This window comes from Puma concolor, chromosome D4, assembly GCF_028749965.1.
Source record: "Puma concolor isolate L17-30 chromosome D4, mPumCon1.1.hap2, whole genome shotgun sequence".
NCBI lineage: Eukaryota > Metazoa > Chordata > Mammalia > Carnivora > Felidae > Puma > Puma concolor.
Genome location: NC_141679.1, coordinates 1785462 through 1928181, shown reverse-complemented (window position 1 = coordinate 1928181; position 142720 = coordinate 1785462). Strand labels below are relative to the sequence as shown.

Below are 142720 nucleotides of genomic sequence, written 5' to 3'. Positions count from 1 at the left end.
ACCTCCCCGGAGCCAGGGGCTCCCTCCCGGGTGTGGCTGGCACGGATGGTCACCGGCCCAGCACCCACCTTTCACCTGTTTCCTACCTGAAGAACCCTGAGCCCTGCCTGCAATGTGCAGACAACTAAAAATACTATCTTGGCTTCCTGCTTCCCTTGCAGTTAGGGGTGACCAGGCGTGCAGCAGAAGCAGAAGTAGGAGTCGTTGGGTGGGGCCTCTGGGAAAGGGCTTAAAGAGGGGCGGGTGCCTGCAGGGCCAGTCTTCACCCTTGTTTCCCATTCCTCATCCGTCCCGCCGGGCCGTGTCGGTGCCCACGTGGGCGCCCACGTGGGGCAGCACCTTGTGACCGTGTGTGACAGGGCACACCCGGCATTGAACAAGAGGGCAGAGCACCCAGGACCCTCTGGATGTCTCCGTAAGAAAACAGAACCCTCACTTTTCAAAAGCCACGGCTCATGGGTTTTTATTATAATCAAATGCAGATCCTTGTTGAAAGAGTGGCAAAAAATAGAAGAATGTGCCCAAATAATTTTGAGGGGAATGAACCTCAGCCCCACCCGTTGTGATAGTTCTGGAAACAGTCACAATCTCCTGCTCTGGGATGTCCGCGGCCACAGCGCCTCCCTGTCTGGTCCCCCTGTCAGTCACCCGCTGGTCCTGTGAACCTCAGCCCCGGGTCAGCTCGGGGACTAGTCTTCCCTTGCGGGAGGCGTGGTGACATCCTACAGACCCTGGCGTCATCTGGGATCTAATGTCTGCATAGTCCTGTGTCTGAGACTCCTGCTCGTGGAAAAGGGATCATGGGTTCTGGAGGCAACGGCGTCAGAGGACGGTTCCCTGGGCTGCCGACCACACCGCACACGATGGGCGCCACACACGCTGAGCTCGCCCTACCCGCACCTCCCCCTGACTCCGGCAGTGGCAGGTTCTTGCACCTGACACGTTCCTACAGGTCTTGTGTGTCACCGTAGGTCACCCTGGTCACACATCCTAACATCATATGCCAACCTGGAAATGACATGACTCTCCCCTGCTGAGAGCACAGCAGGAGTCGCCGGTCCGAAGCCGTTTGCAGGCTGCCCGTCGAGCGGACAAACAGATATGCCTGCCATCCTTCATCGCCATTCGTCACCTGCCCCGCGGTGCCAAGGGGTCTTATTTGCCCCACTGGGCTGATCCTCCTGAGGGCAACCAACGTGGACAGACAGGACACGTACACACGTATACACGGGTCCCGGGTGCTGACGGACCTGGAGAAAGATGGAAGGATGCGCAGCCAGTGGGGGCAACAGCAGAAGGTCCGGGAGGAGGCGGCCCTGAGCTTGCAGTGCTCTGGGAGGGCGTCTCAGAGATGCTGTCCATCAAGGACAGGACAGAACGATGGTCGAGCAGTGGTCTCGTCTGAGGGAAGGCTGTCCAGGCAGAAAGGCCACGGGGACAAAGGGAGCCGTCAGGCCATGAGGCTGAGACGCGGCCCGGCTCAGAGGGCGGGTGTGGAGGGTGGAGGGCCAGGGGGGCCAGACTGTGGATTCATTCGCAGTATGTGGACCCCCCCACCCCACCAGAAGGTGGGGATTTTGAACGTGGGAACGGCAGAAGCCGGCTGTTAGTGGGAGCCACTGCAGTGTCCGGGCCAGAGAGGGCGGGCTGCCGGGGAGGGGACATGTCTGCTGAGGGAACAGGGGGCGCAGCGAGGCCGGGGCACTGCTGGGGCAGCGGCAGAGGCGAGCCACAGAAGCGGGGACAGCCGGGAGAGGCCAAGCGGCCGTGCCCACTCTCACCAGTCTGGAAAGTGCTAGGGCCATGGACAGGAGGGCTTCCTGGGTGGGGAGGGGGCTCTCGCAGGCCAGAGAGAAAGCAGTGGCAAAGAGCAGGCCAATGATCTCATCTGTTTCCGTCACGCACTTGGGTCTTGTAAGATTTTAAATCCCTCTTTCTGTTTCTCTTGACTTTTTAGTATTAGTTTGGTAGTTCCTTCGCTTCCAGAAAACTTACAGTTCCATCCTACACAAGAAATATTAAATGCCACAAGTGGTGGGCTTTCTTACACTTGTCAAATGATCTATTTTGTGATAAATATAAAATGATGTATTTTCTAAGTAATTTAGGCTCCGCGGAGAGAACAGAGCCACAACTACAACAATAAAAAATGTAACACGGATTCCAACACTGAATGAGTCATCTGAATTTCTGTGTTTATGATAAGGAATAGGCGACACAGTAAGATTGTTTTGGAACCGGACCAAAACTCCCAAGGAGAAGCCCACGAAAGAACAGCCTTGCTTACTTATGTCCCCAACCCCTATCTCATTTAAAATACGACTGGATTTGGGGCACCTGGGCGGCTCAGTCGGTTTAGCGTCTGACTTCGGCTCAGGTCATGATCTCACAGTTCGTGAGTTCAAGCCCCGCGTCGGACTCTGTGCTGACAGTTCGGAGCCTGGCGCCTGCTTCGGATTCTGTCTCTCTCTCTCTCTCTCTCTCTCTTTCTCTCTCTCTCTCTCTGCCCCTCCCCAACTCATGCTCTGCTCTCTCTTTCAGAAATAAATAAACATTAAAAAAAAAATACAACTGGATTCTCCCGCCAGGAGTGAGCTGGGAGTGGGACCACTTGGCATGTGTACCGTGTGGCCAGCACCCAGACCTATTGGTGTTTGTCCCTCACCAACGAACTTCAGCTTAAAACATCGCTATTCCTCCAACAGAAGCGAGATGCTACTGGTTGACAAACACCCGGTGGTCAGCGCATGTGTCTGTGGCATGGCATCAGGGGCGTGAATTCACTGGGCGGGGCCTCCGTCTCACTCACTGTTGGATGCCCAGGGTCGAGCACCCAACGGGCACCCAACAGATGCTAACACCCAGATGAACGAATGAGGGAGGTGATGCTTTCTTTACTGATAATGCCACAGGCTCAGAGGAGTGCAGGAAACCCAGTTCTTTACTGAGTGTAACTGACATGCAGAAAGTATCCAGTTTGATAGGTTTCAAAACATATTTGATGAGTGGAAGCCATCGCCACAACCACCGTCATGAACACATCTATGCTTGTGCCTTTGTAATTTCCTCCCGTCTGCCCGTCCGCCCGTCCTCCACCCGCCCTCCCCCAGCAGTCCCAGCCCTTCGGTCTCTAACTGCATGCTACTTTTCAGTTTCTAGGATTTTATATAAATGGGATCGTATTCTTTTTTGTCTGGCTTCTTTCACAGAGCAATTTTCAGGTGCATTTACAGGTTGCTGTGTCTTTCCATTTGTTTGTGCATTTGTCTGGATGTTTGGGTGGTTTCCAGTTTTTGTCTCTTGTAAGAAAGCTGCTATGAACATTCGTGTGCAAGTCTTTGTATGCACGTAGGTTTCCTTGCCTCTTGGGTTTTGAAACCTGGGATCGGAATGACTGGATCACATGTTCAACTTTTTAAAAAAACTGCCAAACTCTTTTCCCAAAGTGTTCATACCGTTTCACGTTCCCAGCGACCAGCTATGAGAGCCCCCCTTCCTCCACATCCTCGCCAACACTTGGTGTCTTCCTAATGGTGCAAGTGGGATCTCACTGTGGCTTCTGTTTGCATTTCCCCCTATGACCAGTGACGCTGAGAAGCTTTTCATGTGCTATTTGCCGGTGAAGAGTCTGTGCAAACACTTAGATTGTTTTTATTGACTTGTTTGTTTTCTTATTGTTCAGTTTGAGAGTTCTATATATATTATTTATCTTTTGCCAGACATGTGCTTTACAATTTTTTTCTCCTGTTTTCTTCTACAAGTGGTATAGTTTCCGGTGTTTTCTATGTACAGGTCTACGACCTATGTAGGGTTGACTTTTGCATGTAGTATGCATGGGTCCTGGTTCATTTCTTTTTCTTTCTTTCTTTCTTTCTTTCTTTCTTTCTTTCTTTCTTCCTTCTTTCTTTCTTTCTTCTTTCTTTCTTTCTTGGGCTCTCTCCTTCTTTCTTTCCCTCCTCCCTCCCTCCCTCTTTCCCTTCCTTCCTTCCCTTCTTCCTTCCCTCTTTCTTTCCACCTCTGTGCATACGGATTGCCAATGGTGCCAGCACTATTTGTTAAAAAAGCCATCCTTTCTCCACTGCATAGCCTTTGCGGCTGTGTCAAAACTCAGTTGTCCATATATGTGTGGGTCTCTTTCTGGAGGCCCACTTGTCTATCTTTATGCAATATAATGCTGTTTTGATTACCCTCACTTCATAATAATTCTTGAACCAGGCAATGTTAGCCCTTCAACTTGCTTTTCCAAAACATTTTTGGTTTTATTCTAGAATCCTTGCTTTTCCATTTGATCACTAGAATAACTCTGTCTTAGAAACACCCTAGGGTGTTCAATGGGACTGCATTAACTTTATAGAGCAGTCTGGGGAGAACTGAACTCAACAATACAGAGTCTCCCTGTGCACAAACCACATATGCTTCCATTCATTTTGGTCCTCTGTATTCCTATCAGCAATATTTAATAGTGGCTAGGGTAAAGATGTCACCTATCTTTTATACGATTTTTCCACAAAGCATTTTATATTCATTTCTTTGATGCTATTATAAATATTTAAATTAAAAAAATTTTTAATGGTTTGTTGCTAATTTTTGTATATTGATCTCGTAACCTTCAACATAGCTAAACCTCCTGATTAGTTCTAGTAGCTTGTATTTCCATATTTTTTTACACAGATGATGACATTATCTATGAAGAAAGACAGTTTTGCTTCTTCCTTTCTTATCTGGTTTTAAAATTTCTTTTTCTTGCCTTATTGCACTGGCTAGAACCTCCAGTACCATGTTAAGTACCCGTGACAAGAACAGACATTTCTGTCTCATTCCTAGTCTTGAAGGAAAAACTTCAGTGTTTCAAGATTAAGTATGATGTTGGTGGAAAGTTTCGTAGATGCCTGTTATTGTTGCTTTATTCTGTGGTATAATGTGGTATTCTGTGGTATAATGATAAATATATATTTGGTCTTTATCCTTGCTTCCTGGCATGAAGCTCCTAAAACTCTTTTTTTTTTTTAAGTTTGTTTGTTTGTTTAGAGAGTGTGTGTGTTCGAGCGAGTGAAGGAGGAGCAGAGAGAGAGAAAGAGAGGGAGAATCCCAAGCAGACTCTAGGCTGTCGGCGCAGAGCCTGTCACAGGGCTTAAACTCATGAACCGTGAGACCATGACTGGAGCCAAAATCAAGAGTTGGACGCTCAATGTATGAGCCACCTGGGTGCTCCACGGAGCTCTTAAAACTCTTGAAATTCCCTGGGTGATAGGTGTGATAAGGTCATCTTCATTATTCACAAGCTCCCTTCTACCAGATCTGACTTTACGCTAATGAGGTGACTCTTGGTGGACCCCTAGATGGCTTTAGGATGGGACTGGCTGTCAGAAAGGCCAAGCCTTGCCTAGTGGGTTGGAACCTCCAGCCCCACCCCTCCACCTCTGGGGAAGGGAGAGGGACCAGAGACTGAGGTCCATCATCAGTGGCCAATGATTTGATCATTCATCCCCCATGTGATAGGAGATCCATAAAAACCTCTAAATGACAGGATTCAGGGAGTTTCCAGATTGGTGAACACATCAGTGGTGCACCCAGAGAAGGTGCGGAAGCTTTGCGCTGTCCCACCCCTCAGCCCCAGCCCTTACCTTGCCCCGTACCATTGTATGGAATGTTCCTGAATTGTATCCTTACAATAAACTCATGAATGCAAATCAAGTGTTTTCTTGAGGTCTGTGAGTTGTTCTAGTGAATTATTAAAACTGAGGGGGGTGCACCTGGGTGGCTCAGTCAGTCAAGCGTCCAATTTGGCTCAGGTCATGATCTCACAGTTCATGAGTTCCAGCCCCGCATCCAGCTCTGTGCTGCCAGCTTGGAGCCTGGTGCCTGCTTCAGATTCTGTGTCTCCCTCTCTCTCTGCCCCTCCCCTGCTCGTGCTCTGTCTCTCTCTTTCTCAAAAATAAATAAACATTAAAAAAATTTTTTTAAAAGACACCAGTTTCCTCATAAAAAAAAAAAAAAATGAGGAGGGGGGGTTATGGCAACTTCAGACTTTCAACTGGTGTCCAAAGTAGGGGTAGTCGTGGAGGACTGAGTGCTTAGCCTATGAGGCCTGAACTAACTCCGGATAATTAGTGTCAGCATTTAGTTAGCGTTGGACACCTAGTTGGTGTCAGAGAGTCAGAGAATATGAGATTATTCCTAAACTGCTGAGTTTTTATCAAAATGGATGTTAAATTTTTTCAATTTTTTTCTGTTATGACCCTATGATTTTTTCTTATTCTTATAGGGAACTATATATTTTTTTGTTATTGCTGTCGGTTTTACTGTCAGATATCTGATTCATTTGGGGTTTATTCTAGTGTAACGTATAAGGCATAGATCTGATTTTCTCTTTTTCTGAATGTCCACCCAGTTGTTCTGGCGCCATTTGTTGGAAGGTTTACCGTGGGCCCGGTGATGTGGGCGCCACCCTCACCACACACTGCACTGTCACACATTCTCAGGCCTGGTTTGGGACTTTCTGTTCTGTAAACTGGCCTGTCTGTTCCGGCACCAGGACCGCAATTATAGAGGCTTCATAGTCTGTTCCAATATCTGGTAGGTCTAATCCTCCCTCAGAGCCTTTCCATTTTAGTGTTTTCCTGGCTATTCTTGCATTTAAAAACTTTTTTCCATATGAACTTTCCGTATCAGTGTGTTCACTTTTGAAAAAAAATCCCACTCGGCCCTGGTATATTATTATATTAATGTGCTGTTACGGTTTCTCTGCTAGTATATTTACTGTAATTGCACTGGTTATTTATAAGTAATAATTGTAAATTTTCCTTTTTCGATATTGTCTTTTCAGGATTATGTCTCATCATCTGACTTGCTTCATAAAAGGCACTTGAAAGTCCTCCCTGTTCTGCGCTCTGAAGCAAGTGGAAGATTTGGTAGAATTCTTTGGAAACAACGGGGCCGGGTGGTTTTGGGTGGGATGGTTTCTTGATAACTTTATTTTGTTGTACGGAAACTATTCTGCTTGAGCTTTTTCTCTCCAGTGGCATCAGTTATGTTAAGCTATTGTGTCTCAGGAAATTTTCCATGTCATCTAGATGTTATATTTCATTAAAAGTAGTCTTATATTAAAAAATATTCATTTGAGGGGCGCCTGGGTGGCTCAGTCGGTTAAGCGTCCGACTTTGGCTCGGGTCATGATCTCGCAGTTCGCGGGTTCGAGTTCCGCATCGGGCTCTGCGCTGACAGCTCAGAGCCTGGAGCCTGCTTTGGATTCTGTGTCTCCCTCTCTGTCTGCCCCTCCCCCACTCATGCTCTGTCTTTCTCTGTCTCTCACAAATAAATGTAAAAAAAAAATTGTTTTTAAATATTCATTTGATTCAATGGTTCTTTTTCCCTTCTCATTTCTTATTTTGTATGTTTTTATCTTTTCTCTCTTTCTTGATTAATTTATTTAGTGGTTTATTTTGGTATCACTTTAATAAATCAAGATTTTATTTTGTTAATTATATCTATTATTTCTCTATTCTAGCCATTTCTGCTATTATATCTATTAATTCACTTGTTTTTCCTTTTAGTTTATTTAGTTTTTGAGGTGAGAATTTAATTCCTTTATTTTCTTTCCATGTTACTGGCATGTGTTTAAGATTGTGTAGCTTCCTTTGATTATTCTTTAAAATGTATTATATAGATTCTGATATGCAGTGTTTTTATTATCATTATGTTTTAGAGATTCCGTTAAGTTTGTTTTGTATGTGCCATTTCATTCAGTTGTTTAACTAAATTCTTAAAATTTCCAGGTAGAAGGCCTTCTTGCACTTTTGTTGTTAATTTCTTTTTTTTTTTTTTTTAATTTTTTTTAATGTTTATTTATTTTTGAGAGAGACAGAGACAGAATGCGAGTGGGTTGGGGCAGAGAGAGAGGGAGGCACAAGATCCGAAGCAGGCTCCAGGCTCTGATCTGTCAGCACAGAGCCTGATGCGGGGCTCGAACTCACGAGCTGTGAGATCATGACCTGAGCCAAAGTCGGAAGCTCAACCGACTGAGCCACCCAGGTGCCCCTTTTGTTGTTAATTTCTATGTTAATTGCATTTTGATCAGAAAGTTTTATAATATTTTTTTCTCTTTTTTATGAAACTCAGTGATATAATTTTTGTGTCCTAAAATAAGACCAATTTGTGTGACTATTCAATGTGTACTTGAAAGGAATGTTTTCCATTACTGAGGGGTCATATAAATATTTCAATAAGCTCTAGCACGTTTATTACATTGTGTCAGTCTTCTGGAGCCTTAGTTTTTTGTACTGCAAATGGTATGTTAAGGTGTCCTATTATTAGTGTGATTCAAAAATTTGTCTTCACACGTATATATATATAAAACCTATATATAGGGGCGCCTGGGTGGCTCAGTCAGTTGAGCGTCTGACTCTTGATTTCGGCTCAGGTCATGATCTCACAGTTTATGAGTTCGAGCCCCATGTCAGGCTCTGTGCTGACAGCACGGGTCCTGCTTGGGATTCTCTCCCTCCATCTCTCTCTCTCTCTCTGTCCCTCGGCTTGCTTTCTCTCTCTCTTCCAATCTCAAAATAAGTAAACATTAAAAAATAAAATAAAAAAATAAAAGCTATATATATAATATGATGTATTAGCTCCCTCATATAGTTTTTGATTTGACGTGTAAAATTTTGAGAATTCTTTCATCAGAGATCCTAAGGGATACTGGTTGTGGCTTTCTTTGCCTGGTTTTGGTTTCAGGGCAATGCTGGTCTTACAGAATGAATGGACGCATATCCCCATTTCTTCAATTTTTGGGAAGTTTGTGTATATTTGCTATTGCTTCTTCCTTGAGTGTTGGGTAGAATTCCCCAGTGGACCTGTGTGGGCCTGGGACGGTGTTTACAAATTTAACTTTAATAACCAAATAGCTATTCTTGCAGCTGATTTCTTCTCGGGATATCTTTTTATTTTTTTATTTTTTTATTTTGAGAGAGAGAGAGAGAGAGAGAGAGAGAGAGAGAGAGAGAAGGGGAGGGGCAGTGAGAGAGGGAGAGAAAGAATCCCAAGCAGGCTCCATGCTGTCAGTGCACAGCCCTACTTGGGGTTCCATCCTACAACCTTGGGATCATGGCCTGAGCCAAAATCAAGAGATGGATGCTTAACTGACTGAGACACCCAGGCGCCCCAGGAGATCTTTGATAGTTGGTGCCCTTCACAGAATTTAACCTGAGTTGTGGGCTTATCGACATTCAGTTGTCTGCAACAGGCCCTCATTACCCGTTGCCTCCTCATCCAGGGTGGCCTTCTGGAGGAAGCAGGGAAATGGACTGGTCTGAAGGCTCCCACGCACAGGCCGGGCTGACCTGGGCTTGTCTACCAGCTGCCCAGATGTGAGGTGGGAGGGAGGGGGACCTGTAGCTTAGAGGTTCTCAGAAGTCAGACATCAAGCATGGAGTCTGCCCTTTCGTTATATTGTCTTTTCAGTGCCTGCAGAATGTGTAGTGATGCTGAGTTTCATTCCCGATGTGGGTAAACTGTGTTCCTCCTGCCCTCTCTGCCCTTTCCCTGGGCAGCCTGCCCAAAGGTTTGATTCCATCCATCTTCTTGAAGACCTAGTTCTTGGTTCATTGATTTTCTCTGCTGTTTTGGTTTTCTGTCTCCTTGTTTTGTGCTTTGGTCTTTATTAAATTATTTTCTTCTGCTTACTTGGGTTTACTCTGCTCTTTTTTTTTTTTTACATTTTTTAAAATGTTTATTTATTTTTGAGAGAAAGAGAGACAGACAGACAGAACATGAGCAGGGGAGGGGCAGAACCTGGACAGGCTCCAGGATCTGAGATGTCAGCACAGAGCCTGATGCGGGCCTTGAACCCACAAACCGTGAGATCATGACCTGAGCCCAAGTCGGACACCTAACCGACCGAGCCACCCAGGAGCCCCTTACTCTGCTCTTCTTTTTGTACTTTTTGACCGTGGAAGCTGAAGTGGTAGTTTCAAATCTTTACTCTTTTCTAATGTAAGTTTCGCACTAACGCCGCTTTAGTGGCGTCCCTAACCCTGATCCGCTGTGTTTTCAGCCCATTCAGGATTCCTGGTAGTTTTTATTGTCTTCACGAATGCCATCATCTGTCTCCATTCTGGTTTGGTTTGGATCTCGTTTTCAACGTGGGCCATATTTTCCTGCTTATTGCCTGCCTGATAATCTTTGATCGGAGGCCAGACAGGGTGAATGTTACCTTGTAGGATGTTGGATATTTTTGTACTTCTACAAGTCTTAAATTGTGTTCTGAATACAGTTGAGTGTGATCCTGTCAGTTCTTGCTCTCATCATCTGTTGGATGGGTCTGGAGCAGAGCCGGGCCTGGGGTTGAGACCTCCAGAGTGCTTGTCCTAAGGTCTCATGATGTGGGACCTTCTCCAGTCTCCTTTGTCGGAACAGGTGTCATTGTTGGGCCTGTTTGAGCTCTGGCACTGTCCCTCAATCCTTCCCTGTGGCTCCTTCCCCCACCTGAGGTGAGTTTCCCACAAACAAGTGTTTCCCGGGGGTCTGTCGGACCCTCACGGAACCCTCTGCAGGCCACTAGGTCTCCATCCCTTAGGAATTATCATCCTTCATTGCCTGAGGTCCGGTGTCTTGAAAACCATCGTTTCACGTTTTTCTGTTTACTTTGTTGTTACCGTTTCAGGGAGAAGGATAAATTCGCCCGTAGCTCCATCTTGGCCAGATGAGGAAGTAATAAAACCAATTTTAACAAACATTCGTTGGTATTGAGAAGATCTATGAAAATGTGGCAGATACAGAGATGTTCTCCCCAGATCCCCCTTCCCAGGGAGGACGTGTTGCCTGCTCTGGTGACACCGGCTGGCAGCGGCCAGGTTCACACGCTTGCTCTCTGCTGTGCCCCTCATACAGCAGCCCCAACTCGGCCCTACATGGGGTACCGTGATGGGCAGCGCCGGCTCGAGTCCCCACCTGCATCAGGGGCATGTCAGGCCTGCTGCTCAGTCTGCCTTCCCCCTTCCATCTCCTTCTTCCCATTCCATGTCTCCTACCCCAAACCCCGTCTCAGCTTCTGCTTCCGCAGAACCCAGCCTGCCGCCAGCCCTCAGGCGGCCGGTGGGGCCCAGATATTGGTCCCCAGGGGCCTCCGTAGCGTCTCTCGTCCACATGAACTGAAAGCTCACCCCTGGAATTTGTCTCTGAAAGACCATCTGGTCTTCAGCGTGTGTCTGTGTATCTGTGTGACTTAGAGGATTTTGTTCTCTTGACAAAAATGTATACAGAGATTAGTTCCCAAGACCTATATTGCAGGGGGGAAAGTCGTGAAATAAGAGAAGTAGGCTGTAGAAGCTAGGATGCACTCTATTTGTGCATCTCGTAAGAGGGTAACCGATGTCACCATTAAGTGACTATTTTTGGAAGCCCTCCACGCAATAGGAATTCAGCCATGTCTCAAGGCACGCCTTTCAGATCTTGACTAGTTTTGGACCCAGTCAAGCTCTGGGGAATGCATCGTGTAATTTCTGCATCATTGCTGTCAGCCTCGTGCCCCGAAGAGAAAACCATTTGAATTAAACCCAAACATGGCCCTGCCATTCACGCGGGGAAAGCACCCGAGCCATGTGAGCCATACCTGTGCTGTGCACCACACTCTGGGATTTCGGCAGCACCAGGCGGGTGTCCTCAGCAAAGCTCCCCTTCCTCTCTGCACAGACATCAGGAGTCCTGGCCACCTGGTCCCGGCGAGACGTGTGGTCCCCAAAGGGCTGGCGCATCCCACGAATCAGTTCTTCATCACTGAGGCACCTCTGATTGACAAAAGAAAAGTCAATGATGCTTGCCTCCCTTCATGTCCCTGCTCTACGCACTCAGGACCCGCCAAGCCGCAGGCCAGTGGCATGTTCGGAATATGTTCTTGAGCAGGTATCAAGGACACCCTGGCGGGCGGAGGACAGAGGTCGTGGCAGTGGCGGGTGACCGGCCGCTTAGCAAAAGCACAGCACACACGCTGGGTCCTTGTGGGACCCTCACCACGACCACTTCAGATGTTACTGTGCAAGGTGGCCGGGCAGCTGCCCAGACGCTGGGTGGCGCCCGCAGGGACACGCTGCTGGAAAGGGGCGGCTCTGGGATTAGAAGAGGGCTTTCTGACACCAACAGCAAGGTCCCTTCCACTCAGCCACGCCACGGCCGCCAGGGGCTCGTGAGCAGGACCGACTGTGGTGAGCGTGGCCTGGTGTGGTGCCCGCCACTCGGCAGACGTTACACACGGGGAGGCGACCAAGGATCTCACGGGGCCCCCACAGTGTCCAGCCCACTGCAGGCCCGCGACAAGCTGGGCACCGTGTGAGTGGAAGTGATGGGGGCACCCTTCTCCCTCCCTCCACTACTGGGGGGGCCTTGGGATCAGCACTCACGCCTCGGGGCGAGATAACCACCAGCCACGACGCAGAACCACTGCGGATTTGTGGCAAACGAAACTGATTCTGGAAGGCAGAGTCCGACCACGGCGAACCGCACGCTCTCCTCTCGCGCCCTGTCGCCGGCCCGGCCGGCCTGCCCGCCCGGGAGCACCGTGAGTCCTCGCAGGAGGGGGGCAGCCGAAGGAGCAGAGCGGAGGCCGCCGTGGCCTGGCGGCCCGGGAGGCCGGCTGAAGGCAGGGAGGCCCGGAGACACGCTGGCCCGCGAGGACGGGCCCCTGGCGCTCACACCAAGGGGCCGGAAGGCTCTCGGCCACGGCTGCGCGCCCGGAGTGACCGCAGAGCCTGGAGCCGGAGCCGGGTCCCGCCGACCGGGGAGCAGTCACCGGCTTAGTTCGAGCCCTCGGTTTGCAAAGCAGCCTGCGGCTGGCGGGCAGGGCCGCATGACCTGTGAACCCGAGGGCCCGCCCCCCAGGCCAGGGGCGTCACCTCCGACTCGCACCTGAGTTACACCCGACACGGGATCATCCTAAAGTCAGGGCCAAGGGAGGCCTACCTGTCTCAATTGGCCTTCGCAGGCCCGTTAGCTGGAGCCCGGGACGCAGAGGACGTGGTTTTGCGTGAAGCCCGCTGCAGACGTGCGTGTACGCAACAACGTACGCAGCGGGGGCTCCTGCGACGCGCCGTGTGGACGACTCCCCGACCTCAGCCGCAGAAGCAGGCTCGGCTGTCCAGACAGAGGAGCGGGAACCAGGGGAGGGACGGCCGCTCGGCTGGTCCCACCTCACCCACCCTCTCTCTCTCCGGAGTCCGAATGCGCTGCCGTTTCACTGTGACCCGTCGGGCCCCTGTGTGCGGGGCCGCTGCACACCCACTGTGGCCGCGTGGCCGACACCACACACCTCCCGTGGCCGGGCTCCGGCGTGGGGAGTGAAGGACGCGGTGGGCGTCGGCGCGGGAACGTCTTCCGAAAGCGCTCCTCTGCTCGCCTCCCGAGCAAACACCTGATCTCAACCAGAAGGTTGCCGAGTGATCCGGCAGCTTGGCTAGCTCGGCGAGAATCCGCCGAAACTCGTAATTGGATGCCGGATTCGCGGCCTCTCCGCGCTCCTCGCGCATCCGGGCGAGCTGACTGTGCGCCGCGGGGTGAAGGGTCTTGGGGGCCTCCTCAAACTTGTCCAGCACCTTTTCAGCCGGGATGTCTCTCCGCAACCCATTCCTTACCCTCCCCCCCCCCCCCCCCCCCCCCCCCCCCGCCCTCCGAGAGACGAACTCGAACACAGAGAGGCGTGAGCCTGTGGCAGGTCCCCATCGCCAACCGTGACGTCGCTACGGGGAGGGGACAGGGCTCGCCAGCCTGCCTCCCGGGTGGCCTACGTGCCTGCCTGTCCCCAGGGATGCCCACAGGTGACAATGACGCACAGGGGAGCGCAGGCAAGGAGGAACCAGGTCTCCAGGGTGACGGCGCAGACCAGGGCCGCAGCACTGAGAAGGGGGTGCCCGAACCAGGCACTGAGGATTCAAGTGTATTAACCACATCTTTCGTTTACTGTGTTTGGTGCTCTGGCATCTGGGGCCCTGCAGCCCCGTAGGGATGGGATAAGGCATGGAGACAGGGAAGGACTCACCTGGGGGCTGCCTTCACCTGCGAACCTCCCGGTCACCCAGCACCAGGTGCCAGACTCCCCGTGGGGGCCCTGTTCCCAGAGCCCGCTGAGCTCGTGCACACTGCTGATCCCAAACCTTTCTTACGGTGGGAATCAGGACAGCAATCGTGCCCGCAGCCCTCCCACACCGGCTGACCCTGTGCTTCCCCGTGTGGCCCCCCATGGCAGGTCCCCGCTTGGGGACTGCGGGGAACAAGCTGTGTTCTGATCTGCTGGCCGCCACCACACCTGGATAATAATAAAACCTGCATTTTCAACACTAGTAAATAGACACGACCAGGGGCCACTGTACGGTCCATCCCCAAATCCACGTTTGACAAATTTTTATTTGTTTGTTTATTCATTAACTATTATTTTTTAACGTTCACTTTTGTGAGAGAGAGCAAGCAAGCATGAGTGGGGGGTGGAGGGTCAAAGAGACAGAGAGAGAGAGAGAGAGAGAGAGAGAGACAGAATCTGAAACAGGCTCCAGGCTCTGTCAGCACAGAGCCCAACGTGGGGCTTGAACTCACGAACCTTGAGATCATGACCTGAGCTGAAGTTGGATGCTTAACCAACTGAACCACCCAGGTGCCCCAATATTTATTTATTTTTGAGAGAGGGAGAGAGAGAATGAATGAGCAGCTTGGGGCAGAGAGAGAGAGGGAGAAAGAGAGAACCTCAAGCAGGCTCTGAGCTGTCAGCACAGAGCCCGATGAGGGGCCTAAACTCACGAACCATGAGATCATGACCTGAGCAGAAGTCAGATGCTTAACCGACTGAGCCACCCAGGAGCCCCCATGTGTTTGACAAAGTTTTATTCAGCTCCTGCTATGCTGGGGATGTGAGGGTGAACGGGACAGACACGCTTGGTCCCTCTCGGGGATCTGAACGCTAGAGGGGGACACAGATGTCCCGTGGCCACCACTCTGGCTCCATCCTTGGATGTCCGGCCAGACCGTTAACCTAAACCTGTGTTTTCTGTGCCGCTCTGGGGTCAGCGAGAAAAGATAGCTGCATGTTACTCTGTGGGGGAAACACGTGGTAATCGAGCCCAGGGTCTGAAGGGAAAGCTCCAAATTTAAGTCCCATCTTCATGACACTGGGAACTCCCCCAGGTAAGCGGAAGGACAACCGTAGATAGATGGGTATGTGAGCACATACAGTGGAACAGCAAAGAAAACGTGAACGACGGGTACATACAGCATGAGTGAACCTCGAGAAATTATGTAGAGTGGAAGAAACTAGGTGGGAATAATATATACCGTATTGTTCCATCTCTATAATTTAGGCACAACCCTCCCCCGCCCCACGAAAGAAGGGGAGGGTCGCGTGGGCGTTGGGGACCGCTGGCTGCATGGTCTTGGTCTGGGAGGGTCTTACGGAGACACACTGTGTGCGCTTCCTGTGCCTTGAGGGGAAGTCAGCTGTGTGAACTCAAACATCGTGACTTGAATTTTAAGCCTGTTTCCGTGTCTGGAACCCCTCTGTCTGCTGTTGGGGTTGCTCGTTAGCAGTAACATGCTTGCAGATTTAAAGGGGCTACTATTGCTGATATTCTGAAAGTGAATTTTCTGTCCCTTTCTTTGAAGAAAGTGCCTATTTAGGCTTTCGAGGAGGCCCTATGATGTGAGCAGGACTGGATTTAGAAATGTCTTGCCGGGAATCCCGATGTGGCAAACGTCCTCGCGTCTGCTTCTGGATCGTCCCTCTCTCTGGACGGAGGACGGGACTGCTCAGTCTGTCCCAGCTGCTGATCCCGACTTGCCGGGTGGTCTCGCTGGGGGGACCTGGCTTGTACCCTCCAGCATTCACTGTGGGAGTCTCCTCCAAAATTCAGGGGTGTGACTGCTCCATGGGGAATAAACCAGCCAGGCCCCTCAATGCCAGCACCTGGGATGTGGGCCCTATCTCTATTCAAACAGAAGTGAGGGAGTGTTGGTGTGTCCCAGGTGGCCGGTCCTGCCTCTCCTGCGGCCCCTGCCATCGCTGGCCTCTCCGCTGGGCACTGCTGGGAGGGCCTGACCCACTGCGTCCTGTCTCGGCTGCACCTGCTGCACGTGCCCTTTCCTCTGGGAACACCCGTGAAGCCCAAGGCCGCCAGCTCACTTCCCTGAGTGTGGGAGGAGGGATGTCACATGAGCCTCATTTTACAGTGTGGTCAGAGAGTCTCTCATCCCTACGTTTAAGTGTGTGACTTAGAACCACACTGGGGAGACCAGGGGTGGCGTGAAGTGAACACCAGCCATGTCCGTGGCTGGCAGTAAAGAAACAGGCAGGATGAGCCTCTTATTTAGCGCTGTGAGGCCACCACAGGAAGAACTCTCTAGAACAAGTTCTGAGGGCCTGTCCCTGGGAGCCTGGGGCAGGGGAGATGGAGCAGAGGCCGCGGCTTTTCCTCTCGATCTTTCCTTTATTTATTTATTTATTTATTTATTTATTTATTTTTTATTTTTAATTTAATTTAATTTTAATTTACATCCAAATTAGTTAGCATATGTGCAACAATGATTTCAGGGGTAGATTCCTTAGTGCCCTGACCCATTTAGCCCATCCCCCCTCCCACAACCCCTCCAGTAACCCTGTTTGTTCTCCATATTTAAAAATTCCTTCTGTTTTGTCCCCCTCCCTGTTTTTATATTATTTTTGTTTCCCTTCCCTTCTGCTCATCTGTTTTGTCTCTTAAAGTCCTCATATGAGTGAAGTCATTATGATTTTTGTCTTTCTCTGAATGACTTTCACTTAGCTTAATACCCTCCAGTTCCATCCACGTAGTTGCAAATGGCAAGATTTCATTCTTTTTGATTGCCGAGTAATACTCCATTGTATATACAGACCACATCTTCTTTATCCATTCATCCATCGATGGACATTTGGGCTCTTGCCATACTTTGGCTCTTGTTAATAGTGCTGCTATAAACATGGGGGCGCACGTGTCCCTTCGAAACAGCACACCTGTATCCCGTGGATAAATGCCTAGTAGCGCAATTGCTGGGTCGTAGGGTAGTTCTATTTTTAGTTTTAGTCCATCCTGTTTTCCAGAGTGGCTGCACCAGCTTGCATTCCCATCGACCTTTCCTAAGGTTGATCCTTTCAACCTGGTGTGTTCCTTTGACATGACTTTAAAACAAATAGACAAATACGTGAAAATTCCAAGTTGCAAAATGAAAAGCATAATAAATCCAAGCATCTGGTGCTTCTGAACTGCGGCCCCATCACTGGCCCTCCGTGTTGAACTGAGGACCATGGTGGGGGTGGGCCTGGCCCTTCTGCCGTCCGCCACCCTGCTTCCCACTGGGCCCGAGTAGCTTCCCTCATCCCGTGATCCGTCCAGTCTGCGTTCCTTCCTTCCTTCCCTCCACAAATAGCCAAGGGGCCTGGGTGAGCTCCAGTCGTGGCTCCTGCCCTCCAGCTCGGGGAGACACCACACAAGATTAGGTCCCACAGGATGTGTGGTGTGGAAATGGTTTCCAGGTCCACACTGCTGGCCCCCACTGCCCCTGGGACAAAAGGCAGAGCCCTCCCGGGGCCACATCCCCTCTGCTCCACTGGAGTCTCTCACCTGCATACACACCAGCCCCAACACCCCTCCCTCATCCCGGAATGCCCTCTCCACCTGTGTCGGCCCTGCTCTGAGGACCCTCCCAGCTCACCGCCTCTGCTGGGGGGCGCCCCGCGTGTGCATCTCTGGGCCGGGGTGCAGGTGCCCACAGAGTGAAGCCCCAGGGCACGACCCCCGTGGCTCCCGGCCTGGGTCCCCCCTCCTCTGAGGCTGCCACTGGCCGGCCTGTGTCCCCAGTCCCGACGTGGGGCAGGTTCCGACCCACGTGTGCTGACCGAAGAGAAATCTGCCACCTCAGCAGAGGGCCCCGGACCTCTTCCACCGTCCGACACACGGCACAGAACCGCCCGCCGGCGTGGCTGCTGCGAGAGACACGGGGACGGGCCAGGACGCTGCTTGTGGGAGCGGGACAGCATGTTCCCAAGAGCCTCCACGGCCACAGCAGCGCCTGCCCGCCCGCCCTGCTTCTAGAACAGGCGCAGACACAGCCCCGTGAGACCCATCACGATGCACACGCCAGGCTTTCCTCACGCCAGGAACAGGGGCATTTCCACAGACGCCCGGGGTGCCAGCCGCAGCTTCTCCGTGTACAGCTCACCAGACGCCAGTGGGTTTTACGTGAAGAGGCGGGAAGGAAGAAAACTGACAGAAACACAAACACACAGTAGTCACGGAGACCATGTGTTCTGTCCAGCTCTGTCCCGAAAGTCTGCTGGACTCTCGAATGCAGCAGATGGACAGCTGGAGCCCAGCCCACCTCGTGGGCACGGTCAGCTCCTTCCGGCTGGAGGGGCTGTGGGTGCGGGGCGTGTCTGGGGTCCCGTGCAGTCCTGTCCTCCTGCATATGACAGCCTCGGCGTGGCACCGTGTCTGCAGAGAGCGGGCAGGTGTATGCGTCCAGCTGGCTGCGGGTGGCTCCAGAGATCAGGCAGCCTCAAGCTGGGGCGTGGGCAGCACGAGGCCGGGCCAGGCAGCTGCCACATCCCCTCTCGGGTGTCTCCACACCCGGGGAGCGGCTCTCCCTACACTCCCCTCCCGATGGGCTCACTAACGAGGTCCTGCAGACGTGAGCACTCCTGGCGAGACGCACGGCTTCCTCGCACTCTTAGACGTGCTTAGGAGACCACGGGCAGCAGGGAGAACGGAACCAGACCCACCGTGTGCCCTCAGCCTCCATCCGACAAGCACAGGCTGGGAACCGGACATGCCAGGGCCACGTGACGGCCGCGTGGGGCCTGTGGTGCTGCCTGTCCAAACGACGGTCACAGCCACCTTGCGGGCTCACGGCCTCTGCCTTCTCTACACGGGCCCCTTTCCTCTGTGTCCTCCTAGGACACCACTGCAGGGCCAGGTGCCCCTGGGTCTGGGAGTCTGGTTTCAATTGAAAGCCGCCCTGCCTTCCAAGCACCTGCAGTCTGGTGGGGGCACCAACACGCAGCCCCCAGACTCGGCTGTGGAGGTGAGTGCTGTCCCAGCAGAACTGGCCCAGGGAGGGCACCTGGCCTGGGGCCCGGGAGGCTGTGCAGAGGGGGGGTCCCTGGGATGGGTGGAGACAGAGCAGGAGGGGGCTCAGAGGTGGGGGGTCCTGGGCCCCCAAGAGCCCGTGGGACTTGGAGCGCAAAGACCACCACCCGGGAGCCGGAGCAGAACAGATGGTGGGTGTGGGCAGGGGCGAGGGGCGAGGCACAGTCTCTGGAGGGCAGCCTAGGCCTGTCCCTGGCTTTTCACCAACAGAAATCAGGGCTGAGCCCACGGGAGAGCCCACCGGCGCATCACGTCCTTATTCACAGCCCGAGCGTCCGTGGGAGAAGGGACCCACGTGCCGTGGCCAGTCCACATGGCGGGACCTCCGGAGCCACAGCCTGACACACAGGACAGTGAGGGCGCATCTGGGCCAGCCAACAGAGGCCCGCTGAGGCGGCAAACCCAGAGGACAGAGCGGTGGCTGCGTGGGACAGCAGGGAACTTGCACTGCGGGGGCAGAATGTGGAAAGTGGAGCGTCTGACTCCACTCTGTCAATAAACCCGACTCTGAAATAAGCAGCCCCTGGGGAGCAGGGTGGCGGCTGAGGAGAGGCCGGACCCTGGGCCGCTCTGGGGGACGGTGGGGAGGGGCCCTCCAGACAAGCGTGGTCCTGGGAGCCGGGGAGGGACCCGGCCCGGTGCTTCGTCTCTTCCCGGTCACCCTGTCTGCGCTCCGGGCCCGAACCGCCTCAGCAAGCCTCCTCCCTCTCCCAGGAGTGACCAGGGGCCCTGACCCGGCCTCCTCCTCCTCCTCCTCGGGCGGCCTTGGGCTCAGGGTCAGATCCCTGATGGCAGACGCGGCCCCTTCAGGGCACACTTCTGTATCTTCAGGAGAGACGTGCGCGCATTCCAGGCCTGCCGGGCCCACTGTGGCAGCCGGGAGGGCGCACCGAGGACCCGGGCTGGTCTGACATCTCAGACACAGCCTGGGGGAAACGGGGACCTGGAGTCTGCACCGAAGAAAGACAGTAAAGGTTGTGCCGTTTCTCGCCCACCTGTGTCTGTGGATTTAACACTGGGGGCTGGGGGGTGGCTCTTTGCCATGTGGCACCAGAGCGACCCCGGGACAAAGAAGGGTTTGGTCTCAGAACAACGGGCCGGAAGCAGCCCGGCACACTGCTCCTTTGTCCGGAATTTTCGGACTTTCCGTAGGCTGAGCCCACGTCCTCCCTCCTCCCGGAGGAATTTGGTTGTGAGGGCCCCGAGGGGCGACAGCCTGTCCTGCCTCCTCGGAGGGACTTGCTGTGCGTCCTTGTCCCTAGGGCCAGGGCCACAAGGTGCCGCAGCGAGGCCAGAATGAGCGCCTCCAGGGGTGAAGGATGTACGGAGTCCCATGTTTCATTCAGCTTCCTCTTTGTTGGTGCGGACACACACTCTCCAAAGAGCCATTTCTTGTTTGCCAAGGGTTTATTTTGCACACGGGGTTTCTTCATGACTCACAGGCCCGGGGTGGCGGCCAGGATCTGTCAGAATTCCCGGGGGATGACTTCCGGGCACAGCAGCGGCGCCCTCGCGGGAGGCGACAGGCCCAACCCTTTCTGAAACTCTGTGATTAACTCGAGGGTTCTGTGTCATCGGGTTAGTTTGCGAATGCCAGTTGTCAAAGCTCTCAACTGGTGAAGAGATAGCCGCGTGCCTAGCGCGGCTGAATCTCCCGAAGCAGGAAGACAGGCGTGTGGTGGGGGAGGCCCTGCTCCGAATGGGCGGTGGCCACAAAATCCCCGTGAGTCAGAGTCCAGAAAAACAGTGTTTCACTCTTCCCAAGTAATGTTCAGAGAGAGAACTGAGCAGGGAATGCGGGACATCTGCTCACAAGCAGATTTTCCCAAATCATCCCTCAGAAATCCCCGGGGCGGGGAACATTTAAAATCAGAAATGCGTTTCAATTCATGTAAAGGGTTCAGATTGTGGAAACAAAGCTCTGGCTGCACAAACGTTGCCACCCACGGAGGCTCCCGGAGCATTCGAGCTGCCTGTTTCCTTGTAACTCTGAAGAGCAGCACAGCCACGACGTGGGCACACGCGTGTTGTCCACGTTCAAATGCAGCTGCAGCCCCAGCGTGCCTGGAACAGAATGTCTCGGTCCCTCCCAGAGAACACTCACGTGGCCGCTCCAACGCTCCTCCCTCCTCTGACAAATACGGTCTGTTTTCTGTATTTTCTGTAGGAGCCTCACTGAGGGAAGATCAGTGTAAACAGCGCACCTGGGGAACATGTGGCACGAACGCACCCGTGAAACCGACACCACAGCCCCTGTTGTGAGTGCATCTCTTCCCCGGGGCAGCCGGATCCATGCCCAGTCACCACAGGTTACTCTGGATCTCCTACTTTGATGTACACGGGATCGCACATGGTGCGAACTCCTGTTGTCAGGCTTCTTCCGCTCGGCGCCGTGAGTCATTCCCGCTGTGAGTCACTGATAGTTCACGCCCTTTCCCTGCCGCGTGGCACTCCTCGTGTGGCTCTACCACCGTGGCGTTTTCCATTTACCTGCTCATGGACAAGTGTGCTGTTTCCAGGGTGTGGTGTTTCCAACAGAGCTGCTGCACATCGTCTGCGGGGACGCCTGTGCAGGTGTCTGCAGGGACGTGTACATTTTGTTCCCGGGGACAAATGCCTAGGAATGGCATGGCTGGATCACACGGTGGGTACCCGTTTCATTTCTGAAGCCACTCCCAAACTGCTTTCCAAAGTGTATGCCGTTTTGTGTCCCTGCTACAGTGTACGTGGGTTCCCCTTTCTCCCCAGCTACGCACACTTGGTGTGGTCTTGCTCATTTCAGCATGTTACGGGGTGTGCAGGGACCCCTCACTGTGGCTGTCATTCACATTGCTATTATTTCACTCCAGTTACATAACATACGGTGTAATATTACATTCAGGTGTATAATGTGGTGAGATTCAGCCCTTCCATAACAACACCCGGCGTTCATCACACATGCCCTCCTTAATCCCCATCATCCATCTAGCCCATCCCGTACCCACCTCCCCTCTGGTAACCATGTTTGTTCGCTATAGTTGTCTGTTTCTTGGTTTGCCTTTCCCCCACTTTCCCCATTTGTTTCTTAAATTTCACATGAATGAAATCATAGGTCTTTCTCTATTTCACTAGGTGAACATAATAGAAATAATACATTCTAGCCCCATCCATGTTATTGCAAATGAAAAGATTTCATTCTTTTTGACGGCTGAGTAATACTCCATTGTGTATATAAACCACATCTTCTTTATCCATTCATCAGTCAATGGACATTTGGCTCTTTCCATAGTTCAGCTATTGTTGATAGTGCTGCTATAAACACTGGGGTGCACGTGCGCCTTCGAGTCTGTACTTTGGTATCCTTTGGATAAATACCTAGTAGTATTATTGCTGAGTCATAGGGTACTTCTATTTTTAGTTTCTTGAGGAACCTCCATACTGTTCTCCAGGGCAGCTGCACCAGTTTGCATTCCCACCAACAGTGCAAGAGGGTTCCCCCTTCTCCACGTCCTCACCAACACCTGTTATTTCTTGTGTTGTTAATTTTAGCCATTCTGATGGTGTGAGGTGGTTATCTCACTGTGGTTTTGATTTGTGTTTCCCTAATGATGAGTGATGTTGAGCGTCTTTTCATGTGTCTGTTGGCCATATGGATGTCTTCTTTGGAAAATGTCTATTTATATCTTCTGTCCATTTCTTAAGTGGGTTATTTGGTTTTTGGGTGTTGAGTTTGACATGTTCTTTATAGATTTTGGGTACTAACCTTTTATCCGATAGGTCGTTTGCAAATATTTCTCCCATTCCATTGGCTGCCTTTTAGTTTTTGTTGGTTGTTTCCTTTGCTGTACAGATTCATTTGCCTTTCTATGACTAATAATACTTAGCACCTTTTCATTGACTTATTTGCCAATTATGTATTTTTGGTGGCGTATTCAAATCTTTAGCACTTTTATAACTTTGGACTATTTTTTCTTTTACCTTGTTGCATTTTGAGAGGTTTCAGATAGTCCTTCATCAGATATATGCTTTGCAGAGTCTCTCCTAGTCTATAGGCTTGGTCTTTTCATTTTCTTAACAGTGCCTTTTGAAGAGAAGTTTTTAATTTGGTATAGTCTAATCTATCAACTTATTCTTTAATGGTTTGTACTTTAGCTGTTGTATTCACCAAATCTCTGATTAACCTAAGATCACAGATCTTCTCTTAGGAAGTTTATAGTTTTAGATTTTACACTTAAAAGTTGATTTTTCTAAGGGGTGCCTGGGTAGCTCAGTCAGTTAAGCATCTGACTCTTGATTTCAGCTCAGGTCATGATCTCATGGTTCATGGAATTGAGCCCCGCATTAGGCTCTGCGCTGACAGGGTGCAGCCTGCTTGAGATTCTCTCTCTCTCTGCCCCTCCCCTGTTCGTGCACATGCTCTCTAATAAACTTAAAAAAAAAAAATGACAAAAGTTGATTTTTGTAGATAATGCAAAGTATGGATCCAATGTTAATTTTTTTTTAATGTTTATGTTTGAGAGTTTATTTTATTTTGAACAGGAGTTGGGGAGGGGCAGAGAGAGGGAGACACAGAATCCGAAGCAGGTTCCAGGCTCTGAGCTGTCAGCACAGAGCGACGCAGGGCTTTAACCCATGAACAGTGAGATCATGACCTGAGCCGAAGTCTGGTGCTTAACTGACTCATCCATCCAGGTGCCCCCAAGGGTTTGTTTTTTTTTTTTTTTTCCCCAAATTGTTGTTTTGCATATAAATACCCAATTGTTCCAGCACCCTTTGTTAAGAGCCTGTCCTTTCTCTGCACTGCCTTTTCACCTTTGTCAAAACTCAGGTGTCCATGTGCCTGTGGGTCTCAATCCGGACTACGTTATTCCATTGATGTAACTACCTATCTTTATATGAGCACCACACAGTTCTGGTTAGTGCAGCTTTATGATAATTCTTGAATCAGTTAGTGTTAGCCTGCTAACTTTGTTATTTTCCAAAGTTCTTTTGGCTGTTTAGGTCCTTTGCCTTCCCATGTGAATTTCAGAATCAGTTTGTCAATTTCTACAAGAAAACCTAGCTTGGGCTTTGATTAGGATTGTATGGAATCTAGAGATCAACCTGGATGGAATGGACATATTAACAATCTTGAGTCCTCCAACTCACAAACAGGTGTATCTCCATTGTTTTTGGTCTGTTGAAGTTTCTCTTGGAAATATTCTGTAGTTTTCAGTGTGCAGGTGTAGTGAGTTGAATCATGCCACTCACCCTGACCCCCCGTTATGTCCATGTCCTAGTCCCCGGAGCCTGAGAACATGAGTTTATTTGGAAACAAAGATCTTTGCAGTTGTACTCGAAGGTCTTGGAATGAGGAGATCATCCTAGGCTATCCTGATGGGCCTAAATCCATTGACAACAGTCCTTGCAAGAGCTCCACAGAGGACAGAGAAAAAGGAGAAGGCAGTGTGAAGATGGAGGCACAGATGGGCATGATGTGGCCACAAGCCACGAAACGCCATGGGACACCTGTGGCTGGCAGATACTGAAAGAGGCAGGAAGGACACTCCCCTAGAGCCTCTGGAAGGAGCATGCCCCATCAACACCTTGATTTCAGACGCCTGGCCTCCAGAGCCGTCGGAGCCGGAACAAGTTTCTGTTGCCGCGAGCTCCCGGCTTGTGATGATGTGCTGTTGTGGCGCTGGGAGACGGACACAACAGGTGGCTCACTTTTCTGTCCGATTCATCTGTCGGCATTTGATGCTCAGGTCCCTGTCACTGTTCTAGGTCAGGTGCTTCGCTGCCAGTGCACAGAGATGCAGTGGCTTTCGTGAACCAATCTGGCACCCGTCTGCTTCACTGAACTCGCGGAACGTTCCCACAGCTGTTTCCACAGATTCCACCATGTTGTTTACATGGATCACGTCTGAGAATAAAAACAGTTTTACTTTTCCCTCTGAATGCCTCGTATTTCTTTTCCCTGCCTGATCACAACAGCCAGATCTGCCAGCACAGCGTGGGCAAGGCTGGGGGAAGCCCTCCCTGGGTTGTTCCTGGTCTGAGGGGCACTGTGCTCCCCTCCTGTCTGCTACCCTATTCTTCCTTTTACCCACATATGCTGATCCCTTCTGTGTGCCAGGCACACAGGGTGTGGCAGGATCATGGAGGAGAAGAAAGAACACTGACAGGCAGAGCACCATGTGTTTAAATGCTGTAGGAGACACTCACATACGTGCACTAGCACTTGAGAGGAACTACAAACAGCCCAGAACACGTGATAATATAACTCACACCTGCCGAGTCTGGCAAAAACCAGGAACGCAGCCAGTACTAAGTGTCGACAAGGCCACCGAGCAATGGGAACGTTCATAAGCGGACGCTATCGTTTTTAGAAACACTTTGTCACTGCGTAGGAAACCATGTGTGCCTTACAGCCCGTAAATTCCACTCAAAACTCCACAGCCCAGAAAGACTTCCAACTGGGCCCCAAGTGCTTGTATTTGTGCACAAATATAAACCATCCAAGTGTCCACTCCAGGCCAGAGGAATGAAGCGTGGGGTGTCCACACAGCAGGCTGCCACGCAGCTGTAGCATCACACATCAACACAGATAAACTTGAGGAGCATGTTGAACAAAATCAGCAAGTCACGGGAAAATACACTGCATTCTTCAATCTATATAAAGTGGAGACACCAGCAAAACCAAGCCATGTGCCGCCTGAGGTAACGGGATGAAGAAACACACACGAGGTGCAGTGGGAGCATCGAGTATACTGGTCAGCTTGGGCTGTGTAACAAAGACCACAGAGACGGTGGCTTAAACAACAGAGACCATCCTGTCACAGTCCTGGAGGCTGGAATTCGGGATGCAGGTGTGGGCAATCTCCCTCAGTCACTCAGTGGTCTCCCCTGAGGCCTCCCTCCTGCCGTGTAGACACCATCTTCCCTGTGTCCTCACGTGGGTCATCTGTCTGTGTGCGTCTGGGTCCTCACTTCCTCTTCTTATAAGGACACCAGTCACACCGTCTTCGGGCCCACACACATGACCTCATGTTACTTTAATCACTTCAGTAAAGGCTCCATCTCCAAATAAAGTCACATTCGGGAGGTTTGGGGGTCGGCACTTCAGCACATGAATCCAGCCTGTGACACCCCTCCATCTTCTTGGGCTGTGTAGTCAGGTAGCTGAATTTAACTACAGTTAACATATTCTGTTCCAAGGAATCAGAGCTGAGTTTTGAAGGACATTTAGAATTCAGTGAGTCACAGTGCTGGGAATTAGGCTTCCAGCATTAGTTAAGAACATGCGCTAATCGTGGCTCCTGATGGAGGGCGAGAGACTGAATGGCTCCTGTGTGTCCCTGGCAACAGCGGAGGCCAAGCACTGAGTGGGCACAGGCTCGCCGAGTTTCACACTGGTCTCTCCCACTTGTTTTGGAAGTCCACTGGGGGGAATATAGAATAGTCCTAGAAAATAATTGATCATCTAATCTAAACTTTGTTAAAATAATTCAGGAAATATCACCTACTTGTCTCAGGAACATTACATTTAATATTAGGTTGAACTATATAAAATGGCCGTATTTGATCATTTTTGACCTGCAGGCTTTCCTACCTGGTTCAATCTAATTCAATGTCTAAGTTTTTTATTTTTATTTTTTATTAAAAGAATTTTTTAGTATTTATTTTTGAAAGAGAGAGAGAGAGAGAGAGAGACAGAGCATGAGTGGGGGAGGGACAGAGAGAGGAGGGAGACACAGAATCAGAAGCAGGCTCCAGGCTCTGAGCTGTTAGCACAGAGCCCGACACAGGGTTCGAGACCATCTGAGACCATGATCTGGGCTGAAATCAAGAGTTGGACACTTGACTGAGCCATCTAGTGCCTCAGTGACTGGATTTTTTTTTTTAAGTTTTATTTATTTATTTTGAGAGAGAGAGCCAACAGGGGAGGGGCAGAGAGAGAGGGGGACAGAGGATTTGAAATGGGCTCCGTGATGACAGCAGAGACCCCGATGTGGGGCTCACACTCCCAAACCGTGAGATCATGACCTGAGCCGAAGTCGGACGCTCAACTGACGGAGCCACCCAGGCGCGTCTGGATGTTTTAAACGATGGCTGAGAATGAAGGATTCCCAAAGCTACACTACTCAATGGTTCCACTGTGATTATTTACAAATCAGTCTTAGTGTCAGTGTTGGGCTAATCAGAGACCCGCTCATGCCTAAAACCATAAGTAAAACATAATACACACCTGCATAACAGGATTTGTTGCATTTTTCTCTTGCCATGTTATCTGTAAACAATTTTCAACCATCTGGTATCGAGTAGACTCTTTTATTTTTTTATTTTATTTTTTTTCAACGTTTATTTATTTTTGGGACAGAGAGAGACAGAGCATGAATGGGGGAGGGGCAGAGAGAGAGGGAGACACAGAATCGGAAACAGGCTCCAGGCTCTGAGCCGTCAGCCCAGAGCCCGACTCGGGGCTCGAACTCACGGACCGCGAGATCGTGACCTGGCTGAAGTCGGACGCTTAACCGACTGCGCCACCCAGGCGCCCCGTCGAGTAGACTCTTTTAAATAAGGTGATACTCTTGAGCCACATTCATAAAAATAAAAAATCCAAAGGGAATATCATCTTTGATTTACTTGCCCTGAAAATATATCAATATTGTTCATTTGGAACAACAACAAGAACAAAGAGGTCTTGAGGAAACGATCACTTTTCATCAATTCCCAAAATTACTTGGGGACCTTCAGACATCAAGAACTTGGGGCAAGCACTTTGTCTGCTGCGTACTGGCTCTGGAGATTTCTTCAGACGTCTAGAGAACTGGCTGAAACAGGACACAAACATGTGCACGAGCAGGTGTCCCCCATTCAAGAGCAAACAGAAACTTCGCTGACGTAGGACACGTGGTTTCTTGTGGAACCCGGTCTTCTCGAGGTTAAGACCGGGAAGCTGCTGAAGACACGACTCGGCACATCACAGGGTGTCTCTGAGTTCTGCAAACAGATAGAGCGGTCTGGAAACCAGCAGCACCAGCGAGCTCTTGGACAGGAAGTCCCGCGCTTCCTAAGTGTGATATGCTGAGATCACATGACAGCACCACGGCAGCCCAGCCTGCTCCAGAGGATGGAGACCATCGCTAAGTCACAAACAACACGATGCTCTATGGTGCCACCACAGAGCCCAACGCTGAAAGGGCCCTGCGGTCCCTGCCGGGCACGCCACACACAGGCGGCTTTGGGGGGAAGAGCACGGGGTCTGGAGTCCGTCAGACCGGGACTCCTTCATCAGGCAAGTGTGAACAATACTTCTCTCTGGCCTGAGGCAGAGCGCGTGTGCGGCCATGGCGGTCAGTTCTGGATGTGTGCGCTCTTGGCCCTGGAGCCGAATCCCCCACCCCGGAGGTCCTTCCTTTGGGCTACAGAGAACTCCTCACCCACTCCAATACAGGAAAGGCAGGAGCCCCGCTGACCTCAAGACTCCCCTCACTCCTTCCACCTGGAGCCCTGCTCCCCTCCCACCCCCACCTGCTCGTCTGGAACCAGCAAAGTCTGGGCTGACCACAGCCCACAGGGTCATCTCCTCCCAGGGCACCTCCGTATCGTCAGGGTCTCAAGAGCTCCAAGCTAAAGACATACGAGCCTTATGGTTTGTTGTTTGCACTTTTATTCGAATAAATACAAAACCTGGAGACAGCCTGGTTTACCTGTCCCACCGGCCTCCTCAGGCTGGCGTGCGGCCGTGGTCACATTGTGGCTGCGCGGGATCCGTGCTCTAACCTGATCATCACAGACACAGGCCAACAGCCACTTGTCGAACGAACCCTGCTGGCCCTTGTCCATGTGACACTGACAGACACGTGGGTAAACATCTTTTTGGGTAAAAAACATATTTTTATAATGTACCTTTGGATAAAATGTAATCTTTTCTCCCCTTCTTTCCCAGATCAGGCACTTAAAAATGAGAAATCTCAGCAACAGGCAACCCAGTTCATTAAAATTCACTGGATCTGGTTTCCCAAGAAAATTCAAACAGTGTAGGAGGAAACGGCATTCAGCATCTGCCGCCAGAGTCGGTAAGACCCATAATGACTAAAACGTTTCTGATGTGCCAGTGCCGGATTCAGAGACGCAGGAGTTGGAGAATCTCATCCAAGGTTAGTCTCGCTTCCCCCAAGTTTCTGTCTCTAAAATAGCGTGACAGCTTTAGTGTGAAACTGGTTTGATTAGTATCACATCTGTTGGGAAAAACGATCACCCTGTGCGGCCTGGCCTCTGATAACTGCACACATTTGTTACAGCCTCAACTGCTGAATGACAGCTCGGTCCACAAAGAACCCGTTAGGCAGTTACTAGTCAGGCAACAAATAGTTTACTTACTTAACTAAAGCCCATATGGTGAATGCAGGCTACGTGCTCACATTTCAGTTTAAGAATCTTAATTTTCCTAGTGAAAAGTGGCAAAAGACAGGGCCCTAGGGCAGCGGGGTCTGCAGAAGGACGGACGTGGGAGGTACGGGCTGCGTGGCCCTCACACCGTCAGCACAGTGCCTGCCTGGGCCTGACGCCTGATCCGTGCGGCCCTCACACCTCACACCGTCAGCACAGGGTCTGCCTGACCACTTCCTGTGAAGACGCTGTTTGGAGAGAGTAAGGCTGGATGTGCGGAGAGATCAGCAAGGCCATCTGGAGGCCCGAGTCTACTTCCTACGATAAAAAAATCCAACCACCTCATGACCACCCTTAACACAAAACTAAATCACTCCAAAAAATAATATACTTTGAAACCCTTTGACACATTTATAAAAAGAAAAAACAAAAAATTTCCAAATTAAAAAAATCCTTTAAAAATGTTATCAATCGCCTTCTTAACAAATACAAAATAGTTGAAGACACTTTGTGACTTCCTCAGGTCATGGATCAGGCTCACGGATCCACAGTGAAGTTTTACTGCTAAAATTGCCTACTTGGTAAAAACTCCAGCAAGAGCTCCATCAACAAAATAGCTGTTTTGGAAAGAAGAATTACAACTTTTTCCAAAACGTCAAAAAGAATAAAGATGTAAACACCATGTACTTAACATATTAACACAATATTAATTCAGTTAAATAAATACAAGAAAGTGGCACCAACATTATGGCAATTTTTCAACACAAAAATGTAGCTCAAGGGTATTTTAAAATAAATAATCGCTCGCAACAGAAATGAGTGTTCTTTGCACAAACCAAGAGCGTCTGGATAAAGTGCTGGGACCCGAAACGGCTCCACACCCCCTTCCTGTTCATCTGTACGCACGAACGCCGCCTGGGTCTCCGGGTCTGGAGTGTCCGCCGTGGGGAAGCGTCACTAAACGTCAGGCTGAGGGCCATCTTTTGTCATTTTCCCTTTCTCCTCCAGTGTGTGCTTAAATATTTTCTTTAGGGTGTCGTAAACTATTGGTCCGTTTTCAGAGTCAAAATTAACCTGGTGACAAAGAATATATGGATTCAGGACACCGTAACAGAATTTTAATCAGCCTGTTTTGGGAGAAGAGAAAGGGGGTGGAGAAAACCTGACTTACAAACACAGTTATATTCAACTAAACACACACAACTCACGTCCCACGTTAATTATAACCGAGAGACTGTATTAGAACTGTTGACTGTGCCAAAGGCAAACTTATGAACGAAAACAAAAGATTCAATCCAGCGCCTGGACAGGTCCACTCACAGGCTGTCCTGAGGCAGGGCAGCCACGAGGGCGGAGTGGTGAACCTGACACTAATCGCTGGTGGCACAGGAAAGAGCACAACAGCCGCACGGCCGCACCGCAGCCACCCGACAGGGAGCCTGGTTTTCCACCTGCCAGCCATGCTGCGTCAGCTCACAGCCGACCTCCGTGACACGGGACTGACCCCCCTCCCTCCCTCCTTAGCACTTCCGGGAGGAGTCGGCAGAGGCTCGCGGCTTCATCTGCCACACAGAAAATTGTCCCAGAAGCCAGCCAGCTCACCCCTTGGTGGGGAGGTACCGTGTCCATGCTCGTGGACTGTTTGCCCATGTTCACCGGGACACAGGGTCGAGTGATGGTAGGACACAGAACGGGACACCTCCACCCACACCCACACCTACAGAAACGAGCCACCCAGTCAGTAACCCCTCCTCCGGAGGGGGTGCAGGAAGGCTGTGCCCGGCTAGCACATCTGTGGACACAAGACCACTGGCTCAGAGACAAACAAGTCTATGACTCCGGACAGCGTGTGCGTCCCAATCACGGGGTCCCCTTGCCCTCCACATCCCCATCCTCGATGAGGTGGGGGTGATGCGCAGCGGCCCAGGCGGAGGCCGCGCACACAAGGGCTTTGCATCATAGCCGATGACTCCGGGCTTAGGTGACCCCAGTGTTTGATGAGGGGCCGCAGCGGGCCTGGAAAGCTCTGGCCAAAGGGTACCAGGACCTTCCTCATATGCCGCAGCTGTTGCACAGCTCTCCTCAAAGAGCCAGCCCTGGACAAGAGTGGTCGGGGCCTCTGCTCACAAGACCATGCACCCGGGGAGACACCCAACATCTCCCAACCTCTTTACACTTGGGTTTGGAACAGCTCCTATGTTTAACTTTTCATTAGGATCCTCTAAAAGGCCAACAGAAATTGTACAGAATTCCCACCACCTTTAGAGAAACAAACACTAATAATTTTTTTCAGTTAAATTCAGAAATGAAATCATATTGTCTATCCTACCTGCAAAAACTTCTCATTAACCTTAGTAGTGGTTTGAATTGTTCACTTTGCTAAGCATCCAGCTAAGCCCTCCCCAAGGGCAGGTGGCCTCACGGTCCATGAAGACATAAATGCAGATGTGAAGGACCATGCACCCTGGGTCTGAGCCACTGGCTCTGGAAACTGTCAACAAGAGACCAGGAGACCAGGGCGGTCAGTGCCACAAAGACCCCACCGGTAACGAGGAAGCTGCAGGAAGGACAGCACCTTGGAGAGCGGAGGGGAAGACGCTGTGAACGCGGACAAACATAACTAGGGTCATCACTAACATTTACCACAGATGCTGTCACTGAAAAGCGGGGCTCTTTGTTTAAGGCCGTTTCCACATGGCCTATGAGAGGCTGCAGGGTAAGGGGTGCCCTTTCCCCTGGCATGGACCTGGCTTTGCTTCAGCCAGGAAGCACTGCTGTAAGCCAAAAGGGCGTATATATGAAGGAACCTTTTCTTTCACTTTCTTTTTTTTTAAAGTTTTTTTTTTTTACATTTATTTTTGAGAAACAGAGTGAGACAAAGTGTGAATGGGGGAGGGGCAGAGAGAGTAGGAGACACAGAATCTGAAGCAGGCTCCAGGCTCTGAGCAAGCAGTCAGCACAAAGCCCGACGCAGGGCTTGAACCCACGAACTGTGAGATCATGACCCGAGCCGAAGTCGGACGCTCAACCGACTGAGCCACCCAGGCGCCCCTAAAGTTTTTTTTTTAATGTTTATTCTTGAGAGAGAGAGCATGAGCGAGAGAGGGGCAGACCGAGAGGGACACAGAATCTGAAGTAGGCTCCAGGCTCTGAGCTGTCAGCACAGAGCCTGACGCGGGGCTCGAACTCACGTGAGATCATAGCCTGAGCTGAAGTCGGTCGCTTAACCGACCGAGCCATCCAGGTGCCCCTCTTTCACTTTCTGCTTAAATTTGCTAACAGGACAGGGGACCGGGCCATTAATGGCGGATGCTGGATTCTCAGGGGCCGGTTACTTGTTTATGCCCAAGGTAGAACTCCTCCACCAGAAAAGACTCTCTGACTCCTACCAGGCATGTGATTTAGAAGTATTTTCTCAACATCCAAGTGTTTCTCTATCAAAGCTCTCTGTTCCAACGTTCTTCAAAAAGTTCAGCTCTTTCTGATAGCACTGTTGGGAAATTAATATATTTTGGCTAAAGTCTACAACTACATTTGAGAAATGTCAAACACACTTCCATTAAGGAAAAACAGAGCTGAAAGTTTTATTTCAGAGCAGGTGAGTGACCTCTGGATTATGCCCCCTGCAGCGTGTGACCCACCTTGGTGAAGGCTTTAATGGCGCGGGCAAGGATGGCCTCCTCCACATCCGCAGGGATGGGCTGCAGGTTCACAATGCAGTGCAACACGCAGAGAATGGTCTGGTGCTGGCCCTGTGTTTGCAGAAATCAAAATCAAAATCAAAATCAAAATCAAACAAGCGGTTTGAAAAATGCCTCAAGAAATAAACTCAAAGCAACTGCAGAGCCAGGAACTGGTTGTGACCAAGTACTCAGAACCTCTGATACTGAACGACCTACCAAGCGCTCTACCAATATTCACTGTTGGGTGTTAGTGTAATCTGAAAAGCTTTCAGGAGATAACATCCAAGCTGCGGAGTTATTATACAGAGTAAAACTGTCATTGCAGATCAAATGTCTTCCTTGCCGTGAACAGAGACGATCCGCTTATTTCTGGACAAAACTGGTTCTGTGCAGCTAGCGAATGCTGACTTAGCACTGGGATAGACAGGAGGACCAGCATGGGGGACAGACAGACAGTGCTGTGGCCTCCAGCAGTGCGCCAGCTGGAACCTCAGGGGAAGGACGGGGGTGTCCGGCTTGACCCCCCCCGGGGGCTGTTCACTTCAGAGAAGCAAAGGAGACACCTCAGCACTGGAAGAACTTGCGCCCAGTACAGGCGCCCCTGCTGTGGCCTCTGAAATCTACTGTAAGGACCTGATCTGAAACGCAGAGGACCCGCAAGCAGAACTCAACACTACAGGGCTGTGTGGAGGGGTAACAACTTGAAATAACATAAGTGCCCTGTATGCGGGGATGGCAGTGAAGGCCGTGGAACCCGGGGCGGGTGCCGTGTGACAGATGGGCGCGAGCTTTGTGCCAGATCAGAGTTCGAGTCCTGCTCTACACACGCTGCCCCTCTTCCCTGTAAGGTGGGGCTGCACTCTGTCTGGGCCGTGGAGGCGAACAAAGCTGAAAACAGAAATTATGACCCAGCGAGGGCCTGGCTGACGCCCCAGGGGTGACCTGCCCCCGTCTCCCCTCCAGGTTCATCTCTGTCAGGCAGCTGCTCAGAGGGCAGCCTGGCAAATGGACTCCAGACACGGGGCGTCCTCATCTATAAGGTCGCGTGCGAGCGTGTGTGTCTGAAACATGAAATACGAAGTTGTTTCTGAAAGGATTTGCAGCTTCTTAACAAATGTTTGAAAGAAAGGACTTGAAAATGTTCAAAGTGGTGTTCCTAGAATCATGGGTATTTTCCCTTTTTGGTTTTGCATCTTCTTTTTTTTAAATTTTTTTTTTTTTAACATTTATTTATTTTTGAGACAGAGAGAGACAAAGCATGAACGGGGAAGGGTCAGAGAGAGAGGGAGACACAGAATCCGAAACAGGCTCCAGGCTCTGAGCAGTCAGCACAGAGCCCGATGCGGGGCTCAAACTCACGGACCGTGAGATCATGACCTGAGTCGAAGTTGGATGCCTAACCGACTGAGCCACCCAGGAGCCCCTGGTTTTGCATCTTCTAAGTGTTAGGCTGGGTGTGCATCTCTTCCCGCCTTGGAAAAACCTAAATGAGCCCCAGATATGGGATTCGGCACGAGTTCCCTTTTCCGCAAGAGTTCTGAGCACGAAGCCCGCACTTTGTGGGCCTTGGTTAACTTATCAACTGGCCAACAGCCTCTTACCTTCTCTAACAAAAACAACGCTTCTGCGGCCTCTGTGTGGCTGCCAGCCAACATGTCCACGTCCTCCTTGGTTATCACAGGCTCCTTCAGCTGCTCCACCCAAGACCACATTAAACTGCACAGGATGGAAGGGTCCCTTTCGCCACATATTCTTTCCCAAGCTCCGTCTCGGGAATTCAGTTCTTTCTAAAAAGAAGAGAAGAAAGAGGAAGAGAAAGAGGGAGAGGAAGGAGAGAAAGAGAGGGAGAAGGAGAGGAAGAATGAGAGGGAGAGGGAGAAGGAGAGGGAGAAAGGGGAGGGGAGGGATGGAGAGGACAGGGAGAAGGGTGAAAGGGGAGGGAGAGAGGGGGAGGGAGGGAGAGAGGAGAGGAGAGGGGGAGAGGAGAAGGGAAAAGGGGAGGGGAGAGGGAGAAGGGGAGGGGAGAGGGAGAAGGGGAGGGGAGAGGGAGAAGGGGAGGGGAAGGGGAGGGGAAGGGGAGGGGGAGGGGAGGGGGAGGAGTGGAGAGGGGAAGAGAAGGAAGAGGGACAGAGGGGAGGGGAAAGGGGTAGGTAGAGTGAGAGGAGGGGAGGGACGGGGGGAAGAGGAGAGGAGGGAGAAAAGGGGGAGGGGTGAGGAAGAGGAGGAGGGAGGGGGTAAAGGGAGAGGGAGAGGTGAGGAGGGAGAGGTGAGGAGGGAGAGGTGAGGAGGGAGAGGTGAGGAGGAAAGGGAGGGGAGGGGATGGGGAGGGAGAAAAGGAATAGGGAGGCGTGAGAAGGGAGAGGGGGAGAGGGAGGGGAGGGGAAGGAGAGGGAAATGAGGAGGAGGGGTGAGAAGGGAGAGGGGAGGGGGAGAGGGAGAGACAGAGAGGCAGCACCACTGAGGTTTGAAGGCCCTCAGGCTGTCCATGAGTGACAGTCCCGGGCTCCAGGCTGTGGATCGGGACCTTCCCAGTGCCCCCACCAGCAGGTGGCACACTGGGCTGAGACACTGAGGCTCTCTGAGCCTCAGTTTCGGTCTATGAAGCTGGGGGCCCTGCATGTTGGGCCGATTTAGCTTAAGGTCTGCTCAAGAACCACCCCCCACCCCCCAACCACAGAGGGAGGGTTGGCCTCAGCGCTAAGCTCTGCACCCCACCCCGAAACCACAGAAACTGTTCAGGAAGAGGGAGAGGGAGCCTTCCTTTTCAGGGTGCTTGGAACAAAGCAGAAATACTCACCGCAATGAAGCGGAACGGCAGAGGAAAAAGCGTGACTGAGAGCACATCTGCGTTACCCTGGGTGAGAAGAGCTCCGACTAAACCCCCCAAGACGGCCCCAGCAAAGAGCTTAGAAGGCGACAAGCGGGGCAAATGCACTTCTTTTCAATTCCCTTCCGGAGTCCCATGTGAACACGGGACAAGCCCGCGTCCTGAGATCCGATGGGGGGAGTGACCCGAAGTCTTGCCCACACCCCAAACGCCTGCAGGCGGCTTTGAATGCTGACCTCACAGAGAGCAGGGAAAAGAAGAGTTTTAACTTCTGATGGGGTTCAGACCTAGGTTTCAGTCAATACGGTGCGTGTGTGCTACAGTAATATGCATAATAATTGCCACATGCATTCATTCACCATCCTTGGAGGCCCAAAGGGCACACGTGCAGCCCAGGGGAGGGGGCCCTCGCTCAGAGGCCCGAAGTGAGAAGGGGGCACACAGCATTCCCCGCGTTTGGCTGAACCCCAGACGTGAGGCTCCTGCCGCGCTGCTGCCGGGTCCCGTGGCTCCAGGTCCCTCTTCGTTATCTCATAAAGAGGCCATGAAGTTCGGCTGTGGGGACCCCGTTCCCCACCGATCATGCACATGGCAGATCTGGTGTGCAGTTGTGACCAGAGGCTGGGCGGGACGGCACGAACCAAAGGCTCGCCCAGTAAAATGCCGTCACGTTGTCACGTTCTCTGACACGACAGCAGTTCTCTGAGCTGCACCCGCGCAGCTGTGTTCGGCCACATGACCCGACCCCTGTGACCCTTGATTTCCCGGTCTGTGATGCTTAACTCATGAGGACTGTTAAGTTAACAAAGAATCTGTGGGGTATCCCCTGCCTTACGGGTTCCTGCGAGAGCAGGTGACGTAACAGCAGATGAGAGGGAACAGGCAGCACTGTGTGGTCCAAATCACAGAATTCAACTAACTGGTCTTATTGCTCAAAGGCCCATGATGAAATCCAGAAAAGGAAACAGAGGGCAAGCCTATCTAAACCAAGGGGCTGTGTTCACCTCTAGGAAATGCTTTCACATGACAGTCCAGCCGCGCAGGACTGGCCCACGAGGGGTCCCGCCACGAGCTCTGTGGCCCACGGCCACGTAAAGGAGGGGCCCACAGACTGAGCGAAAGGCTTGTTCAGTTTGGAGCGGAAAGAAAAGACTTCATGTTGTGGGAAATCTGTGTGTGTTAGGTATTCACTCGGCAAACACCCGTGGCTCTGATGACAACGAGCACTTGCTCTGCGGTGACACGGCCGTAAGCGGGTGCGAGATTCCTTGCCTCAGTTCCCACCTCTGCACCTGGAAGGTTCTGACCCTCCTGGAAAGTGCACGTGCCTTGCTTATTAACTTAGAATACACAGGAGCAGCTACGCGAATGATTTGTGGGACATTATGGGCTAAGGAGTCTAGATCCCACGGAGCCGGGCCTGTCAGCTCCACACATGGGCGGTTTACTAGCTTCTGGTAACTACGTGGGAAGGCCTGCCTTTTGTCTACACTAGCTGCTCATGCCGGGTGAAGAGTACAGCTGATTTAAGACTGTGTTTCTAATGAAAGCGCACCACAGAAAGGGGTTAAAATTTCACATTCCAACTTAAAAGCCAAGAAATGGACCCCAAAGACCCAAGGTCAAGAAAAAGTGACAGCACAAAGGCACTCCATGGCTGCTTCCGTCTGCTCTGTGGAATCACCCCCCCACCCCCCCCCCCACCTCACTCAGCACTTGGGTCCACCACTCGGGGAAAGAACCTCTCTCTGTGGTTCTCCAGGTGCAGCTCCCTGACCTGAGTTCTGGTTAGAGATGCTCAGAGCGGCCCCCAGGCCAGGTCTCACGGGCCCAGCCAGAAGGAAGCCCCCCGCCCGACCCGTCAACGAGCACCCACGCCCTGCTCACTCAAGCACCCTAAGTACTAGGTGTTGAGCCCGTTCTTTCACACAGACACCGAGAAACCTCAAGTTCCAAAGTTAAGTGTGACACAAACAGGTCTTCAGATTCCTGTCGCACTTAAATTTGGTAAGACGCTGTTTTGGCCCCGACCGAAGTGCTTCCCACACGTTAGTTAAGTGAAGTAGAAGTACCTGCCACATCTCTACCTTCCTTTTCACTCCCTCCTCTTCTGCAAGCTCACTGAGATCTGCCAGGGCTTTGGCAGCCAGCACTCTCCTGGCTTCGGCACTCAGTTTGGCCTGCGAAGCAGTGTGCGCAGTGACCTCAGGCAGGTCTTTGCCTTCCTGGGCTGTGGGTCCAACCGAGGAGGGTACTTTGCAGAGGAAGTCACGGTCCCCGAGGCTGCGGGGAGTCTCAGAGCAGTGAGCGGAGGGAGCCCCACACAGACGGGGCGCTTGCTGGGGACAACGGTCCGGTTCCCCAGGGACATCCGCAAAGCTGGGTCTCACTGGATCCCCAGGGTTGTAGGGACCCGAAACCCCCGAGGAGAAGGTTCTACTCCGCTGTACTTCCTTCGCAGCAGTCTCCCTATGGAAACCCGGTGACCCCTCATCCCTGAGTCCTTCCAGGCCTCCAAATTTAGCTTGATTCCAGAAAGAGAATGTATTTCGGACCAGCGTTTCCTTACTCAGATCAAGCTGTGGAGACTGGGGGGTGTGACAGTGGCTTATGGGCTTCTGCTGTCTGGGGTTATGGCCAAGCAAGGCTGCGGCAGGCCCCGTCCATGGAGCTGCCCCCTGCCCCAGAAGTGACTCAGCCCTCTTTAAGTCAGAGTCGCTGTAGCTGAATCGCCTTTTCAGAGGCGTCAGGGGCTGAAGGCACTCAACATTCCGCCTCTTCCAAAGAGGGTCAATCTGCTGTTCGCTGGAAAGAATCACATCCTGATTCTCAAAATCCACGGCCACTGCAGCGGGCGGCAAGGAGTCTGAGGCGTCACTGCCCTGCCTCAGTAACTCTTTGTCCAGCTGCATGGTGATCACCTCAGAAACAGTCTTTTCGATTTCCGCACACAGGCTGGGCCCCTCTGCCACCTCTTCTGTCGCCACTGGCCTGTTCTCAGCTAAATCCAGCAACAGTTTGCAAACGAGGTGGATGATTTTGGGTACGTGTTTCAGAAGGCGGGCCTCATAACCATGAAGCAGATGCCGCTGGCGAATCAGATACTGTGCTAAAGTAATGGCGTGTGCCTTGGGGTCACAGCAAGAGAATATATTGCGGAGAGGGATGAGAAACTGGGTAAATTCCCTTACACAGAGGAGCTGTCCTCGAGTTTGTATGGAATTGGGTCGCTTCGCCCGAACAAATATAATTGCTTGGTCAGCAGTCATTCTCGTGGCGAAAACCAAGTAACATGCTATTAAAACGCCTAGAGATAAAGAGAAGATTGGTATGAAGAAGGTTATCGTTTAGTTATCACTCTTCAAGATTTAAAATTTGAGTATGTGTTAGGAAAGCATATTAAGAATTATTTTAAGAGCCACTATAACTTACTGACTTCTTGTACAAGTGTTTATTCCCTGTCTGTATGTCACGTCTTCCCCTGAGAATCCAGTCATCTCTCTACCCAGAGGACGACAGTGTGGGTGATGGGGATGGATGCAGGAGTGAGAGGGGGTGAGGGGGACCAAGAAAGTGTGGCAAGGGATGGGGGGACGAGGGGGAGGTGGCGAGGGGATGGGGGGACGAGGGGGAGTGTGGTGGGGGGACGAGGGGGAGTATGGTGGGGGGATGAGGGAGACTGTGGTGAGGGGGACAAGGAAGTGAGAGGGGATGAGGGAGATGTGAGGGGAAGGTCCACCAAGGTGTGTGGACTGACTGGATGGGATATTTTAAGGGTGTTCAGAGCAGAAAGCAGACCGTGGATTTGATGTGGTCCCCGTGGGGCTGGGGAACAGGAGGATCAGAGGCTGGACCACAATCCCTCCGTTATCACCCCTCCCTGCACACTTCCTTCCCACCCCTGCCAGCTTTGCCATCAGTTGTTGCCACATCCCCAGCCTGGCATTTTTCCTTTCTGGGTATTTTTTACCTGGGGATTATTATTCATATTCAGTCTATTTCTGGACTTTTCGTTTATACTAATAGTACTTTTCTCCAAACCAAGATATAACTTTATTCTGTAAGTACTTGTTATTAAAGAAAACAAACTTAACATTACAAACATTATACATTTGCATTAATTAATATCAAATTAAAATGAATAACATACTGGTGATAATTGATCAATTAATCCAACAATAACAGTTGACTAATATCAAGATAAAAGGCAAATCAGAAGACATGCGTGTGGTTCGCCAAGTCTGTTAAGCAAGCAGGACAGAGCCCCTGCCCTCCCAATGCTCCCAGGCACGTGGAGACCCGGGGGCTGGCGCACAGCTCAGGTGTCTGCTTGGACCAGGCTACAATTAAGATTCTAACCTTAAGGTATTTGCTTTTGTAATAGTATCAGCACTACACTGAGATTTGCTGCATTTTTAAGTAAAATCATTGATTTTTACATAGAATTTGAAGCACAGATAGACTCCCGTCACCACCCAAATCCTTCCAGCCCTGAATTTAAATCCTGGCTCTGCCACTTACTCAGCGTAGCAAACTACTTAACCTCCTTCAACGTGCACATTGTTGCCCAAGACTTAAAAAAACAAAAGTGTAAAATGCCTAGAGCACACCAAATAAAACAATGCTTTCTATTCTCATTACTTTGGTTAAGGAAAACGCCATTTTTAAAATACATTAACTATTAAAGTGTTGGGTTTTTTTTTTTTTTCCTTTGAAGAAGAAAAACCAGACGGATCATTTAGTGAGCCGTGGAAACCCATCTGTTTACTAAATATGATGAGTTTTCAGTCCTAGGTCTTTCAAAAATACTCTCACAAATAAATGGTCACTGAAACTGTCTTTTCCAAAGATAGTTCAAATTTCTTTCAGTGGGTTCTTTCATTTGAATCCAAAACTCCGACAGGATTCTGAAAACTACTTCTCTTCTCTCCTCGTATTAGGAAGCATCGCTCTGTCCAGGTTTAGATATGCTCTAAGACAGTAAGTCCACTTCCTAGAATTTACCTGTTCGACCAAGCCCTGCATGACAATGGATGGCTACTTTCCCTTCCTGTAAGGCAAATGTCGTCACCTTCACCATGTCTAAGACAGTGGTAAGCGATGCCACACCGTAATCCTTCCATCCGAAATTGTAGAAATAGACTGGACAATGAAACAGAGAACAGAGAAGAAAAATCAACATAAAGGACAGTACGTGAGCAGCCGTGTGAAGGAAGCGCGTGGATTCGTGAAAAGCGCACAGCTGTGAGGCAGGCTGGCTGCACTGCATGCGGAGGCTAAAATAATAGGTTCTTTATATTTCCGGTAAATTCACTGTTTGCATTTCTTACAAAGCACATTCTCTATTACTCAAGACATTTCCTGCTAAAACTCAGCCAGAAACAATTAAGGAGAAACAGGACTGCAGATTAATAAAAGCCACGACCTTCACCCAAATTACTCAGCCACAGAAGGACAGCACGCCATCTTGTTCAAGCGTGGAAATGCGTTTAAAGGACTGGCAAGTGGCACAAGCTGGGTGCATACAGATTTTCCACCTAGTGGAGACAAAAAAGCGAGGCACACGCTTCTTAGAAACAAGTCCCCAAAGTGGCCTGGGCTGGTCCTTTCCAGCCTGGTGAGAATGGCACGTGTTGAGTGACCCCATCCCTAGGCTCCCGGACTTGGGCTCCTGGGACTGCCCAGTAAAGAACCCCTGAGTACCACCCAGGGGCAGAGTCGGGCTTCAGTAACAGCATGAGTGAGTGCTGTGTTCCAGTCCCGCTGCCATGAGTAAGCCGTGTGGTCTGAGTCGGAACAGAGAGCAGTACCACGGGATGGGACGGATGGGTAGGACAGGTCTGGCGCACTATGATGGCAATTCATGCACGCTTTATTTCTACAGGGCTCGTCCCAAGATCGCTCGCACGGGACAAAAGAAATCCTGTACTTTCAACAGCAACGCCAGAGAAGAATGGTCGCATTATCTAGAATCAATCAGCTCATCTCCCCCATTGGGAGCCTACAGTAAGCGTTCGTTCATTCCATCACCCTCTGACCCAAGAGCAGAGTGGGCGAAAGCCTGGGTGCTGTCCTTGGTAACTCACGGAGGGGAAGTGGGGGACTTACTGCCGGCCTCCATGAAAGCTTCAGGAAGATACGTGAAGCCACTTTCTTGTTCCAGGGGGTTCCCGCAGCTGGCATGCTCCCCAGGGCGCTGCAGGTTGATGATTGTTTTTATGCCATGGCTTACCGGAGAAAAGAAAGAAGTTACCATATTGAGAGCTAGAGTTTTAAAAAAATCAACCATCTTTTGGCATTAATAAACATTACTAATAACTCTCAAAACCTTAACTTCCTAGTTGAAAGAAGCCCTTCACTGCCTACTCTTTGACTATTTGAAGTCAAAAGTGACAGACAAGAAGACGCGAGCTGGCTTATCGAAGTGTGTCAGCGTGTAGCATTTACCTTCGGAACTGCTCGATGATGCAGTACTTCTCGAGGAGCTCAGTGGACGGGCGAGCCATGGCCAAGATGTTGTCAGTGACCCTGAGGTGGGAGGACGGGGCTGGTGAGATGCACAAAACCTGGAACGTTCTAGCTCTAAGTACTGAGAGAACGAGTTATCAAGTCCCTGTTTTTTCTACGATTTCAACAGTTGTAGAACAATTTTCTTATACAGCTCTGGCTTCAATTTTGCATCACAATTAGGGCTCTAAGAGACCCTGGAAGCCTGGAAAAAATTCCAGGACGTAAAGTATTTGTGGACTGCAGCAGAGTGTTTTCAAGGACTCTCATGAGATTCTAGCAGACGTGACAGAGCCACCTCATCGGGCATCAAAGGCAATTCTGCCCCCCCAGTCACCCGTTGTGTGAGGCAGGGATAACACCTGCCTCGTGGGGTTGGCACGACAATTCGACAAGGTGTGGGTGTAAAGTCTTTAGCACAAATCCTGGCGAGTGGTTATGAATAAATGCCGACTTATTGTGATTTAGCGAAACATCTGGGCTTTGGGGTCAGCCGGGTCTGGTTTCAAACGCTGGCTTTTCTGCTTTCTAGCTAAGTAGTAGATTACTTAGTTGCTCCGGACTCAATCCTCTCATCACTAAAAGGACATTAACAATGTCTACTTTTCCAGCGCTTCATGAAGATGACATTATAATGTGACAGTGTCTAGCAGAGCGCCTGGCCTGTAGACGAATGGACTTTTATGGAATGTACGAATGGACAGAGGCCCGACAGACAGCGGATCCTGCTTAGGGCTCTAGTGAGAAACACCGGGCAGTCCATCGGGGGCTGTGGGCCACATGAACCTGAGCAGTAACAGAGACGTCGGCTGAGCTGATCAGGGTCCAGAAGGATACCACAACTCTCCCCCAGGGCGAGTCCTGACATTTAACGGGGACCCCCCAAATTCAGCAGTAGTTAGACCAAGGCGAGGACAGAAGGACCATGAAAGCATCAGAGGTGAAAGACTCAGATGGCTTAGTCAACAGTGAAACAAAAATATTAATGTGGCCTCGAGCTGCATTATTAGAAATTTAGGGTCCAACCACATCTCAGGAACATTGTTTGCTTTCTCACAACACTCCTCAGGCTGGAATGCGATCTGTGGGGAGCAGTGGGGACAGCCGACCCGATTCCACCACCACACGCATACCAGCAAGCCCAGGACGCAAGAGCGCGGGTGCAGTCAGGTAAGCGGGTCGACAAACGTCTGACCTGGAAGCGGGATTCCCGCTGCAAGAAACGACTCACTGCTAGAGTTCTTTAAACGGTGAACTCTTAGTGGGTTTCAGACACGATGTGGCTTGATTACCATACGTTTTCAGAGGTATCACTACATCAAAACAGGCATACTTGACAGTTTACTGTTAAGAACAGAAAGCGGTATGACCGAATGCTGAGCGAGCCACATCCCGTACTTCGCACGAGGCGTGTGCCTTACGCCATCCTGAGCCTACATGGCGCACGGCTCCCCACTGAGGCAGATGGGCAGCGTGTGCACCCACGCGCGCCCTTTCACGCGGCAGACGTGAGCAAACAGGAGGCCAACGGTACCTGCGTCAGACCAGGAAACCACACACGCACCTTGTAACTTCTCAAACTTAGAGCCGAATCCATTATTTCCAGTAACTTCTGACATGTAAGACCTCCCCGGTCACCATTTCTTTAAGATACTTTACACACGTCATTTCACTTGCTTAAAAAAACACTATGGGGTGATTTTATTATTTCCATCTCACCGACGAGGAAACGAGGTTTCACACCGCTGCTGGAGCTGCCAGGCCTGCAGGCTGCACAGCCCCACCGCCCAGCGCGGGTGCCCAGGACCACTCACCAGGACGAGTAGACCCCCTTAATGGCTTGCTCCTGCTCGCTCCAGCGCGCCGGGTTTTCGTACTTGCAAGCTCTGCCGCCACACGCCACGGAGCAGGCCACATGTCCAGGAATCACATGTCGCAGCCGCTCTCCAACCTTTGTGTACTTTGGCGTTGGACGCCCTGGATTTCCTAGAATGTACACGGAAGGGAAGATTCAAAACCCAGTCTCCAGATGGAAGATTGGCGTGAGAACGCCCTCCAGGATTGGAGACGACGTTCCTGCCGCACCCCCTCATTCTGCCACAGTGAAACCGCTGCCTTGTGCTCTAAGAGCAGGACCTCCCGACACAGAAGAGGCGCTCGCACATGATCACCTCCACGTGTCACACTGGTGGCGAAGAAGAAGAAACCGTAAAAGCAGATCTTTTACAAGGGCATGGGTTTTTTCAAAAATTATGTTTTCGTGAAAAAGCACAAAACATCCGATCACTTTATCTCCTATTCCATGTCCACTAAAGCCCTGAGTGCAACAGACGGTAAAAAGCGGAACGCAGAATTAACTGTCAAAACCTAGACGGTCTCAACACAGCATGCCACCTGCAGTCTCAGTTCATACTCAAAGCTGTGGCAATCTGAAAGAAGGAAAAGAGCTTTACTTTTTCTCTGGAGGCACGCTGAGTCCCTGTCGGCGCGGCGGACGGAGGCCACGGCCACCATCACCTGCAGAGAGGACGAGGACAGCGTCTGGGCGGCGGAGCCCCGGCGGCCCTGCTGCAGCTGCAGGACAGGGTCCGAGGCCGAGTGCCGGCGGCCCTGCAGGAAGGCGCTGAGGAAGGGCAGGGCAGAGCCCCGCCGGGGCAGGTCCTGCATGGCCGGGGATGGCAGCGCCAGCCTGCTCCGCCACCAACTCACTCACTGAGCCCAGAGCACCAGCCTGCGATCAGCCTGCGAGATCCACCAGCCGCTCAGGATAGGCGGGCTTGTTGCCACGGTGATGAACAAAGAAACTACTGATTCCCACTCAGAGCTGCATCCTCGAAATCCCACATGAATGGACTGCAGTTTGGAGGGATTGTTGGAGCAGGGGGAAGAGGAACGTGTATTTTCAGTAGATTATATACCCAAGTTGTAACGAGTCTCTTTTTTCTCAGACTCAGCTGGAAGTCCTGACAGATCAAAGAATTACATCTAACAACACATTGTGATGAATTAAGAAAAATGTGTTTATGACACAAACCCTGCCTTTTATACACACTTTAACAGGTTTAAATTCTGCTGTTCTTCTCGTATCTATTCTCTGAACGTTCTGAAAACCCTTCCGTTTCCACCCCTCTGTGCACAGGGCAGAGAAGTGAACCATAATGAAGGATTCGCAGTACAGCTCGTGACGTTATAAAAACACCATTCAGTTCTTCAAAACCAAAGCCCCCTGTAATTTTCTCGAACTTTTTAAAAAATACTGGGACAGAACAAATAAAGACGTGTGTAGCGCTGATGTCTTAATCAGAAGACCTTTACTTTCGTATTTTTATTTTCAGGACGTGACAACGCAATCCCTGGTCATGCCTTTATTGGGCTAAGACAACAGCCAGGCCTCTCAGAAACTCACAGATGCAATTCTGTGCCTTTTGTCACTGACTGCGGGGGGGGGCGGAGGGGGGAGGACAATGCTTCAGGAATGTCCTGGTGGAGGCGTGCAGCAAAAATTCACTAAGTACCACATTCTTGTCAGGAGCTGGGTGAGGAGGAGGCTTCAAGCTGAGAACAGACAATCCAGCACTGATGTCCGCCTCCTCCCTCGGGGATGTGGGCTGCGCCTGCCCCGTCTCTCTGCGTCTCTCTGTCTCTCCAGGTGGTGTTTCAGCCACGTGCAGAGAAACGAGCTCTTGTGTGTTTGTTCTATTTCTATGATCAGTCATGCTGTCAGCAAGCTCCTTCTACAGTGCACGCCTAACTCCCCAACCCAACAGACTTTGTCCAGTAAGAGAGACAGAAAAGCTTAAGCTGGCACCCAAATTCCTACTCTGCGTATAGTGCCAGGACCTTGTCATTTCATATACAGTGATGGAAAAGAAATTTTTTTTTTTTAAGTAGGCTTCACAACCAGCGCAGAGCCTGACGCAGGGTCTGAACTCACGACCCCAAGATCAAGACCCGAGCTGAGATCAAGAGTCAGGTGCTCAACCAACTGAGCCACCGAGGCCCCCAGAACGCCTTACTGTGAGTGACCAGAAAGCACAGTTCCACAGAGCTCTGCAGGAGGGCTCAGAGTACAAGGGGTGCACCAGGGGTGAGCTGGAGTCTGAGGGCTTCTAACTCGGCTGGGCGGACAGCCTCTGTTCTTCGGGGCTGGGGGTCTGAGCCAGCCTCCAGGCGGTGGTTCACGGGGTGGGGGGCTGAGAACCAGGGGCCTACTGGGACAGCAGCGGTGCGAGTGGACAGGAGCGGACAGGCAGGAGCCAGGGTTCAGGTTCCCGCAGCTGGGGGTGGGGAGACCCAGCAGGCCAGCTCCACTGGACTGGAAAGGCACATGAGCAGCAGCTGGGAAGTCTCTAGCCTCAAGTAGGGGAGTAGGGGACGCCTCACGTCTACGGCGCTAAGGACATCCCCAGACGAGGGTGCAAGCGACGTTGCTCTCAACACTTTCAAAAATGAAAATGGCTTTGCTGAGGGCAGTACCTGTCTGGACAAAGCTGACGAAGGAAGGGACGGCTCACGTGTTCTCTCAAGAACCATCTCTGCTGTGAAATCCACAGAAGTGGGCCGACCTCACCTGAACGAGTCAGCACGGAGCGGACGCCCGGGGAACCCTGAGTGCAGGCCCTCCTCCGAGCGCGTCCTCAGGCTCACCCAGGAGACCTGAGGTGCTGGGGTCCACCCAGGGGCCCGCCTGGACACCCCCACTCCCCTAGCACAGCACCACTGCCTGGCAGGCTCAGCCTCCAAAACCACCCGCTGGCAAAATGCCCAAATCGCGACCAAACCCACGTTTGAAAACTTGGTTTTACCTGTGCCAAACAGCTTTCTGGTAGGGAGCGTGCCTCAGTCCTGCCTGAGACCACACAGCCCCTTCCCGCCCATCCACTGAGACCGCACGACCCCTCTCCTGCCTGTCCCCCAAGATCACACTCTCACCTGTCCCCCAAGACCACGTTGCCCCCCTCCCGCCCACCGAGACCGCACGACCCCTCTCCCGCCTGTCCCCTGAGACCTCACAGCCCCCCTCCCGCTGTCTGCATGGGGCCTTGGGTGAGTCTGGAAGCACATCACAAGCCATTTCCTGCCCTTCTACACACCCGCCCAGGCGCTCACTCAGGGATGCACACACAGGTGCATCGCCACTGACCCACTCCTGTCTTCACTGCCGGACATTCAGGCCACCACCCGCGACTTTATTTACAAACAAGACAGAAACACTTCAGGCCCAGGACCTTTTGATTTCCACGTTTCTCCTTCAGCAAACCCCCAGGGGTGAGGTGGCTGGTGAGCAGATTTCACCACCGAAGCTCAGACTTCCATTTGGTTGAGTCTTCACCCGTTTCAACAACCACGTGTGAAGACACTGGAAGGGGAAATATTTTTAAAAACTCAACACAGGTTTTTTTTCTCAGGTCAGAGAGAAACACGGCATTAAAATAGGATCGAGGAAAGCCATCTCAGAGATGCTTTGTTTCCGCCTCCCTGACCTCAGAAATCTCACATCTCCTTAATTTGTGGCCTGTGAAAACCATGTTTTTGTTCACAGAAAGTCACTGGAAATCAATCATGCAACAATTCAAAAGAAACTGTTTTGCAAGTCTTGGAAGAGAAGATACTATACTTGTACCAAACCGATCTCTTCTTTTGTGTTCATTAAGAAAGCATATTTGTACAACCTAAAAATCCACTAAAAAATTTAATTTATAATTTATATTTATGAATTTATTTCTATTAAATTATTATAACTTATAATTGGGATGAATTATAGATGGCTAATGATGAACTATTCAGACGCTTAGAAATAACATTTTAATATTTAAATCCCCAACAGGAAAAAAAAATAGAAGACTTCTCTTTAGATAAACAGAAGCAAAAAGACTTTTAATTCCTATTTTACGTTATATATAAAACAGAATTTTTTAAAGTCAGAGTAATTTGTGAAGGGCCATGCTGTCAGCAGACACTTAAAAGGTAAAGAGCGTTTTTTCCTGGTGGCCACAGAGAAAACACCATTATCATAAGCTCCTTGTTGGCCCACAGTTCTAATTTATTTGCCACAAGGGCCTTCCCACTCACCTGCTAATAACTCATTTGTTTTCACTGCTCTGCCAACATATTTGTCTAAATACATAATAAAAAAATGTCAGTTTTCTACATTCCCTAAACATAAACTCATGGGGACCCTACCTTGCTACTATTCTTACCTTCTCCTCACTTCCAAATATGCTGTGTCTAAAAAGAAACCAGGCTCCAAGAAGTAGGAAAACAATAAAGGATAATCCCCACGACCAACCCTCTGTGCCCCAAGCTGCTGTCATCACCAACGCACAAACGGCCCCTCAAGGCACGAAGAATGGGGGTGCCGGGTGCCCATCTCCACGCCGTAACAGGCCATCTCCCGGCCAATGGCCTGTGTGCAGTGGGCAATCAGACCTTCCCCAGTTCAGAATAATGTTTATGGAACCGGGATGTCCTGGTCACTGCAAATGTGAAACTGTCTAGCCCTGTGATGAGGGCAGGAAGCAACAGAGAACGCCACTGTCCTCTCCTCAATTCCCACACGTGGCGGTTAAAGCAGACGTGGAGCCCCAAGAACCGGTCACTTCTCTCACATCCAAGGTTTCAGAAAGGGCTGGGAACTTCCTACTTGAACAACATCACGTGACCGTGGGCCCAAGAGCGTGGTGAGAGCCGCAGATCCACGGGGCCCCAGCCCCCAGCCCCCAATCACCGGGGAAGTCACATCCAGGAGTCGGGCAGGACGCCGACCGCGCCGTGTCTGCTTGCCAAGTTTTACCCCAGGGGGCTCGCTTCTCGCAGGAGTCACAAGCGTCCAGCTGCTGGATAGCTCGGCGTGTCTTCCGACGTCCAGTCCGAGCCGCCTGCTCTGTGAACTCTGGCTCTGCCTCTTTCCTCTAAAAGTTAACACGAAGCATCTCTTTGACTCTGCAAGATGCTCAAATATCTGAAGACAGAACTTTTCCAAAACTTGCCCTACCTGGGCTGCGGCTTCCCGATTTTCCAAGCACATGTCACTGTGTCCAGACCCTTCCCCGCAGCCCCCCGCTTCCAAGGCCCTTTCGTCCCCCTTCACAGCCAACACTCTGAAAAGTGGACTGCGGTGGCCGCTGCGTGTGTCAGTTTCCACCCGTATCCCTCTGGCCTCCACCATCCGTGGAAAGTTGTTCCAGCAAAGGTCTCCGATGGCCTCTTCGTGAGTTTTGTCTCGGACTGCTCAGCAGCATGCCACACAGTCGGGCAATTTAGTTTCAATTTAAAAACTTTTTTGGAAAAGACTTTATCTTTTATTTTGAAGCAATCTCAAACTTAAATAAAAAGACAATACGAAGAATATTTTTTCTTGAACCGTCTGAGAATACGCTGCATACATGCCGCCCAGTACGCCAAATAATTTAGCGTATGTTTCGACAGAGACAACCTCTAGATTCCCCCAGATCAGATGACGACTGATACGTGACCAGTCGCCGCTATCCCTCAGACCTCACTGGAGCTTCCCTGGTGACCTCAGTGCTGCTCACGGCAAACCACGCCACAGCATCAGAACCACACGCTGCACCCGCCGTCCCGTCTCTCACTCACTCTAGAGCAAGCTCCAAAGTCTTTGCTGGACTCTGACGCCCTTCATTTCTGCGGAGTACGGGCGCTTAGCTTGCAGAATGTGTCTGTTTCCTCACGATTAGACCCACGGATCCTGGGGAGGTTCATGGGTGAAGAACAGCATTTAGGAACCAAGTCTGGGTGCTGGGTGTGCTCGTGGCTATGGGCATGCTGCCGCCAGCGGGCCTGCTCAGCACACAGAGCTAAACGATACGAACACGTGGGACGCCTGGGGGGCTCTGTCAGTTAAGTGTCTGACTCTTGATTTTGGCTCAGGTCATGATCTCAGTTTGTGAGTTTGAGCCCCAGGTTGGGCTCTGTGCTGATAGTGTGGAGCCTGCTTGGGATTCTCTCTCCCTCTCTCCCTGCCCCTCCCTTGATCATTCTCTCTGAAATAAACTTAAAAAAAAATATGTACACGCATGCACACATTCCACATGTTTGCAGCCACACTATTTCTAAAATTTTAGTGTTTATTCATTTTTGACAGAGAGACCGAGCGCGAGTGGGGAAGGAGCAGAGAGAGAGGGAGACACAGAATCCGAAGCAGGCTCCAGGCTCCGAGTTGTCAGCACAGAGCCCGATGTGGGGCTCGAACCCACAAACCACAAGATCATGACCCGAGCCCAAGTCGGACGCTTAACCGACAGAGCCCCCCAGGCGCCCCAGCCACGTCTATTTCTACGTGCATGCATCATCAACTGGAAACTGAGTTCACCCTAGTACTATCAATTCCAATCCAACACACAGGGCCCCTCTACTTTTCTGTCATCCTTAACCAGGACCCTCTGTGTGACCCTTCTCCCCTCACGGCTGCTGCCACCACCTTCAGGGAAGCCCGGGCCCTGTGTGTGTTCTGATGCTCCACACGGGGCCACCCGGCCACACACAGGAGCCCTGCTAACCCCAGGCAGGCTCTGACTCCCTGAGTCAGGTTAGCTTCTCACACGCTTGCCATCCTGCTGTTGCCCTCACCCACATCTCGTGGCCCTGCCAGTGGCTTTTACACGGATTTGTTCCGGAAGGGAAGAGAAAAGAAGAGGAAGAGAGAGTGCCTTCCTTTTTCCCTTTGTTAACTGTGGTAAAATATACAGAACATAAAACTGACCATCTTAGTCAATTTTCAGTGTACAATGGCATTAAGTACATTCACATTGTGCAACCGTCCCCACCAACCATCTCCAGAACTTCATCTTCCTAAACCAAAACTCTGTCCCCATTACACTAACTCCGCGCCCCCCCCCCCCCCCCCCCCCCGCCGGCCGACCCAGCGCCCTCCCTATGGAATTGACTCTTGCAGTTCCTGTGTAAGAGAAACCACACAGTATTTGTCCTTCTGTGTCTGGCTTATTCACTCAGCATAATGTCCTCAAGGTTCATCCATGCTATAGCAGATGTCAGAATCTGCTTCCTTTCTAAGGCTGCATCGTATTCCACTGTGTGTATGTGCCACACCATGTTTTCCCCGTGCACCTGCCGATGGATACACGGCTCGTCTCCAACTTCTGGCTATGGCGAACGCTGTAGGAACGTGGGTGCACGAATATCTGCTCGAGTCCCTGCTTTCTATTCTTTTGGTATATACCCACACGTGGAATTGCTGGATCATATATTTTTTTTTATTTGTTGAGACACTGCCATACTGTTTTCCATAGTAAAACCATTTACCACACCAGCAACATGCAAGGAGTCCAGTCTCTCACTCACCCACACCTCTTACTTCCGGTTAGTTCATTTGTTTTGGTAACAGCCATCCGGGTGGATACGCAGTCTATCTCACTGTGGTTCTGATCTGCATTTCCGTAACAGTTAAAATAGGCTTTTCATGTGCTTATCAGACATCTGTGTATCTTTTCCAGAGAAACATCTACTCAAGTCCTCTGTCCATTTCTGAGTCAGGTTGTTTGTTTCTGGTTGCTGAGCTTCAGGAGTTCTTTATGCATTCTGTATGTTAGTCCCCGATTAGACAGTTCTGTGATTTCCAGTCTCCCCCGTCTGTAGGCTGACTTTTCACTCTGCTGACAGCATCTTCTGAAGCACAGAAGTTTTAAATTCTGATGCAGTCTGATTTACCTATTTTTTTCTCTTATTGCTTGTGCTCTTGTGTCACAGCCAAGAAATCATTGCCAACTCCAGCATCACAAGGCGTTTCCTCTAAGTTTTCTTCTAAGAGTTTTATACTTTCACCTCGTACGTTTAGGATTTTTATCCGTTTTGAGCTAATTTTTGCACAAGGCATAAGGTAAGGGCCCAATATCACTCTTTTGCACATGTACACCCGGTCTTTCCACCACCAACTGATGGAAACATTGCCTTTACACCAATGAACGGACTCGTTATCCTTGGCAAAAGTCATTTAACCACACATGCAAGGGTTTTTTTTCTGGGATCCCTACTCTATTCGCTGGTTTATGTCTGTCTTTATGCCAGTACCACGCCATTCTGATGACTGATTGCCTGTCCCTGCCCCACGCCCCCCACCCCCCCAGCTTGGCAGCTGTCAAGATGGCGGCAGCCCGCATCCCAGTATGGGACCCTGGTCTCTAATTCCAGGATGAGCAGAGAAAACCTTATTTGAAAATTATTGTATGTGCTTGTTCTAACCTGTCTGGGCACCTGAGCACCTTGAAGGCAGAAAAGTAATTTCAAGTATTACTCGAAAATACTGTGTGATAAAAAATCTGCAGGCTCCTGGGGCACAAGACTACTGCTGAGACACTGGAAAATGCCACCAAACATCTAAAGAATGAGCACCAGTTTTCAGTGTCTTCCAGAAAACAGGGGAGGAGGGAACATTTCCACCCCCTCTAGGAAGCTAGGATTACTCTTTCACCAAAGCAGACAACGATAGTACAAAAGAAGAGAACAATAGTCCGACGTCTCTCCAGAGCTTAAGCACCAAATCCTGAACAAAATAGCAGCAAACCAAATCCAGCGATGCACAGAAAGAATTATACGCCATTGCCAACGGGATTTATTGTAGGTATGGTAAGGATGGTTAAATATTGAAAAACAATAGAATCTACCATATCAATAAGCTAAAGAAAAAATAATTCTATCAAATGACACAGAAAAAGCATTCTACAAATTCCAGCAGCCATTCATGACCAAAAAAATCTCAGTGAGTTAACAACAGAGGGCAACTGGTTCACCTTGTTGTAGAGAACCTGTCAGAATCTGTAAGCATCATGTTGAAAGGTGAAACACGGTCTTCTCCCTGAGGGAGGAGGAAGGCAAGGCCAGTGGCCCTCCGAACTCTCTCTGCTCAGCAGACGTGCTAGGCCACTACCGTAAGGCAAGAAGAGAAATACTGGCATACAGATTGCAAAGGAAAGAAATAAAACTGCTCTTATTTGCTGATGTGATTGTTTGCACACAAAATCGCAAAGAATCTCCAAAAGCCTCCTAGACCTAGTGAGTGAGCTGAGCAACCACAATAAGACACTAGCACGCACCTGCTGGGACAGTGAAACAGCAGAGAAAGCTGATCACTCGCCCACTGCTGGGGGACACAAAATGGCACAGCTATTTTGGTTAACACTTTGGCAGTTTCCTGTAAAACTGAACATACGACTACTGTGTGAACTAGGAAGTTCCTTCCTGACCCCTGACCCCAGAGCAAGGAAAACTCCCGCTCACACATAAAGCTGCTCATGTGTGTTCACAAGAGCCCCAAACGGAAAGCACCTGGTCATCCTTTGGGGGAGTGAAAGGATAAACACCCCGTGGTGCACCCCTACCAGGCAAGGCCACTTGGCATTAAGAACAAGTACACCATGGATACACAACACCAACAGAATGACACCAAGTGGAAAAAGCTGACTCAAATGGCTACATGCTGTGTGATTTCACTTATATACAATTCCTGAAATGACAAAATCATAGAAGTGGGAACAGATGAGTACTTGTCACGGGCCAGGCTCATGGGAGGAAGTGGGTCTGGCTACAAAAGGCAACAGGGGGGATCCTTACAGTGACAGTGCCATCCTGTATCTCGACTGCAACAATGTTGACATCCTCGCCAGGACACTGAACTACGGATGCGCAAGATGTTACTACTGATAGAAACGGAGTAAAGGGTATATGACTTACAACTGCATGTGACTGACTGTATAATTATCTCAATATTTTAATTAAAAGTGTACACATAATCAAGATAAGAACAGCCACAAAGCAGGCCTACTTAGCAAAGGTCAGGCCCCACAGAAGGAAGGCAACCACAGGTGACCCTTGAACAACATGGGTTTCAACTCCATATGTCTACATATAAGCAGATGTCTTTGGATAAATACCATATAGTACTGTAAATGTAGTTTCTCTTCCCTAGGATTTTCTTAATAACGTCTTCTTTTCTCTAGCTACTTTATTGTAAAAATACAATATATAACACACAAGATCTGTGTTAATCAATGGTGTTGGTGAGGCTCCCAGTCAACAGGAGGCTATTAGTGGTTAAGTTTTCAAGGAGTCAAAAGTTATATGTGGATTTTCATCTGTGCTGGTGGTCAGGGTCCAAACCCGCCTGCTCAAGGGTCAGCTGTAGCAGAGTCTGTGGCACTCGAGCCAGCAGGGCTCAGGCCCTGTGTGGAAGAGCGAGCTGAGGCAAGTGATGGCAGGGTGGGGCTGGGAGACGGGTCATGAAAAGGAGGACTCACTAAATAAGAGCAAGGTTCCTCATTCTTGGAGAAGGGAATTATAAACTCAGTAAGGGGAAAAGCTAGAACGATGGTACAGTGATGGCTGAGACAACAGCAAGTACCAATATGAACTCATAGTTTTCAATATATAAAAACAAATATGTGTATAAAAGCGGGTAGATATCTATGCACACTTATAACATACACTTCCTGGCTTTGTCTTGCAGGGAGCTTGGGGACACATTTTGGGTTTCCCAACACCACTCCGCCCTGGAAGGAACCAGAGCTCCTGGCAGAAACGGGTGACTTCAGGGCTGGACCGGGAAAGGTACAAGAGGACACCAAAGACCTTGCTGGGCTAGGAGGCAGGGAGCAGGGAGCAGGGACGTGTCCAGATGACACAGCTACAGGCTAGAGAGGCTCTTCTGGCCCAATGGGGGACAGCGGAGTGCGAAAACAAAGGACAGTGAAAGAGTACGCTCCCTGCACAGATGAGGATCTACGCCGGAACGGAGAATAACTGAATGAACCAAGGGGAAGGGGAACTGCTCCTAGAGAATGCCGGCTAAGAAATGCAGGAGCAGTGATGGGGTCAGGAAGCCTCCCCTCCGTCATCTGTCACCACAATGCTTAATTCAGGCAAGAGACGCCAGCGGATGCCGCGGGGCTGGGAGAGAGCTGGGTGAAGACCAGGTGCCCACAGCCTCCCAGCGCCTCTCCACCAAGTACGAAGTCGAAGGGAGAAGGAACGACTTACAGTGGATACAGCCCGCAGACACCACTGCACTGATGGGACCAAACTGAGCACCCCAGGGATGTGGCAAGATGGCGTTCTGGGTCACTTGATGGGATGCCGTGAGAAGAGAATGAAGTCATTTCTGTGATGTTCCTGCCAGAAACGCAAAACCTCAACGGTGTTACGATGAAACGGCAGACAAACCCCCAGTGAGGAATATGCTGCAAAGTACCTGGCCTGTAAGTTTCACAGACATCAAGGCAGGACTGTGGTCACAGAAAGAAACTGGAAAAACATGACAAGTATCCTTTTGCTGTTAAAGGATGTTACTGGCACAGCTGACCAAACTTGAGAGGGGGGGTCTCTGGGTGAACAGCATTTAGGGATTTTTTAATGCTTTTCTACGAGTCTGAAATTCTTGCAAAATGAAAGAACTAACATCACGAGAGACAACTAGACATCACAGGCATTCTGATGGAAGAATATAGTGCCATCCATGAAACACGGTTGTAAATTAAAAAAAAAACTTGATTAGGCTCTACATCCCTCCACTAATCCAGTTTACAGGAAATAATGTGGGAATAAAATCAGAAAAATACAGATTGTGGCAAACTCCATAGGGCAAAAAACCTGGTTTCTTCAAAAATAAATTGTAAGGAAAGAGAGAGAAAAATCCACATGTAAAACAGATGTAAGATACATATCAACCAATTATGCAATATGGATTCTGTTGGATCCCGATGCAAACAAACATACATACGTCTATGAGACAGCCAGAAATCTGAACGATGTTCAGGTATTGAGGATATTAGGTGACCGGTGTTAAATTTTTCTAGTTATGGTGATGGCGATATGGTTAAGGAATGAAATGAAGTAATGTGGAAGCAGGGAAAGGAGTAGAGGAAGTGAGTGAGCCGAAATTGTTAAAGATGGGGGACGGTACCTCTCGGGGAAGGGGACCTCCCTGGGGGTGGGGTCTCCACTGGCACCCATACAGGCAGTGGTACCTCCACAGAGATCTTTGTAGTATTCTATATACTTTTGTGAATGTTTGAAATTTCCCCACAAATTTTTTTCCAAAAATTAGAATATTTAAATCTGTTTGTCTCATTCTATAGCTAGTTCTTGTTGAGTTTTCTTTCTATTTTCCTTTAAAAATAATTTAAATACTTTACTACTGACCCCCTAATTAAATTTCCTTATGGTTCATTAGCCAACATTAAAAAAAAAATGCTTCCTAGCCCAATGTTAACCCAGTAGGTAGAACTACCTTTAGAGATGAGACTCACTCTAAAAAAGTTAGATATAAAGTAAGTTTCTTATTTCTCCAGACTTTTTCCTAATTAAAAATTAGCTACATTTTATACACGAGGAGATTTTCAATTAAAGAGATGGCTTTAGGAGAGGTAAAACCAGCTTCTCTAGAGGATCACAACATGGGTATGACGACCTCCCCCGGGGCATCTGAAAACACATCAGGTTTTCTGGCTGTCACCGCAGTCTGGGGACATCATGGGACTCGGTCAGGGATGCGTCACCTGGCTCTCCTGTACGACGAAGACTTGCCCATCTCAGAAGCCAAGAAAATCCCTGATGGGAAACACCAGCTAAGAGGGGACATTTCGACAGAAGAAGGGAGAGGGAAAAAGGTCTGACTCGGGGTTGTTAGCTGGGGCGTCCTTTAGGCAAAAAACATGCCGTACAAAGGAAGCAGCAGGGAGGCACCGCTGCCGCCCTTGTATTAGCGCTTCTTTCTCAAGCAGGGAAACGAACAGTGAGTTAGCTCTCAGACGCTGTCCACAAACGGTGGTGACCAATAGGCCGGTCCCTACTGAGTCAGACAGGAGCAGACAGACGCAGGAGGGACTACAAAGAGCGGAATTCTGACAAGTAAGAGGAGGGAGACACTGGTTTCCTGATGACAGAGGGCTCCCCCTGGTGGGGTGGTCAGAGTCCTACGAGAGAACAGTCAACAGAGCCCATTATTCCCGGCAAGTTCGGGACTCCAATACCTTCAGACCCCTGCCTCTCTACTTTCTGTACGTTACCTCATGTGACGCAGGGGGAAGCCCTTCAAGGTGCCCGATACAGGAGCCCTAACGTGAACAGGGCAGGACCAAAACCATGCAAAGGTTTTGCCAAAAAAAATGACCTGACGTCTGGCTGATGGCTCATGGCAGGAAATCAGTCGCCAGCCTAGTAGCTGCGACAGCAGCAAGGGTCCCCGTCACAGCACCCTTCTTCCCAGGGCTACCATGGGAAAAATCAAATGTGTGGGATGGAACGGAGAAGAAACAAACTGGGAGGAGCAGGGGCACCTGCTTCGAAGTGACACTTGCGAGGGATGGAAGAGAAAGCTTGCCTCACAAGGAGGCTAGAAATGAGAGGAAGAGGTCATTTCAGTCTAAGGATAATGCAGGAGGCAAACTTTGTTTTCAACATTCCTTCTCAAAAGACCGCTTATTCAAGATTTTGAAAAGGAGTTTTAACAGGTCAAAACAGGGAGGCAGAAGTAAACAAGAGCCATAAGCAGTGACTGCACTTGGGATTCTAGTGTGAGGCCTCGAGCCTTTTCCATCATGTCTACTCATACTGTTTCATTAGACGCTACTCTGCACAAAGCGTCAAAAAGTGTATCAAAGAACTTACCCTTCATGTTGGCAGCATATGGACTGTCATTCACCAAAGTGGAGTATGGCTCTTCATTTTGAGGCAGGATTCCCGCAGGCATGGTAGTCTGTTGAGAAAAAAACAGATTACTTTTTGAGAGTTTGCTTATGGGATGTGCATTTATGAATCACCTACAAAGTGCTGGACTTCTGCTGCTAATAGTCATTAGCTCTGTGTTTCCCCAGCACTGGAAATGTGGACAGTGTAGACGTGAGATGTGCTGTCAGTGTCAAATACGATTTTGAAGACCTAATACAAAAAAGACTAAAATAGTTCACTAATAATTTTTTTAAAATTTTTTTTATATTTATTTATTTTTGAGAGAGAGACAGAATGCGAGTGGGTTGGGGCAGAGGGAGAGGGAGGCACAGAATCCAAAGCAGGCTGCAGGCTCCGAGCTGTCAGCACAGAACCTGACGCGGGGCTCGAACTCATGAGCTGTGAGATCATGACCTGAGCTGAAGTTGGACGTTCAACCGAGTGAGCCACCCAGGCACCCCAATAATTTTTTACACTGATTTTACATTGAAATATTTTTGATATGCTGCGTTAAATAAAATACATTATTAAAATTAATGTTCTGATTCTTATTATTAATGTTGCTCTTAGAAAATCTAAAACTGAATCCAAGGCTCACATGATATTCCAGTGAACAGTGCTATCTACAAGGTAAGGATATCACAGAGACAAACTGACAGCTAACAACACACACAATGGTGAAAGCCTAAAAGCCTTAATAATATTGTAATAACTTTGTATGATGACAGATGGTATCTAGACTTACTGTGATCATTTCATAACATATATAAATGTTGAATCATTATGTTATATACCTAAAACTAATATAACTATACTCAATTTGAAAAATAAATTTATCAGGGCACCTGGATGGCTCAGTCAGTTAAGTGTCTGACTTCGGCTCAGGTCACGATCTTGCAGTCTGTGAGTTTGAGCCCCACGTCGGGCTCTGTGCTGACAGCTCAGAGCCTGGAGCCTGCTTCAGATTCTGTGTCTCCTTCTCTCTCTGCCCCTCCCCCACTCATGTTCTGTCTCTCTCTCTCTCTCTCTCTCAAAAATGAATAAATGTTAAAAAAAAATTTTTTTAATAAATGTATTAATACACTTCCTACTTCAGGGCTTAGCTCTTCTCCTTATGGGGACATCTGCCCCTTTGTTATTGACTTACAAGATGTCTTTTTATATTAAGAATATCAAGGCTTCATTAAAAAAAAAAATCACACACCAATGTGTCAACCAAGAAATCAAAGAAGAAAAAAAAATTATGAAAATGAAAACACAGTGGTCCAAAATCTTTGGGATGCAGCAAAAGTGGTTCTAAGAGGGAAGTTTATAGCAATACAGGCCTACCTCAAGAAGCAAGAAAAGTCTCAGGGTGCCTGGGTGGCTCAGTCAGTTGAGCACCCAACTCTTGATTTAGGTTCAGGTCATCATCCCAGGATCATGGGACTGAGTCCCACATCAGGCTCTGCGCTAAGCATGAAGCATGGAGCCTGCTTAAGATTCTCTCCCTTTTTCTCCTTCTGTCCCTCTCCCCTGTACTCTCTAAAAAAAAAATGAGTAAGAGAGGTGCCTGGGTAGCTCAGTTGGTTGAGCGTTCGACTTCAGCTCAGGTCATGATCTCCCGGTTTGTGGGTTCAAGCCCCGTGTCAGGCTCTGTGCTGACAGCTCAGAGCCTGGAGCCTGCTTTGGATCCTGTCTCCCTCTCTCTCTGCTCCTCCCCTGCTCACACTCTGTCTCTGTCTCAAAAATAAATAACATTTAAAAAATTTAAAAAATAAATAAATGAAAAATAAAAATAAACAAAAATTTTTAAAAAAGAAGAAGAAAAATCTCAAATAAACAACCTAACCTTACACCTAAAGGAGCTGGAAAAATAACAAACAAAACCCAAAAATAGTAGAAGGAAGAAAATCATAAACATTACAGCAGAAATAAATGATATAGAAACTAAAAAAAAAAAAAAAAAAAGACATATCTGATAAAGGATTAGTATCCAATACATGAATAACTGATACAACTCAACACCCAAAAAGCAGATAATCCAATTTAAAAACGGGCAGCAGACATGAACAGACATTTTTCCAAAGAAGACATCCAGATGGCCCTCACATGAAAAGATGCTCAACATCACTCATCATCAGAGAAATAAAAATCAAAATGATGAAGACATATCACCTCATACCTGTCAGAATGGCTAAAATTTACAACACAAGAAACAACAGGTGATGGTGAGGATGTAGAGAAAGGCGAACCATCCTGTGCTGTTGGTGGGAATGCAAACTGGTGCAGCCATTCTGGAGAACAGTATGGAAGTTCCTCAAAAATAGAAATACCCCACAATCCAGTAACTGCACTACTAGGTATTTACCCAAAGGATACAAGAATACTGATTTGAAGTGGCACATGCACTCTAATGTTTATAGCAGCGCTACTGACAAATAGCCAAACTCTGGAAGGAATCCAGTGTCCATTGATAGATGAAGGGATAAAGAGGATGTAGTACAGGCACCATGGAATATTACTCAGCCATACAAAGGACTGAAATCTTATCATTTGCAATGACGTGGATGGAGCTAGAGAGTATCATGCTAAGTGAAATCAGTCAGAGAAAGACAAATACCATATGATTTCATTCACATGTGGAATTCAGGAAACAAAACAAAGAATAAACATAAAATAGGAGAGACACAGGCCAAGAGACAGACTCTTAACTAAAGAGAACACACTGCTGGTTACTGGCGGGGAGGTGGGCGAAGGGATGGAGGAAACAGGAGATGCAGGTGAAGGAGTGCACTTGTTGCAATGAGCACAGGGCCATGCGTGGAAGTGCTGAGTCACTATTTTTGAATACCTGAAACTAATATAACGCTGAATGTCAACTACTTGGAATTAAAATTAAAAACTTAATTAAAATACTTTTTTTTTTTTTTTTTACAGTTTATCATGTCTTGCATATGTTTATGGTGTGTTTTGCCTAGCAGTCCTGTTTTATATGGTCCAACCTGTAAGATTTTTCCTATGACTTCAACTTTTCTGCCACAATAAGAAAACCTTCTCCAATACAACATGTAAATCCTAATTTAATATCTCCCATTTTGGAGTGATAAATGCTGTCCCTATTGCAGCATGACAGTATTGCTAAAGCATAATAGTTAAACGACAAAATTAAAGATGGCCCATCTTCAAAGAATATCATATGTATCCTAACGTGACTTTATAAAAGTCACCTTGTTAAAATGTCAATAACACCCAAAGCAAGTGACACATTCAATGCGATCCCTACCAAAATACTACCAGCATTTTTCACAGAGCTAGAACAAACAATCCTAAAATCTGTATGGAATGACAAAAGACCCCGAATAGCCAAAGCAATCCTGAAAAAGAAAAGCAAAACTGGAGACATCACAATGCCAGATTTGAAGTTATATTACAAAGCTGTACTCATCAAGACAGTATGGTACTGGCACAAAAACAGACACATAGATCAATGGAACAGAATGGAAAACCCAGAAATGGACTCAGAACTATATGGCCAACTCATCTTCAACAAAGCAGGAAAGAATGTCCAATGGGAAAAAGGGAGTCTCTTTAGCAAATGGTGATGGGAAAACTGAGCAGCGACATGCAGAAGAATGAAACTGGACCACTTGCTTACACCATACACAAAAATAAATTCAAAAAGGATGAAAGACCTAATGTGAGACAGGAAACTACCAAAACCCTAGAGAACAAAGGCAGCAACCTCTTTGACTTAGGCCATACAACTTCTTACTAGGCACATCGCCGAAGGCAAGGGAAACAAAAGCAGACATGAATTATTGGGACCTCATCAAGATAAAAAGCTTCTGCACAGTGAAGGAAATAATCAACAAAACTAAAAGGCAGGCTATGGAATGGGAGAAGATATTTGCAAATGACATAGCAGATAAAGTGTTAGTATCCAAAATCTATAAAGAACTTAACCAAACTTAACACCCCAAAACCAAATAATCCAATTCAAAAATGGGCAGAAGACATAAGCTTTTCCAAAGAAGATATCCAGATGTCTAACAGACACATGAAAAGATGCTCAACATCACTCACCATCAGGTAAATGCAAATCAAAACCACAATGAGATACCACCTCACAGCAGTCAGAATAGCTAAAATTAGCAACACAAGAAACAACAGGTGTTGGGGAGGATGCAAAGGAAGGGGGCCACTCTTGCACTGCTGGTGGGAATGCAAACTGGTGCAGCCGCTCTGGAGAACAGTATAGAGGTTCCTCAAGAAATTAAAAATAGAACTACCCTATGACCCAGCAATTGCACTATTAGGTATTTACCCAAGGGATACAAAAATACAGATTCAAAGGGGCATGTGAACTCCAATGCTTATAGCATTGCTATCAACAACAGCCAAACTATGGAAATAGCCCAAATGTCCACAGACTGAAGAATGGATAAAGAAGATGTGGTATACATATATGCAATGAAGTATTACTTGGTAATCAAAAAGAATGAAACCTTGCCATTTGCAACAGCGTGGATGGAGCTAGAGTGTATTATGCTAAGTGAAATAAGTCAATCAGAGAAAGAAATATCATGACTTCACCCATATGTGGAACTTGAGAAATAAAAGAGATGAACATATGGGAGGGGGAGAAAAAGAGAAGAGAGGGAAACAAACCACAAGACACTCTTAACAATAGAGAACAAGCTGAGGGTTGATGGAGGGAGGTGGGTGGGGGATGGGCGATGGGTACTAAGGAGGGCACTTGTTGGGATGAGCACTGGGTATTATATGTAAGTGTTGAATCACTGAATTCTACTCCTGAAACAAATTATCATGCTGTATGCTAACTAACTAGAATATAAATAAAAAAGAACAGAACAGTAAAATAAAACTCTTTGTAAATCACCTACATTTATATAGCTTAAACACTGTGTTATTTATTTATTTATTTTATTTATTTATTTAGAGACAAAGAGACAGCATGAGCAGGATAAGGGCAGACAGTGGGGGAGAGAGAAAAAATCCTAAGCAGTCTCCATGCTTTCAGCATAGAGCCCGACGCGGGGCTTGATCCCACCAACTGTGAGATCATGACCTGAGCTGAAATCCAGAGTCAGGCCCTTAACCAACTGAGCCACCCAGGCAGTCCTTAAATACTGTGCTTTTGCCAACAACATGAATACGTGCCTTTTATTAAAAGTAATCCTTCTAACCAAGGAAAAATAGTGCAACAAATGGAGTGTTTTCTTTATTGGTCTCATTACCTGAGAGTTACTATACATACTTAGTGTTAAATTATAAATTTTCAGAGATCTGAGATATATAATCAACATCAGTTTGGGAAAGAGTATATTTCAAGCCCTTTCTGAGACTGAGAGTTAAAGGAGAAAATGAAGGGCATCCACGCAGGCCCCTTTCCATGCATGCAGTAGCCCATCACTACCTTTATCCACAAAGTCCGGTGGCCCCCGGCTCCACAAATTCAGCGACCTTCCTCTTTGCCTGAACACCAGTCCTTCTTCTATCCCGCCTCACCTTCCAGCTTCCTCCGGGGAATCCCCACTGCTCATCCAACAGGTCTCAGTTCCTAACCTCTTGTCCTCACCTCATTAGACGAATTCTACGGAATCAGGACGGCAGCTCTACAGCAGCCTTCGTTTTAGGCTTAGTCCCATTGCTAAGCTGACACCTTTCCAGGCCTCCACCTGCTGCTCTGAGTATCGTGAGGCCCTTCTTGTCTGGCTGGTGGGAACGTGAACTCCTTCCAGCTGTCTGAGAGCCCCAGAAGGTATTCTGTCCACTCCTTCTGTGTCCACCCCTGGCCTTGGGTAGCTCGCATGGTCAGTATTCAGTCAAACACAGGTCAGCGGAGCCCAGCAGGCCCTCTGCACACATCCATGGCCCTCTCCGTGCCACTTCCTTCCCGCCAGGGCCCTTCACCGCAAATTCCAGCCACCTCAGCTCTCAGTGAATATCCAAGGTGGCTTTGTGTCTGTCCCCGTCCCACAAGGCAGCCTGGGAACTGCCTCCCGGGAGTCCAATCCTGGGCTCACACACGTCTTCTTGTCTCTCACAGAGATCATGGTCCCGAGCTGCCTGCTTTCCACTGTCCCAAACCCATTTTTGTATATTTCATCTGGTTTTCTAGTTAAGGCAGAAGGTAACCCTGCTCTCCGCAATTTCACCATGGCTGGAAGCAGAAACCCCCTTGGCCCTGGCTAGGGGACTCTGCAGGAGTGTCCACTGTGGATTAACTCTGTGTGAAAACACTGATGTCCAGTCCAACTAGAGGAACTGCTGACCAATTACATACAGCTCAACTAGGCCGGACCATCCTGTGCAGTCACAAGTTCTGTGTTTAAACCTTGACTCTTGCGGGGCGCCTGGGTGGCGCAGTCGGTTAAGCGTCCGACTTCAGCCAGGTCACGATCTCGCGGTCCGGGAGTTCGAGCCCCGCGTCAGGCTCTGGGCTGATGGCTCAGAGCCTAGAGCCTGTTTCCGATTCTGTGTCTCCCTCTCTCTCTGCCCCTCCCCCGTTCATGCTCTGTCTCTCTCTGTCCCAAAAATAAATAAATGTTGAAAAAAAAATTTTTTTTTAAATAAATAAATAAATAAACCTTGACTCTTGGGTGGCACAGAGTGGAAAGTGGGTCATGGGCATTGAGGAAGGCACCTGTTGGGATGAACGCCGGGTGTATGGAAACCAATTTGACAATAAATTTCATATTTAAAACAAACAAACAAAGAAAAAAAACCTTGACTCTGTTCATTGCTGGCCACAGGAACCATTTTCAGCCTCAATTTTCTCCCCTGTAAAATGGGGATTATTATTAGACTACTTTCCTAGCTTATTGTGAGGATAAAGAACAACTGTGTGTGTGTGTGTGTGTGTGTGTGTGTGTGTGTGTGTGTGTGTTTCTAACACAATGTCCGGCATATAGGTATCCGATATATTACTGTTGTTTTAATTTGCAAACCAGTATCGTAACATGTTATAAGAATCTGCAAAGCATTGCCTTCACGACGTGTAAAACAGTGCCGCCAGCAGTTGGTAATGGCTGACCTTCTGAGGAAGATTTATGAACCATCGGCTGCGTCCGCAACTGGATCGGTTTTGTGTGCCTGGTTGTAGTGTCAGGAGAAAGAGGGTTTGAAGAGCAAGCCTGTCATTTCACTGCACCCTCCTCTTAGTTAGTTTCATTTCCTGCTGCTAATAACAGATATTTTGCTCACTCTATCCTACAATTTGCTTTCATCTCAAGAAGTCCCTCGAAATGACTGAAAATTCAGAATTAATCACAGGCTCACTAATTAGTACCTAATACTTAAAACTCAGAACGGCAATGGACGATGACTCACACTGTTGGAAGAGTCGTCACCGAGTAAGAGTTTGACATAAAGAATGTTCTACTTCATAAAAAAGTCCCTTGGCCCAAGAGCCAGGCTCCGTGACAGACTGAGGGGTTCTGAGGTCACTGCCTTCCGTTCCGCCTTCCGCACAAAAAGCCTGCGTTTGTACTTCTGGGAGAGCTGATGGGGACAGCCCTGAGAAGTCGGGAGGTCGGGGGTGTGGCGTCACCCTTCCCACCTGCTCTGGGGCTCGGAGTCCTCTCGGGCGCCCGTGGGAAGTGCAAGTCCGCGGCCCACCCTCAGGATGTCTGAGGAACGGAACACGTTATCCGCCCACACTCCGTCCAGCTCCTCCTGACGTAAGAGGCCCTCTGCCCACATTAAAGAAACGTGCCAACGGATTACCTTCTACACAGCAATCATGGTACAAGAATTTGAGGCTGGAAATTTAAGTCTGTGTGGGCAAAAATAGACATTTCCAAGTATATGAGTGAACACAGGAGAGCTACATAAACACTTTCATGCTTGTGAATAATCTGTTAGTAATAATAAACACGTAGGCTGACTCCAGCCAGGCACCGTTCCAAGTGCCTTGTTTGTTGTAACTCGGAGCCCTCACCACTACACCATTTGGGAAGTACTACCATTACTCCAATCAGAAACACAGTTTATTATTAGGGCAGTTTTAGGTTCACAGCAAAACTACGTGGAAGGCACAGAGAATCCCTGCACACCCCTGTCCCACCCGCACGTGCACGGCCTCCACTGCCGACACCCCCAGCAGATAGCACCTTCGCTACAACCGATGAGCCCACACGGACACGTCATCATCACCCAGATGTACGGCTTGCCTAAGGCACCACTCCAGGTGGTGGACATTCTACGGATTTGGGCAAATGTATAAGGACACGTATCTGTCATTATAGGATCACACAGAGAATCTTCACTGCCCTGAAAATCCTCCACGCCCCATTCAGTCACCCCTACCCCCACCCCAGCAACTCCTGATCTGTTCACCGTGCCCACAGATTTACCTTTTCCAGAATGTCAAGTAATTGGAATCATACAGTATGTGGCCTTTTCAGATTGGCTTCTTTCACTTAGTGACACACATTTAAGGCCTCTCCACATATTCTGTGGCCAGCAGTCCATTTCTTCTTAGTGCTGAGTAATATTCTATTATCTGGACGGACCACGGTCTGCTTATCCAGCCGCCTGCTGAAGGATATTCTACTTGCTACCAAGGCTTGGCAATTATGAATACAGCTGTGTACACATCTGTGTACACATCTGTGTGCAGCCTATTTGTGCGGGCGTGGGTTTTTCAGCTCCCGTGGGCAAACACCAAGGACCACGACCACAGGACCATATGGTAAAAACATGTTTAGGTTCATATATTATTCCCATTTTGCAGATTACAGAACCAAGGCAAAGAGAAGTCAGAAAACTTGCCTGCAGTCACACAGCTATTAAATGGTGGAGCTGGGATCTGAATTCACACTGTTCATTCCAGTCTGTTCTCTTCACCACCATACACACACAGCCTCTCAACAGTAAAGACCTCGCACTGAATAAAGGAAACTCCCCTGTTTGCATGCAATGCAATGAATGCAATGTTGTATGCATTCTAACTTTGTGGCGCTGATAATTCCTTGGCTCCCAAGAAACTTTTCAGACCTCCCTATTCACACAGCAAGACTTTCACATTCGTTCTGCTCTGTGCAGACACTTGGCTGATCCTTCCTTCATCCAAATCTCAATGCACCGCTGTCCCAAAGACAGGTGTCAACCACACACCTCCTTCACATATTTGGGCTACTCCACGATGGAGGGTTGTTGGCACTTATCAGCTCTGCGACCGTAAGCACATTCACTGCCACCTCTGAGCCTCACACCTGCCCTGCGGTCACCGTAAAGATGCCCCACGAGCTTGTATACAGACCTAATTCCGTGCCCGACTCATAATTCAGTCTATCCTCAACACAGCAGCCAGGGTCACCCGGGTCACACCACCCTTCTCTTCAAACCCACGTAGCCACCCTGTTTACAATTTAAACCAGCTCCCCTCTGTTTCCGTGTCCTCAGGACTTCTGAAGAAAACATGGAATATGGCACATAATTTACTGATTTATCCCTATTATATTATTATCTGCCTTCCCCACTAGGAGGTCAGCTCCACGAAGGCAGAGTTTTGTCTGCTTTGTCAACTACTGTATACAACAGGGCCCAGCACACAGTACATGCTCAATAGATTTAGTGAATGAATACACGAATAACCATTCAAAGGTCATGACCACCAGCACCACCGTCATTTGACGTCGCTGTAAAGGGGAAATAGCAGCTATGCCTCACCTGTCTCAGGTTACAGCACCACATGCAAACACAAGGAACTGTTTCCTTATCTTAGTTTTCCTGATCACATTTACATCTCCAACCCCTTGCTGGTCTTCAACCTGACAGATGGGTGTCCCTTCTAATTCCCGGAGGGGTGGGTCTGTTGAACTTCAACTTCCTCTCCTTCAGGATGTTTTCCCTAACACCAATTACGTATTTTATCACATCCCTTCATCATGCAGGGCCGACTGCAGATTTACCTAGGGGCCCGGATGCTTCCTGACACCACACTTGTATTTTGTCCTTAAAGAATTATAGCACTTTTTATGAGTCCATATGCAGTAAAACAAATGAAAAACCCTATTTCTTTTAAATGGAAACATCCTCACTTCTGAATCTGCAAACTCAAACAAAATGAGGAAACTGAATGAAATTCTTTTTCTCCTCAAATCACCTGGGGGTAGGCAGGCAACATTTAAAAGGTGCCTTTTCCTTCTTGAAGCCCCTCCAGACCTTCTTGCAAGGTAGGTCCTCTGGGAAAGAGCTGGCAGTCTGCCTGAACCTCACGGGCTGCTGTGATCTCACACCTGCACTGCACCTTTGGGAAGGTCCCTGGGCTCTGAGGAGACTCATCACTGATCAAGGAAAACAACACACAGCAGGACCCTTGCCGCTGCATCATCTGAAGAAGTACGCTGTCTGGTTCAGATGCTCCAGAAAACACCTTATGATAAGGAAATGGGTGCGACGTTAACAACAGGCGAAGCAGATCTTCGCGAGCAGGGTTCCCACGCTCCTAGCCTTTTCCCACAAACAGCCACACCAGGATCATTCCCACAGATGTAAACACACCTCACTCACATCAGTGTCACCACCACAGGTACTTCTAAACTCATCAAGATGTCAACCCTTCCTGACTCAACACCCATCAGAGGGGTTCTCTTAAAAGCCCAGCGGCCGGGCCTCACTCCCAGAATTTCCACTTGGTAGGTCTGGGTGGGGCTGAGAATCTGCATTTCTGCCCAGTTTGCAGGGACACTTTATTATTTTTTTTTATAAAATTTTTTTTAACATTTATTCATCTTTGAGAGACAGAGAGAGACAGAGCATGAGTGGGGGAGGGGCAGAGAGAGAGAGAGAGAGAGACACACACAGAATCCAAAGCAGGCTCCAGGCTCCTAGCTGTCAGCACAGAGCCCAATGCGGGGCTCGAACTCACGAACTGTGAGATCATGACCTGAGCTGAAGTCAGACGCCCAACCAACTAAGCCACCCAGGTGCCCCTCCAGTGATGCTTTGAGAATGAGGCGTTAGACAAGCAGCTTGCAGTCACATAACAGCAGGTATTCATGGAAGCTACTGTGAATGCAGGGCCCCTGGGTTCTGTTTAGCAGTCACATAATGAAGGCTTCCTTTTACAGTTCTTCCTTCCACCAATCTTCACAAAATCCCAAAATACATTAAGAAGCCCCACCGCATCAACCAGACCTAGAAAAAGCTTCACATACCTGGGTGAGCCCTGGGTACTAATGTTCCCACCAACATCCTAGTTTGGACCAAGCAATCACCTGGAATCAGGTCACTGCTATGCCGGTGGTATCCACAGGAAGAAACACTCCCCACGGCAGCCACCAGACACCACACCACTTTGCTCAGCCTAATTTGGATTCTTAACCAACAGATGTTCATTAACTAAATATTCCTTTTTAGTAAATATATAAGTAGCGTGGATATAAAATTATGTTCACATTTAAATACATTTATATGACATGCTGTTTACAACTTTTTCAATTTCAGGTAGTTCAACATGAAAAGCTTAAAATAATGAGGAAAACAGTTTGTTATTCACTTTTCTATCCTTATTTATAGACTAAGAAGATAACATGATTTTCTACCTCTTCACTTCCTGAACTATTTCTCTAAAAGAAACTATTCTTTTTAAAAAAATTTGTTAATGTTTATTTATTTTTGAGAGAGAGAGAGAGAGAGAAAGAGAGAGAGAACGAACAAGCAGGGGAGGGACAGAGGGAGACATAGAATCCAAAGCAGGCTCCAGGCTCTGAGCTGTCAGCACAGAGCCTGATGCGGGGCTCGAACCCACAAACCGTGAGATCATGACCTGAGCCGAAGTTGGACGTTTTACCAATTAAGCCACCCAGGCGCCCCTAAGAAAAAACTATTCTGTGAAACATATTTCAGTACTTGGGTGACAAGTCTGGGTGACTTAAAACATAAGCGGGAGTGTGGCTCCTGGATCTTCAAAGGCTTAGATCAAACTTTCCACAGGAAGATACATAGAATTTCTGGTTTAAGTAGTGGACTAAGCTAGCTTTCTCTTACACTCTCATACTCTAGCTTTCTCTTCCTCCTAAGACCCCAATGCAAAGAAATTTTAAAAAGAATAACCCCACAGAGCAAGAAGCAGGAGGAGGTTATCGGTGAACTAGTTACCTTAGTAAGCTCCCAGAGGAAAGAAAGCAGGTAGAAGTAAAGAGGTCAAAAAACTAGAGGTGAGGAAGCTGTAGCCCAGAATATGGCCATGCATATTCTGCAGAACACATAGCTGTGTCTCTTCAGAAAGATGGAGAACAGGGAGGTAGCCATCTTCCAAGTGTTGAAAGAAATAGACAGTCAACCAAGAATTCCACATGCAGCTAAACTCTTCCTGAAAAAAATGGAGAAATTAAGTCATCTCCAGATTTAAAAACAAACTTCAAAAAAACAAAACAGAGTTTGTTATTTGTTATCAGTCTTGCTTTACAAGAAATACTGTATTTCAGTCCAAAATAAAGGACACTAAAGGGTAACTTGAATCCAGACAAAGAAAGAACAAAAAAGCTCACAAAATAAGCATTATAAAAATACATATAAATAAAACTCTTTTCTTTATCTGTTTTAAAAGATGCCTACATAAAGTACTAATTATGAAAATGACTTGAACAGCTTATAATGTATAAAGATGTAATTTGAACTGAATGCCGGTAATAGTACAAAAGAGAGAGAAAGGAGTGAAGGTATATTGGAGCAAAGGTTTTGTATGTTACTAAAATTAAACTAGTATTAATTTGAATTAGACTGTTTTAAGCTAAGATACTAATTGTAATTCCAGGGTAAACACATAGAAGATTACTCAAAATACATAGTCAAGAAACAAAAAGGGAACTGAAAATGTATATTAAAAAAATATGTAACATGAAAGAAGGCAAGAATCAATGAATAAAGAAACGCAAAAGACCTCAGACATACAAAAAAATACAAAAACGGTAGGTATAAATTCTAATTTATCAGTAATTTATCAGTAATGTAATTATGTTACATTGAATGTAAATGGATCAGATATTCTACCAAGTAAAAGAATGGCAGAACAGATTTTTTAAAAGATCTATCTAACAAAATACAGGTAAGATCTACATGAGGAGAACTACAAATCATTCATAAACAAAATCAAAGATGAACTAAATAAATGGAAAGATATTTATGTTCATGGCTAGGAAGATTCAACATTGTCAAGATGCCAATTCTTCTCAACCTGGTCTATAGACTCAAGGCAGTCCCAGCCAAAATCCCAGTAAGTTATTTTATGGATATCATTAAAAATATTTCTAAAGTTTATAGGGAGAGGCAAAAGACCTAGAATAGCCAACACAATACTTAGGGAGAACAAAGCTGGAGAAATGACACTACATAACTTCCAAGACTTACTATAAAGCTACAGTAATCAAGACAGTGTGGAATTGGCAAAAGAACAAAACTATAGATCCATGGAACAGAATAGAGAGTCCAGAAACAAACCCACAGAAGTACAATCAACTGATCTTTGACAAAGGAGCAAAAGCAAAACAACGGAGCAAAAGCAAAACAACGGAGCAAAGACAATCTCCTCAACAAATGGTGCTGGAACAACTGGACATCCACATAACAACAACAACAAAAATCTAGACACCAATCTTATACTCTTTACAAAAAGTAATTCACATGGATGGCAAACCAAACCATAAAATGTAAAACTATAAATCCATGATAAACCAGGAGAAAACCTAGATGACCCTGGGTGTGGTGATGCCTTTTTAGATACAACACCAAAGACATGACCCATGAAAAAGTAAATAAGCTGGACTCAACTTAAAAATTCTGCTTTGTGAAAGACAATGCCAAGAGAATAAGAAGACAAGCCACAGACTGGGAGAAAATATATGCAAAAGACACATCTGATGATGAAATGTTATCCAAAATATACAAAAAACTTTTAAAATTCAACAATAAGAGAACAATCTGATTTAAGAAATGGGTCAAAGACCTTAACAGACACCTCACCAAAGAAGATATACAGATGGAAAATAAGCACATGAAAAGATGCTCCACATCATATGTCATCAAAATGCAAATGAAAACAGTGAGATACCCCTTGACACCTGGCTCACTTTAGATTCAAAGACACAGGCTGGCAGAAAAAAAGATGGAAAAATATATACCATGTAAGCAGTAACCAAAATACGGCTGAGATAGCTATACTAATACCTCACAGAACACTGTAAGACAATAATTGTTATCTGAGGCAAAATAAGGACATTTTACAATGATTAAGAATTCAATTCATCAGGGGCGCCTGAGTGGCTCAGTCGGTTGAGCGTCCGACTTCAGCTCAGGTCATGATCTCAAGGTCTGTGAGTTCGAGCCCCGCGTCGGGCTCTGTGCTGACAGCTCAAAGCCTGGAGCCTGTTTCAGATTCTGTGTCTCCCCCTCTCTCTGCCCCTCCCCCACTCACGCTCTGTCTCTCTCTGTCTCAAAAATAAACAAAAACATTAAAAAAAAAAAAAGAAATCAATTCATCAGGAAGATATAATGACTAAATATCCATGCACGTAAGAACAGAATCCCAAAATACACAAAGTAAAACTGAAAACCTGAAGAGGTTGTGTTGAAATGGGACAATTCAACAAAAATAGTTGGGAGACTTCAATATTCCACTTTCAGAAACAGAGAGAAAATGAGGCAGAAGATCAACAAAGAAACAGAAGACTTAAAGAATACCACAACTACCTAGTTGTAGCAGATATTTACAAAACACTTCAAGTCCACAAAAGCAGAACACGTATTCTTCTCAAGTTCACATAGAACATTCTCCATAGTAGACCATATCCTAGGTCATAAAACAAATCACAGTAAATTAAAAATGAATTAAATCATAGAAAATATCTTCTTTGACCACAATGAAATTAAATTAGAAGTTAATAACAGAAGAAAGTCATAGATATATAAAAGCTAAATATATATTTAAACAACCAATGAGTCAAAGAAGAAAATACAACAGAAAATATAAAATACTTTGAGATGAAATGAAAACATACAAAATATCAAAACTTGTGGGGTAACCAGTTATAGCAGTGCTTAAAAAGGAAATTTAGAGATATAACTGCATGTATGAAAAAAAGGGAAAGATTATGGTCTGCTGGGGGGGAAAAAAAGGAGAAAGAACTCAAATCAATAACCTACAATTTCACCTTAAGTAACTGGGGAAAAAAAAGAACAAAATGAATCCCAAGCAAGCAGAAAGTAGGAAATGAAAAAGAACACAGTGGAAATAAATGAAATAGAGAAAAACAAAAATAAAAGAGTAAATCAATGAATCCAAAATTTGGTTCTTTATAAAAATCAACAAAATTGACAAATTTTCAGCTAGACTAACCAAGACTCAAGTACTAAATCAAGAATAACATGGGATGCCTGAGTGGCTCAGTTGGTTAAGCGTCTGGTTCTTCATTTCAGCTTGGGTCATGATCTCATGTTTTCTAAGTTTGAGCCCTGTGTCAGGCTCTGTGCTAATAGTGCAGAGCCTGCTTGGGATTCTCTCTCTCCCTTCTGTCTCTGCCCTACCCCACCTGCATGCGCGCCTTCTTTCTCTCTCAAAATAAACTTAAAGAATAACAAAAGGGACATTATAACTAACTTTACAGAAATAAGGATTATAAAAGAATATTAAGAAGAAAAATATTCCAACAAATAGTGAGATGAAACAAATTACTAGAAAAACACAAACTACCAAGAATACCTTCATGAAGAAATAAAAAATCTGAATAGACCTACAAGAAGTAAAGAAATTAATTTCAAAAATTTCACACAAAGAAAAACCAAGCCCAAATGGTTTCACTGGTGAGTTCTACCAAACATTTAAAGAATTAACACTAACCTTTTCAAACTCTTTCAAAAACAGAAGACTGTCATAATTGATTCGATAAGTACAGTATTACACTGATACTAAAATGGGAAAGATATCACAAGAAACCACTGACCAACATCCCTTACAAATACAGAGACAAAAAGCCTTAAACAATGTTAGTAAACTGAACCCAACAACATAGAGAAAAGTATATACACCATGGTCAAGTGGAATTTATCTCAGGAATGTAAGGCTGGTTTAACGTTAAAAAATCAATTAATGTAATACATCAACATAATAAAGAACAAAAACCACATGATCATCTCAATAGACACAGAAAAAGCATTTCCAAGTCCAACATCCTCTCAAGGTAAAAGCACTCAATAAACTAGCAGAAGAGAATTTTCTCAACCTGATAAAGGGCATCTATGAAAAGCCCACAACTAACATCATGATCTACAGAAAGATGGAGGGCTTTCTCCTAAGATCATGAATCAGACAAGGATATGTACTCTCACCATGTCTGCTCAACATTATAATGAGGTTCCAATCAGTGCAATGATCCAAGAAAAAGAAATAAAAAGCTTACATATTGGAAAGGAAGAAGTAAAACTATTTCTATTTGCAGATAGGGTGTTATATTTAGAAAGTTCTAAGGAATCCACTAAAAAGACTAGAGAACTGATAAGCAAGTTCAGCAAGTTGGCAAGATACAAGAATGATACACAAAAACAATTTTATTTCTATAAGCTTGAATTATAGTTTTAGTTCTATAAATTCTGTTACAAATGCTCTTTTTCAAGTCAAGGCAGTTCCCTTTTACTCCTAATTTTCTGGTAGGTTTTTTTTTTTTTTTTTTTTTTTTTCAGAGACAGGGAGAGGGAGTGCATATGTGGGGAGGGAGGGATAGGGGGACTGGAGGGGGAGAGAGGGAGAGGGAGAGAGAGGGAGGGAGAGGGGGAGAGGGGGAGAGAGAGAGAGAGAGAGAGAGAGAGAGAGAGAGAATATCTTAAGCAGGTTCCATGCTCAGTACAGAGCCCAATGTGGGGCTCGAACCCATGAGTCTGGGATCATGACCTGAAGCGAAATCAAGAGTTGGATGCTTAACCGACTGAGCCACCCAGACGACACCTCATTCTGAGAATTTTAATAATGGTCACTGCTTAATTGTGTCAAATGCTTTTTCTGCATCAACTGATATAAATGTATAATTTCTGTCTCTTTAACCTGTTGATATAGTGGATTACCCTGACTGATTTTCAAATACTGAACCAGCCTTGCTCCCTCTCTCAGCACTGCTTTAGGTGTGGCCCACAAACTTTGGTACGTTGAGATTTCATTCAACTCAATGTATTTTCTTTTTTTTTTTAATTTTTTTTTAATGTTTATTCATTTTTGAGAGACAGAGCATGAGTAGGGAGGGGCAGAGAGAGAGGAGGCACAGAATCTGAAGCAGGCTCCAGGCTCCAAGCTGTCAGCACAGAGCCTGATGCAGGGCCCAACCCACAAACCGTGAGATCATGATCTGAGCGGAAGGCAGACACTCAACCGAATGAGCCACCCAGGCACCCCTCAACTCAATGTATTTTCTACCAAGACAAGCACATCCACACTTGTCACTTTTATTTAACACAGTATGGAGACCAGAGCAATAATTCAAGAAAAAAAAAAAGTGAAAGGTTTTCATACTGAAAAGGAAAAAGTATAATTATATTTGTTCAAGGATGACATATTATCTATGTAGAACATCTGATGCAATCTACAAAAAAATCTGTTAGAAACAATAAGTCAATTTAGCAGGACTGTGGTATACATATCAGTATATAAAAACCAATCACATATTATATAATAAGGATAAGTAATGAAGTTAAAATTGAAAACATAATAACATCAAAAAGTAAGAAATATTTAGGGCTACATCTGATAAAAGAGGTAAAAAGTTTGAATACTAAAAACTATAAAGCACTACTAAGAAAAATTAAAGAGGACCTAAAAGGAAGGGCAAGATCTACTGTGTTCACAGTTGAAAAGCCTAGTTAACATATCAATTCTCCCCATAATGACCAATAGAGCCATCACAATTTCAACCAAAATCCTATGGGGACTTTGTAGAAACTGAAAGCCAATTATGAAACATATGGAAATGCAAAGGATCCAGAGTAGCTAAAACACCATTGAAAAAGAAGAAAAAGTTGTCTATCTAACACTACTTACTTTCAAACAACAGTAATAAAAAGTGAGGTAGTAGCTTAAAGTCAGATAAATGGAACAATGGGACAAAAAAGAACACCCAAAAACATAGCCACACCCGCTGGACAACTCATTTTTGACAAAGATGCTAAAGCAATTAAGTAGAAAAAGTATGCTCTTTTCAACAAAGTGTGCCGGAACCACTGAAAATCCATGTGCAAAAAACGTGAACTTCAGATGACATCTCATACCTCATATAAAAATTAACTCAAAATTATCATACACCCAAATGCAAGAACTAAAAACATAAACTTTACAAACATGAGAAAAAACTGACAGAACTGAAAGGAGAAATAGATAAATCCACCAAGTATAGTTGGAGGCTTCCACACTCTTCTCCAAAAAATTGAAGATCAGTAAGAATACAGGTGACTTGAACAGCACTCCCAATCGGCTTGGTCTAATTGGTACGTATTCACCCACCAACAGAAGTGCACATGGAACAGCACCGGACAGACCACTGCTGCCACATAAAACACATCTTAACAACGTGAAAGCATAGGAATGACACAAAGTCCTGCTTCATGGCATATCAGAACCAAAGCAGACATCGGTAATAGAAAGATGGCTCAACAATTAGAAATATTGGGAAGTTGAACAAATACTTCTAAACGACACATGTGTTAGGAAGTCTCAAGAGACAGCTTTAAATATTTTAAACTAATAAAAATGAAAATACAACTTATCTTGCAGAACAATGTGAATATACTTAATACTACTGGATTGCACACCTGCTTGCTAAAAGGAAGACCACAAAATTCTCAGTTTTCAGCTCCAGCAAATGGAGGCCCCGAAACAAAACCAAAACCTCATGGTTTCTGCTCTCAGTGCAAAGGGCCAGGACACTGCGGAAAGACCGTTGCCAACTGGAGTGATCCAGGCACCTTCGACCCTCTAGCCAACCTATTCCAATATCCTTCTCATTCCCAGGGAGGGGGGGTCCACGGAACTCCTGGCGTTTCCCAATCCCCCCTCTTCATCGACCTGGAGGAACCACTCTCCAGACTGGGAGTGAATCTCTGCCCGTCTGGACTCTCGGTGCTCCACGCGCCACCGCCAAGCAGCCCTCCCCTCGGAGCACTGGAACAGCTCACGGAGCGGGGTCTCCAATAAACCTCAGCAGGTTCCGTCCCTGAACCCACTCCCTCCGTCTGGGCCCTCTGAGAGACACACGCCCTTTTCTCCTTCCTTCCTCTGCCCATTCGCTTATTGGGCTGAGGTGTCTTAGAAAAATTTCATGCTGAGACTCCTTCCTCCCCAAAGGGGGAAATAATCCTAGAATTTGACAGCAGCAATCAAAGTGGCCAAATCGGTAAGTCAAATGACCCTTCAACGTCTTCTATTTGCTCCTTCTCTGAGCTAACTAGAGCTAAGTCCAAAGACACTGATCATTTGTCCCTGTTAGATCAGCTACCACTCTCCTCATGGGCAAAACCTTCAGCTGATATTAGCAGAACCCACAGTGCACCTCCCATCAAGATTCGAACAGATCCTCCAAACTCTCTCCCCAGAATTAACCAATACTCTCTAAATAAAGAAGCCCTTCAAGGCATCAAGCCCATAACACAAGGTTACAAGGCTCAGGGCCTCAGTGATCCTGCACTAGTTTCTGTAATACTCTATTTTACCTGCGAGAAAACTCAATGGCTGAGGATGACAGTTTGTCGAGGATCTCCACACTATACGTCACACTGTTATCACTAACCCCCATCCGTACCGACACCCAATCCCACTGAAAACAAAATTTTCACTGTGACTGATGCATACAGTGTATTTTTAGTATTCCAGTAGATAAGGACAGCCAATATATTTTTGCTTTCACTAGGGAAGACTTAAAATCCACCTGGACAGTCATGCCCCAGGGTTTCTCAGAGTCCTTACTTTTCACAAACTTAAAAGCCAATTCGGATGACAGAAAGTGTTCTGCAGGCTCTACTTCGTTCCAATACGCAGAGGATTCGCCCTTCTGCCCCTCTTCTCAGATCTCTCACAGGAAGGCAACGTTCACCTGTTCAAACCTTTGGCCTTAAACGGACATAAAGTCACCAAAGGAAAACTGCCGTTTGCTCAAACTCAGGTTCGATACTTAGGGCCCCTGACCTCAGAACCAGGGCTAGAATTTGGACCCAGGCCGACTTCAGGGCACCCTGAACATCCCTAAACCTAAAACCAGCACCAATTACGAGGTTTTCTTGGCCTAGCTGACTGCGTCAAAACTGGACTCCAAACTCTCTTACAGCTCAACCTCCTCATGCTTTCCTGAAAATCAACCAACCTGACCCTGTTATTTGGAAAGATCAGGATGACACAGCTTTTGGGACTTTAGGGAAAAGCCTAATACGACCCCTGCCTTTGGACGTCCTTTCAATTCCCCTTTGCCCTCTTGGTATGTGAGAGGGAAGGGAATGCCCTTGGAGCGCTCACCCCAAGATCACGGGCACCACTGCTGTCCCGTAGGGCATTATAGCCAACAACTAGACCATGTGGCTCAGGGATGTCCCCCCGGCCCCCTTGCCTCCCAGCCATTCCTGCCACTGCCTTCTCGGTTGAGGCCACTGCGGAAATAGTCACGGGGTCCCCTCTAACCATCCTTGTGCCCCATGCAGTGGAAGCCCTCCTGAACTCTCCCCACACTCAATACTCGTCAGCCAGTCGCCTCACTTACCATCCTCCTGCTAACTGCTCCTCATGTGACTCTTCCTTTTTGCAACAGCCTTCACCCCACTATTCCTCTCTCCTCCCTCGTTGACAAGACCCTCACGACTGCTCGATGTTGACACATCACCTTTTGACGCCCTGTGACAAGTTACAGGAATTTCTCTGCAGATGAAATACAGACTTTTAATGGTTCACTGATGGTTCTTATCTAAAGGATGAAAATGGTAAGTATCGTGCTGGGAGTGCTACTGGAACCCCTTTTGAAGTCACTAAGGGGGCACCTTTACCTCTGCCTACTTCAGCCAGACAGGCTGAGTTACATGCCCGGACGCGAGCTGGATACCCTGGCCAAGGGTAAAACCACAGGCATTTATACCGAGAGCTGGTACCCCTTCCAGTAAGTAACTCAGGACTTTGAAATAGCATGGCAACAGCGAGGTTTACCTCCAATGGAGATAAAATTTTAAATGGCTGTATCTAAATATATTACGTGCCATATTTTTAAGGGCTGCTCTGGCCATTACCAAAGTTCCTGGGCATTCCAGACGTGAGTCCCTGGAGGCCAAAGGAAACCACCTCACTGACATTTCTGCCCCAAATGCTGTTCTCTCGGAGGCCAACAGCCAGACCTCTGCCCTGGTCCAAAGGGATGTTCTCTCAAATGATAATTTGGAAAAATTGACCAGAGACCCCAAAAATTGGCCCCAGAAAAGGAAAAACAGTATTAGAAATCTAGTCATTGTTGGTTTGATAGTAAGAGAGAACTCTGGTGTGGACCAAATAACAATCTGCCCACAGAAGTTCCAAAATCCCCACTGCTCACCACTGTACGTGCTTTCAACCACTGGTCTCCTGACACGGTGATGGCATTCGTGGACCAATACAGGTGCGGGAAAGGTAACAGGGTGCCTACTTCGCTCGTGATGCCAGAGTACATATGCAACAAACTGAACCTCACACAGATATTAACTCAAAATGGATCACTGACCGACATGTAAAATGCAGACATTATAAAATCTCTAGAAGGAAGTACAGGGGGGCATCTGCATGACCTTGGTTTTGGTGATGAGTTTTTAAGTATACCAGCAAAAGCAAATCTATGAAGGAAAAACTTTTAAGTTGAAATTAATTAAAATGAAAACCCTGAACTCTGTAAAAGCCACAGAGGATGAAAAGACGGACTGGGAGAAAGTACCTGAAAATCCCATGTCTGACGAAGGACACGCATCAAACACATGCAAACAACTTTAAAGGTTGAATAAGAGGACAACTCTTTTTCTTTTTTTTTTAATGAGAGAGAGAGCATGTGCGAGCACGGGGAGAGGGGCTGAGAGAGGGAAAGAGAGAATCCTAAGCAGGCTTCATGCTGTGAGCGCAGAGCCTGATGTGGGGCTCAGTCCCACAACCCTGGGATCATGGCCTGAGCTGAAACCAAGAGTGGGACGCTCAACCGACCGAGCCACCCAAGCACTCCTAAAAACTGGCAAAGTGAGAAAAAGGGAGGAGAGAGGGCAGGGGTGGGAGGACAGGTTCCCAGGGTGACTGATAACTACTCTTTCCTGCTCACATGTTGCTTAACTGGAGATATTATAGGTATTTACATATTGTATTTTTTTAAAATGTTTGTTTACTTTGGGGAGACAGAGAGACAGAGTGTAAGCAGGGGAGGGGCAGAGAGAGAGGGAGACACAGAATCTGAAGCAGGCTCCAGGCCCCGAGCTGTCAGCGCAGAGCCTGACGCCAAGCTCCAACCCACGAAGTGCAGGATCATGACCTGGGCTGAAGTCGGGTGCTTAACTGACTGAGCCACCCAGGCGCCCCACATATTGCATTTTTTTTTTTTTCAACGTTTATTTATTTTTGGGACAGAGAGAGACAGAGCATGAACGGGGGAGGGGCAGACAGAGAGGGAGACACAGAATCGGAAACAGGCTCCAGGCTCTGAGCCATCAGCCCAGAGCCCGACGCGGGGCTCGAACTCACGGACCGCAAGATCGTGACCTGGCTGAAGTCGGACGCTCAACCGACTGCGCCACCCAGGCGCCCCTGCATTTTTATTTAAGAAAAAAAATGAAAAGGACATCAGGGTGTGTAAATTGTGGTTGCTGCAGAATTTTTCTTGTAGAAAAGAAACTGGTATGAATTTGAATACTTCTGAATAAGAAATGGTTGAGCAAATGCTAGCATACGTTTCTCACGGAACACAAGCCAGTTACATTCTCACCAAGTTATGTTTACATGCACTGAGCTGGAACTTGACTGCAATACGGCAGTAAGTTAAAAAATAAAAGCGAGTTGCAGAGCAATAGTTTGGGTTGAGTTACATTTATGTGCTAAAAAAACTTCAAAATTATAGAAAGATGCATTTGTGAATTAGAAACATAAGGGAAAACTGGTGCCATAGGTGTCAGTCTGTTAATGCCAGTTTTAAGAGACTTACATTTGGAGCAAAAAAGGGAGCATTTGTCCTATTTATTCCCTTTCTACACTTCTGTATTGTTTGAGCTTTATTTTGAAGTTAAAAATAAAACTTTCATATTATACTTTTTAGTTTCTACCGAAAGAAAAAAAATGGGCAAAAGATGTGAACAGGCACCTCACCAAAGACGGACAGATGAAAATAAAGCGTATGAGAAGATGCTTCGTATAGGGAAGTGCAACTTAAAACCGCAATGATACACCACTCTAGGTCAGAACAGCAAAGCACAGAAACACAAGAAAACCTAGCAATGTCAACTGCTGGCACAGATGGGGGGCAAGAGGAAGCCTCTTTCACCACTGGTGGGAGACAGGGCAACGGTACAGCCATGTAGAAGGCAGTGTGGCGGTCTCTCAGCCAGCTCAACACAGCCCTAGAGTAAGACCCAGAAACTGTTCTCAGCTATTTACCCAACTAATTTGAAAACACATCCACTCAAAGACACATATGTGAATCTTCACGATGGCTTCACTTGTAATCGCCAATATCTGGAAATGACCCACCTGTCACAAAACCTACTAGACCACTGTTCTGTGATTAAAGGGAAAGGATCATTATTCTATGCAACAACGTGGATAAATTTTACATGTAGCACGCTAAGCAAAAGAATCCAATGTAAGATTACACTGTAAGATTCCATTTATAGGACTTTCTGGAAAAGAGACAAAACAGTCTTTGCAAGACGTCAAAAGGGCAGAGGGGCGACCGAGTAAAGCACAAATTTTTAGGGCCATGAAACTATTCTGTCTAGTACTACAGTGATGGATACGTATGTTATCCATTAGTCAGCCCTCCCAGAACTATTTTATAGCACAAAGAATAAACTTTATGCAATATTTTAAAATGCAAACTAAAAAAAATCAACTAGGAGGGTGGAGAGTGGGGAACCCCAGCAGGGAATGCAGACAAAAGAATTTAATTGTATTACAAATGTGTGAATAACCTCACGGGGAGGAGGAGGGGGGATGGCAGAAAGGGACCTGAGTAACTCTGGAAATGACCGGAGACTAAAGTCAAAAGGAACCACACACTCCACTGTAGCTGGAAATGCGACTTCTCAGGGAGGGGCTGGTTAACAATCTTGATACTCCTGCACACGTATCCTGGAATGGAGAAGTTAAGTAGAAACATGGTGAATGGCAGAAGCCGGGTCTCTCGCTGTCGCAGATGGAGGGTACAGATAACAAGTAAGCACCGGGGAAAAGGCCAGAATGAACCGGGTGGGGGGGTTCTGAATTAGAGCCTGAGGCATCAGCCGGAACTCCTATTTAGCTTAATACAGAAACCGATGACTCAAAGTGGAAATATTACAGAGATGTGTGCACACACAGGTAAGTAAATATCCACATATTTATCTCCTAGCTCTGCTCACTCACGGGACCTAAAAGCAAGGACACCCCAGTAGCGATGAGCACATCAGAGCAAATCCTGGCTTTTAACACCAGGATCCAGGGATCCTTGTTGAAATGGCTGATTTTAGGGCTGGAACAGGGAGTACACTAGATGAATCTGAAGCATCCTATAGTGCCGGAAAGTAGGCAAGTGCTCCAAACACAAACAGAAACCACCGGAAAGAGCTCTCGATGGTAAAGTTGGAACAATTTGAGCAACAAATAAATACTACACTTTTCAGTTATATCTACCTGGGAACAGAAACCTCTGACATGCTCAATAATACAAAATTGTGTCACCGTGCAGGTATATTTTTCCCAAAGTCGGAAGGCAGGGGGACAAACCAGAGTATGCCTTAGAGGGGAAGATGCCAGAATGCTTAGGGAGTCACACGAACAACAGTCCAGTTCAATATAGTAAATATCTGAGCCCCTACGAGGTGCCAAGAGCTCTGAGAACATGGGAGAGTACAAAGACAAAATAGTTCCTGAGGTGCGTGGCCTGAGGGACGGCTCAGGACACCCTCACAGGCTGAGTTGGAGTCAACATCTGGCACCAAGTAAGTGATTAATATGTGTTACGATCTCTTCCCCAAATGCCCAATGCAACAGGACTCACTCTACTGAAACCAGTAAATTTCACCACTTATGTGACAAGAGGATATTACTTCCATTCTATATTGTTATAATCAACTAGAGAAATTAGCGTTTTAGAAGTACAGAACTTAAAAGTCTAAAACTTAACATGCAGAAAAACTGTTCAGTTTTCTTTCTGTCTACATGAATGGGGCAGTCCTGTACTTTGACTCAAGGAGGCCACCACTGATCCAAGTAACAGGCAATTAGAAAATAAGACTTTGGACAGCACAAAATGAAAAGCAGAAATACTCCACGATCACTTTATAGAACTTTAGACCATTAAGGGCATGAACACTTTAAAATTCCACACATAATTAACATTCTGTTTCTCTGTTTTGAAATATGGAATGGCTGCATCAGAGGGAAGAGAAGAAAATTATCCAGATGAGAATGCTTTCCCACATGTACCAGGAAACACACACAACTGACCACCGAGAGGAGAAAGCCTCCCCAATGCCCCCGCTTATCACCTCTGCTCCCAATGAGCTTTTGCTGAAAGAAAACAGTTGATTCTGTACAGGTTTATACTCACAAAATTAAACACAGGCTAAGCTGGATGCGTGCTAGGACCTTTGCAAAACAGGCTTATGGAGGGCGTGTGGACACGAGTCAGCTCGGGGCGGAGACCAGGAGCTCAACCACGGGGGCCAGCAGGAGAGGGCACAGCGTGACGCCAGTGTTCACAGGGCACAGGGAAGGTGAGCGTGTTCAGGTGGGCCGATGACATGAAGCGAGAAGCCCGAGACGTGTTCAAGACACGACAGCACTGACGGTGGTGAGCACAAGGAGGCCCGCGGGTAGGGAGGGACCGTGGCAGGGGACGGCCTGGCCTGCAGGGACAGAACTGCAGGACAGCACTTCCGGGCCATACGGACATGCAGAGAGCTGGCTGGAAACGGAAAGGCATTCCCGCTAAGCAAAGTCAAACACAACCGTACACACAGTACGTTCACACAGGCGGAGAGAAAGCGCTTGAGAGACAGCAGGTGGCTGACTTCCCCTGACCCGCTCCTACAGCTTCCGTTATTACTCGCAGTACATATTCGGCCACTCTTCAGTTCTTACTCAGGTGGCCACAACAGACTTGAAACGCTAGCTCACCGGGCCCTTCCCTAAAGATTCCCGAGGAGCCAGAGGTCTGAAGACGTCCGGAGAGGTCACAGTCTGGAAAAAAGAGTGGACAAAAGGTGTTGACCTTAGAACAAGTGCCTCCATTCACGGAACTCCCAGAGTAGAGAGCACACACTACACGCGCTCGCAGGAGATGCAGCGTCCAGCGCTCACGGGACAGCTGGCTTGTCTACCACCATCCCGAGTAAATCCACCGCACATCAACAAAGGCGAGCTCAACGAATACGATGCTAACGCTGCTGGAACTGCAAGGTTTTTTTTCGTTTTGGCTTATCAGTATTTTCTAAATTTTTATGCTCAATGATGTTTTACTTTTATAGGAATACAATTCCACTTTCAAAAGATCCTATAGTTGTAATGGTTATTACATTACACACAGCCTTAGTTACTTTCGTGCTACATGTTACAATATATTCCTGCCATTGTTTCTAATATCTGCTGTAAATTTAACCTGTGGCCTGAGTCAATTTATACATAGTTTCTCATTGGGGGATAAAGACAAAACTATTGTATATTTCAAAACAGCCACAATGTAATAGTCAAATATATTTGCCCATCAGTGATAGACACAACAAAATTGCTACCAAGTTTGAGGTAATATACAAAAGGCTAGACAGAATTTTTAAATTGGGCCACTTTCTTTGGGACACAAAAATTTTAAACTTGAATATCTATTACTCAACTCTAAACATATTTTCAGTCAGCCATCTCCCCTTTCCCTACAATTCTGAGGAAAAGTTCCAGCATGTGATTTTACTTTTCCACACTGACCCTAATCCCCTCAAGTCTACTCTTCATGCTCTGCCTCTAGCAAATAAAGTAAAAAATAAGCATTCTAAAGGATTGGCTGACAAAGTTTGAAAAGGAGAGACCTGAAGGTGCTACCTGTCACCAATAGGATAAATCTTCCTTCAGAGACCTCTTCCGACAGAGACCCCTCCGGTGGGCAGTAAGGCTGAGAGGCCAGGGTTAGGGAAGGAAAGGAGCGGATAACTGATTTTGTTCCTGGACAGGCAGTTTGGGTTTCCAAATTTATCCTGTAGAGCAATTCAATAAATGGATTCTTCTGGTCCTTATTCTAGCAATAAAACATCTGCTTAAAAAGAACTAGAATTGGGGCACCTGGGTGCCTCGCTCAGTTAAGCGTCGAAACTTTTTGTTTCGGCTCAGGTCATGATCTCACGGTTTGTGAGTTCGAGCCCCACATCCGGCTCTGCACTAACAGTGCAGAGCCTGCTTAGGATTCTCTCTCTCCCCCCACCCCACCCCCTCTGCCCCTACCCTGCTTGCTCACTCTCATTCTCTCAAAATAAATAAATAAACTTAAAAGGATTTTTTTGATGAAATAAAGTCTTGAGTTCACATATAGGGCCAAACATCTTTCCTTCTGAAGGGTACAACGCCACAAATTACTACACCGACCATGCAGAAAAAAAATGGTGTTGCTTGAACTATAGTGAAAAGAAATGACTCCCAGACCAAAAAGACTTTTATTTCCCTCAAGAAACTATTAGCGGGCTTTCTCCTAGCTGGTCTCCGGTCTCCACCTACAGTGGCCGGCTCCTATGCTCATAAGTGGGACAGCACTCAGACACAGAGGTCTGATCCAGAGACTGACAGGTGTTCGTGCCCACAGAGAAAGAACAAAGGGCAGAAGTGCTCTTTCATAGCAACTACAAGGAGGCTAGCTGATGGCCTGGGGGGGGGGGGGGGGGGGACCTGCCAATCAAGAGGTTAAGGACTAGGCGCTAAGCATCCAACTCTTGATTTCAACTTGTTCATGATCCCAGGGTCATGGGATCGAGCCCCATGTCGGACTCTGCACTGAGCATGGAGCCTGCTTAAGGTTCTCTCTCTCTCCCTCTGCCCTTCTCCCTCTGTTCATTCTCTAAAATAAAAAAAAAAAAAAAAAAAAGATCATGGACTAAAATCATAAGGTTTACCACCAAGAGGACAACTGTTAGGTTTTAAACCATGGCAAAAAAGTTATGTCCAAATACTTAACTAGACAGCCCAGGAAACATGACTAATAACGAACTGAGAAAATGATAAGCAGAATGCCTGTTAATATTTCTGTTAGTTTTTTTCATGCAAGTGTAAGTAGTTAGGGAGTTTCAGATTTTCATCATTGTAACTGGTCACTTGCAAAAGTCAGTTTCCTTAAAAATCCAATTTGTTCAATTTGCTGTCATCAGATCTATTGCTGTTTGATCAACTAGAAAAATAAAAACATGTACCTTATAAGCGATGTCTAAGGTCATGGGCTAGTTGTTCTCTCAGACACCTGTTTAATGGTCAGTCCACACTCACTGTTCATGTTAAAAGTCTCATGGGCTTGAGGATCAGTACATTTTTGAGATCATGCAGAAAGATTTATGGGGACACAATTTTCTACAAAACTAGGTGCCCATACTAATTGCCATTAAAGGGAATGATTTCCAAGAAAAAATACGATTATAACTTCTTGTAAGTTAAGCCAAAGAACTGTCAAAGCACTGACATTTTTATGGAACAAATTTAAGTTACATCTCTTGGATCAACTGTGAAAAGTATTTCAGACCTGTGAAATCTTCAACTGTGCTCATTTATTTTCTTGAAGTTTCCTATTTTCTAACGCACAATGTACTTTTAATTGAGACTTTAAGAGTTTAAGAGAATTTCCCAACCACTATTTTGTTACAAATCAAACTCAGTGAGAAACACATTTCCTCATCCTGCTAACATTCAGAGACTTTGTAGTTGTACTGTTCAAACATTATTCACAATCTGTACTTACCTTTGTTTTTATATTTGCTTGTATTTTTTTTCCCATATAATTTCTGTAAGATCAGGGACCCTGTCTGCCTTCCTCACTGGTATATCCCCTCCACCTAACACAAAGCCTGGCACCAATAATTGTTCATAAACATTTACTGAATTAACAGATGGATGATTTTAGTCATAGAAAGGAAAGCATGATTAGGAGCTAAATAAATAGCCCGTGCCCACAGATCTCTCAAAAATATTTAAAAGGTGGCTCGTTGTTATTTTTTTAAATGTCTTCATTTCATTTTTGAGAGAGAAGGAGCACGAGTTGGAGAGGGGCAGAGAGAGAGAGGGAGACACAGAATCCGAAGCAGGCTCCAGGCTCCAAGCTGTCAGCACAGAGCCTGACGCGGGGCTCGAACCCACGAACCATGAGACCATGACCTGAGCCGAAGTCGAATGCTTAACAGACTGAGCCACCCAGTCGCCCCACGGCTCGTTATTATTTTTATCGATTTTTTCTTTTTATGCCTTGCATGCAGTAGGTCCTCAAAAATGAATTGCATCTCTTTTGGAAATGAAAATGACCTGGAATGTTACAGCAGTATGGGAACGCACTAATCTCTGAAAACAGGGAAGGTGAAAGGGAACAGGACAAAACTGCTTGTGCTTAGTACTCTGCCAGGCCTTTCCATATGCTGTCCCAAATAAAACCCTGGAGGCACCGTCCCCATCTTAAAGATGAGCAAAGTGAGACTCAGCCAGGAAGTCACTGGCCCAAGGTCAGGAAAAGTGTTAGAATGGGGTTAAAATACGAGTTCTTGCTTAAACCAAAACCCACTTTATCTTCTCTACCCCAAGTTGCCTCCACGGGAACCAAAAAACACTCCATTTTTTTCAGTAACAACACATTAAGTGCGTTAAATGACACAGTTAATATTTTGCAAAGTGGGGCGCCTGGGTGGCTCAGTCGGCTGAGCGTCCGACTTCAGCTCAGGTCGTGATCTCACGGTTCGTGAGTTCGAGCCCCGCATCGGGCTCTGTGCTGACAGCTCAGAGCCTGGAGCCGGCTTCGGATTCTGTGTCTCCCTCTCTTTCTGCCCCTCCCCTGCTCAAGCTCTCTGTCTCAAAAATAAATAAAAACTTAAAAAAATATATTTTGCAAGGAGATGTTTTGATTATTCAACTTACATATTTTAGAACAGGAAATGTATGAGTAAACTAAAAAAAAAAAATCAAATGTATCTTTAGGTGAGGCCGAAGTGATGTGAGAAAGAACAGATAAAGTCACCAGCAAAGAAACATTCCAATGTACATGTTTTCACACCCACCGTGATGCTTATTTTAAAGCTAAAGAAAATCTTCAGATGTTGAGGCAGTTTTAGTCGGAAAAAGGATGAGATGTGCCTTTAAGAGAACTGTGAGTTAAGGTTTGTCCTCAGGATAATTTCCAGATTTCCAAGTGGGATTTTGAAGTGCAAGCCCCTTCTCTCCGAAGATTTTCCTAAATGCTGGGACCCTGAACAATCTATACGAGGAGCACCGGGGAGACTTCATCATCAGTAGGGGGATTCGGCAGGGTGTGGAAGTGATTCTGCCACACTGGTTGCACTGGGGGAAACTGTGCTTCTCAGACCCCTTTTCGTAGCATCCAATGTTACCTTTAAAATAACTGTCGTGGGCCTGAATTTTTTTATGAGGATCAGAGGAGCATAGGAGGAAGCCCTACAATGGAAAGGAGGAGAGAAGGGAGGACAAGGCACCTTCCCAGACCGCGCGGATGAGGCAGGGCGCCAGGCCCGGTCAGCAGCTGGTCCCCATCGAAGCCCGGGGTGCAGCCCCTGAAGATGGCCCGGGAGGCGGGGCACCTGGGGCACCGCAACTGGGGGACGCGCACCTGGAGGCACCTGCACCTGACGGGGAGCACCAGACCAGGGAGCACCGGCACCAGGGGGCGTCCCAGACGCCGGCGGGACACCTGCACCTGGGGGACGCTCACCAGGGGGGCGCCCGCACTTGGGGGCGTCCCAGACGCCGGCGGGACACCTGCACCTGGGGGACGCTCACCAGGGGGGCGCCCGCACTTGGGGACGTCCCAGACGACGGCGGGACACCTGCACCTGGGGGACGCTCACCAGGGGGGCGCCCGCACTTGGGGGCGTCGAGACGCCGGCGGGACACCTGCACCTGGGGGACGCTCACCAGGGGGGCGCCCGCACTTGGGGGCGTCCCAGACGCCGGCGGGACACCTGCACCTGGGGGACGCTCACCAGGGGGGCGCCCGCACTTGGGGGCGTCCCAGACGCCGGCAAGACACCTGCACCTGGGGGACGCTCACCACGGGGGCGCCCGCACCAGGGGGCGTCCCAGACGCCGGCGGGACACCTGCACCTGGGGGACGCTCACCAGGGGGGCGCCCGCACTTGGGGGCGTCGAGACGCCGGCGGGACACCTGCACCTGGGGGACGCTCACCAGGGGGGCGCCCGCACTTGGGGGCGTCGAGACGCCGGCGGGACACCTGCACCTGGGGGACGCTCACCAGGGGGGCGCCCGCACTTGGGGGCGTCCCAGACGCCGGCGGGACACCTGCACCTGGGGGACGCTCACCAGGGGGGCGCCCGCACTTGGGGGCGTCCCAGACGCCGGCGGGACACCTGCACCTGGGGGACGCTCACCAGGGGGGCGCCCGCACTTGGGGGCGTCCCAGACGCCGGCGGGACACCTGCACCTGGGGGACGCTCACCGGGGGGCGCCCGCACTTGGGAGCGTCCCAGACCCCGGCGGGACACCTGCACCTGGGGGACGCTCACCAGGGGGGCGCCCGCACTTGGGGGCGTCCCAGACGCCGGCGGGACACCTGCACCTGGGGGACGCTCACCGGGGGGCGCCCGCACTTGGGAGCGTCCCAGACCCCGGCGGGACACCTGCACCTGGGGGACGCTCACCAGGGGGGCGCCCGCACTTGGGAGCGTCCCAGACGCGGGCGGGACACCTGCACCTGGGGGACGCTCACCAGGGGGGCGCCCGCACTTGGGGGCGTCGAGACGCCGGCGGGACACCTGCACCTGGGGGACGCTCACCAGGGGGGCGCCCGCACTTGGGAGCGTCCCAGACGCGGGCGGGACACCTGCGCCTGGGGGACTCTCACCACGGGGGCGTCCGCACCAGGGGGCGTCCCAGACGCCGGCGGGACACCTGCACCTGGGGGCACCCGCACCAGCAGGCGGGAGGCGGCGCGGTCCCAAGTCGCCGGCGGCGGGGTAGCGCCCAGGGGCCTCCGGGACCGCCGTGGCGGGCTCGGGCTTCCATCCCAGCCTCGGCCTCCCCGCGCGGACGGCGGAACGACCCCCGACCCCCGCCCGGTCCCCACTCTCCTCACGCGCTTCCCACAAACGGCCGACGCGTCGGGATCGGGGCGGCGGCAGCACAGGGCCGACCTCCGCCTCTGGAGGAGACGCGCCAGGCCGGCCGCCCGCCCGCACTCACCGCGCCGCCCGCGCCCGCCAAGGACGCCGCCGCAGCCGCCCGGCAGCTTCCGCCCGGCGCCACACGACCGCCGGCGCCCACCTCGGCCGCGGCCGGCGCAGGCGCTCTGGGCCGCTCCAGGGCCGCGCGCGCCGCCTCGCCCCCGCCGCCGACGCACGTGACGCGCGCCGGCCAATGGCAGCCCGAGGCGGCCTGGGATGCGGCGGCGGGCCGCGGGAAGGCCGCAGGATCCCGCCTCCCGGCCCGACTCGGAGGTCGGCGGCAGCGGCAAGGGAAGGCAGGGCCCGGGTTCGGCCAGCCTGTGCCCGCGGGACGGGGAGCCGGAACCTGGGCCCCGCCCCCGAGCTACCCCGCCCCGACGGCCGCGACCGGCCCACGAGCGTCCCAAGGGGCCCGCACCTGCTCCCCCAGCGCGCGGCTTATGGGGTTCGCCTGCGTGTAGCAGAACCCCCAAATCCCAACACCCCCAGCCTTATCGCAAGGCTGCCTCCCCTTCAAGAGCAAGGGGAGCTCGGGACCCCAGGGGCCCAGGCTCTCTGCGCTCTGTCCTCACGGCTTGGCTTCCGACCGCAAATCTGGGGGAGCTCCGGCAGTCACCTCCTTGATTTAGGACGGGCCTTCCAGAAGCCCCTTCCAACAGCCTCTACCCACATCTTAGACACTTAACCTTAGCAGCTCACCCAGCTGGGAAATGGAGTCTGAGCACGTTTCTCTCCGCGGTGAAATCTCCTTCCAAAAAAGAGGGAAAGAATGCTACGTCCTGGTGGGTGGTTGGGTGTTGTGTGTGTTGTGTGTGTTTAAACCGGTGCAGGTGGTCCTATATCACACAGTTCCTTAGAAATAAGTCCTCCTGGATGTGAACAACTTACTAGGCGAATACATGCTCTGTGGCTGACCTTGTGCTGGATGCTTGCATACATCTTCCCATTTAATTCTCAACAACCCTGCGAGGTAGGCATGATTACCTCCGCAACACCGCTGATCAGGAATGGCAAACTAGAACGCAGATGGCTTTTACGTACACCAGATGATCTGGTGTGGGCGGCTCTACAGTGCTACAAACACATGGGCCCAAGTAATATAAGTTTGTGTTGTTAAATCAACAAGGCCACCCAGCTCTCACAAGATAACTCCTCTCTGCAGCTCAGGAAGCAGGCCTCACATAATACACCAATGTAAAGATATTACCGTGCCAAAACAATATAGTGAGATTGTAAAAGGAAACGTTTTTGATGAACAGTAGAGTCTAAAAGAGAGTTGAAAAACTTGAACTTGATTTTCCTCAAGTTTGTCCAAGGGAGAAGAGTGCCCACACTATGGTTTATTAATAAGTAACCGGACTGGTTTAAAGGCCTCTCCAGGAGCACCTGAGTGGCTCAGTGGGTTGAGTGTCTGACTCTTGATTTCATCTCAGGTATGATCCCAGGGTTCTGGGATTGAGCCCTGCATCAGGCTCCAGACTGAATGTGGAACCTGATTAAGATTTTCTCTCTCTCTCTCTCTCTAAAATAAATATACAAATAAATACCTCTCAAATATTGTTGCTGCATTAAACTTTGACAATTAGTGGGGAAAGTTAGACATTGATCTGCCTGTAGGGAGCCAACAGTCTATGGGGAGAAAGACCAGAACACAATCTGAACTCATCAGGACAACCTTGGGTGGTGTAGGAACATGTGAGAAGGGTATCCAATCTGGAGGGGAGGCAAGGAAGAAGTAGGGAGTCATCAGAGAAGGCCTCAAGAGATAATTGACTGGGGGTCTTGAAAATTGAACTGGAGAGGACCAAGCTAAGTGTAGGGAATAGCAGTACAAAAGTATGTAGGGCAAAAGGGTGTCGCTTATGTGACTGCTGGGTTTGAAGAGAGGACTAAAAGAACATAATAATTAGGTGGTGCCCTGCCGTGACTTGTCACGTATGCACGTAACTGGTCATGTATGCACATAAGGACTTCGCATCCCTATGGCCACTTGCAGCCATTCCCTCCTCGATTTGGGGGTTTCTTTACTTTGTGTGTAGTCTTGGTGGTATTCCTCATTTAGATACCCTCTGGTATCCAAATATCCAAATCCATTCCTAATTTAGATACCCATTGGCATCCAGCCAACAGACGGGCAGTTGACTCAAGCTAAGCCAGGATCATCTACCAGCAGTGAGAGGGAAAGTCAGGGGTTCAAACATCCCCCATCTGAGAGCAGGCAAGGGGGATGCCTTGTGGGTCCACGAAAAGCTTACAAAATTGCATGGAAAGCACAACCGAGGGTAGGGGTTATGTGTGTGATGTTTTCCTCAGCCGACGCAATAAAGTCTCATTACTTCATTTTCACACCTCAGAACTAGATAGGAATAATTGTATTTTAGTCCCTGGAAAGATGTATTCTTTACTTACTTTGATCATACTTTCTAACCCCAAATTAAATACTCGGTATTTTAGGGGCGCCTGGGTGGCGCAGTCGGTTAAGCGTCGACTTCAGCCAGGTCACGATCTCGCGGTCCGGGAGTTCGAGCCCCGCGTCAGGCTCTGGGCTGATGGCTCAGAGCCTGGGGCCTGTTTCCGATTCTGTGTCTCCCTCTCTCTCTGCCCCTCCCCCGTTCATGCTCTCTCTCTGTCCCAAAAATAAATAAACGTTGAAAAAAAAAAATTAAAAATAAATAAATAAATAAATAAATACTCGGTATTTTAAATCAGCACTATTGGGGAAAGTCTGGACTATGTCAACATCATTTCTCTATGACAGTTTGGATGGGGTGTTCCACCAAAACAATTTTTTGAGTAATATGTGCAAAGACTGCCATCCAATTTCACTCTAATGCCATGTTCAACTGACAACCTTCTTGGAGTTTTTTTATTGTGCTGTAAGATTGATTGCTTTGATGGAGGCCATGACAAGGGTTTTGTGGGTTTTTTTTTCCCTTGAGTTATTCTAGATGACCAACTCTAGAGCTATTTTATTTTAAAGATGAGTCACTCGTTGCCACAGATTTGGGGGAAAGAGAGAACAAATTAGCACTGTGGAATGTCCTCATCATGTGGTTCTCTAATTTAATTTCCAGTGGTACCCACTTTTTCCTGAAATTGTATGGAAGTGTGCTATAACAACATGATGTAAGAGGATATACTTAGTGACAGAATTGACAACACAAATAAATCAACGTGATCAGAGGACCAGGGACAAGGACCAAACCATAACGGCCCGTAAGTAAGAGGGCAGGTGATCTCGCCACAACCCCATCGCTCTCAAAAACAGTACTACTGATGGGGCGCCTGGGTGGCTCAGTCGGTTGAGCGTCCGACTTCAGCTCAGGTCACAATCTCGCGGTCCGGGAGTTCGAGCCCCGCGTCAGGCTCTGGGCTGATGGCTCAGAGCCTGGAGCCCACTTCCGATTCTGTGTCTCCCTCTCTCTCTGCCCCTCCCCCGTTCATGCTCTGTCTTTCTCTGTCTCAAAAATAAACATAAACATTAAAAAAAATTAAAAAAAAAAACCAAAACAGTACTACTGAGGCTGAGGGCAGGAGGCTCCTGTTGAGAAAGTGGCTAATCCTCACCGCAGGGGGGACGTAAGTGGGGGCACAAGCCGGGCTGGCCCGTCTCCAAGAGCTCCTGTGAGCCTTGAAGTCTCTTGAATGAATGCGTGAGTGAAGAAGCAAAAGTGAGGACGACATCCAGATGCTGGGGCTCGTCTGCCAGCGATTCTCAGCTCTCAGCACAGAGCCCTGCTCGCTGTGGGGTCCCCACCCCATCCTCCTGCTTGTCTCAGCTCCCCCCAGTCCTGCCCCGCCCCGGCGGCAGCTTAGCCACTGGCATGTTCTCATGCACTTAGTGAGTGTTTATGGGATGAGTGATTGATGGTTTGAAGAAACCAACGTAGAGGAATTGAAGAGGGAGCTTAGTTACAGTCCAGCAATCAAAGCAGCTGGTCTGTGCTCCGTGCTCCATACACTTAGTTCAGTTCATCTTCACGATAGCCCCACAAGATAAACATGTTATCATTGCCTCATTTTACAGGAAGAGGAAGCTCAGAGATGCACCAGAGTTACCTGATAAAGTGGAGGAATCAAGGTCTAAAACCCTGAACGGTCTGATTACAAAGCCCATGCTATTTTCTGACATTCCCTTACAGCCTCTGGAAAGTTCACAGGAAACTCTGGTCACCGTATAGGCATGTGCACCCCTGACACATTTCATGTGGGTGTTTATCTTCCAAGAGGACAAGGCCCACACCACAGATTGGGCAGGACCACGTGGGCCAGCGAGAACTCACTAACCTTCCACATTCCTTCAACTCGGCCCCTGGAGAAGGAAGACAACAGATGGTCAGCGAGCTGCTCACTTCCCCAGCCATGTGGCTTTAACTAAACAGGCTGCTTGGGATTCCTAGTGGCCACAGGGTCTGGCATGTTCAAGTTCAGCGAGAGCCTGATGCCTGCTTATTAAATCTGCTCAAAAGGCAGCCACCAGGCCACCATACCAATACAGTGGGAGACAGAAGGTACTAGAAAGAATGGTGGGTGGGGAGTAGGAAGTCAGTTGCAGTGCACCGTTTTTATTATTAATGTGCGTTATCGAGGGGAGGCTGGGAAGGGCTCCATGTGGGTACTCGTGCAAGTAAGCCAGTCCTTACTAGATAGAACAATCAAGACTGAATTTTTATTTTTTTATTTAAAAAAAAAAATTTTTTTTTTCTTCCCGCTTATTTATTATTGAGAGACAGAGAGAGACTAAGCGTGAGCAGGAGAGGAGCAGAGACAGAGGGAGACACAGACTCGGAAGCAGGCTCCAGGCTCTGAGCTGTCAGCACAGAGCCCGATGTGGGGCTCGAACTCCCAAACCGCGAGATCATGACCTGAGCCGGAGTCAGACGCTCAACCGACTGAGCCACTCAGGCGCCCCAAGACTGAATTTTTAAAAGAGAAAGGGTGTTCTAAGTGAGGGCAGCAGTGTGGGGCCTGCCTCTCCTGCTTTCTGACAATTGCACTCCCGCCCATGGCAGCTAATTACCACCACGCACGCCATGTGTCAGGTTTTCTTAGATCCTCGTGGGTTTTGAGGTACTTTATGAAGCAACTACTCCACTGGTTACCAACTTTATCAGAAGGCTGCGTACTGGGGCGCCTGGGTGGCGCAGTCGGTTAAGCGTCCGACTTCAGCTCAGGTCACCGCGGTGCGTGAGTTCGAGCCCTGCGCCGGGCTCTGTGCTGACGGCTCAGAGCCTGGAGCCTGCTTCGGATTCTGTGTCTCCCTTTCTCTCTGCCCCTCCCACATTCATGCTCTGTCTCTCTCTGTCTCAAAAAAAATAAATAAACGTTAAAAGAAAAAAAAAAAAAGAAGAAGTCTGCGTACTATTATCCCCCTCCCCGGGTGGGTCATGTTTTAAAAGGTATCTGAAAGCAAGAATACGTTTCTTCCCCTGCCCTGCCACCCAGCCTATTAACTGGACAGCCCTGGTTACATTATTAAATTCATATAATTCCATTTAAAAGCAAAGAAACATGGTTTTGGTTTCATTTTGCCTTCTAATCCCCGGGTCTGCTTTAAGGGTCCTATCTCAGTTCTCTGTGGACCATTTCCTTACCTGAAAATGGCAATGGTAAAGTAGGTCAACAGCACCTACCTCGTTAAGGAACTAGGGAAACGTGAGCCTGGGGAGTGAGAGCCTGGTGAAGATTTATTCCTGTGGTAGCTTCGCATGGGCCAAAGTTCCGTTCTCCTAGCGCACTGAGCCATGCAGGTCTCTGAGGCTCCCTGGGAATCATGGGATCCCATTCTTGGTGTCCAACCTGGTCCGGTTCACCCTTCTCATTTTACAGATGAAGGAACTTAAGACCCAAGTGGAAGATCGTGACCCCACTTCTGCCCTTGATCTTGAATTGTATGTCAATTTATGCACAGTCACAAAGAAGCAGTTAGTGAAAACAAGGCCTGGAGCATCCCAGAAATGCAGGGAAGCCCAGAATGGCAGGGGAGGAGCGGTGGCCGACTAGGGGAGATGGGAGCACGAGGCTGAAAAGGCAGGCAGGACCTGCTGGGCCAGTTTAACCCTGGTCTCTAGTTCAGAGGCACGTGAAAACCAACGAGAAACGATAATTGTTGGTTGAGACTTGGAAACATCTGGACAACCATATTTTAAATTTTCTATCCATGTGTTTGAAATAGTCCGACCATAGGTTTAAAGGCATAAACTGTTATTGTGTAAACTTATAGCAAGAAATTGATCTGATTCTAAAAAGGACAAGAACCAAAAGCAATGGGCTTAACCAGACAAAAGAGATCGTAGGTTGGAAGTGGACGGAGATCCCTGACCTCAAGCATTGTGAGCAGTGGACAGGTTGCAGAGAATGACCCGTCCTGGAAAGCAGCTGAATTCTTAGCAGAGATCATTGGGAATCAGACTTTTCAAACTGAACTGTGCAAGATGAAGATTTAAACTGAAGAGCCAGAGCGCCTGAGTGGCTCAGTTGGTTGAGCGTCCGACTTCAGCTCAGGTCATGATCTCTGTAGTTTGTGGGTTCAAGTCCCATGTCAGGCCCTGTGCTGACAGCTCAGAGCTTGGAACCTGATTCTGATTCTGTGTCTCCTCTCTCTGCCCCTCCCCCACTTGTGCTCTGTCTCTCTCTGTCCCTCAAAAATAAATGTAAACAAAAAATTTAAACTGTCTGAAGAGCCTTTAAAATGTACGGTTGAGCATCCAACTCTTGGTTTCAGCTCAGGTCATGATCCTGCGTTTTTGTGAATTTGAGCCCCGTGTCGGGTTCTGTGCTGGCAGTGCACTGTGTCTCTCAAAATACATCAATAAACTTAAAAATAAACAAAATGTGCTTTTAATATTGGGGTTCCCTGTTTGGTTTTCTTTTACAAAAAATCCTGAGGAATGAGGGTGGGGAGTTTGAAAACCACTGGATGTACAGTGTGTTCCATATCAGCTGCAAGGCAGCGACCCCAGTAACACACTGGGAGCATCTTCTCAGGGAGAGGGAGGGACGAAGGCAGGGAAAGAATGTGTCTACTCTGCAGAACAGGCAGCTACCCAGGTTGGAGCTGAGGGCCTGCGCAGAAGCCCCCTGAGTTGCCCTAAAGTTACTTTAGCTCATTGTAAAACTAAGATCTCTTCCTATGGGCAGGGTTTTCAGCCACTTTTTAAAAGTATTTATTTATTTTTGGGGAGAGTGCAAGCAGGGGAAAGGCAGAGAGAGGGGGACAGAAGATCTGAAGCAGGCTCTGGACTGACAGGCTGACAGCAGCGAGCCCTATGTGGGGCTCGAACTCACAAACCACGAGATCGTGACCTGAGCCGAAGTTGGACGCTCCACCTGACGTTCGGTCACAGTACAACAGCCCCCGGTTGGGTTCTTGACAGGCCTGGCCCCGGCGGGGGGGTCTTCCAGCCTAGTCTGTGCCAGGTCCCTCCTCTGTGCCCCACTCCCAGGGAGCTGTCGCACAACAGACCTGGTCTTGCCCGCTCCAAATGCCTTGATGGCTCCCCACATCCTCCAAGGCCACACTCCCTCGGGTGACACCAGAAGGGCTTCGTGACCTTGCCCTGCCTGCTCCAATACCTCCCCCCATCCCCCATTTCCCTCAGTCCTTAAACCTGGCTGTGCAAACTCAGAGCAGTTTTCTGGATCTGCCCCCCCCCCCCACCTTTGCCACCTTGTTCTTCTGGACGAAAATACCGCCTTTCCTTTCCTCCTTCATGATTCAGCTTTGTTCTCCAACCTTCCTGCACTTCTCCATATGTTCCAGCCCCTGAAAAGGAATGTATCATTGTGATACGCTGCATTTTACAAGGAACTTTTTGCAAAGGCCAAATGGGGTAGATTTGTATGCACTTTACAGACCAGGCTCACGGCACTGACTTGTCCAAGTTCCCACAACTCGTTAGTGACCGGACGCGGCGATAAGCCAGGTCCTCCAGGGCACGGCTCTTGCCCTGTCCCTGTGAACAGACCGCCACCAAGGAAGTGGGGCTGCAAGAGAAATCTGTCTGCCCCATCTCACCCTCATCTGGCCTAGGATGAAACCTTCTTATGTAGCCCAGTGTTTCTGGCTGGGGAATACATTTTAAGCTCTGAAAAATATCATTTCTCCTGACATTTCTGGAAGAAATGAAAGCCAATTAACCAGTGACTTTGTTGATTAATTTACAACCTAATTCATGTTACCGGCAGATGAAAGAGGCTGCAAACAGAGCTTTTTTCTGATGTTGCAAGGTGGGAGCTTGGGTCAAAGTGTATGTTCAGAACAGAAAATGGGGACAAAACCTTTCTCTAAAAACAGATGCTAGAGTTTTGATGGAGTCGGTGGTGTGGAGGCCAACGCGAGGGGGTGGGGTGGGGTGGAGACCAGGAAGAACCCACGTCTCCCTGGAGGTTTCCGGGACCACCTGGACCCCGGCTGGCTGGCAGCGGATGGTACAGCCTGGGACTTGAGTGGACCAGATGGATCTCTTCCCCTCTGTACTTTACTGCCACATTAATGGGAGCAAAAAGGAGGATTTACGATCTTCTCTGCCGGTGGATGTCTTTCCGTTGACTTTTGTGTCCGGATTCTTACATTTCTTGTATTCCGTTAACAGACAGTTACATGCATTGCTCACTGCCATATCAGGACTGTTTGTAGGCGGTTTGATCAAGTAGGCACTGCCTGGGAACCCCCACCCCCACCCCCCCAGGACAGGGCACGCCTCCCCCCCCGCGTCCCTGCTCCCCGGTAGAGTCCAGGGAACACTGATTTGTTTCCACTGTCCAGCACGATGCGGGGGCTCAAGGTAAGAGGCAGAGTCTACCGGGGTTGCTGGTACTCTCACTGTATTTCTCCCCCTTCCTTCCTGATCTTTCAAAATCTTTCCTTTGTCGCTTCAGTCTCGAGCTCTCTCAGAGTGGGTCTGCTGGCGACCCACTGAACTTCTCCTTTCTGAGCATGTCTCGCTCTTCTCTTTATTCCCAAGGGCTATCCCCATGGGGTGTAGGATTCTGGGTTCACAGTGGTCCTCTGTCCGCGCTTGGAGCGTGCCGCGTGGCTTCCTTCTGGCCGCCGCGGTTTCTGACGCCGACTCTGCTGTCCGCGGCTTGTTTGCTCTGCAGGCAAGGGGTCACTCACTTGTCTTGCGGATTCAGATACCTTTTCAGTTTGACTGTGGTGTTTGGTGTGGGTTTCACTGGGTGGATCCCGTTTATCCTCGACTTCTTTAATCTGCGGGTTTATGTCTTTTGCTAAATTTGGGAAATTATCAGCAGTGATTTCCTTGAAAATCTTTCAGGCCACCTTCTTCCCCCTCTCCTTCTGAGCCTCTAAAGTCTCAGTGTGTGATTTTTGTTATTGTTCGACAGGATCTGTGAGCTCTGTTCGTTTATTCTTCAAGTCTATTTGTTCTTGCTCAGGTTGGGTAGTTTCTTCTATTCTACCTCCAACTTCGCTGATTCTTTCCTCTCCTCTCCATTTTCCATTGTGTCCATCCGTTGAGGTTTTCATTTGTATTTTTCACTTCTAAAATTTTCCTCTTATTCTTCTCTACATCTTCTATCTCTTTACTTAGACTTTCTATTTCTTCATTTGTTGCAAGCATGTTCATATTTGCTCTTTGGAGCATTTTTGTGATGGCTATATTAAAGTCCTTGCCAGATAAAGGGCGTCTGGGTGGCTCAGTCAGTTAAGCATCCAACTTCAGCTCAGGTCATGATCTCACGGTCCGTGAGTTCAAGCCCCACGTCCGGCTCTGTGCTGACGGCTCAGAGCCTGGAGCCTGCTTTGGATTCTGTGTCTTGCTCTCTCTGCTCCTTCCCCACTTGTGCTCTGTCTCTCAAAAATGAATAAACGTTAAAAAAAATTTTTTTTTAATCCTTGCCAGATAATTCCGACATCTGCATCCTTTCAGTGTTGACTTCTGTTGATTGTCTTTTCTCGATGAAGTGGAGATGTTCCTGGATCTTGGCTTAACTGCTGATTTTCTATGATATTCTGGACATAATATGTTATGAGGCACTGTTTCTTATTTAAATCCTTTGTCTCTGCACTTTTCTAACTTCTGTGCACCTTCTATGTCATGGCCTAACTGACAGTTATGTTGGGGGCCCTGGGAAGCCAGGAGTGGGGCGGCGGAGGGAGGGGGGAGGATGCACACAGGAGCACCAGAGGGCTCAGGAAAGTTCCAGAGCACTTGGAAAGAAAGCACATTTCCTTTTAGCCAGGGAAGACCAGCCAATCTCACTGAAAGCAGCAGCAGGGTAGAGACAGCAATCTTTTCTGGATCTGCCCTCAGGGGAAATAGCAGGGCAGGGGTGGGGGAAGGAATCTTTGAATAGGGCCTAGAATGAGAGGGTCCTGAGGAACTGAGCCAAAACATTGCCTTCTGAGACAGTGGTGCCCTTAACTGCAGGGCTTTGATTTGCTGAGGAGGGGATGCAGATTTGGGACTAGAAATGAATTCTCTGGAGGTGGGGAGACGCTGGGGGTGCTCGCTGGGCCGTTCCTCCTTCTGGGCCCTTCCTTCATTTATCTAGAGTGCTCACCCTTTCTGCTAAGCAAATACTTTAAAACCACCGTGTAAATGGTATCAGGTGATTATCCTGTCTCCACCTACCCCCTGGGCAAGGCTGCTGTGCTTACTGTGCTACGCCACACCAGTGTTCTTGATACTAGGATTATTGTATTTGTCACAGTCTGGGCAAGGAAACAGAAACTCTACTAGGTATTTAAACAGAAAAATGTATACAGAGACTTGGTTACAAACGACGAAGAAGGTACAGAAGAGCAAAAAGGAAGGAGTGATAACCAGGCCCCACCCCCCCTCCCCGCCCCCGCCCTTGCCTGGGTCCCCTGGGGCACAGCCACACCTCTCCCACCCGCAGAGCTACCTTGAGCTGTCAGAGCACAAGCGGTCTTCCCTCTGCAGCTTCGTGTCTCCTGCTTGTGCTCCCCATCCTCGGGACCAGAAGCCAGCTGTCAGGTGACCCTAGGAAACACAGACTTGAGACACTCGGCTCCAGCAGCCAAAGGCAAAGCGCAACAAGGCAGGTGTGGATCTCAGTGACAACAGCCATAACCCGTGCAGTCAAGCATCCCTACCTCCCACCACCTGCGTTTACGGTCACGCTCAGCAGAGGACAGAAGCCTCACGCTCTTCCAACAGGATGCAGTCATGCTTTGTGGGGGATCCTCTGACTCTCACCCCCGGGAGGGGACCGCAAAGTCCCATTACGCCCCATAATAACGTCTGAATGGTCATTCCTGTTCTGGCTCAAAGTCCTACTGGAAATTCTGTGACCCCAAAGATAACGGAAATGAATCACCGCCAAAGCTGCTGACTAAACAACAGGCGGAGGAGGTGGGAAAACCGGGTTTCCACACACACCCCAGAACAGCCAACAAGAAGCCTGTCTGTGTGGACAACTGGTCCTGAAGCCACAGCCGACATCTGCATGGTCTCCCCATCGCGTGTGTGTACTCTGTTGTCAGCCAGCCCCTCAGCTGGTGGGGGTCCTCTCCCCAACATCTGACGGTTTGAATTCTTAATAATCCTGCTTTCATTGAGAGGCCATAGTTTCCCACTAACTTTTGAAAACTAGCTTTATTGTGGCATGACTTACATAAAAAATACGCACCCACTGGAGTGTAGAGCTTTATGAGTTTTGAAAGATGGGTACATCCACTTACCCAGCACAACTGTAAAAACAGAACATCCCCATCATCCCAGAAAGTTGCGCGTGTGCCTTGGCAGCGACTTCTCCCAGGAGCCCCATCCAGCTGACGCTTTGCCGGTAGAGTCTTTCCTACAAACAGAGTCACGTGCCGTGGGCTCCTCTGTGTCTGCGGCTCTCAGAAAAATGTCCTTGCGACATACGCGTGTGGTGCGTGTGCCAGTGATAGGCTACTTGTTATGGCTGAGTGGTGTTTCCCGCTGCATAGACGTGCCCCACTGTGTTCATCCATTCACCTGCTGATAAACACTGGTGTGGTGTCTACACTGTGGCATGGGCCAGATCTATATATGCCCCTGAGCTCCAGGGTTGCCCCAGGAGCACCTCCTCTGTGACAGCCTGGGATCCATCGGCATTTCACCTTTGCAGGGTGTGATGACCGGAATTGTCAGCAGCTGGCACTAGGGGCCAGTGCAGGGGCAAGGGGTCCCTCCCCTTGACAGCCACATGCTGTATCCGGCTTTTTCTGTCTTCTGCCACACCTCCTGGGAACCCCCAGTGGTGCTCTGCCCCAGCCACAAGCCCAGAGCCCTGGAGCATGTGTCCCTCACGACCTTACTGCCTCGGGGACTGGCCTGGTGGCCACGTGGCTGCAACTCTTCCAACATGAACCCCATGCACTGGAGACCGTGTGCTGTCTTGTCTGTGAGGAGGCAAATTCAGAGGGTCTTTTCCTGCTGCCAGAGACTGTGGACCAGCTCTGTCCAGGCAGCCAGCAAAATCACACACTGCACCTCCCCGACAATGTCTGAGCCCTAGGTCTGGCTAGCAGGCTCCTTCCAAGTCTGCTCTCCCCTGTGTGTGCTGCGCACAAGAACGATGTGGCATGCGTGTTCTTCCTGTGATGAACCCGTTTGTTTATCCAGCTGACAGGTTCCCTTTAGAGATCTCTTTCCAGGGGCGCCTGGGTGGCGCAGTCGGTTAAGCGTCCGACTTCAGCCAGGTCACGATCTCGCGGTCCGTGAGTTCGAGCCCCGCGTCGGGCTCTGGGCTGATGGCTCAGAGCCTGGAGCCTGTTTCCGATTCTGTGTCTCCCTCTCTCTCTGCCCCTCCCCCGTTCATGCTCTGTCTCTCTCTGTCCCAAAAAAAAAAAAAAAAAAATAGAGATCTCTTTCCACCTTTATATTATTCCCTAATCAAAGCTTCATAATTCCTTAGACTAAACTTTCCGTTGAAATCGCTGTGTGGTTTCTGACCCTTGCTTGGATCCAAACTGATACAGAACTGGTTCTGGGACTGGTCCCGGGAAGCAGACCTACACAGATGGAATTCGGGGGTTGGTTTAGCGGTACCCTCAGGATCATGCACAGTGCTGAGCTCCTCACCAAGGGAAAGCGGGAGCACCATGGACCACGAGGCACCATGGACCACAGAGATGGGTTATGATCCCAGTGACCTTGTGCTTGACTGTTACAGCAGGGGTGGGGGCACCTGAGCTCTTGCAGAGAGAAAACAAGAAGCTCGGGTGTGTTAATAATCAGTTGAAGTCGGGGTGCCTGGGTGGTTCAGTCGATTAAGCGTCCGACTTCGGCTCGGGGCGTGATCTCGCGGTCCGCGAGTTTGAGCCCCGCGTCGGGCTCTGTGCTGACAGCTCAGAGCCTGGAGCCTGTTTCAGATTCTGTGTCTCCCTCTCTCTGACCCTCCCCTGCTCATGCTCTGTCTCTTTCTGTCTCAAAAATAAATAAACATTAAAAAAAAAATTTAGGGGCGCCTGGGTGGCTCAGTCGGTTAGGCGGCCGACTTCACCTCAGGTCATGATCTCGCGGTCCGTGAGTTCGAGCCCCGCGTCGGGCTCTGTCCCGGCAGCTCAGAGCCTGGAGCCTGTTGCAGATTCTGTGTCTCCCTTCTCTGACCCTCCCCTGCTCATGCTCTGTCTCTCTCTGTCTCAAAAATAAATAAATGTTAGAAAAAAAAATTAAAAATAATCAGTTGAAGCCTTTTCTGAAAACCAGAGAGGGTCCAAGACAGCCCCTGAAGCTGGAAATCAGGCACATTGTTTAGCTGTGCAGGGTGCTAGATTTCAGCAGCCAGATTCAGTCTTGCCGAGCTTCCCCTGTGAAAGTTAGGGTATTGATCGGGAAGGAACGGAATCTTGAAACTTGGAAATGGAGACACTGGGAATGGAGAAATCTGGTTGGACCCAGATGAAACTGACAACACTGGACGGGCAAGTCATTCTGAGCCTCAGCTGCCAGGGAAACAGCTTGTTTGCTGTCGAAGGAGACAGCTGCTTCTGCTTAACACCCTCGATCTCGGGACGCCTGGGCAAGTGCCTCAAAAAGGGATACTCCTCCTTTTCAAGGCCCACCCCAACCACTGCCTGTTGCCTCTAGACCTGTGGTTTAGGTCAGACCTGAGCATGATCCCAGGGAACATGGGGAGGTGACCCAGGAGGACGCAGTTTGAATGCTGGAAGATTTTCAAGATTTTGCTAATGCGGGTCAGAAACCTAGGGAGCGGGGCGCCTGGGTGTCTCAGCCAGCTAAGCGTCCGACTTCGGCTCAGGTCATGATCTCACGGTTCGTCAGTTCGAGCCCCGCGTCGGGCTTTGTGCTGACGGCTCAGAGCCTGGAGCCTGCTTCGGATTCTGTGTGTGTCTGTGTGTGTGTGTGTGTGTGTGTCTCTCTCTCTCTCTCCCCCTCCCCTGTTCGCACTCTGTGTGTCTCTCTCTCTCAAAAATAAATACACATTTAAAAAAAATTAAAACGAAACCAAAAAAACCCTCTAGGTCTGGTGGCCAAACACCGGGCTTGAAGTGCCACAATGGAGAGTCGGTTCACTGGCCCCGAATCCCTCGAGAGAAGACCCCATGTGGATACTGCGGATTCACACACGTATTCTCACCCACGTCTCCCAAAGGGACCTCAGTCCGCTTGCTAAAGTGACCATGCACCGGAGGAAAAGAAGTGTCTTTTCCGTGTCTGCACTGATGCTGATTCCCAGGGACTGAACACGTCGGGGCAGCATGGGGGGTGATGGGTCGAGTCATGGCCTCCCAGAGGCCTGGAGGATGCACAGACCACCCCCCACCCCCGCAAGCGGTACCACCCCCACATCGGCTCCCTGACCCTTCTTCCCTGAGGGCTGATGGCAGCACCTGGAGCATCCACTCTCCATAGAACAGGGAAGCAGTGCTCCGTCCCTGGGGACTAAAGAAATGAATGCCACCATCACAGCCCTGAATGAAGCCTCCCCACTTAACTCAGCGGTTGGGCCCGTGCAGAGGCTCTTGAAGGACTGTGGGCAGGTGGTGGCTCCGATGTCACCTGCTGCCCTAGATACGGTATCTATACTGGGCAGATCAACACAGCCTGTGGCACTTGGTTAATGCGTTTCCCTCCATGCCCACTTGCAGAGCATCAGGTGCCGTTTGCATTACTGTAGGGGCACCTCGCATAGTTTGTTATGTGTTGTTTTCATTTTTCTCAGTTCAAAGTATTTCTGCGTCAAAGCCCTAACCTCTGGTACCTCAATGTGACTATCTGGAGGTAGGGTCTTTGAGATGTGATTGGTTCTAATGGGGTTGGGAGGGTGGGCCCTAGCCCAACATGACTGAGGAGAGGAGATCAGGACACAGACACACGCAGAGGGTTGGAGGGGCGACACGGGGAGAGGATGGCATCTACACACCAGGAGAGAGGCGTCAGGGGACACCAGCCCTGCCCACGCCTGCATCGCGGGACTGAGAGTATCTGTTTCTGTTGTCAAAGCCGCCGATCCGTGGCACTTCGTTAGGGCAGCCTTCTCTGATGCCTGGGGTCCGACTGGAGCCTGGCTTTCCCAAACCAGCTAAAAAAGACATTTGGGGGCCACTGGACTTGACCTTGTAGTCTGCTTGCCCATCAGGCCCATGCTCTGTCCCTCGTCCCCGCCACCCCCAGACCTGGTCAGGCTCCCTGGTTGGGGCGGGTTGTATTTTTCCAAACACTCATTTCTCCTTATGACCAGAGTTGGCATCTCCACCAGCTGAGCCCCTGACAGCCAGCTGGTCATGTGAACTTTGGTTGATGGCACAGAATGAGACCATGGCCCCGGCTCACACCCCACCCGAGTCTGGAGTCCCAGGCGGGGATGCGCCTCCAGCCTGAGGCCAGCTGGACAGATGGAGTCCAGCCTCGACCACTCATAGCCAGTGTGGACCGGGCAGGAGGACACCGGTGCTCCTGGAAGCTGCTTGTAATGAAGAAAGAATCGGGGTCCGAATCTCATAGAGTGACGTACAGCTTCCCACCAGGTCCTGCTCCTTCCTTTCTCCTCTGAACGTTGCCAGGCCTGTTCCCTGGGCCAGAAATGCCCTTCCTCACTCATCCTCTGAGGACACCCCCTTGGCACTTGTCACCGAATCCAGCGAACAGAGGGGCTCCCCAAACTGACCTGGCTCGTGTCACTCCCAATGCTGCATGGCCCCCTCCCCCTCCAGGCCCTTCTGACCTCCATCTCTCACCACCTTGGCCCCTTTCTGCCACTCAAATCTGCAGCCTCTTTCCTTCCTGAGCCCCCCTCTTGCACATCTCCTGCACTTGGGAGCCAGGGTGTGTGAACCTCCAGCAGCTGCAAGAGCCATGACGAGCCATGATGAGCCACGGAGGCAAAGACACAAAGACCGTCTGATGCCGGGAGAAAACAGCCTCAGCCTCAGCAGTGCTGGGACAGAATCGGGTAACTGACAGGGGCCTCCAGTGAGAACACAGCAAAGGAAGGCCCAGGCAGGTTTGAGGGCACAGCTCTGGAGCCACTGGGCGACAGCTGGCGAGGGGAAAGGTGGACATCCCAGGTGCCCTGTGTCCCACTTTGATCACTGCCCACTTCAGAGGAGGCACTGGAGTCCGTAGGCAGCAAGGCAAGAAGTTCACACAGCACCCCCGCTTGGGGCCTCTGGCTGCCTGGGCAGAGCCCCCAGACCTGGAGCCATCCGGGGGCTCTGCCCTCTGGGCGCACCAGTAGCCGGAGGAAGGACATCAGCGGAATACACTTATTTTCTAAGTGCCTCCCAGGGGCAGAATGGAGACGCGGGTTCAGGACACAGCGACAGATTTTGACTCAATACAAAAAAGAGCTTTTGATGACCAAACCTAATTTAGGTAGTGAGCCCCTGGCTTTCGAGGTATGCAAGTGGGGCTACACGGAGCCTTATTGCTGCAGAAGCGTGTCCAGCAGGAGCAAGGCAGATCGGTATTCAATCTGAGTGTGCACCTGATTCACCGAGGACTTGGTAAGACGTGACCGCTGGGCATTCAGGGACGTGCAGTGTCTCAGCCAGCATGGGCTGCTGTAACCAAGCACCACAGACGGGGCGGCCTCAACAACATACATTCCTTCCTGATGGTTCTGGAGGCGGGGGCTCTGAGATCAGGGTGCCAGTGGGTCACGTGAGGACCCTCTTCTGGGTTGCAGACTTCCTGCTGTGTCTTCACGCGGTGGAGGGCATGAGGGGGCTCTCTGGGCCCTCTCTTACAAAGTCACCAGATCTCCTCCCAAAGTCCCGCCTCCTAACATCATCACATCGGGATTAGGAGTTCGACATATGAATTTTGAGGGGACTCAAACATTCAGTCCATAACACACGGTTCTAGGACGGGACCTGAGGATTTATGTTTCTGGTTTTTTTAATTTTTTAAAGTTTATTTATTTACTTAGAGAGAGAGAGAGAGAGAGAGAGAGAGAGCAAGTGAAGGGTAAGGGGGGAGAGAGAATCCCAAACAGACTCCACACTGTCAGCACAGAGCCCGACGTGGGGCTCAAACTCACAAACTGTGAGATCATGATCTGAGCTGAAATCAAGAGCCAGATGCTTAACCGACTGAGCTCCCCAGGCACCCCTGAGGATTTACATTTCTAACAAAGTCTACACTTTGAAAAACCCCTGGTTGGTAATGCTGGGATTTAATAAATTCTGCAATAGATAACCCCCAGGGACCACATGTCACTCACGAAATTCATTCCGAAATTAATGCATTCTGTGGCCATACTTGCAACTCTCTGCTTACAGAAAACGAACAGCCAGTCCGGGCCTCTCTGTTCTTTACCGGCAGACAAGTGTGAGGGAGTGGGAGCAGCAGACGAGGCCCCATGTGGAGGAGGTGGCCCGCCTCCTGCTGCCCGCATGGGGGCGGGCAGGTGTCGCTTTCACAGTGAGAAAAGATCCTTGCAGGTGTGGCGGGTGTGACGGACCCCAGGCCTGAGAGCAACCTCCGGGGTCAGGAGGAGGCGTGTGGCCATCACACTAAGCCTATGGCGTGTCGCTCGAGTCTTCAGACGTGCTGGCTGTTGACTGACTTCAGCGGACCCCGCCCTGGCCTTCTCAAGGATGTCAAACATGCATCTATGACCTAAGAAAAATGGGCCACTGCCCCCATAGCAAACCGTAGGGAGACGGTGCCGGGTGCGGCTCTCACTCTTCCCGCACGAATTTCCTACTGCTGGTAACAAACTACCACAAACCTGGTGACTTAAATAGCCCAGATTTCATATCTTACCTTTCTGAGGCTCGGAAGCATGAAGTTGGTTTCATGGGCTCAAGTGTGGCTGGGGCTGGTTCCCTGTGGGGCCTGGGGGGAGGGGGGAACCCGTCTCCCGTGCTCTTCAGCATCTGGGGGGTTGGAGAGTCTTCCGCTGCATCACTCTGATGGTGGCTTCCAGCATCTGCCTCTTTGTCCTGTCTCCGGATTATGGGGGCCCAGTGATGGCCTCGCCCCGCCCCCGATCATCCAGGACCATCCCTCATCTCAGGACCAGTCTACCACGTCTGCAGGGACCCTCTGGCCGAGGAAGGTCGCATGGTCGCAGGTCTGGGAGATCGGGACGAGGACAGCGTTGGGGGTCAGTTACTCTGCGGCCCATGCCCTGGAAGGATGCGGACCGGCCAGGCTGTGAGCCCACACGCAGGCGTCGGGCGCTGACGGCTGAGGCTGAGGCCGAGGCGCTGCGCGGAGAGGGTGCTGGGGCACGGGGACCCCGGAGGACAAGAGGCAGGCTGGCGTCTGTGGCAGAACTGCTGTGGCAGGAGCTGGGCTTGGGGCCTCGCCCTTTTCTTTCCTAGTCCTCCAACCTCCGGGAACCCCCTTTTCTGGAAGAGTGACCTGGGTCTCACAGTGGTAAGTCACCTTCCAGAATTCAATCCAGGCCCACGACGTTCCAGACCTTGTGTTACTTTGATGCCATCGCCGGGAGAAGATTCCGTGTTGGGAATCTGGATGGCCGGAGGCGTCGGCGGGAGCACGGGCCACACACCCCAGAGAACAGCGAGGGAAAGACGAGGCAGGGAGCGGTGCTTGGGGCACCCTGCCCTGGACCCTAGCCCTCCGAGTCCCGCACGCAGGCCTGCCTGCAGCACTCGTGAACTTCCGACCCGCCAGGCCTCACAGCCGCCCAGCCGCCCAGCCGCCTGTCTGGACCGGAAGCCCCGCCCCGACCGGAAGCCCCCCTGCCGCAGAGAGAGAAAGGAGCGGAAGTGGCGGGGGAAGGCCTGGGTTCAGGTGGAGGGGAGTCTGTGCTCCGCGCCCAGGACTTGGGGCTTCACCGTAGGCACAGCCATGAGGACCCGCTGCTCTGACGAGCAGGCGTTTGAGTCAGTTAAACAGGAGCTGAGCACCAGAGGAGCTGGACTTGGGGGAGGGGGTGGGCCTCCTTCCGTGTTCCCACGTGATGGGGGGCGGGGAAGGGGGGCGGGGCGGAGTGAGCGGGGATGGGTGGGGGCGCTACCCTCGTGGGCATTGCAGGGAGCACGGGAGGGACAGGTGTGTTTTATTCTAAGGGCGATACCAATCCATGGTTTAAAATTGTTCTCAAGGGGCGCCTGGGTGGCGCAGTCGGTTAAGCGTCCGACTTCAGCCAGGTCACGATCTCGCGGTCCGTGAGTTCGAGCCCCGCGTCGGGCTCTGGGCTGATGGCTCAGAGCCTGGAGCCTGCTTCCGATTCTGTGTCTCCCTCTCTCTCTGCCCCTCCCTCGTTCATGCTCTGTCTCTCTCTGTCCCAAAAATAAATAAACGTTGAAAAAAAAATTAAAATAAAATAAAATTGTTCTTAAGACTATAGAGGAGCGAAAGGTGGAAAGCGTAAGTTGCCGCCACTTCCGTTCTCCGATTCCGCAGGTGACCTCCTCTGATGTGGCCCCATTAAAACAGTTTCATCCAGGGGCTCCTGGGAGGCCCTGTTTTCAACAGGGGCGCCTGGGGGTGCTCAGTCAGTTAAGCCTCCCAATCAGCTCAGGTCACCATCTCACGGATCATGGGTTCGAGCCCCTCGTCGGGCTCTGTGCTGACAGCTCAGAGCCTGGAGCCTGCTTCACATTCCGTGTCTGTCCCTCGCTTGCTCACGCTCTCTCTCTCTCAAAAATAATTAAATGTTAAAAAAAATAGTTTAATCTGTGTCCTTTCAGAACTTTTTCTCTGAAAAAAAGGGATTTTGGGGGAAGACAGCAAGTTTAGCCCAGGCCCCTGCGTCCAAGGTGCTGTTGGACATCAGGGGGATGTTCTGGGGGCAACTGAGGAATGGGGTCCAGTCCAAGGAACTGGACTAGATTTTTATGTCATGCCCTCAGAAAATCCTACATTTTGCCTGCATTTGCCAGCAACTCGCACTTGAATGATTTTTCTGGGACCTTAATGTGATAACCGAGTCCCTCAGCTTTGGGCACCTAGCTGACCACACCCTGTTTAAGGAGGCACCTGCACGTGGCCCGGCTGTAAATCTCTTCCATGACTATTTGCCCTAATTCAAGGATCCCGAATCCTGGCTTCATCAAGGGAGAGGTGGAGGGTTCTGTTCACCCTGATCTGGCGTTCAGGAAGTTGGAGTCAGCCCTGACTACAGGGGAGTTCTTGGTGATGTGAGTTACACTGGCCACAGCCGCTGCCCTTTCAGGTTCAAAAAGTACTACTATGAAGAAATCCGTGCTGAGTTTTATTTCCTATAACCATGAACCAGCATGTCTCAAACTAATCCTCGAACCAAGAGCAACTAGAAAAGATGGACACAGTCTCTAACTAAATGTCTTTCAACAGCACTGCAGAGAGACAGAAAGCCCAGGGAGGGGAGCCCGATTCCGGTACCTTTTCCCCCAAGGTATGTATCCGCTGCTGCACAGGCCCCAAGGCTCACAGTCGGTGGCTCCTTGGGCTTGGGGACAAGCATTGTTCAGAGTTGTTCAGCGTTGTTCAAGCGTTGTTCAGAGTTGGCCGAGGAGGAGAGGACATCCCAGGCTTTCGGCTGGGTCCCTGGAGGGGTGCACCCCAGGAGAGAGGGCAGACAGGAAGCAGATCACTGATTGCCAGGACAAAAGGCAACTTCTGGCAGCTCGATCTGTCGTGTGAATGAGGGAGTCTGTCCCTCACTAACCGCTGGCTAGCAACAAAAGTAAATCCTCTCTGTCTGAGAAAGAATCCAAAATCTAGAGCTGTCTTCATAGTTTGTAAACCACAGATGTCTGGCCCTCAACCAAATTTAGGAAGGCATCCAAAAAGATAATAATTGACCAAAAGTTCAGAGAAAAAAATAAGACTTACAGACAGACTCACAGAATGCCCCCGATCCTGGGATTATCAGACATGAACTTTAAAATAATTAAGTTTCGTATTTCATGTCTTCGACATATCCAATAAGAAAATGGAAAATGATTCTCAGAGAACTGGAAACCATTAAAAACAATCAAACAGAAATTCTAGAATTGAAAACCATAATGACTGAAATTAAGAACTCAATGGATGCCTTCGACTTCTGCCCGTGAAGGATCGAGTACTAAGGGAGTTGCCCTCTGGCCATACAAAAATAGAACAGCGAAGAAAAATATCTGCAACACCAGGCACCAGAAAGTTCCAGGCACCGGAAAGCGGCAGCACAGGGCGGAGAAGCTGGAAAGCAGGGGAGCCCCACAGGTGTCCCGGCTCACTGCCCGGAGCAGACATCTGGGTGGCAGAGCAGGGCAGGGCAGAGGAATCCAGCAGGACTCAGAGCTCTCGCTGAGCTCCAGACACAGACGTTGAGTTCTGGGGACGTCAAGAAGGTTAGAAATTTCAGAGCAGAATGCAGAAGGGGATGGTGTTGTAGACAGAGTCCCAGGCATCTGCAGAGGGGCCCAACGAGTCTTTGGCAGAGAAACTCCCAGACTGAGGAAAGAAATCCCGGAAAGCGGGAGACAACAATTCCTGGAGTTTAGATGAGGCTGGGGATAGTCTGTGTTCCCAGAGTCCTCATAATGCCTGGGGCATTAGGTAGTGTGTTCTCAAAGGCCATGCCTAGTCCCAGGGTTCAGTAACCTGTAGGACCAGAGCTGCTCAGAAATCCCTCTAGTAGATCTCAAAGTCAAAACCCGAAAGGACTGGATTCATCTGCAAGTAACATAACTTCAGCCAGAACAAAATGTAACACTCTGTAAAAAAAAATGACAGCACTGGGGCGTCTGGGTGGCTCAGGCGGTACAGCGTCTGACTTCAGCTCAGGTCATGATCTCGCGGTCCGTGAGTTCGAGCCCCGCATCGGGCTCTGTGCTGACAGCTCGGAGCCTGGAGCCTGTTTCGGATTCTGTCTCCCTCTCTCTCTGACCCTCCCCCGTTCATGCTCTGTCTCTCTCTGTCTCAAAAATAAATAAACGTTAAAAAAAATTTTTAAAAAATAACAGCACTGAACAGCACTCTAAAGCTTACACTGTCCACAAATGAGCAGAGATGCAGAGAAGCAAGAAAAATGGCCCAAGACCAGCAGAAAAATCAGGCCATACAAGCAGACGGAGAAGTGACAGGTAATGGTGTTAATAGATGGAAATATTAAACGACTACATTAAAAATCTTATAACTGTGATCAGGGCCAGAAGGGAGAATGTGAACATCATGAGGAAGGAACCGGGAGGTGTAAAAAAGACACAAGAGGAAGATGGAGAGATGAGGACTGTGATGTTGAAGTGAACGATAAGCCGGGCAGGGCCGAGGGCACAGGAGATTCTGCAGAAGAGTGAATCAGACACCTCGTAGCCAGCAACTGTAAGTATCCAAAATAAAGCGCACAGAGGAAACAAGAGATACTGAAAACAAATCTCCCAGAGGTTTAGTGAGCTGTGGGGCAATATCTGGTGGTCTGGCAGACTAGTAATTGGAGTCCCAGAAGGAGAGGGAAAACATAAAAGTATTTGAAGAAATTATACTTGAGATTTCCCAATTTGAGGAGAATTGCATGCCCAAATATCCATGACACTGAGCAAATGCTAAATAGCAGAAATATAAAGGAAACCCCACTAAGGTACATCGTACTTAAGACAGCTGGAGAAGGAAAGGCGTATTGCGAGATCAGAGGTAACAGTGACGGTGGCTTTCTTTCCAGAAACTGTGCAGGCCAGAAGACAATCAAACGACATTTTTAAGTGTTCAGAGAAAAAAAAAATGACAACCCAGAATTCTATATTCCATAAAAGCATCTTTCCAGAAAGATGAAAGAAGTGCTGAGCTAGCAGCTCACCAGTGGACCCGAACGACAGAAAATGTTATGGGAGGATTGCTTCAAGCAGAACGAGAATGGGGCCAGGACGACATTGTGCTTCTACAGGAAGGAGACGGACAGCATCCAGACTGGCGACTATGTGGATACATTTGAAATACATTTTGCCACTAAAAAATTTTTTTTAATGTTTATTTTCATTTTTGAGAGAGAGAGACAAAGAGAGACAGAGCATAAGCAGGCAAGGGGCAGAGAGGGAGGGAGACACAGAATCCAAAGCAGGCTCCAGGCTCTGAGCTGTCAGCACAGGCCCGACGCAGGGCTCGAACCCACAAATTGGGAGATCATGACCTGAGCTGAAGTTGGACGCTTAACCAACTGAGCCACTCAGCAACCCCCCTGAATAATTTTTTTTTTAATGTTTACTTATTTTTGGGAGAGAGAGTGATTAGGGGTGGAACAGAGAGAGAGTGATTAGGGGTGGAGCAGAGAGAAAGGAGGACAGAGGGTCCAAAGCAGGCTTCAGGCTCTGAGCTATCAGCACAGAGCTCAATGCAGGGCTCAAACCCATGAACCACAAGCTCATGACCTGAACCAAAGTGGGATTCTTAACTGACTGAGCCACCCAGGCACTCCACATTTTCCCATTTTTTAATCTTAAATGATGATTGACTGCTTACAGCAAAAACCAACAACGTATTTTGCAGTTTACAACATATGTAGGATTAAAGTGTACAATAACAACACACAAAGTGTGGGGGGAAAGGACATGTAAGTTGACTGTTGTAAAATTCATGTATTATACATGAGAAAATATGATATTATTTGAACATAGATCGTGATCAACATAAATCCCAGAGCAACTAATAACGCTAATGCATAAATAAAAGAAATCTACCTAATAAGACAAGCATGGAGACAAACTGAAATCATAAAAAAAAGGTATTTGCCTTAAAAGGAGGCAGGGATTAAAAAAAAAAAGCAATGAAGAAAAATAAAAAAGTATCAATACTGTAGACTTAAATCCAACCGTATGGATAACTACGTTAAATGTCAATGGTTTAAGGGCACCTGGGTGGCTCAGTCGGTTAAGTGACCAACTTCAGCTCAGGTCTAGATCTCACAGTTTGTAGGTTTGAGCCCTGCGTTGGGCCCTATGCTGACAGATCAGAGCCTGGAGCCTGCTTTGGATTCTGTGTCTCCCTCTCTCTCTCTCTCTCTCTCTCTCTCTGCCCCTCCCCCACATTCTCTCTCTCGCTCTCTCTCTCTCTCTCTCTCTCTCAAAAATAAACAAACAAAAATTAAATGTCAATGGCTTAAATGCTCACACTAAAAGGCAGAGATAGATAAAAAAGAAAAACACAATTATGTGTTGTCTACAAATAATTCATTTAAATGTAAAACCACAGTCTCCTAGTCAGAGTAATTAGGAAAAAACAAGAAATAGAAGGATCGAAATTGGAAAGAAAGAAACTGTCACATTTGCAGACACGTGACATTACACACACAGAACCCTATAGACTCCACCCTGAGCCTTCTAGAACTCGTAAATGAATTCAGTAATGTGGCAGGATACAAAATCAATATGCAAAGATCTGTTGTGTTTCTATATACTAATAATGAACTATCAGAATGAGAAATTAAGAAAACAATTCCATTTAAAATTGCACCAAAAAAGAATAAAATACTTAGGAATATTTAACCTGAAAATTATCAGGCATTGATGAAAAAAATTGAAAAAGACACAAATCAATGGAGAGATATTCCATGTCCATGGATGGAAAGAATTAATCTTGTTAAAACGTCCGTACTACCCATACTAATACAATGTTGTCATTGAAGCATGCAGGTCTTAAGGAATCCTCTCTCTGACCCTTTGCAACTTCCCTGACAAATCGGCCTGTCTCTGCTTGCACACCTGCAGTGTTAGTGAGCTCACTACCACACAAGGCTTTCAATTTCACCAGAGGCAGTTGGTGCTGGGAACTTGAGGTTTATTTCTGCCTGCAATGGAGGCAGTGTAGCCTAGTGGTTAGTGGGCTTTGTGAGAGCTGAGGTTCAAGCCCCAGCTCCACGCTCACTACAGAGTAAACAGGCAAGTTACCAACGTAGCTAGCCTCAGTCCCCTTATCTGTAAGGAGGAAAGACCATGCCTAACCCCTAGGACTGTTGTGGGTTAAGTGGCTGATGGACCCAGCAGCCACATGGAGGAATAAATAGGTCCTGGACAATGAGAGCTGGGACAAAAATGACATCAGCGCTGGCAGGTGCCTGGAGAGCCAGCCAATCACAGATGGGGAAACTGAGGCCCAGAGGGTGAAGTGGCCCTTGAGCTGTGTAGAGAGCAGTTGAGCAGAGTGACGTGTATGTGGTGGTGAGGATGGAGGGAAACAGCACGCCCACATGTGACCCACTGGCTCCTTACAGCAGCATGTAGACAAGTGTCTGTCGATGGGCCCCTTTACACGGGAGGCCACGGGGGGAACATGGCTCCTCTAAGGACTCTGGCCCGCCGGCCTGACCCCCAGGGGTCCATGTGTGCTGGGTCCCCAGTGACCAAGAGCACCCCTAACAGGGTGTGTTTATAATTACACCTGAACTGTGCAGCCCTCACCTTTGGGGACAAAGCTTCCTGAAACTTGCTTCCCTCCTAAGAACCAAATGCAGAGTCAGCCTGTCCTTGACATTTAGGGCCACGGGGCACCTGTGTTTACCCTGTGCTGCCGAGCCACAGATATGCAGACAGGTCAGAGGGTGGAGGGCGCCGGGCAGAGCTGGGTTCAGGCCCCAAGCAGTTAACAGGGTCAGTTTGGGCCCCGCAGTGTATACAGCATGCCTGGTGCTCCATTATTTAGCACCCTCTCCGGGACACAACAAAACTGTTTTCAGGAATAATCATGAAATGACATGAATCAACCACCATCATGGCGGTAAAGGGACTCAGACAGTAAACTTTTACCTAACTTCATGCCAGTAAAAAAAAACAAAACAAAACTAACTATCTATCTATCTATCTATCTATATGGTACAAAATAGGAAGAAACCAATAGGTTAGTACCCTCGACTTACTTGAGTGTTTTTGAAAGGGGAAAACCTTAAACCTACACATTGGTCTATTGTGGTTTAATAACAATTTAATTTTTTAATGTTTGTTTATTTTTGAGAGAGACAGAGACAGAGACAGAGTGTGAGCAGGGGAGGGGCAGAGAGAGAGGGAGACACAGAATCCAAAATAGGCTCCAGGCTCTGAGCTGTCAGCACAGAGCCCGACGCGGGGCTCGAACACACGAACCATGAGATCATGACCTGAGCCGATGTTGGAGCTTAACTAATTGAGCCACCCAGACGCCCCAATAACAGTTAAATAAAAATTAATTAAGTAGCATAATTTTAAAAGAATAATAAATTCTAATTTCAAAGATAACCAAATTCAGTAAAATATTTCAGGTACAAAATAAATTTGCACTCACAAACAAAATGATTACACTCTACAATCTGCACCGTCATGGCGTTTTGGAGTTTTTTTGTTTTTTGTTTTTGAGATCATTCTTGTGTACCATTTTATATATATATATATGCACACACATACACACATATACATATGTATATGTATATATATATACTTTTTAAGCCTATATTTTTCTTAAGCATTTATTTATTTGTGGGGGGGGGAGGGGCAGAGAGAGAAGGGAACAGAGGATCCAAAGCGGGCCCTGTGCCGAGGACAGAGATCCTGATGTGGGGCTCGAACTCGTGAACCGTGAGATCACGACCTGAGCCAAAGTTGGACACTTAACTGACTGAGCCACCCTGGTGCCCCTCCGCCATTATATATATATATTTTTAAGTTTTTATTTTGAACCATATCACAGATTCAAAGGTCGTAGAGAGAGGTCCCCGTGTACTCTCCATCCCACTCTGCAACCGGTGAATTAAGTAGGGTTAACCAGCGTCAAAAGCAGGAAGTTGACGTTGGTATGTTGATGCTGTTCTTGCCATTTTATCACTTGTGTGGTAACGACCACTGTGTTCCGGACCATGGCACTATTAGCTCTCACCTCCCACTGGATCTCCGTCTCACTGTCGGAGGGTTTGAAAACTAATCGAAACTTCCCGGGGTCTTATGGAATGGCAGATTTGAAGAAGCTGGGAGTCTGTCTTTGTCTTTGTGGTCGCTCTGCTTTCCCGAGGGACACTGACTACCCTGGGTCTCAGGGGTGTGCAATCCCACAGGGCCATGACTGCCAGTGGTCCCGAGCCTTCCACACTCAAGATGGATGTGAATGTCTGGCCTGGCTGCAATCTTCCAGTTATCTGAACAACTTCTGTGCCGGCCACAGTGTTCGTGAAAAGACAAGTAATAAGTGGGCACTAATCTGAAAACTCTGTAGCGGTCGCTTAGAACTAAGACCAACAGGAGATTTGAGTTACACTGTTTAGAGTCGTGGGTGCATGGGGACAATAAAAAGCAGATCCACTTTTACCGAGCTTTTGCTATCGTTCTTCAATTCTCCGCAGACAATGTACCCCCCGTGGCCTTGCCTGCTGCAGGCCCCGCCTTGGCCTCTCTCCCTTGGGCTTCATAGCGCCTTCCGGCCCTGGTTGACACTGAAATTCCAGTCTGGACTTTTTATCTGGAATGGATGTTAAGCTTCTCAATGAGAGGTTCCAGAACAGAGCTGCTGCTTACAGCTGTGCAGATTGTTCGCTGCACAAGGGTACCTGACTTGAGGGCATGTGAGGGCCTCAAACCCAGCCTGTGCTCTGCTGCTGCTGCCATGCCTACCTGCACGAGGGGTGGTCTTTACGTAATTTGTACAAAGATGCTATGCGGGCAGTGTCAGGTGAATCTCGACTGCCAAAGAGACATACTGAAGTCCTAACTCCCCATCCCCTGTGAATGTAACACTTTGGAAATAAGCGTTTTTGCAGATATAACTTGTTAAGATTCTGTCAGGCTGGATCAGGGTGGGCCCCCCCCCCCCCAATGACTGCAGGCCTTGTGAGGAGGGAGACCTGGACACATGGATGGGAATGACCACAGTGGCAGACACGGAGGCCAGCAGGGGCTGGCTCCAGGAGCTTGAAGAGACAAGGAAGGGTCCTCCCCTGGTGTTGGGAGGGAACGAGGCTCTGCGACCCCTCGATCTGGGGGTCCTCCAGCACAGCTAGAAGATAGACTCTGTTGTTCTTTTCTTATTTAAAAAAAAAATTTTTAATGTTTATTCATTTTTGAGAGAGACAGAGCGTGAGTGGGGGTGGGGCAGAGAGAGAGACACACAGAATCTGAAGCAGGTTCCAGGCTCTGAGCTGTCGGCACAGAGCCCGACGTGGGGCTCGAACTCACAAACCACGAGGTCATGACCTGAGCTGAAGTCCGGTGCTTACCCGACTGAGTCCCCAGGCGCCCCTGGACTCTGTTGTTCTAAGCTGCCCCGTGTGTGTGGCTGCTTTGGCAGGAGCCCTGGAAAGCCACACAGGCAGTGACAGCCCTGTTCTAGAACCCTCCTTGTCGGCATTTTTAAACATCAGAACTTCCCCGTCCCCCTGGAAACGTGAAGTCCTCGGCAGGGGTGGAGGTGGGGGTCGGTGAGTCTTGTTCTCAAGGACCTTAAAGGCCTGTGGCAAAGATGACACAATACACATAGACCGCGTCTGCAAACGTTCAGTCTGTAGCTGGAAGGGCTGGAGAGAAGATGGCTCGGGCCAAGTTGCTGTTCCCCGAGCACCCAGCAGAGGGCGATTGGGCCATGCGGTCAGTGCCAGCACCCTGCAGGGGGTCCCCCCCCCCCCCCCCCCGCCCCCGCCTGGCGTCCTTGAGAACCTGCTGGGTGGATGGCAGGCTGTGCTCAGGGCTCCTCCTCCTCTTCCCACAGGAGGGGAAGCCCCCCACCCCTGTCCCGTAGGGTCCCTGGTTCTCCAGGGGATGGGGGTGGGGTGGGGAGGAAGCTGAGGCTCGAGAGAGGCAGGGAGGGTCCAGCCTGGGCACATGCATCTCCTCTGTCCCCACCTGTCCTGGAAAGGCACCTGGCTTCACCCCAAGATCTGAAACCCAAGGCTGGGCCTGCACAAGAAAGGGGGCAAGGGCAAGACAGCAAGTGGCCAGGGGCTCTGGGCAGTGAGCACACAGCCATCTATAGGCGGGGGCCTACGCGGACAGGGGCTCATGCGGGCGGGAGGAGGCCACGCCACCTTTGTGCCGAGAACCCCCTACAGCATCTCTGCGCACAGGCCTCTCCAGACGCATGCACAGCGCCCGCACCTCCCCCCTGCCCACTGCACTGGGCCCGTCGGGGCCTCTCTCCATCTCTTATTCCCAGTACATACAGGCTTCCTCTCTGCTGCCGGACCACTCGGTTCCCCTCCCAGACCTGGGCACCTGCTGATCTCCTAGCACAGGGCTCGAATCTTGGCTGTGCCCTCACTCGCTGCCCTGGTCTATTTTGGGAATGCCTCCAGTCAGCTTCCTTGTCAGAAAGAGGAAGACAATCGCACTAATTGCTCGGGCTTGTGCTCGCTCCCACAGTGACCACTGGCTCCTAAACCCACCACCTCGCTCCAGTCTTGTGAGCACTTACTCTGAACCTGACCTTTTGCTAAGCACCTTGAAAACAGCACCTCATTTTATCCACAGTAACCCCTGAATGTGCGACTGTTACCGTCCCCACCAGGCAGATAGGGAAACTGAGGCTCAGAGAAGTCCTACTGTTTGCCCACAATCCCAGGCTGGTGCTGGGGAGCCAGAGCTGTTGCGGAGCTGTGATCCACCATGGAAACGCAGCATGGACTGGTTTTGTCTCAGAATGTTAGACTAGGAGGGCCCTGGAAGAGCCTCAGTCTCCCTGGGGGAGTGTGGGGGTGATACCAGCCGCCCATCCAGTGATGAGTCTGGCGATCGGGATCTGGAAGAGATTGAGGATGGGGGACTTGGGGGCAGCAGGAAGGAAAAGCAGAAGGCAGGGCCAGCGGAGTGGGGATCCAGGGCAGCGGGAGCCCCGAGCGGAAGGAGACTAGGGGGTCGCCCCGGTGGACAGGCTCTGGCAGGGGTCTCGGGCGCAGGGCAAGAGCTGTGCTCACTCAGCACCTGCTATGGGCCAGGCCGGGAGAGCCGGCCGTGCCTTTCCACCCCCACCCCCACCCTTTGAGGAAGGCTCTCCAGAGACAAGGTGGCTATTAACACAGCCGATGCCCCACCCTCGTGACGCCTGCCGCTGCTTACAAGGGATGAAGGGACTTGAGGAACCACAGCAGCCTGCGACAGTCAGGCCCTTGCAGCCTCATGGTTAGGGAGGTAGGAGCCTTGCAGGGCTGCAGGACTCCAGGGAGGGTCTGGGCCCCACCCTGGGAGGGTCAGTGGTGTCAGGGGGCCAGGACAGAATTGGCCTGCCCAGCTGGTCACAGGCTCAGGGTTCTCCCCACGGCATCCAGATAGTGGTATGGCCCCGGTGCACTCAGACCCTTCCCAACGCCCCATTTGTTCACACTCAGCGAGCAGGCAAACCCCCCACCAGGCACGGCTGTACCAGTCACCTACTCCTGCCAGGACCTAAGGGTCCTGTCAGGGAACAGGAGAAGCGAGGGCACGGTGCCGGATGCAGACACTGGCATCCGCAACTGGGGTCTGTCACCACGAGGGAGGGGAGGACTCCTGTGGGCAGTGCGTTTGCAGGGCAGTGGGGAGGGGAGTGTTGTGACCTGACCCAGACCCAGCTCCAGATGGCAGGTGGGGCAGTGCAGACACCAGACCCGGGTCTCAGAAGAGGGTTAAATTCTACTTGCTACCTTGTCTTGCCTCCCAGAGCCCAGAAGAGCCAAGCAGGGATGGAGACAGAGGAACTGGACACCCTCGCCCCTGCCTGTGTGCACCACCAGCCAGCTCAGCAGCCTCCCTCTCTGGGCAGGGTTTTTCCTGCACTCAACTCTTTAAATTTTTTTTTCAACGTTTATTTATTTTTGGGACAGAGAGAGACAGAGCATGAACGGGGGAGGGGCAGAGAGAGAGGGAGACACAGAATCGGAAGCAGGCTCCAGGCTCTGAGCCATCAGCCCAGAGGCCGACGCGGGGCTCGAACTCACGGACCGCGAGATCGTGACCTGGCTGAAGTCGGACGCTTAACCGACTGCGCCACCCAGGCGCCCCTGCACTCAACTCTTAATTGCAGCAGGATGGTATCTGGATACTAGGTGACCAGAATGATCTTTGTTTCTGCTCCAGGCCAGCAAGCGGCACAGAGGTCCTGCCCACTGTGGCCAGCTCCCTGCCAAAGGGCCTCCCCAGGTGTCAGCAGGCGTGTGGGGACCGGCACGCTGTGATCTCTTGGCAGGGCAGACCCCCCGCTTTGCCCCTGGGGCGTGGAGGAGTGTCCTGTCCTCTTGTGTTCTTTTTACTCCAGAGCAGAAGTCACATTTGACAGCACGGGTCTCCGTACCGAATTGGTTTCTACTGCTGCCTAACGAATCACCACAAACAGCACACACTCGTTATCTCGGGGTGTCTGCGGGCCAGGGGTGCAGGCAGGGTTCTCTGCTGGAGGTCCCACAAAGGCGCCCAGGCCGTTGATAGGGCTGCCCTCATCTGCAGGTCCAGCTGACCATGGACCCACTTCGAAGCTCATTCGGGCTGTTGGCATCACTCACCTCCTTGCTCTCTGCTCCCGGAGGCCCCCCCTGGGGTCCTGGTCCCATGGCCCCTCCATAGGGCCCTCACCACGTAGCAGCCAATTTCCAGGCCTACAGAACCATCTCCTGACCTCAGGGAGGCCCCTGTCCCCCGGTTGGGTCAAGTCCGGGATAATTTCCCTTTTGATCAATTCAACACAACCAGTTAGGGACCTCAATTACGTTAGCAAATCCTGTCTGTCAGATAAGGTACCAACCAGCAGGTACGCCCACGGTCTGGGGGTTACACAGGGCACGTCACCAGGGGGTGCTCTCAGAATTCAACCGGCCTCGATTCCCTGCTCTGCACTTAGAGAAATTTTATTCTCATCTGTAGTAGAAACATAAAACAGCAGGGCATTTAAAACCTGGATTTCTAAACTAGGGTAGGTCTCTCACATGACGTGTACTGAAAGGATCTGCTTCCTCTTGTTCTGACACGTGGCTCATCGTCTGGGAAAGAGGCCCACAGAGCACGATGAGCTGAACGACAACGGTCTCTTCAACCCCCTTTTGTTCCATGAGAACAGAAGGTAATGAATAATTGGCAGGCCTCCTGGACAGTTGTATGGGTTGTGCACTGAAGTGCCCTTCACAGCACAGTCAGTAATACCCCCGAGAGCTGTGTAGTCTGTACATGGTGGTTCTGGCTATGTGCTTACAACAGGGGGCTCCAGACCTTCCCTGGTCCCCAACAGCTGTCCCCAGCCTGTCCCCAGGTGCCAGGAGGGTCTACAACCGTAACTCCCTGGCTGAGGATGCTGCCGGGTGTACCACTAAATGCAAAACCATTCGGGAACCACCGTGTTTCTGGAACAAGGCTTTTAGCCTCGAAGCAGGTGACTACCCAGACCTCCCAGAAGGTCTTGGACCCCCACCCCAAGCTTACATTCCAGAGGGCTTTCCAGCCCCAGAAAATGGTTTTCCTCCACCTCCCTGCCCCTGCCTGCCACACCCCGACACCGAGTCAGCTGCCTCCTCCCCTGACCTCTCCTGGGGTTCCCAGAGCGGACCGTTCTTCCCAAAGCCACCACGTTTGGTCACCCCCTGTCTTCAACGCCCATCTGCTCTCCTAGACAGCCAGGATGGGCCCGGGGCAAGGCTGGCACAGGGGCCCAGAACCCTGAATGGGGCCTGCCTCCCAGGGCTGCCTGCAGTCAGCAGCCAGCGAGGCCTGTGTGCACTGACGGCTGCTGGGCCGGGCCTCCCCACCCACCCCCTGTGTGGGAGCAGGAGCGGCTGCCTGGGGAGGTGCAGGGAGGAGGAGGCCAGATTTAAACACAGTGAGCAAGGTGTGCTTCTGGACACCTGGCTGGAGGTGACATCTGGCAGTGGGAGCCACTGGCTCAGTAGCCCTTGTCCTAGTGAGGATTAAATGAGACGGTATGAGAGCGGGACTCGGAGGACATGCTCCTCAAACCGTTCCCAGGGTGATTCCACTTGGGGAGTGCACACTGGAGCCCTTCTCAGCAGTAGGGCCCAGAAAACATCCGCAGATGTCAGGAGAGGGCGTGGGGCATGGAGCTCCAGCCTGCTAGGTTTCCAAAGGCTGGCTGTGTCCAAAATATCCAAACACTGAAAAGCCGACACACCGCCAGCACACTGATTGGAACATTAACACCCCCCAGAAGCCGTGAGCTCATCGCGTCTGCATCTGGAAGCTCTTCACCCCTGGCTGGGTGCGACAGCATGTCACCTGCTCTAGAAAGCTGTCCATCTCTCCCCACCTGTCCCCACCCGTGTCACAGCTTCACCCTTGCTATCAGTTGTGAGCACATCTCTACCTCTCTCCGCGGCTAAACTGTGCTCCTCGAGGGCAGATAAATTGCCCTTTCCTTTGTCTCCTTAGCATCCAACAGACGTCTGGTACGTAAAGGGGAGAGAAATTTCTGGCTTGTTTTTCCTTTTGATGAGGAAAAGAGCCTCCGGGGGAGCCTGGTTATGACTCAATCCGACCAGCAGATGGCGCGAGAGCCATTGAAGATGCAGATGGGGGAGCCGTGAGGCCTCTGCACGAACGAGATTTCCTGGAAATATTTCTAGCAAGTAACACATTTATAATAGCTGTTTTTCTGTCATATTCTTTCCCGTTGCATATTCCTTGCAGGATTTGTCACTTGGCAGCTGCAAAGGCCTGCAAAGGCTCAGGACTTGGGAAACTTCCAGAAAATCAAGGATGTGGCTCCCTTGTCCATCCACATTTCAACAGCTGGAGAGGATTTAGATGGAATTGAGTAGAGATGGGAAAGGATGGGCCCTGGACGGAGCACTCATACCCATGGTAGCCTTTGCCTTTCCGGGGCCAGCAGGCAGGTCACTGGGTTCTCAATAGCCAGGACTCTCCAGAGGACCCAATCCTAGGAGTGTCTTAGCACTGCCACTGAAGGGAGTGAGTTCCCTGTCACCAGGAGTGTGCAAAGCACTGGAAATGGGGGGGGGTAAATAAACAATCCTTAAAGGACTATTGTGAGAGCCCATCTATTCGATGAGCTGACAACTCTAAACCATGCGTGTATAACACAGTATGAGCATCGAGAAGATTTTAAATTGTTAAGAAGTCAAACACGGTCATAGGAATGAACTACATAATTTATGTGTCCAAGGCTCCAGCGCTAAACTAAAGGGTGCTTATGTGGGGAAAACACTAAAAAAAATTTTTTTTTTGCTTAGGTAACACCTCTGATGTAGAAGTACATATGTGTGTGCATGAGAATCAGAAATAGACTACAAATAGTAGACCAGAAAACCAGACTGCCTGGCTGTGCATGGCCCCTGCACCCACGACGGCTGTGACATTTTTAAATGGTCAGAACAAATACAAATAAGAATAATATTTTGCCACATGTGAAAATTAAATGAAATCCAAGTGTCAGTGTGCATAAATCAAGTGTGGTCGGCACACAGCCAGGACACGTTCTCTCTGGCTGCTTTCTCACTGCCGAGCAGAGGGGGTTACTGCAACAGACCGTGTGGACGCAAAGCCTAAAATCTTGATGTATCCGGCCCTTTACAGAGAAAGTCTGGGGCCCCTGATCTAGGCTATTAAAACTGGCAAGGAGGAGAATTCACCCAGTTCACTCCTTTCATTGTCTCATTTGGGGAAACCGAGGCAATAGACAGGAAGTGGACTTGCTCAAGGGCAGGAGAAGGAAAGGACCAGAAACCAGGGTCCTGGGCTCATTGTGGGGTCCTTTGTGCTCTGGATGGCATTTGGACACTTGCGAGTTGGGCCTCGGGGCCCCTCCTTAGCACTCAAAGACAGGTACAAGATGCTGCAGGAAGCCCAGGTCAGGCGGGGGCAGGGGGCAGGACAGCCTGGTGTGTGGGGACGGCACCAGAGTCCTGACCCCATCCCCACTCAGACCAGCAGGAGGGAGGGGAGTCTGGGGACCAGAGGCTGTACTGTCCTGCTGTCTGAGGGGTGAGGCAGCTGTGGCTTCTCTGTCCCCTGTAGCCCCGCCCACATCCCCAGTCCCAGGAGAAGGGATGGAGGAAGAGGAGAGGCACAGGTGTGAGTCCCTACTTGAACTCCGACAACCTGATCTGTCCTCCCAGCTGCTGGCGGACCCAACCTGAGGAGCTGGTGCGGCCCTCCCAACCTGCCTGGGGGGAGGGGCGGCGGGGCCAGACAGTGGCTGGGTCTCCGCCCGGGCCCCCAGGTACCCCGCTGGCTGGCTAGGAGGGAGACGTGGTCCAGGTACGCAGGCCACGGGCCCCTCCACGGGTTCTGCATCGGGCACCCTGGAGCCACCCATGAGTGCAACCCTCGCCTTATCATCAGAAAGACTGACTGGCTTAGCCCTCCTTCTGACCGAAGACACTGGGGAGGGAGCAGTGTGTGCGAGAGGGGAGCAGAAGGGCGGAAGGGAGCCCCAGCGGAAGGTGACCCAGGTGAAGGAAGAGCTAACAAGTAAAAGAAGAAAGAGGGTGAGTGAATGCAGGGAGGGACTAGAAACAGGAGAGCCAACAAGGATGGAAAAGGAAAGCAAACGAAAGGGGAGCAGAAGCAGTTTCCAGGCGCACCTGGAGAGGGGGGGCCCGCTGGAGAGACCCTGCCTCCGCTGCGGGGCCTCTCCTCGTCTGCTGCCTTCGAGGCCAGTGACGCGGAGGGGGGGCGGCCAGTGGGCGACCTGGCACCTGCTGTGATGGCGGAGACGGCCGTGGGGGCGGCCTGCACGGACCCTCCCTCTCCCTGAGGCGGAGCAGCTCCCAGTCCCAATGCGGTCTGGAATGCACGCCCAGGCAGGAGTCTGACCAGTCTGGGGGCCTGGCACCGTATCCCCGGCCACAGGGCCCAGAGCGCGGGGCACATCCCCAGGCCGCCCACACCCGTCCTCGGGTCCCCATCGAACACCGGCCCCAGCGGCCACCGCTTCCGGCCCGGGTGTGGACTGGGATCCAAGGTCCCTGCGGAGCCTCCTGGGGCCAGGCGGAGGGGTTGGCGTGAAAGGAGGCGGGACATACAGGGGGCTGACGAGGCTGGGTGGTCTGGGGTCTCCGCTGCCTCGAGCCAGTTACTACCTGCCTACAGATTTATCTTTTAAAATTCACACTTCTAGGGGCGCCTGGGTGGCGCAGTCGGTTGAGCGTCCGACTTCAGCCAGGTCACGATCTCGCGGTCCGTGAGTTCGAGCCCCGCGTCGGGCTCTGGGCTGATGGCTCGGAGCCTGGAGCCTGTTTCCGATTCTGTGTCTCCCTCTCTCTCTGCCCCTCGCCCGTTCATGCTCTGTCTCTCTCTGTCCCAAAAATAAATAAACGTTGAAAAAAAAATAAAAAAAATGTTAAAAAAAAATAAAATTCACACTTCTAAAGAAAACCACACGTTTAAGAAAAATAACTACAAAACAAAAATAAAATAGCACATCCAAAGGAGCAAGTTTGTAAAATACCAGAAAAGGAATAATTTGAAGAGAAGAAGGAGGGATGTGTCTTAAGGCGCTGTCCCGAAACCCGATTTGAGCCCCAAGCTCACAGGGGTTTGAAATGATCCAAAACGAAAAGTCTACACTTGACATCGAAACTTTCGTAAAGGAAGGCGTCTCCAACGAGAAAGTCACTCGGCGATCCCTGAGAGATGTGACCTGCGAGAGTGAGGACCCCGAGATCTTCTGCTTTGAAGGCAGGACAGAGGTGGCCAGTCTCGAACCCGCGCACCGGGAGCGCGAGCAGGGCGCGAGCCGAAGGCGCACGGTGCGTTCGGGGCGCTGCGCACTTGAGGTCCGGCGGGTGCGGGAGCCACCTCCGCCTGCCGGGCCGGGCCGGGGACAACCAGAACCGTAGGCTTCCGGGAGGGGAGCGAGGATGAGCACCTGCGCGCGGGGCTGCGCCGGGACCCGCTGGCCCGTCGGGGCTCGCGGAGGAAGCGTGGGAGTCCCCGCAGGCAGCTGCTGAGACGTCGCATTGGGAGGTGAGCCCACAGGTCTGGAAGCAACGTACCCTCCGTTCCCGCCCTGACTCCGTTTTGCGGCGTAAGATCCAAGCCCACGGCCAACGGGGGAGGAGACGCAAAGAAACCCGCCGGAGCCGGGGTCGGGTGGGGGCTGGTCCCAGGCCCCTCCCGGCCCCTCTGGGCCCCTCCCGGCCGTGCAGAAGCAGCGCCGCCGGCCTCGCCCAGGTCCGCGCACTTCCGACTCAGCCTCCCCGTCTGCGTCGGGGCTCGGGACAACCACGGCGAAAGGCTCCCTCGAGGAGGCGCCGGGGGAGGAGGGGGAGTCTGGAACCCGGGCACCCCTGCTGAGGGGTTGCTTAGGGAGGGAGTTACTCCCTCCCCGCGTCTCGCTTCCAGCTCGGCCGCGGGGTCCGGAAGGGCAGCTCAGTGGGGGAAAGCGGCCCCAGCCGGCGCCGGGACCCCCCAGCCACCTGAAGCCCCTCGCCGCCCGCCGCTGGGAGAGGGTGGCTGGCCTCGGGCGCTGAGGTCACCTTTTCCACTGCGCCCGCCGAGAGCGGACGGTTTCCGGGATTTTCGCGGCGGCGGCGGCGGGAGGCCCCAGTCGGGTCCCAGGCGTTGGCTCGGCTGCTGCGCCCCTGGGGTGGGGGCTCGGAGGCTCCTCCGCCCCGGGTGCCCCCTCCTATAGGACGGGGAGGAGGGACCCACGGTGAACCTTTGCCGGCCCACGACGCGGCAATTCCCGAGCAGAAGAGGCCCTGCTACCGTTCGTGCGCATTTTTTCGCCTAAGAGGGGTTTATCTGCGGGTCTGCTTGGGATCGCGCCCGCGGGGAGGCCTCCTCCGGCGGGGAGGTCAGAGGCCTTCCCACCGGGCATGGGAGACCTGAGGGAGGGTGATGGGCGGGCCGGCTTCTCTTGGGACCGAGGCCCAGACCAAGGCCTCCGACTGGTCCCCTGGAGGCATTCTGCGAAGAGCCCGGGGCCTCATTCCCTGCGCGCAGACCTCACCAGCCACGGAGAAAGCGCCCGGATGGTGTCCAAAGAGCTGGGGGAGGCACTCTGGGCCTCCGCACCTGCGAAATGGGGTGTGGGCTGGGCTGCGCAGTGTTCTGACTCCCCCAAATCTAGAGGTGAGGTCTCACCCTGACCATGACTTCCTTCTCTCAAGCCTGACCTAGGAGGCCAATGTGGGGGGGGGGGGGGCAGATGGGTCTGTTGACCGCTGCTGGAAACCCAGTGTCATCTGGGACCTGGTCTTCCATCTAAGGACCCGAGACCGCCTGGAGCAGCAATTGCATCGGGAAGAGACGGCTCAGAGCTGAGAAACTTCTGTCAGGGGTTCAAAAGTGGGGGTGAAGGGATAGAGTGGAGGTGGCTGGGCCTAACCCTCCAAAGGAAACACCCCCATCTATGCCCTTGTAAAGACGCTGCGAAGAGGGGGAGGGGGAGGGCTAGTGAGGATGGGTGGAGGCTGGTGGGCCCAACTGGGGTGGGGGCGGTGAGAGGAAAATGGTGTGATGCTGACATGTGCAGGGAGCACATGGTGAACGAGCCCTGCTCCTCCTGGCCCGGGGTGGGGGGGGGGGTGGGGGGTGGGGACGGGCAGTGCCGTCCAGGAGCCGCTGGGTTCTCCCTGGGACAGCTGGCATGGTGGCCCCACCCCCCATCATGCCACCTCTCATGGGGAGGGTGGCCGGCTCAGTGTGGGACACTGTCATTCTCAGTGGGTCCCACACTGTCCCCTTTCCAACAACAACCATGTGACTCACAAGACCACCCACAGGTGGAGCGCCTGGAAGCCCCCTTTCAGACCTGATGCTGGCTGTTACGTCCAGGAAGGGGCAGCTCCAGCCAGTCACCCGACCACTGCAGGGGGAAGCAGCTGGGATCTCAGAGCCTCTGGCAAGACATTGTCTTTGTCCCTACGGACAAGAAGTCTCGGCCATCTCCTAGTTCACGAAGGGGCTGGGGGGGGGGGTGTGCAGGGAGTGGGGCTGTCCTAGAGGTCTCACTGCCTGCCCTGGGGCTAGAGAGCCTGCATCCACTGGCAGAATGCAGGCCGTGGGTCTGTAGGCCATTTCCCAGAAGCAAACACTGAGGCCTGGGGCAGAGCTCATATAGGGGGAGAAGTGGACAAGGACCTCGGCTGAGGGACTGCCGAGCGGCTCTCCTCAGCCTCCCAGAGACACCCGTCCACCCCCATTGATATCCTCCTTGCCCAGACAAATGGTGTACTCCTCCCCAACAGACCTGTGGGGCACATGGGTGCAGGACCCCCCCTACTGAGTTGTCATAGCCTCCCTGGAGCCAAGAGTCGGCATCCCCTCAGGACAGGTCTGGAAGGTGAGGCCCAGATGGGGCAATGGCTTGTGGGGAGTGGTGGGAGCCAGAGATGGGAGAAACTCGGCCGAGAGGGTGTGGTGGGGGGGGGGGGCTGTTCACCCGACGGCTCAGGTTGATATTCCTGCAGTGATGAAGAGAAGCAGCCAGGGAAGGCTGGACCTCCTCCAGTCACGTGGGGGTACTCTAAGGCTCAGAGACCCGTAGGGCAACGCCAGTTGCCCCCAGGCTCTCAGCGCGCCCTGTGGCCCCTCAGCCGGCTCAGCCCTGGGGACAGTTTTCTCTCTTACTGTAAAGCTGGGGAAAGGGGAGGCTGCAGCCTGTCCTTCCCGGACATCCGTGTCTTCCTCCAGGGGGGCAGAACCCACCCCACAGCCAGCGGGGTTGCCAAGGAGGACGTGTCCATGCATCACTTGGCGATGTAATGAATCCCGCTGGAGCACCACCCCTCAGGGCAGCCAGCTCGGGACAAATGAGGCCATGCCTGGTAAACTGAGGCGGGGGTGCACAGGTGCGGCCGCCGCTCTTCGAGTTTCGGCTGCCTCCCGCTGCACCCCGGCCTGGCGGGCGGCTCTGAGCGCCGGCCAGGAGGCTTGCGCACAGCTACCCCTTTCCCAGCGAGCTTCGCGGCCTTTGCCTCTCCTCCCCCGACCTCTCCAGGGCTGTCTACCCACCCCCCGCCCCCCCCTCCACCTCCTCCGGCCAGGCCGCTGCCTTCCTAGCGGCCCCGGCTCTCTCTTTACCGCCCCTTGCCCAGCCCTGCCGGCCTCTGTGCCCTGCGGCACGTCGCGGCCCGCGGCTCCCGCTTCTGCCGGCCGCTCTCCGCGCACGTCTCGGCGTCCGTGGCACCCCCACCCCTGTCTCGCAACTTGTGTGGCCTCGCCGTTTCGCGCTGGCCCCTCTCACCTCGGTCTCGAGCCCTCCGCTCCCACCTCTGGGGTCTGGTCCCCGAGCTCTCCGGCTCTCTCCTTCCTGGGAGTGCGCTTCGCCGGGTCCCCTCGGTCTGGTCGGCCCGCCCCTCGAGCGGCCCCCTCTCTCCCGCCTCCCTCCCGTCTCCGGCCTCCCTGGGGCTCTCGCCCCGGGGGTGGGGGTGGGGGTGGGGGCGGCGGCGGCGGCGGCGCGGGGCGGGGCGGGGCGGCCGGGCGGGGCGGGGCGGGGCGGTGACGCGGGGCCGGCCGGGCAAGAGGCGCGGTGGCGCGGGGCGGGGGCGCAGTCCCGGGTCCGACCGGCCGAGCCCCGCGCGCCCCGCCCGCGCCCTGCGCCTCCGCCCCGGCCGGCCGGCGGGGGAGGGGGGCATGAGCCGGCGCCCGCGCGCCGCCCGGAGCTGCGGGCCGGCCTAGAGCCCCGCGCGGGGCCCCCGCGCCCAGCCGCCACCGCCACCGAGCCGCGGGCGCCGCGATGCAGCGGCCTGGGGAGCCCGGCGCCGCGCGCTTCGGGCCGCCCGAGGGCTGCGCCGACCACCCGCCGCACCGCTACCGCAGCTTCATGATCGAGGAGATCCTCACCGAGCCGCCGGGGCCCAAGGGCGCCGCGCCCGCCGCCGCTGCCGCCGCCGCCGCCGCGGGCGAGCTGCTCAAGTTCGGCGTGCAGGCGCTGCTGGCGGCGCGGCCCTTCCACAGCCACCTGGGTACGTGCGGGGCCGCGCGGTGTGGGGGTGGGGGTGGGGGAGAGGGACAGGCGCCTCGAGGTCGCCGCTCGGGGCAGGCGCCGGGCCGCGCACGGACCTGGCCGGCTGGAGGGGGGCGTCCGCTCTCCCCTCCGCCGCCGACCTGCGGCCTCCGGGCGCGGGCGCAGGACCGGACTGCTAATGTCTGACTGCGGGTCAGAGCGACCTCAGGCTTCGGGCTCCCGGGCCTCAGCCGCAGAGGGCTGGTCGGGAGTGGCCGCCGCTGCCCACGGCGGGGAAGCCGGACCTTTGGGGAAGAAGCCCGTGTCTCTGGGGGGCTGTGCTGGGGGCTGACGCCGGTGCCGGCGCCTCAGGTGGGAGCCCCGCGGCCTCTGCTGCAGCGCCCACGCCCCTGGGCCTGGCCTGGGGACCAGAGGCCTGGCTGTGAGCCGCTGCCCGCCTGGCCCTCCCCCTCCAGGTCGGCTGGGCCTCCTTGGGTCTGGAGCTGCATGCTCCGGCCTTTTCTGACGCCGCGGGTCCTTCCTCTTCCTTGCTTGGCCGATCCTGCCTTTCCCTGCCGGTCCCTCTCCGAGGCACCCCTTCTTCTTCTGGCCCTTCCCCCCTGCCCCCGCCCCGTCGGCTTCTCCCTAAGGGGTCTGTCTGCCCTTACCGCTCTCCCCTCCCCCCCCCATGGGCTTCTCCCTAAGGGGTCTGTCTGCCCTCCCTCTCCCACCGTCTCCCAAGGATCCTTTCTCCCCTCCTCACATTTGCCTCCACGCTGCCCGGCCCTCGCCTCCTCCAGCAGGGCGAGCCTGGGCCGCAGTGAGATGCCCGCCCGGGCAGGACCCCCGCGCGGCAGACTGCCTTGCCCTGCACCCTTGACTCTGCAGCCGCTGCTCGGCCAGCGCACGGGGCAGCAGGGCCCGTCCGTTCGTGCGTGCGTTCCAAGTCCAGCTCTGAGGCAGCCTCCCCGCTGCTCTTTGCAGTGCTGTTAACAATTCGTTGGAAGCGGGCAAAAAAAGAAAAACCAATCATCACAGGACTAATGAAAAATGAAAAGGTCTTCGCGGGAAGAGTCTAAACAGAGAAAACAGGAAGGGTACTTTCCTGACTCGCGGGTGCTCGGAGTTTCCCGGAAGCGCCCAGCCCCACCCCCGCTAAAGACCGGCCGCCTGCCCGCCGCGTGGCTGTGGTGCCGGGCCCAGGACGCCAGATGCGCTCACTCGTTTAACAAACGTCTTGTTCCGGCCGGGCCGCGGCGATGCCGACTCGGTTGGGGCAAACGCTCGCCCTTCTCTTTGCCACTTCTTGCTTTTCCTTTTCTGTGAAAGACACACACTGTGCTTCTCCCTGCCGAAGCCTTGTGTGCATTGAGAATCCCCAAATCCCGGAGGCGGTTGGGGCCTGGGGAACAGCAACCAAAGGCGGGGGTGCGGGAGGCCCCCCCTCGCAGACTCCAGGGACGCTGGCTTTGGAGAGTGTCACCCTAGGCGCGCGGCACAAATCGCGCTCTTTGTGACCGGGCAGGAAGGGTTTGTGCTGGGTGGCGCTGGCCAAGCGCACAGTGCTGGGGATCTTTAGCAGGGAGCAGGGCCCAAGCTCATCGGCTCCCCACTCTCTCTCCCTCCAGCCGTGCTGAAGGCCGAGCAGGCAGCGGTGTTTAAGTTCCCGCTGGCGCCGCTCGGGTGCTCGGGGCTGGGTTCAGCGTTACTGGCCGCAGGGCCTGGACTGCCCGGCGCCCCTGGCACACCGCACCTGCCGCTTGAGCTGCAGCTCCGTGGGAAGCTGGAGACGCCCGGCACCGGGGAGCCGGGCACCAAGGCCAAGAAGGGGCGTCGGAGCCGCACAGTGTTCACCGAGCTGCAGCTGATGGGCCTAGAGAAACGCTTCGAGAAGCAGAAGTACCTCTCCACGCCCGACAGGTAGCCTGGGTCCCGGCTGAGCCCGGCGGATGGTGGGAGGAGTCTACTTGCCCAGCTGAGGGTGCACCCTGCTCTTTCCAGAATAGACCTCGCGGAATCCCTGGGCCTGAGTCAGTTGCAGGTGAAGACGTGGTACCAGAATCGGAGGATGAAGTGGAAGAAAATAGTGAGTGTGCCTGTGGCTTTCCGCCCCTGGTTGGCGCCAGGCCCCCGTGCCCTCTAGGAGCCACCCTCTTCTCTCCCCTCCCCACCTCCCCACCGCCTCCTAGACGTGGCACCAACCCTTCCGATTCCCTCCGCGGCTAGTGCCCGCAGGGACCCCCTCTGCTCCCTCCTTATCTCTGGGTGCCCTAGCACAGCCCACATTCCTTCGTGCTCCGCTGCGCCCCCAGGCTTCCTGGCAGCCTGAACCCCCAGGCCCAACCCTTCGGCTCAAATGGCCGCCATTTCCTGGGGCCAGGCGCGGCCTCAGATGGCCTGGTGGTGCCCGTGGGAAAGTGCCCGGCAGGCCCTGCCTGGGCACGGGGCACGGAGTCCCGCTGCCTGGTCCCAGCTCACCGCGGTGCCGGCCCTTCCTCTGCACAGGTGCTGCAGGGCGGCGGCCTGGAGTCTCCCACCAAGCCCAAGGGGAGGCCCAAGAAGAACTCCATTCCCACGAGTGAGCAACTCACGGAGCAGGAGCGCGCCAAGGAGGCGGAGAGGCCGGCGGAGGCGCCAGGCGAGATCATCGACAGGAGCCGCGAGGACTGAGCGTGCAAAGCGGCGAGCCGGGACCCCCGCGCTGCCGAGGCCCCCTCCGCGCGCGGGAAGCCGCGAGTAGGCCCTTCTGCGGCCCCGCCATTTGCTTTCTAAACGTTTCATTATTACCTTGAATGCGGACAGTTAGGGGCCAAGAAAGGACACAGACCCTGCAGCCAAGCCCGGCCCCAGTGCGCTCCCCGGCCCGGGCCTGGAGACTCGCGTCTGGCGCGTGGCATGCCTGGGCCCGGAGCTCCGCGCGCATTCACGCCCCGCTCCTCTCCCGCACCCCCACCGGCCTCGGCCGGCCCCCCGCGTCCGGACGCCGCCGGCACACACCCGCTTCCGCGCGTCGGGGACTCAGCGGCCCGGCGCAGGCCACCACGGCCCGACAGGGCGCGCGGACAGCCCGGTGGCTCTACCCTGAGGCCGGGCCCCCGACGTCGCTGGGGCTCCTACCCCTCTCTTGCGAAGACAGTGATTTTTTTCCAATAAAATATTTTATGACACAGCCGGGCTTGATGAAGGGGGTCTCTGAGTCCGCGGGGCTAGGGGAGGGTGGTCGTGGCAAAGCAGGAGGGACGCTTGCAGTGGCTCCTGAAACATCCTTTCCCCGGGCTACGTGGAAGCGAACCGTGACCTGCCCCACGGGCTCGGACTGGGCACGGCAGGCGGCTGGGTTGCTGCAGGATTCCTGGAACCGCTTCTGCTCGGTGTGAGGGGCTGGGGTGAGCCTCCGCCCCTTTCCTCCAGCCCAGGGCGCCGGCAGTAGCAGCCACGCTACGCGGGAGCCCCAGGCCACCGCGGAGCTCGCTCGGGAAGTGTCCCGGGGCTGGGAGCGGCCTCCGGTTGTTGGTTCAAGAACCGCTCGTGAGGTCCTCGACGTGGTCCCGGCCAAGTCTTCGCGAGGCAGACAGGACGCCCGGGATCCAAGGCTCACGCAGAGGCGCGCCACCTGCGCAGCCCTGCCTCCCGGTCTTCACGTTTTGCGCGGCACACGCCGAGCGGCGGCGCCTAGCCCCGAGGTCCCGCTCCAGGCAGCGAGGGCACCCGACCCAGCCACAGGACGGGGAGCGCAGGGCGCGCTCTCCAGGGGTGGGGCTTGGAGGTGTGTGTCCGCGGGCGCCCTCTTCTACCCGAAGGCTTCGGTGGACTTCTCTCCCTCTAGGATGGGCTGGGCACGCCAGTGGGTTCCTGCCCATGCACTTGTCACCAGGACGACGACCAGAGTCTAGGGGTGGACAGATGGCCACTTCGCTGGTTACAGCTCAGAGAGAGACTGCATTTTGGCCCTGCAGAATTCCAAGTGGGACCAGGATTTAACCAGGCCCTCCTGGAGCAGCTACGGGGGACAGAGGAACATCCTATCCACGTTCAGGTTTTGGGTCTCCCGAATGTGAAAACGACAGTTTTGGCCTCCACCTGTGGTGGCGACGGCTGCCTTTCAAACTGTGACTTAATCGTTCCTTGGTGAAACCAGCGCTTAGATTTCTGGTCCCTGAGCATCGCAGGCGTCGGGTTAAGGCCAGGAGGAGTAAGAGAGTGGGTTCTTTCCGAGGACCGCAGGCAATTCTCCGTGCGCCCCAGCCCTGCCCGGTCTCAAGGAAACCAGCTCGCACTCAAAGGCTCAGTCTTGCAAACAGCTTCCAGCCTACTCGCTCGCCAGCGTCTCCGAGGCGCCCCCAAAACCCGGTGTACCGCTGCGCCCCCAATCCCTTCCGGCCCTGAGGGTCACCCCTGGTTGGCTCCCTGCGGCGGTGGGCGGTAACCTTCCGGCACCCAGCCGGGCCAGTCAAGCCTGCACGCCGCTCCGTTTCCTTCTCTCCACTTCAAAGGGAAGGGAAGGTCCCACCAGTTTTGTCCCCGGGTGCTCCCAGGGCGCAAATTCCAGCTACGGCCCCTGTTCATCGGCGCGGAGCTGTATAAGGAAGGAGGGTCCAAGAGAAGAGAAGGAGACGTTCTGACCCACTCCTCGAAGTCGCTGCTGGGGCCCTCGGTTGGACTCCGTTCTGAGGAATGCGACCTTGGGCAGACTGCCTTGCGCTTCCGCGGCTATCCCCAAGGCAGCCCCCTTACCGGACTGCAGGATAGGGCCGCGGGGGACGAGGGCTTGGGGCGGGGGGCATCCGGCCGGACCGGGCGCCAGAGCACAGGGGCCCGTACTGCAGCCACGATAGCCCCTCCAGGCGCAGATGGGGAGCCTGTTCGGGCACTGCTGTCGAGAGGTCACTAGCCGGTCAGAGGGGGAGCTGGGCCCCCCAGTGCGGGCGGGGGTGGGAGGGTTCCTTGTCACTGCCTGTGTAGCTGTGGGCCTGGGAGTGGGCGACCGCAGCAGGCCTGGCCCCCGCGGTGCGTTCCTTGCCCTGGGGACCCCGGGAGGGAGCTCAGCCCTTCCCGGAGAAGAGGAGGCGCCGCAGCCACGACGTGTCCACGGCGCCCCAGCCTTGGCGCGCAGCCCGCCGCCCGCAGAGCCGCGACTCCAGGGAAAGGGCCGCACCGCGCCCCCTCCCCCCTCCACGGAGGTGACGCGGTGCCACCCCGCGCGGAGGCCCCTCCTCCCCCACCCGGCAGCGCGCGCCCCTCCGAGCAGGCCCGGCGGCAGGAGGCACGGCCCCCTCGCCCCCTCGCCGCTCCCGGCCGCACCGTTCTCGGCTCCGCCCCAAGGTCCTGGGAAACACAGCGCCGGGACTGCGCTGGGGACGAGGTCGCGGCCGCGCCTGGGGCGCCCTGGGCCGGCGGCCGGGGGAGGGAGCGCGCTCCGGCGTCTCGCGAGAGCCGTGCCCTGGGGCGGGGGACGGGGGGAGCGGCGGCCGCATCCCGGACCCTCTCGGCGGGAAGGGCCGAGGCCGCCCGCTGGCTGAGCGTCTCCGGATTAGCCTGGCGGCCGCGCTCCGCAACCGCCGCCCAATTTGCGCTCTGTGCTTATAGGGCAGGGGAAGGGGGTCGGCGGGGCTGGGCGGTAGGGGAGACATCGGGGGAGGGTCTGCGAGGGGCCGAGGGAGGGATGCGGGATGGTGACCCTGACCCTGAGCCCGTCGCTCTGGCCCGTGCCAGCGGGAGCCTAGCTCGGGCGGCACACAGGAGCTTTGGGGACAGGGTGGTCCCATCGAGGCGGGCCTGGGGCCGGCAGCCAGTCCCCTGGCCCGGGACGTGACAGGTGCAGCCAGGAGTGGGGGCTGGCCCCACCCTCCCCGTGCCACACCACTTTGTGAGATACTAAGTTTACTCGGGCTTAACCCTTTCCCGGTTCGGAGTTCTCCTGGAGAACTGCCGGTGGGAACCCTTAAGTCAGAAGGGAAGGGCGTGCCGGGCGACGCTGAACCCGCCGGTGTGAAGTCTGTGCCTCCTGGAGGGAGGGCGCTCCTTACGTACCCAGGAGCAGACGGAAGAGGGAGCGGAGCCGGCCTCTCCTCCTGAACTCGGCACCGCTGCCTCACCTTCCAGGGGCTGCAGCGGGGAGGAGACACCAGGCAGCCCCTTCACCGTCGGGTTGCCCCTCTGCCCGATTTTCTTGCCACACTCAAGAGGGGCTCCTGCCTCAAAGTGACATCTCTGGTTCCACGTCGAGGTCCAGAGAGGATCCCAGCCGACCCAGGAAGCCTCTGCCCCCAAAGCCCCTCCAGGAGCCGGAGGGGTTCTCCCCCGCCTCCACCTGCCCCTGGCCTGGGCTCTCCGAGCTGAAGGAAATTTCTCAAACACCACCTCCCCATCCCCACTTGAGGGAGTAAGGGAGGCTTACTCCCTGTCAGTGAGTGGGGAAAAAAGGTGGCCACAGAGACAGGACTATGCATGCGGAGTCAGCTTGGCTCTGGGCCAGCCTCTCTGCTGGCCCTGCTCCCTGGGTCACTGGACACACGGATGCAGTGAAAAGTAGATCTTCCTGTGTCTGCAGTAAGCCCCCCCCCCCCCCCCCCCGCCCCCAGGCACCTCCTGGCCTGACTCTGCAGGAGGCCTCTCCCTTGTGTGACTTCAAAGGTCCCCTTTTCCTAGTTCTCACACCCTGTCACTGAATCTCATCAAATTTAAGACAGCATCTTCCCTTTCCTGAAATCTGAGTTCATATGACAGTTGGGGGAGAGGTGTCCCAGGCACTGTGGGTCCTGGGGTCTGCAGGATGTGACTGTCCCCGCAGCAACGGCCCTGACCCTCAATGGAGAAAGCCAGGAAGCTTCCTAGAGCGGCAGGGGAGGGGGAGACCTTCCTGGAGGTTCAGGGACACACAGGCAGAGGCCAAGAGGCACAGGGCTTTGGCTGTGGGAGGTCATGGATTCAGAAGCAGTTCTGACCTCAGAGAGGTTTTCCAAATACCTCAAGCCATTGATTTCCTTGATAGTTTCCTTTTTATGTAAACTCAGTAGTGACCTGTGAAAAAAATCAATGTCTTAATAGCCCCCAAAGAGATCCTTGAGTAAGTATAACATAAAAATTCTGATGACATAAAAACATCGGGTGATGGCTACATTGTCCATGTCCTCACAAACTTTTCTTTCTTAGTGCTTCCAGAAATATCGGTGTCTGCCTTCGGTGGCATGGTGGACTGACTCTAATATCAACCAAGCACTTCCTCGGACCATTCATTCCTTTAGCAAAGCAGTTACTGAGTGTGGCAGGCAGTTCCCAGCGCGCGACACAAGCCCACCCACTATGTTGATCCAGTGACAGCCCAGTAAGGTATGTACCTGACTCCTATTTTACAGATAAAGTTCAGAGATGTTAGGCAACTTGCCCAGGGACACACAGCTATTAGCAGAATTCGGATCTGACTTCACCTCTGTGGGCCTCCACTGCGCTTTGCCCAGCAGCCTGGAGGTTCAGCTCGGGGTGTTGCGCGTGCCTTAGGGTCCCCTGCAGCCCCTGCCTGCCCGGAATGAGTTTGTGCACTGGTTCACTAAGTGTTTATTAAATGCCTGTTGTGTGCCAGGCACTGTGCTAGGCGAGGGGCACGCAGCCTCTGACCCAAGGACCTCATGTTGGGGGTGAGGGCGCTTGGGTAAACCTCAAAGAAGGCACAATTAAACCTACAAGATGGTTTCAGGGAGTGACCAACGTCTTATAGAAAATAAAGCAGGTGATAGACAATGAGTGGGGTGGGGGCTTTGGTCAGCATGGTCAGAGAGGATCTCTGTCCCTGGGCTGATCCTTCAGTTGAGACCTGAAGGGAAGCATGCCAAGCAGCAGGCGTAGCGCATGCAAGGGTCCTGAGGCAGTTAGGAGTTTGGCCAGGGTGGAGGAAGCAAGTGTGGAGAGGTGGTCAAGGGTAGTGGGTGAGGGGGCGAGGAGGTGGGCCCAGGCGCTAGCCGGAAGGCGGCATCCGGGCTCCCTCCGCCCTGCAGCGCTAGCAGCCCCCGGGCCGGCGCCTCCGCCAGCCCAGCCCCTCAAAACTCGCCGCGCGGCCGCCAGAGCCCCGCGGCAGCTCCGCCTCCACCAGGCAATTTGCTTCTTTTTTTTTTTTTCATAAGGATGCAATTTTCTGCGTGCTTTAAGGACATTAGAAGGGCGTTTGACTGACGCGCCATGCGAAACGCATTAGCGAGGCTAGCGGCGCTGTGCGCAGGAGGCGGCGCGGCGCGGGGCAGGGGCAGGTGGAGGCGGGGGCGGGCCCTGGGGACCGCGGGGGGCGGGGCGGAAAGATGCCGGGACACAGGAGCGACGGAGAAAGAGATGTGCAGAGATCGGAGATGCAGAAACGGACCCCAAATGTGGAAGCGTCTGAGCGAGAGAGGGCGAAAGAGAGGGTGGGAGTGGGCGCCGTGGGTGAAGCAGCCTCGAGCTGGGCAGGCGCGGGAGGAGGACGGGAAAGGGCCCGCAGGAGAGGGAGGTGGGGGAAGGCGGCAGACTTGGAGGAGGGGACAGGAAGGAGGGGACCGCAGGCATGGGGCTCTCTCCGGGCCCCTGCCCCCAGACCTCCGGACAACCGTGTGCACAAAAGTGACGGTGGGCGGCGGCGCCCGGCGGGGAACACGCAAAGCGGCCTCGGGCGCCTTTGCCCGCAGCTCCCTCACTGTTTGAGCTTCTCAAAGGCGCCAAACTCCCTTCTTCCTCGGGCCTGTGGCGCCCAGCGCGCAGCTCTAGCCGCCCTGCCTTGTTGGCGGGCGCTCCTTTCCGCTCGGTCCCGTGCGTTCGCTGGGGTCTGTGTTGGGACCCCGCGCGCCAGCCCCGCACAGCCTCAGGGCCCCCAGTGGCTGCTGCCCCGCGCCTGGCATCCTCCCCAGCGCAAGGAACCCTGGATCTGCGGCCAGGCGGACGTGGCTTCAGACCTGGATTTTGCTGGGGCCGGCACCCACTGCAGATGCCCGGCAAACTCTCCCGGAGGACGCGCGGCTGGGCCCTCTCCCCTCGCCGGGGTCTCTGCGGTGTTCCTCCTTTCCGTCTGGGCGGGGGTGTGCGGGCTGGCGTGGGCGGGGTGGGCTCCGGAGCCCTACGCCCTGCCTCTTCCAGCGTGCTGCCTGAGCACGTGGTGCTGGAGCTCGGGGACATCACCCCGCAGCCTTGGAGCCCAGCTGGAGCCTACGGCCTTCCTGGGCTCCTAAGTGGGCCACACGCCGCGCCCACGCTCGTCGGAGCAGCCGTGCCCTGCGCCGCCTGGGTCACTCCTCAGGGGGTGGTCTCGAAGCCCTCAGAAACGGAGGCTACCGAGGTCCTTTCACAGGTGAGGAGCCGGCAGCTCGGGACAGGGGTGACTTGCCTCTACTTCCAGCCGGTTCCGAATCGTCCACTCCAGGGGGTTCCTATGAAGGGTTAGCTGCGAGTGAGGGAAGGAGCTGGTTCCGTGGTTACCGACACGGGTTCTGAGCCGGGTTGCCTGACTTCACCACTTGTTAGCTGTGTGACCCATTCTCTCTGTGCCTCAGTTTCCCACTCTTTAAAAGGGGGACCAGTGGGGCGCCTGGGCGGCTCAGTCAGCTGAATGTCCGACTTCGGCTCAGGTCATGATCTCGCAGTTCGTGGGTTCGAGCCCCGTGTAGGTCTCTGTGCTGAGGGCTGGAGCCTGGAACCTGCTTGGGATTCTGTGTCTCCCTCTCCCTCTGCTCCTCCCCCACTTGCACTGTCTCTCTCAAAAAAATGACTAAACATAAAAAGAGAAACATTAAAAAACATTTTTAAATGGGGACCAATATTAAAACCTCATACCCTCCTTGAGGTGCCTGACGGCTCAGGCGAGGGGGATTTCCCCACAAAGGACTTTAGGAGTTAGCATGAGGGTAGGAGGTGGTGTGGGTGCCCTGTCTCAGGGGGTGTGGGAGCTGCTGGGTGTCAGCAGGGAAGCGGCCCTCCCCTGGCTCTCCCCCACCCCACGTCATCACTGGCACTTCCCAGGTTTGAGATGTCGTCAGTGGATGGGGTTCTGGCTGTCCACCTCGCTCACCCCTGCACCCCTATTTCTGGGACGGTGCCTGGGGACATGCTGAGTGCACAAGAAACGTCTGTGGGCCTGAGGCCACTTACAGGCAGGGAGGCCCTGGGGCAAACCCCCACTGTGTGCTGTGGGTGCATGTGAAGGTCTCACATGACAAAAGGTCGCCTGACCTCTGCCCTGCCAGGCTCTAGAACACGATGTCCCTCCTCCCAGGGTCTTGTGCTGGTGGGCTGAGACAGGGCAGGGTGATGGGCAGGCCCCTGGCAGTCTGGGTGTGGCCCGGGGAGGAATCCACTCGCTGGGAGTGGGGAGGAGCTGCTGGGTCTCAGGTCCCGCTAATTCCTGTGCTTATTCTCTGTCAGCCCCCACACCTCGTCCCAGCCAGCTCACCCCTGCATACCTCACCCCTGCATACCTCCTCTGAACACACTCTTCCTGTCCCCCTGGTGGGGCCCACGCTGTCTGGGCACCTACCCTCCAGAGCTGTGGCTGCCTCCTGTGACCATGGCACCACTTCTGCTCCTCCTCCGTCGGCCAACCAGATGCTTTCCGAAGCAGCCTCTCCACAGCGCTCCCCGACTTCGTCCCTGTCTGGGTGGGTGCCTCCAGGCTGTGGGCAGACACCATCGGGCCTGCAGTGAACGAACGAATGAATGATGGCCCGGGTCTAGGCCATCAGCACTGGCTGAGGCCTTCTGCGGCCACCAGCCCCTCCCTCCCTCCTGGGAGCTCGCACCCCAGGCCCCCAGCGTGTGGCCCCAGCAGCAGCTGCGGGAGTTGCTGGGTGAGCATGGCCCCTGAC

General features: G+C 51.2%; 2 protein-coding genes across 12 annotated transcripts; one reads left to right on the top strand and one right to left on the bottom strand.

Annotated features, from left to right (window-relative positions):
* Positions 1 to 28741: 28741 nt before the first annotated feature.
* On the bottom strand, positions 28742 to 90920 carry PTPDC1 (protein tyrosine phosphatase domain containing 1). Of its 11 annotated transcripts, none has more exons than XM_086684790.1 (11): positions 90791 to 90877; positions 84529 to 84591; positions 58134 to 58221; positions 44312 to 44483; positions 42438 to 42518; positions 42099 to 42217; positions 40995 to 41132; positions 38063 to 39297; positions 34765 to 34950; positions 33122 to 33232; positions 28742 to 30554 (listed from the first exon to the last, which is right to left on the bottom strand). In XM_086684790.1, exons 3-11 carry the CDS (start codon positions 58213 to 58215, stop codon positions 30438 to 30440), a joined length of 2241 nt encoding a protein of 746 aa, XP_086540916.1. In that variant the 5' UTR covers positions 58216 to 58221; positions 84529 to 84591; positions 90791 to 90877; the 3' UTR covers positions 28742 to 30437. The 11 variants fall into 11 exon arrangements, with proteins under 11 accessions (XP_086540916.1, XP_086540911.1, XP_086540909.1 ...); XM_086684785.1 differs by lacking the exon at positions 84529 to 84591 and adding an exon at positions 70305 to 70518 and having other exon boundaries at positions 90791 to 90807; XM_086684783.1 differs by lacking the exon at positions 90791 to 90877 and adding an exon at positions 70305 to 70518 and having other exon boundaries at positions 84529 to 84585.
* Positions 90921 to 131597: 40677 nt separating this feature from the next.
* Positions 131598 to 135072, top strand: BARX1 (BARX homeobox 1). Its single transcript, XM_086684673.1, has 4 exons — positions 131598 to 131922; positions 133532 to 133823; positions 133905 to 133989; positions 134409 to 135072. Exons 1-4 carry the CDS (start codon positions 131694 to 131696, stop codon positions 134571 to 134573), a joined length of 771 nt encoding a protein of 256 aa, XP_086540799.1. The 5' UTR covers positions 131598 to 131693; the 3' UTR covers positions 134574 to 135072.
* Positions 135073 to 142720: the final 7648 nt, after the last annotated feature.

Bases quoted from the DNA above. Each gene is read 5' to 3' on its own strand.
- PTPDC1 (XM_086684780.1), bottom strand. From the start codon at position 45,164: ATGCAGGACCTGCCCCGGCGGGGCTCTGCCCTGCCCTTCCTCAGCGCC. The intron at 41,133-42,098 runs GTAAGTCCCCCA...TTCATTGTCCAG, and splicing joins AGCTTTCATGGAGGCCGGCA to TCTATTTCTACAATTTCGGA. The intron at 39,298-40,994 runs GTAAATTCTAGG...CTTTATCTCTAG, and splicing joins TGCAGGGCTTGGTCGAACAG to GCGTTTTAATAGCATGTTAC.
- BARX1 (XM_086684673.1), top strand. From the start codon at position 131,694: ATGCAGCGGCCTGGGGAGCCCGGCGCCGCGCGCTTCGGGCCGCCCGAG. The intron at 131,923-133,531 runs GTACGTGCGGGG...CTCTCCCTCCAG, and splicing joins GCCCTTCCACAGCCACCTGG to CCGTGCTGAAGGCCGAGCAG. The intron at 133,824-133,904 runs GTAGCCTGGGTC...TGCTCTTTCCAG, and splicing joins TACCTCTCCACGCCCGACAG to AATAGACCTCGCGGAATCCC.